This window comes from Schistocerca gregaria, chromosome 5 (genome assembly GCF_023897955.1).
Source record: "Schistocerca gregaria isolate iqSchGreg1 chromosome 5, iqSchGreg1.2, whole genome shotgun sequence".
In the NCBI taxonomy this organism is placed as follows: Eukaryota; Metazoa; Arthropoda; class Insecta; order Orthoptera; family Acrididae; genus Schistocerca; species Schistocerca gregaria.
Genome location: NC_064924.1, coordinates 208,093,095 through 208,237,273, shown reverse-complemented (window position 1 = coordinate 208,237,273; position 144,179 = coordinate 208,093,095). Strand labels below are relative to the sequence as shown.

General features: G+C 40.2%; 1 protein-coding gene across 1 annotated transcript; it reads left to right on the top strand.

Moving 5' to 3' along the window:
• The first annotated feature begins 38,837 nt into the window (after window positions 1-38,837).
• LOC126272392 (uncharacterized) lies at window positions 38,838-137,962 on the top strand. Its single transcript, XM_049975215.1, has 4 exons — window positions 38,838-38,978; window positions 60,650-60,799; window positions 113,874-114,041; window positions 137,663-137,962. Exons 1-4 carry the CDS (start codon window positions 38,901-38,903, stop codon window positions 137,840-137,842), a joined length of 576 nt encoding a protein of 191 aa, XP_049831172.1. The 5' UTR covers window positions 38,838-38,900; the 3' UTR covers window positions 137,843-137,962.
• Window positions 137,963-144,179: the final 6,217 nt, after the last annotated feature.

The window sequence follows — 144,179 nt, the reverse complement described above, 5'->3', positions numbered from 1 at the left end:
CAATGGTTCCGAAAAAAATATGAACAGTTCACAAACGACAGACAAAATACAATTTCATAAGTGTCAAGTTATCCACTGTGTAATTACGTAAACATCTGTCACTGATGTAGTAAAAAAATGTTTGTGTCTCTCAGTTAAATGATCGGATAGCTGTGTAATTTATCTGTTAGAGAAATATGGTACCGTTGTGTAAAGTTGTATAAGCAAATACCATATTAGCTAGGGCTCCTTGTGATTGTCAAACACATGGTGCACAAAGTAAGCGTGTACCCCCCTGAGGATTAATGTAATTATACCCTCAGGTGTTACAGATTACAGCAATAGAATGAAATATATCACGGAAAACTTTCTTTGTAATTCAAAAATCTTTAAAAATAAATGTTTTAAGTACAAAATTAATCACTCAAATGCGTGTCCTGTAGCGCTAAATGTGCGTCTTGCTGTAAGATAATTCTGTGGAAGTGTCGTAGTTATCGTCCTCTGTAAGCAAAGTTCTGCTGAAGTCAATGTACTCACCTCATCATAAACAAAAGTGAAATGCTTTACGTTTAGATATCGTAATTATTATGCTTATTGCCGTGATGAAGAAGTACTGTACTGCAACGTATTGTTGTGCTATGGAAAAGGCTGTCTTACTGTAGCTATACCACAAAAGTTACTACTAAAACACGTTTTACTTTCCAGAAGAATTCAGAAAAACTGCGCAGATATAAAACATATACACCGCAAAAGCACAATGTAAATTGTGTCACACATTAGTAGCGTCGTGATATAATCGTGTAGCTATCAAAGAAACCAAATGCAAAGTCATCTCTAATCTCACAGCAAGTACTTCAAATAAAGAAATGTCTTTTCAACTAAACCAAAATGTTGCATTAAAATCTCATTAACAGTATATGTTCTAAGTATGTAAGCCTGATAGTAGTTACATAATCGTGCAACTAACAAGCAAGAATGTACAAATAACAACAATGTGTCGTCTGTCCACTATAACCATGCATTCTAAGTATGTAAGCCTTATAGTCGTTACGTAATCGTGCAACTAACAAGCAAGAATGTACAAATAACAAAAATGTGTCGTCTGTTCACTATAACAATGCATTTGTAATTTCTGTTTAAAAATGTTCCCTAGGTTCTAGACTGGATAGTTAACTTCAAAACATTGTTGCATGTTAAGTTTCTCAGTGTGACAAAGCATACTAGAAATGTGAAGTGAAATGTTTTATGGCAAAGACAAAGTTAAAAAGCAGATTATCTTTCAATAAACGGTTTTACATGTGAAATGTGGTGTAAACCTTTACTCTTCCTAGTACGCAGACTGTCAACTGAAAAGCAATTATCATGTGATTACGTCGGTAAGGACACTGGAATTCTGCTCAAGGTTAGCTTATGTTATTTTTCTCTGAGCCAGCCGGCGTACGCGGCTGCCTGCGGTGCGAGTCATTGTCTGTTTCTTTGTTGGCGCGCGTCGTTATTGGGATTAGGAGACCTAACTTCTACAAATTCACCTTGCCGAGAGGGCCCAGCTCTGTTTGAATCCCGCCAGTTCTGATGAAATTCCGGTCTGTCGTTATGATTATATCGTCTGTCGTCATGTCGGTAGTTCCTGTAGTTTCTTTCTTGTCGGTCACGTGGTGGAGAATTTCTCCCTGAATCGTAACTGCGCGCTGGACCGTTGCGTCTTAAATTATTCTGTCTCCCGTGATAATAATAGTTCTGGTTGCCATATTGTCTGTTCCTATGATTGTCTGTGTAATATTCATTACTACGGAAATGCGATCTTTCTCTGTAACTATTACTCTGCCAGTGGTTGTCATATTGGTGATGTCTGTTTTGTTTACGATTTGCGTTGTAAGAAAAGCCTGTGGCAATCGTGAATGACCGATCGCGTTCTTACAGCTGGTTCATTCCCTAAATAGCCACACATAAATTCTAATCTGTGCTCTAAAGACCAGTTGGGAGGAAAACAATGAGAGAATTGATGAAGCCACGCTTGTGGATGAATGTCGTTGGCGGAATTCTTAAATGTTTTGAATTTACATGTAGTAATAAACAGCTTATAGTCAAAATCATCATGTCGGCGAGTCGCATGTCGGTCATTGTTACGTCACTTCGGCGGTTCCATCTCAAAATTCGGTGTATCTTGCCAATTTCTTTCATAATTTCCGAAGTGCCCTGTGTTATTATTTAGTGGCTGTTCCGTATTTCTATGTCCCTCTTCCCGTATTGGAGCGCGAGTGTCCTGTAAAATATGTAATTCGTGTATTACCTGTGTCAACTGATCTTGTACTTCCCGGATTTCTCTTTGGTGTTGCATATTAATTTGATTCTGATTTTGTTTCAATTTCCTAATTTGTTCGTACTCTTCTGTGTCATTAAAGACTACCGGTTTTGTGTCATTCAGATAATCATCTACCTTCGTAGATAAATTATTTAGCTGAACCAAAAGTTCAGCTATTTTCTCTGATAATAAACTAATTTCCTCCATGTGTCTCTCTGAACCAATTTTCAGAGTATCTACTGTGTCCTTTAAGTTTTCCTGAGTTTTTGCAAGTTGTGTAACCGAATCGGTAGATGCAACTGAGTCAATTTTAGCTTGCAAGGTCTCATGATTTTTTATATAATGCATTTTCAAGCAGCAAAAAAATAGGTTGAAAATGCTCACAAATTTGTGTTTTTGGGTCATTACATACTTTTTGACATTTCGATTCAATGTTATGTAACTCAGTAGTTAACTCTTCACGCGTTTGTTCAAGCGTGGTGTCTAACTTCTGAAGATTTTGTTCCATTGTGTCAAACTTTTGAAGCTTTTGCTGTGTTTGTCTCTGATTTTGTTCCCTTGTGTCTAACTTTTGAAGCTTTTGCTGTGTTTGTCTCCGATTTTGTTCCGGTTGTTGCATTAATTGCAATAATAATGTATTAGTGCCTGGAATCTGTTTCTCTATGCCTTTTGGCAGTGCATTTTCACCGGCAACATTCACATTTTGACAAGCAGAAAATGTGTCTTGACTCATTTGAGAAAACGGTGAGGACCCAAAACCTGAGTCTACAATATCTGCAATATTGTGTTTGTCATTTCGGATTCCTGAGGCGAACTGTTGCCGACCGATCGATAGATAATGCTTCCCTGTTCACTACTTGTTTCACTGTCTACACCATTATTTGCCGCCCGCTCCATATCCGTATGCACTATTACCAAATTACTACTTTGAATGTCTGTTTATTCATTACACAGTGGTGCTGATAAGCTACACTTGTCGTCACTATTATATCTCAGTTTACTTTGGAGCCTAGTGTTACGTTTTTCACACGCCATTATTGTCACAATATTTCACATGATAACACAGAAAAGCACAATTTGTAGAGCAAAAGAAGAGAACACATTAACAAAGCACTGAAAATAATATCTAGTTAATTGCAAGCGCAGCTGCGAAATACTTGGTGCAAATCTACATGCATGCCACAACTGTTTTACTGTACAACAATGAAAGACTGCAACGACAAAGGAGATTCACTCTACAATTAAGCGCTACCAATAAACAAAAAATACACTAATTACACAAACTACAAGGAAAAATCAGAAGATTCCAGTGAGGTATCCTCGGCCAAGGGTTGACATATGAAACATCCCCTTAGAAAAATCATAAATGACTGTCCTTAAACTGATACACAATATTTTTTAGCGCAACGCAATCTGACTTTCAACAATCCCTTCAAAAGAATGGCCCTGACTAATATTAACCTATACCTTTCACAAATCACTTACCTCACAAAAATCTTCGTTACTCGAACTACTACTGCAATACAGCGAGTGCCACTACTGCCAGATAAATAAGATTCAAACTACTGAAGGCACTAACTACTGATAGGCATAGTTAGCGAAAGAAAGATTTTGATAGAGAACAAACAATGGATTTACCTTAATAGTGTTCAAAAGTGATAATATGTATATCAGTCCATGATATCCAATATTACAAGTTTACTCTTTCTGATGGACACACGTCCAGGTCCTCCGCTCTCAAAATCCCGCCATTTCTTTCCCCACATCCACCACTGCTGGCGGCTCACCTCCAACTGCGCAACGCTACGCGCTGTTAACATCCAGCTGCCCAACACTACAATAGCCAACAACAATGCAAAAAAGCCACAGACTGCACACAGCACAGCCAGTGATTTTCATTCAGAGCGCTACGTGGCGTTACCAATATAAAAACCTAAAAAGCCTACTTACACCTTGAAAGCGGGTCCTTCACCATCCCAGTTAATTCCATGAAAGTTTAGACATAACCACAACGCTCTTTTACGCGTTTTGATTTATTTAACGTCTCTTAAATATTTTCTTGAAGTGGCTATTGCGGAAAACTGATCCATCGTTCGTGAAAATGATGATGGAGGCGTCTTTAAATACGAAAAATCAAACGATGAAGCCTTGGACGTCGATTACAATGTTCACAGTTCGAGGTCCCATTGGAATATGGTTTAGTTGTTATACTGAAGCTGTTAATTTATGCAAGTCTCCGTACAGTTCTGGTAAGTGGGCTATAATTGATGACGTGATCATGCTTCTGTGTCTGTTGGGAAGTTTCAAGAGGCTTCAGATTCAAACGGACGTCAATCAGCCAAGCCTTCACACTATCGTTTTGTTTTGAGCAACCTGTAACGACAATTGGAGCTAACTCAAATTTTTTTTGAGTGAGCAAACACCCGTCATTCTCTTCAGTTTCTTCACGAAATCTTGCACTCACATCGAAAAGCAGACTGTATACATTATTAGACCAGTCCTGCTGTAAATTGTCACATAAATCATACAATGAAGATAAACATACGCGTTTGTTAAATTACAGCTGTCGAATTTACTGAACCACATTTGATGTTCGCTGTACTGTTGGTCTGAAGTGCAAATACAATAAATCGTCGGGTTTTTATTGAAATCATGTACTAATAGTCCTTGATTATCAGGATGAGTCTGGAAGTAGAGAATATTCAAACATTTCTCGTGAGCTGAAATTTAACTGCAACTGAAAGCCAAATTTTAAACATTCTCCATCGGTTCCAGGGAGATGAGGCATTTACCAAATTAATTTCCTAAGCAAAATCTTTTTGTCGTTTGAACTTACACCTCCTCCTTCGATATATGCATTACCATCCGTTTCAGTTTGCACGAAAATAAGTTCCTGTTTATCATTAAATAGAAGGCACTTCATATCTCAAAGTATCCCATCAGTATCTTGAGAGGTATGCATACACTAAATCGCTCATATTCATCAGTTAATGCCGTTTTCTCCAGAAAACACAATTCATTTTCTAAGCCATTCAAGTGCAATTACGCTTCTGAAACATGTTTCTAAGGTTGATGTGATACCTGTGTTAAGAGTGCAGTGAATTCCAACATCATTAAGCTAGTATCGGATTTCCTGGAGCAGGAAAGGAAATGCATTAGATGTAAGACGAGATGTTGCTGTTTGATTTTCAACCTTCTTCACGAATTTTCCCTCCAAACACAGAAAATCGTCTCTCGGAATGATCCAAGCATCTTGGTGCTGGTCATTTCTTTTTAATGTTGCCAAAGCAAACAGTTTGTGCAGAAAGTACTGATGAGAATTATTTGTTCAATATGTTCGACTGGAACGGTTATGGTGAGTGCCAACACTGTTTTTGCATCGTTTGAAACCCAAACAGCTAAAAAATCGACGGTTCCTTGGTACTAACATGTCATGTTTCGGTTGTAAAGTGTAGTTCTGTTTTCTGCGCGTGCTGATTTTATACTGTATAACCATCGGGCTTCAAATAATGCGGCATCGTTGTTTTTTTTTTTTTTTCATCGTGAAAGTAGACCATTTTGATCCACAGTCCTCAAATGGCGTCTCTGCGGTTTATTTTCGCGGCTGGCTGTGGGAAAGAATACACAGACTGTATGAATCAGTTTGTCATAGAGATATGAATTCGCCGCAATATTGTACTCAACTCAATTGCGCTAACTGGTAGTATGTCCATTAGATGAGCTGATTCATAAAATTTATTCTGATACTTCTGCAGAATTTTATCATTTGAGAAACCTCATAGTGACACTATTGAATTTTCCTTTGTAATGTCTGTTGCCTCCTCGACCATCTTATTATCACCTTAAGGATGTTGACATTTGCCTGTAACTTAAAACCTGGTACGGGCCATTTTAAATACACATTTAAATCATCAATGTCGTATGTGACGTGGGGTATTTCCACAACTTGACCACTCCTCCGAAGTACGTTGCAGTTTAATGCTGTAGTGTTAGAAACAGTGTCATAAGCTTCTAATAAAATGAATGCAGTGTTCCAATCTGCTTTGCTTATTTCGATAGTGGAAAGCAATTCGCGTGTGGCACCAGTGGTCAATCTTTTAAAGTAAAAATAAATGACATCACTCCTCAAGTACAACTGATGAAGTGGTCACTGATTTGGTATCTTCTTTGTAGTTGTCTTGATGAATATGTGACCTAGGTGTCAGCATAGGTACAAAGTGTCTATTGAACTTTTGTTGAAAATTGTAGGGTCGTAATTCATCTGGCAGCTGTAAGTCACTGAATGTGTAGAATTAAAGTAGTAGATACTCTATCGGGTTATTCTACTTTTAACAAATGCCACATAGGGAGTTAGAGATCCTCCCTCAACGTCTAAATTTACAACTCGACATTCATTAGATTCCCACATAGTCTTAGGTAGTGCACACCATATAAACAAACACTCCACCGAAATCTTGGAATAGAAAACTTTTTAACTACTTTAAGCAGACCGAGATAATAAGTAGTCTGTCGGCCAGTATAGCTAATGTAATTTTTTAAAGATAAATTCATGACCTTTTCTGTGCAGTTTTCAATGTAGGCCGTTCTCGATTGCCACAGATTCTATGGAGCTGTTATGTCTTTCCGCTTTGTCAAGTTGCTGCTGTGCGAAGATACGAAGAAACGTCGCGTGGACGGACGGACCGATGGTTGGTCAGCGAACGCCATACTTCGCTACAATGACTTAGCCGCTACGACAGAAGACGTCGGTACCGCGTCTGTAGATCAACGCAGAAGATGCCATCAGATGTTACCAGAAAGATGTTCGTGTGGTACTTACCCAGGTGGCTGATGAGGACAAATGGGCTGCGGCCTCACCAACTGGGTCACCTGTGAATTTAGAAGCTGATGAACTCCACCAGAAGATGCCGAACCTGAGGGTCGCTGGTTCAATTCCGGGACGGAGCACCCCCACCACGCCGTAGCCGCTTGTTAATAACGCAAAGAGCAAATTCACAAGGAGAGGACCGCGCCGCCCCCGCAAAAAGTCATGGGCACTGGACTGAAGGAAGAATGCGTCGTCTGCGTGTCGCTGCAACACGTGACCCATCAGCTGTCACCGGAATCTGCAGGCTACGACTCCGCCGCTCCGCCCCCGCGAGATCGACAGCGGGTAAAAAGCACAATCTATTAGTCTGTTTGTTTAAAGGGTCTTATGTCTCAATAAATGACTGGTAGTGGAATCACCAGCTTTTTAGTCACACCACACCCATTGAGCCAAGGAAAGAGCCCACTCCACTGCCCATAAGTATCGTTTCCTTCCCGCCATACCTGACAAAATAGTGACCTTTGCTCCCCTCTCTCCCCTCTCCCCCACGCTCAGTACCTAGTGTCACTAAACCCCGACCAGCTACTCTTTTGAGGTTTTTTTAGATACCGCCAATGATAACTGAATGCAGTTTTAAACACCATGACATTGTCTTCCTCATCTTCTTCTGCTTATTCTTATTTTTCAGCAGACAACGAGTGGGTTTCGTAACTCAACTGAAATTTAGCACCATACTCAATTTAAGTTTTTCGTGCGTTGCTTTATCAACTGCAAATTCAGCGACACTCTGCTCAATACGGATATCATTTCTTGAACATTTGGTTTTATCTAATTTTAATTTCGTTCCCCTTGTTTCAGTTACTTCCAAAACTTTGTCTCGTTGCAGGCAAATTTTTTTCCAAACTGACGTGGACATCAAAACTTAGCCAACACATACCGTTATTCTTCTTAGTACTTCATCCCCGAATGCCTTTGACGTAGCTCGCACAACAGCACGAATACCCGTATTCAGGCCAGATTGCATAACTTTGTATTTACTGATAACATCGACCTTCAAACAAGAACGCTTTGTACTTCCTGGATTACTTACCTAACGATAGGTTCCAGTAGCTGCAGGTTACATCCATTAATATAAAGAATTTTGCTCTCTTAAATTTTTATAATAATTCATCGACATTTTCAGGTCGACCACTTCCTGGTGAAACCACCGTACTTAGAGTTCTAGCACATAGCACTAACATCACAGAACCATCTTCTTTAGCCACCACAATCTCAGAATTATTCTATACACTCACAACTGTCTCAATAATTTCCCCACTTAAGAATGTTTGAAATTTTCATAGCTTCCTTATGCTGTTCAGCTACTACTGGTATTTTGAAAAACTATACGTCTTCTTTAACGGACAAGTAACATTCATGGTCTCTTACTAACCCTAGGAGATTTGAGAAAACATTTTCATGCTCAACAAAACGTCTTTTAATTCTCTCTCTGGATATTCATCTAACTCATCAGTGTCTTCCACATTTTCGTGTATTTTATTTTGCACTGCAAGAAGTTCCTTCGAATCCACTCCCAATTCATCATAATAATCATTATTACCTTCTAATTCTTCGCTTTGTCCACAATAAGTTATTCGAATATTGTCACTTTCTTCAGTCATCAGTTTTTTTATTTTTTCATTAAAATGGTATAGTAAGTTTTCTCTCATTTATTTCCAGTCTCAGAGAATCCTTATAAAAATTCAACTTCCTTTTGTGTTTACTAGAAAAATCTACACTCATTAAGAGGTCCAAACTTGACTCAGGAATGATAAGAAAGTTGTGATACAACTAGATATCATTTATTTTAGTACGTAACATCTCTAACTTCCCTGTAGCGACAAGAACTGAATATCCATAACATGCAATATCACTAACTTTCCTAGTCGGGTGAAGCTTATAATCATTTCTCAGTAGCAGCACAATGGTCACTTCCACTGTCAGTGAAACAGTACATCTCGTGACCCTGCACCAATAATTTAATTACTAGTTATTCTATCTATTCCTCACTATTACTGGCTTCAGAGTCTTCCAGTAAATAGAGAACAATTTTGCTTCTACCAGAACCTTCTCTGTGTCTAGAGATTATACACATATTTGTTGGATTGCTCCCACTATTCCTCTTTTTGACGTGAATTAACATGTCCACTGGTAACAAATCAAAGCAGTTCAACACATCTATCTTTGTCCTTTGAATCTCTTCAAATCTCCTCTTTATCCTCCTCAACACTTCCGCTAATTGACTAAAACCACCGTTATGGTCATCGTTTATCTGCATATCTCCCATTACTACAAATACTCTATCCGAACAGATCTCGGAAGGCCAGAGGTACCAACCGATAGCCGCGTCATCCTCAGAGGCTCGGCATCACTGGACGCAGATGTGGAAGGGCATCAGGTTAGCACACAGATCTCCTGGCCATTGCAGTTTTCTTGACTGGAGTCGTTGCTTCTCAGTGAAGTAGCTCCTCAGTTGACCTCACGAGGTCCGAGTGCACCCTGTTTGCCTACAGCATTCGGCAGAGCCGAACGGTCATCCATCATGTTCTAGCCAAACTCGGCGACGTTCAAGTTCGGTATCTGAGGGAACCGATGTTAGCACTGAAAGCAATGAAAGTTATCTTTCAAACACAATCTAGGCAGCACATTCTCAAAACCGTTCCAGAAATCATTTGGCTGTACATTTTTAGACAGATCAAAATGTGAGGACTGTCTGTTTGTCGTACAACCAACTTCAGACGATTCAGTAGCAAGATTACATTCCCCATGTTAGTACCAATTCAAATATTCTTGTTTTACCTTATACAGTCTGTTGTCATGCTCATGCAGTCTAGTTTCTACTGTGCCATCTTGGTTAATCAGTTGATCTATATTACATTCTATGACTGTCACACCACCAGACACAACCTTTAAAGATTTTAAATAATTTATACTTGCAGCAGTAATTTTACTACCCAAAGTTTTGTGTTCATTTTCACAAACAAATTCACAGTAGCATCTTTCTGCTTGATTTTATGCACATCCTCTTTTACTTCACCTATGCTTTGGTTGCTTCCAATAGCCACCTTTCTGATAACGTGTATTAAGTGACTTATTACACCCTCTGAGGCATATTTTACATTTTTTACCCAATTTCAGAAACTCTTTCCTGATTATTGCCAATGTACTCCAAATCTTTCTCCAACATTTGCTTTAACTGAGCAGAGTGGTGTCCTATTTTTTTATTAATTTCATATATAAAATTTTTAAGCTCCTCATCCAAACTATTAATGATGCTACACTGGTTTTTGAATTCATTTCATTTATTGTCAATTTTCTCGCCTATCTGTCGTTCAATTTTCTTATCAAGAGTACCAGTCTTGTTTTACATGGCTGAAATTTTTATTCAGATTGAACATTAACGCTGCAAACTTTTGTTATAAGCTCTCTGGTTTATTTATCCTCAGTACAACTCCCTGTTCCGTTTCCTTTAGAGGAAACATACCAAATTAGGCATCTGCTTCCATTGTTTCTAGTTCATTTACATAAAACTGTCTAGCTTCAAACAAATTATTATTACTAAAATCGGCCAACACATCACTGATGAATTTTTGCTAGCACCCAAAGTTATATGCTTTGAAACATTGTGTTCCAGCTTTACCCCCACAATTGGTAGTAAGTGACTTCATCAACTATTGAAACATTATTTTCAAATTTCCTTCGTGCCATTGTTCAGGAGTTTTTGGTTGACTCGCACTCATACTAAACAGAACTTCATTCCCTTCTTTTACAAATACAGAACTGCCACTCTCTTCAATCACGGCAAACCTTTTAACACAAGCAATTGCCGGAAAAAAACAAATTTATCTCCTGTTGTCTGCTGTGGTCACGACTTGTCATCTCCGCAGGTAAGAACTCCAGCTGCTACTATATCAGTTTCCAGGCTTCCATCCGCTGCGCATCCGTCAGTACAGCCCCACTCCGCTGACAGATAAAGCAAAATCTTCCACTTTCTCGTTCACTTCTACGCTGCTCCTCCGTCATGTGGATGATGTTTGTCGTGGTCCTAGAATCTTAAAGATCGAGTTTTCGTTGCATCGATCTTGCTTTTCAATTTCTCGTGCACTGTACCTTGTTGTCTGTGCTACATTGTTCTCTTTCAGAATCACGCTTGATCCCGGTTCCGATCTTCTAATGCTTTTATGCTCCCGATCGTGATACACTCCACGTGCGGCGGTGCGTTTTTTTATGCCTACACTAAATGTCCACTCACCTTTAGGTGATGTTCCTCAGCAGACATGACTACCCTGAAGAAAACGCAAGGAGTTCCTCTAGTGGAGGGTCAGTAGAAGAACCTGTCACTCTAGCCGTCCGTGTTTACAGAGTGCATCAAATGTTTTCTCGTATCAGGTTTCACTAGGTATTAAATGAGAGAAAAATTCCGATATTGTCACTTCTTGGATACAAGTTAACTGTCGAGTCCGATATCTGAATTGCAGTTTCGACATTCACATGCAATCACAGTCACGCTCATCGGCCAGGTTATGGCATATAACGCTCGTTTTTTACCGAAAAATTAAGATATAGATTCTCTGTGAAATTGAATGCTCGCTCGGTATTCCACAAATCGATCAATATGAACAATCAGTTCTCGGTCAGAACCGGTTTTAAGTTACAACAAAAGTTCTCAGTTCAGACAAGAAACCTGGAATTTGTTCTTCCGTATTTAACATTCGTAAATATCTTGCAACACTACACGATGTTTGTACAATTATAATTCCACAAAACTGAACAGAACTGGATGTAAACACGTCCGACCGTCGTGATGTCTGAGACCTGAATCCCTTCTTGACTCTAGAAAGCAATGCTTGTAGCCCACGAAACGTGTGGGAATGTTCTCTCCTCTGATTGGCTGAGATACATGATAGCCAGTCAACTAACGGATTTAAACCTCGCTGTCCCACTTGTTTTACTTTATGTCAATCACAACATTAATAATTTCGAGCAGTTTATTAAATTAAAAATTTCAGATATCCTACAAACAGAAGTATAAGACAGTCTTTACATAAGTAACTGTTGGAGTAGTATCCTTGTTTTCCCAGTACCATAAGTAGCGAATTACACGTCAGAAATTCCCACACTACCACGTACGCATTTAATAGAAATGCAAATATCCACGTACCAAATTACCTCACATATATCCCTTAATTATCTCTAATAATCAAAAACGGAAAGTTAGCAATAATTAACAGAAAACACCATTTCAGCAGGAGATATAAACTATTTAAGAGCAATACATTGTTTTTATTGCTTAAGGTTTCATTGCCTATACGATAGTCTACGGCCAGAGCCATAACAACTAGCACCTAGATGGCGCATAATAACAAACTCCAGTCGCAAAGTAGTCGTGTCTCATCGTTGTATATGGCTGCTCGTTATTGTCAGACTTCGTTACACAACTAATCAGGAATCTCCTGTGTGTTGGTTTATTGAACTCTTGAAATACTCTCTTCATAATTATTCAATGATACGTTGTTTTCGAAGCTCAGAAATTATCCAAATGATTTCATTCCAATGAGCTGTATTCTTGACTACGGCCAATGCCGTGAGCAGTCGTAATCGTTCAACTATCTTGTTGGGATCATAGTGGTAGATGCATAGGGGATATCAGTTGTTAATTTTCGTATTCTGAATCTCAGTAAATGCCAATGACTTGTGCACCTTTTAATGCCGATTTAATAACGGTTTTATATTGTAAGTAAGCTGTTTAGGTTTTTTTATTGGTAACGCCGCCGCCTCGTAGCGCTCTGTATAAAAATCACTGGCTGTGCCATGCGCAGTCTGTGTTTAGTTTGCATTGTTGTCTGCCATTGTAGTGTTGGGCAGCGGCAGCTGGATGCTAACAGCGCGTAGCGTTGCGCAGTTGGAGGTGAGCCGCCAGCAGTGGTGGACGTGGGGAGAGAGATGGCGGAGTTTTGTAATTTGTAAGACTGGATGTCATGAACTATCATATATATTTTGACTATTAAGGTAAATACACTGTTTGTTCTCTATTAAAATCTTTCATTTGCTAACTATACCTATCAGTAGTTAGTGCCTTCCGTAGTTAGAATCTTTAGCTGGCAGTAGTGGTGCTCGCTGTATTGCAGTAGTTCGAGTAACGAAGATTTTTTTGTGAGGTAAGTGATTTGTGAAAGGTATAGGTCAATGTTAGTCAGGGCCATTCTTTTGTAGGGATTATTGAAAGTCAGATTGCGTTGCGCTAAAAATATTGTGTGTCAGTTTAAGCACAGTCGTGAATAATTTTTCTAAGGGGACGTTTCATATGTCGACCCTTAGCCAAGGATACCTCACTGGAATCTTCTGATTTTTTTCTTGTAGTTTGTGTAGTTAGTGAAGCCTTTGTTTATTGCTAGCGCGTAATCATAGAGAGAATTTCCTTTGTAGTTGTAGTCTTTCATTGTTGTACAGTACAACAGTTGTGGCATGCATGTAGATTTGCACCAAGTATTTCGCAGCTGCGCTTGCAATTAACTAGATATTATTTTCAGTGCTATGTTAATGTGTTCTCTTATTTTTGTTCTTCAAATTGTGTTTTTCTGTGTTGTCGTATGAAAAATTGTGACAATAATGGCGTGTGAAAAACGTAACACTAGGCTCCAAAGTAAACTGAGAAATGACAGTGAAGACGAAATCAGTGTGTTAACGTCACCATGTAATGAATTCACTAATGTTCAAAGTAGTAATTTGGTAATAGCGCATAGGGAAATGGAGCGAGTTGCAAATAATGGTGTAGGCAGTGAAACAATTAGTGAACAGGGAAGCATTATCGATCGATCGGTCGGCAACAGCTCGCCTCAGGATTCCGAAATGACAGGACACAATCTTGCAAATACTGTAGATTCAGATTTAGCGTCCTCACCGTTTTCTCAAATAAGTCAAGACACACTTTCTGTTTTTCAAACTGCGAATATTGCCGGTTCAAATGCATTGCCGAATAGTACTAAGGAACATGTTTCAGACACCAGTGCATTGTTATTACAATTAATGCAACAAATGGGACAAAAGCTTCAAAAGTTAGACACAATGGAACAAAATCTTCAAAAGTTAGACACAATGGAACAAAATCGGAGACAAACACAGCAAAAGCTTCAAAAGTTAGACACAATGGAACAAAATCAGAGACAAACACAGCAAAAGCTTCAAAAGCTATACACAATGGAACAAAAGCTTCAAAAGTTAGACACCACACTTGAACAAACACGTGAAGATTTAACTAATGAGTTACATAACATTGAATCGAAATGTCAAAAAGTCTGTAATGACGTAAAAACACAAATTTGTGAGCATTTCCAACCTATTTTTTCGCGGCATGAAAATGCATTACAGAATCAGGAAGCAGCCATAAAAGAACTGCAAACTATTGTTCATGAAAATCATTAGACCTTGCAAGCTAAAATTGACTCAGTTGCATCTACCGATTCGGTTACACAACTTGCAAAAACTCAAGCGAACTTAAAGGACACAGTAGATACTCTGAAAATTGGTTCAGAAAGACACACAGAGGAAATAATTTCACTGTCAGATAAAGTAGCCGAACTATCAGATCAGTTCACTAACTTATTTACGAAGGTAGATGATGATCTGAATGACACAAAACCTGTAGCCTTCACTGACACTGAAGAGTATGAACAAATTAGGAAATTCAAACAGAATCAAAATCAAATCAATACACAGTACAAAAGAGAAATACGGGAAGTACAAGATCAGTTGGCTCAAGTAATACAAGAATTACATATTTCAGAGGACACTCGCGCCCCAGTATGGGAAGAGGGACATAGCAATACAGAACAACCACAAAATAATAACACAGGGCATTTCGGAAATCATGAAAGTAATTGGCAAAGTACACCGACTTTTGAGATGGAACCGCCGGAACGACGTAACAATGACCGATATGCGACCCGCCGACACGATGATTTTGACTATAAGCTGTTCATTACTACACGTAAATTCAAAACATTTAAGAATTCTGGCAACGACATTCATCCACAAGTGTGGCTCCATCAATTCTCTCATTGTTTTCCTCCCAACTGGTCACTAGAGCACAGATTAGAATTTATGTGTGGCTACTTAGAGAATGAACCAGCTGTAAGAATGTGATCGGTCATTCACGATTGTCACAGTGAAGGAGAATTTTACCATGCCTTCCTCTCAGCATATTGGTCCCAAGCCACACAAGACCGAGTAAAACATGGCATCATGATGATGAAACATTTCGAACAATCTGAATTTTGCAGTCTTGTGAAATATTTTGAAGACATGTTGCACAAGAATCAGTACCTGTCAAACCCATACAGCCCGTCAGAACTAAACCGCATTTGCTTAATCAAATTGCCTGAACATTTACGGCATTTTATTTTGGCAGGCCGTTGCAAAGACGACATTGAAGCTTTTCAGGGACTCTTACAAGAATTAGAAATTGACACAGACAATCGCGGGATGCGAAAACAGGAAAACAATCACTACAGGTCACATCCGTCGCAATTCCGCGATGAAAGAAACAATACCTGGATACGACAGATACGACAAGGCCATTCTCACAACACAAATCGTGACCAAAACAGACACCACCCATATGACAACCACTGGCAGAGTAATAGTTACAGAGAAAGATCGCATTTCCGTAGTAATGAATATCACAGAGACAATCAGAGAAACAGACAATACGGGAACCAAAATAATTATTATCAAGGGAGACGGAATAACTTCAGACGCAACGGTCCAGCGCGCAGTTACGATTCAGGGAGAAATTCTCCACCACGTGACCGACAACAAATTAATTACAGAAATTACCGACATGACAACAGACGATATGATCCTAACGACAGACCTGAATTGCATCAGAACTGGCGGGATTCAAACAGAGCAGGGCCCTCTCAGCAAGGTGAATTTGTGGAAGTGAGGTCTCCTAATCCCATTAACGACGCGCGCCAACAAAGGGACAGACAATGACCCGCACCGCAGGCAGCCGCGTACGCCGGCTGGCTCAGAGAAAAATAACATGTTAACCTTGAGCAGAATTCCAGTGTTCCTTACCGACGTAATCACATGATAATTGCTTTTTAGTTGGCATTCGGCGTACTAGGAAGTGTAAAGGTTTACACCACATTTCACATGTAAAACCGTTTATTGAAAGATAATCTGCTTTTTAACTTTGTCTTTGCCATAAAACATTTCACTTCACATTTCTAGTATGCTTTGTCACACTGAGAAACTTAACATGCAACAATGTTTTGAAGTTAACTATCCAGTCTAGAACCTAGGGAACATTTTTAAACAGAAATTACAAATGCATTGTTATAGTGAACAGACGACACATTTTTGTTATTTGTACATTCTTGCTTGTTAGTTGCACGATTACGTAACGACTATAAGGCTTACATACTTAGAACATATACTGTTAATGAGATTTTAATGCAACATTTTGGTTTAGTTGAAAAGACATTCTGGATTTAAAGTACTTTCTGTGAGATACCAGATGACACAGTGGTTAGTTTATGTGACAACTACACGATTTTATCACGACGCTACTAATGAGTGACAATTTACAATGTTGCTTTTGCACTGCATCTGTTTTATATCTGCACAGTTTTTCTGAATTCTTCTGGAAAGGAAAACATGTTTTAGTAGTAACTTAGTGGTATAGCTACAATGAGACAGCCTTTATCGTAGCACAACAATACGTTACATTATAGAACTTTCTTGATCATGGTAAGGTACGTAATAACTACGATATCTATACGGAAAGCATTTCAATTTCGTTTATCATGAGGTAAGTACATTGACTTCTGCAGAACTTAGCTTTCGGAGGACAATAACTACGACACTTCCACAGAGATTGTCTTACAGCAAGACGCACATTTAGCGCTACAGGACACGCATTAAACTATTTATTTTTCAACATATTTGAATTAAAAAGAAAGTTTTCCGTGATACATTTCATTCCATTGCTGTAATCTGTAACACCTGAGGATATAAATACATTTATCCTCAGGGGGGTACACGCTTACTTTGTGTACCATGTGTATGGCAAGCACAAGGAGCCCTAGCTAATATGGTATTTGCTTATACAACTTTACACATCGGTACCATATTTCTCTAACACATTAATTACACAGCTATCTGATCATTTAACTGAGAGAGACAAACATTTATTTTACTTCATCAGTGACAGATGTTTACGTAGTTACACCGTTGGATAACTTCACACTTACGAAAATGTATTTTGTCTGTACTTTGTGAACTGTTCACATTTTTTCGGAACCATTGTGATACTATGAGAGCTTTGAATGACATATTTGGTATGGGATCATGATTTTTAACGTACGTTTGAGGTAGATGACACTTTTGACATGAGCAGAGAATTTTTTTTATGTTTTGAAATTATTGGAGGAAGCTACGGAGATTTTGAGAATTTGACTGTGGTGTTATGATGTTATTATTATGACGACGATGTGAATTATGCTGCTGAGGTATGTTTAAGCTGATGCTATATGAGTTATTTGGTTATGCTACGTATCTGTTATGATGAAATATTGAAGAAGTGTCGACGAATATATATATATATATATATATATATATGTGTGTGTGTGTGTGTGTGTGTGTGTAATAAGGTAAGAAATAATGAGTAGTGGTTAGGGACTCTGATTTGTGAAAAAGGATGTTGGAAACCGAGAATCGTACTTTAAGAGTTATGAAATGAGTGTATATGCGTGAATGTATCACTATACTGGCGAAATTTTTTTGGACACAATTAACTTTTAAATGATTTTATTTCTACAGATTTGTAACGCAAATTCTTGACCTGTGAATTTTTTTTATATGAGACTGCCACTGTAGCGGAAACTGGTGTCGTAAATATTTCGATAAGACAGTTAAGTGACCGCCTGCATGTAATGCGTCGTGGGCACCCAGCTGCGCGACAACCACCTGACAAAAGAAAGCCATTAGTGTGTGCCTGTCAGAGGCACAGGTGGAGAAAAAAAAAAAGAGGCCATTATCCTCGCTATTGAGATTCCTTTGTAGAAAGCATCGCAAATACTACACGCCCAAACTTGAAAACATAAGATTACACTGTGGAGCTCTTAATTTATGATATTTACTAAAATGCTTAATGAAACGACGAGAAACATTTCATGGCTATTGTCCTGCTAGTTGAGAGAAATGCCATGTGGCATGCTTTATGCATTTATTTACTCATTTTGTTTAATATCTAGTTTCTAACTGCACTGAAGCATTGGTTAAAATAAATTTTACGGATGTACTAATATAAATATTTTATGCCTACAGATCCAGTAAATAATAACTTTATGATGTACTTAAAAAAAAACGAAGTAGCACAAAAAGACATTTCCCTTCACAGAAATTGCATACAGAATTGTCTTTTCAAGTACATGGTAATATTTTTTACAATAAATTTTTGTGGTGCACCACTTTAATTGCATAGACATTAAGATGTGAATAGACATTGTCCTTATCTGCATTGTTGTCTTTAGTGTAACATTTTTTCTGATTGAGCTTTGTCATGTTTAGGTATAAGTTATAGCATTTGCTGCGGCTGTTTGCCATTCATAGTGCTACTAAATGTCACTTTGTATTACTAGGTTAAGCCAATTTTATTACTGATTTATTTTTCTTGTTTGCTGCGCATTGCCTTATATTAGTTGTAATGTTGCTGCCTTTTTTTTGCCAATTTCCATTTTTTAACATTGCTGTTTGTGTAAATTGTTTTGTGCTGCTGCATTGCCTCATCCCTTAGTTTAGCATCTGAGCTCAGTAGATTTTAAGTTAGCTTAAGAGGGGGTAGACTATATAAGAAAATAACTATGATGAATTGGAAGAAATGCATTGAGAAGTTATAAGAAAATGATTTGGCCAAAAAAGTAGTGTACAGTGGAGGAAAACTATTTTTGAAAGAGGATGTGAACAAAATACAGAAAGCATGCTTGAATATGATATTTTTGGTGGAAACAAATGTTGAGATAAGACGAAAGATCTACAGAATGACGTTTTGGGTTGGACTGCAGTACCAAATGTTACACTGAAAACAAACCCTGTCCTTTCCCTTTCTATTATTCCGCTATGTGTTTGTGTACTCTTGTATATTTGTGTTCTTCCTGTCTTTATGTGTTTAGCTAATAATATTTACATTGTAGAATTTTTCTGATGTTTAGACATTATTTATTCTCTTTTATTTTAACGCTAATGTGTGAAGTTGATGTTTCAATAATTATTCTGATCTTTTATATATGTACTTATGTCATAACTTTTGCAACACCTATGAATTTGTTATTTCGATTCTTTTGTAAAGCCTGTACTACTGCAAATGTTCTCTGTATTGTTATGTTATTTAAAGATGTATTTTGTACCTTTGTTATTGTATTTTCATGTTTAAAATTGTAATTGACACCAGTTCATCAAATTAAGTAACTTGTAAATTACATTCCACTGCACACGTTTCTGTTGGTCATAGTATATGGATAATATGTGAGAAGTAGGGACTGATAGTGTTTTCACGTGTGTTAATAATTCAGCAAGGGACTGGATAACAGCATTGCTGGTTCTAAGGAAGTTTAAAAAAAAACAATTTGTGAGTGCACAAGTGGTGGTTATGGACTTGCTATATTATTCGCAAGACTCTTCAATGGTGATTGTGCGCCTGTGCAGTCAACCAGATGGCTGCTGGCCATCTCTACAAGGACTAGAGTGGGTCTACACCTTTGATGACCCACCAATACCATTATTTCTACAAGGTCTACAGTCGGTCTGCATCTCTGGTGGCCCACCAATACCGTAATCTCTACCAGGACTACAGTGGGTCTGCTCTGAGATGACCTACGTACCATTATTCTTCAAAACTTCGACTGACTCTGCTGTGGGTTTGCTCTGTTGTGGCCCATTACCTGTCTGCATGTCAAGAGTCAGCACTGTCATACCGTTGGAGGGACAACACTACTTCTTCAAGACTGCATGGAAATCCACTACTTCCGTGTGCATTTTCTTTTACTACTCAGACTTTGAGAAAAACACTGCAATTTTACTTTGATGAATGATTAGGACTGTCTTTATGGACTGTGAGAAAATTTTAGCTTTTGACCAACATTGTATCGATAAGTGTGTGCATTTCATTTCTTTGTCATTGTAATTATGAAAAAATTTTTCAAATCTGTACTGGCCACTGCCCAAAACAATTTGTAAATTTTTTTGTGGGGAGCATGGGGGCTATGTAAGTAAGCTGTTTAGGTTTTTTATTGGTAACGCCGCCGCCACGTAGCGCTCTGTATAAAAATCACTGGCTGTGCCATACGCAGTCTGTGTTTAGTTTGCATTGTTGTCTGCCATTGTAGTGTTGGGCAGCGGCAGCTGGATGCTAACAGCGCGTAGCGTTGCGCAGTTGGAGGTGAGCCGCCAGCAGTGGTGGACGTGGGGAGAGAGATGGCGGAGTTTTGTAATTTGTAAGACTGGATGTCATGAACTATCATATATATTTTGACTATTAAGGTAAATACACTGTTTGTTCTCTATTAAAATCTTTCATTTGCTAACTATACCTATCAGTAGTTAATGCCTTCCGTAGTTAGAATCTTTTATTTAGCTGGCAGTAGTGGTGCTCGCTGTATTGCAGTAGTTCGAGTAACGAAGATTTTTTTGTGAGGTAAGTGATTTGTGAAAGGTATAGGTTAATGTTAGTCAGGGCCATTCTTTTGTAGGGATTATTGAAAGTCAGATTGCGTTGCGCTAAAAATATTGTGTGTCAGTTTAAGCACAGTCGTGAATAATTTTTCTAAGGGGACGTTTCAATATTTCGAAATGTTGGGGATTTTGCTTCTCTTGCGTGGGCTTTCTTATATAGGGTGTTCTCCTAGCAGTCGTCAGTCGCATTTTCGGCAGACATTTGGAATTCGTTTTAGCAATCCGTAGCTGTGATCAGTCCAGACAAATACTGCTCACCACGCCTTTCATGCGATGCACAGAGTGGACGGAGAACGTCGGTTTCTTTCCCATAGCAAACAGAGTGATCCTTAAATTGCAATTTCACATTGATGCTGCGTGGTGGTAACAACAGAGCAGGCCAGAGTGGTGCTGTAGCTGCTGGAATACAGATTATTCTTCCTGTTTTACTGTCCCTGCTGATACGTATGGATAGAACGAATATCTCACTAGACTGACTGGGATCGCTCTGCCGAACGGGCGCGTCAGATTCCTCTTTTAAGAGTGTCGCACGAAAGACGTGGTGAGCAGTATTTGTTTGGGCTGATCTCAACTGCACACTGAAAAAACAAAATTGTAAATATGTTCCTGAACATCAGAGAAAATTCGCTTGACGACTCTTGAGAGGGGTATACATTGTAGTACAATATTTCACCATACGTTTCCATATCTTTTGGCGAATAGTTATTGATTTTGTAGTTTTGTAGTTTTTATTAATAGCAGATTCAGCAACACAGGCATTCTTTCAAATTCTCTATCACCGATATTTATTGCATGAATGGTTAAACTTACAGGTTCAGTACCCACCATATATCATTTTGCACTGCTTACAAATAATGTTTTGTCTATCCGACTATCACTGTAATGTTTAATGAAATCACGAATAGCATCTTCAGAGTAAATCGCCTTGAAGAGTCATTCGAGAGATTCCGTAACATCCCTAAACGTTTCTCTGAGTGATTGGTCTCCTTCGAAACGTCGCAATCTGAGCAGTCGCAGTTTCTCCCCAGATATCCTTGCACGCTGGTGTTATTTTGTGCTTTGTCGACGCGTTGTTGTGTAATAAGCAGATTTTAGTGCAGTGTACAACTTATATACACTCCAGTATGCCATCTTTTCAATTATATCAACCCTTGCATTCAGTTAATTGATTAACCTCAGATACTTTTGCTGAGTGCTTAAAATCTAGTAGTATAACGTTTTATATTATAGTTAGGTGTTTGAATTTTCGCGTCAAAGTATAGGTGAACGTTCTCCCTTCCTGTCTGAGACTGTTTGTTGATGGATGTGCGGTCAAATGAATAATTACGTAATGACGCACCTTTTAAAAACCTTCTGAAAATTTCTTCAGTATCAGCCATTATTCAGTTGCCTTATTTTATCGATATCGAAAATGCTGTTGTGTGAATGTTTCCAACAATCCCTGCATAAAGTTGTAAATTCGTCATTTTGGCTTCTACATGTGCGTAGTAAATGTGTTTCAAATTCCTATCATCCTGGTTGAAGGCGAAACAACGTTTGCATTATCTCTTGTCAGTTGTTTTGGAATCCTAGAGATCATTCCACATATCAATCAGAATGTATGTCGTTGCCGTGTTTCCTGCGACGGCTGACTGCTACGTAATCCGGAGAGAAATCCACTGAATTCTACAGTGGACTCCAGGCTGTCGAGGACACTGCATCAGTTCGGAGTGGTAGTCGATGACACCCTGGTACGGCGGTTTGTCCCCACTGGCGAGGTAGACACGTCCCACCGGTAGCCCTGTTTTGAGATGGCGGTAACTGCGACGTGTGTGCTTGATTCATACACCGTTTCGGGGAGCACTCAAACCCTCCCAGAGTAACGCCCATATTGCCCCATCAGGTGGGCCGCGATGTCGGACGCCTTGACGTCGCGCTGACTGCTGAATCTAGCCCGCCGGTACTCTTGCAACACTGGAGTTGTAGGGCAGCTTCTCCCCTGGGCTAGAGCCACGTTTGTGGACTACAGGACTACGCATCGGTGTTGGCTGCTGTGCTGACTTGAGTACTGGATGTTGGACTGCATTATCTGCGGCTACCGATTGCTGATCTTCTCGTGAAGTAGGAAGTGTAATACAAACACTACAACAATCTCACGCACAAAATGTTACCACCGCGTGGGGTAGCCGTACGGTCTGTGGCGCCACGAATGGTTCAAATGGCTCTGAGCACTATGCGACTTAACTTCTGAGGTCATCAGTCCCCTAGAACTTAGAAATACTTAAACCTAACTAACCTAAGGACATCACACACATCCATGCCCGAGACAGGATTCGAACCTGCGACCGTAGCGGTCGCGCGGTTCCAGACTGTAGCGCCTAGGGCGCCACAAGTCGGAGGTTCTAGTCCTGCCTTGGGCATGGGTGTGTGTGTCGTCCTTAGCGTAAATAGTTTAAGTTGGATTAAGTAGTGTGTAAGCCTAGGGACCGATGAGCTCAGCAGTTTGGTCCCACAGGAACTTACCAAAAATACCCAAAATTTTCCACAAAATGTTACCATACCATAACCAGAGAATGGGGATGGCGGTTATCGCTGAAACAACCGGTTTCGGTTACATTGCTTTTTTCCCACGTCAGTTTAGCCTGACTGTTGAAACCGCTCAAAATAACCAGTTTCTGAAATAGCGGATTTTAGTTTTTTTACTCATATTATTTCCTGTTTTAAACATAGCAATCGAACACCGATTGCAAAATATTGATTCATTCAGTTTTACGATACGTAGACTCAAAATATTAAATTAAATGGGAAAATAAAAGAAAAATTAATCCATCCACTGTCCGCTGCTTTTCCCGAAAATTAGTAAGATCATGATACTATTTGGGCATTACGATTTGTCCGTCCTAAAGCGTGAATAATGAGGAATTTCGCTTTAATTTGTCCGTCTTCAAAGGTTACAGGCAGGTGAGGCATACTGTGTAGACAAAGGCAGCAGATCAGCTAGTTTCTATTTTTATTTTATACTATGAATGATTTGCTGTTAAGTTCTTAATTTATTACTGTTACCACAGTGTGCTTTCCTTTTTATTTGCATAGAAATGGCAGACAGATGTTTAGCGCTTTAAAGCAAGTGAACTATTGTACATCATTGCGGCGCTGCTTGGTAAAAATATTTCCAGGCTAGGGTTGGTGCCATTCGTATACAACGGGTGTCCGGCGACAACAGCGAGAAACTACTGTATAGACCAGGTGGGGCAAGTCTTGCACACTGCACATACACGTGAACCTTAAGCGACGACACACGGCGACAGTGACATGACTGTACCAATTTTTATGCCATGTGTTCGTTGTTCGTTACTGTCGGCGTGTGTTAATACAACAGTAGTGATTGCATTTCCCATTTTCCATAATAATGCAATATTTCAAAGCAGTGCAAATTTTACGAATAGAAATTACTCGTTCCTTAAAGAAGTTTTATTTAGAAACAAAAAATTTTAGCGCTGCTGCCATAGCTAATTGATATTTCGTTTTTTTACTCGGTTATTAGTAAAAAAAACCACCTATTATAACCGAAACCAAACACATACCACAAGATACCGGTTATTCGAAACTAAAATACAGGTATGGGTATTAACAGCTCAGTTTTTCCATCTCTGCCTGACAGTCCAAGTGGGCCTGGCGCAGCTACTTCGTATGTCTGCTACAACTACTCACGTAACACGATTTTGTATTTGTCTCAATGGCAACGCCTCAGTCCAATCCTGCAGACGACTAATGCTTTCTCCAGCTTCGTTTTGCGATTTGCGCTTGAAAGTTGGCAACAGCGCTACTAGTTCAAAGGGTCTTCTTTCAATGTGCACTACTAAGTATAGTTTAGAACATCTTTAGGTCTGGTTCACAGTTCAAAACTAATTACTAATAGAGTCTAGTCTACTCGAGATGTGGTATACAACCATTTATGTTTACAATGGTGAGAACAAATATTTTTGAAATGGGTATTTCAAAATTGCAAAAAGCTACCTTTTAGTTAAAAGAGAGTGCATAATATATAGATTATGTAGGTGATTTAGGTTATTTATTTATTATTATTCCAGTGCATCACACATATTCATGATACATTCTCATCTGTCCATACGAGTTTCAAAAAAATAACAATGTACCTGAGACGACAGGAAATGTCAAGTGCCTGTATGGCGAAGACGAAAAACGGTTCATTAATCAGAGGTCAATTTTTCACAGGGTAGAGTATCATGGAGAGCTGCATCAAATCAGTCTCAGGACTGAAGTCCACAACAACAAAAACAACACATGTTCACTTTCTTCTGAGGGAAAGAGGGAAGACAATAAAAGATAAATTAGCACAATTATCTGTGTCAGTCACTTTCATTTTCTCCCAAAACGATTTGCGAGGGCTTATACCCTCATCTTCAGGTAGATCAGTGGATTACACTACAATTTGTTTGCTGGTTGTAAGCAACTGTCTGTTTTGAACATCGTTTCGCCACAAATAAAATGTCATTTGCCACTTTTTGTTGTAATATAGCACATAAATTGTACAGATAAAGAAAGAGAAATACAGTTATTAACGAAGTACCAAAAAGTACCTCAACTGAGTTCGCAACTAAGATTCATAAGAAGGATTGTCCTACCAAACTTTTTATAAGCACCAGAAACAGTCCAGCGTATGAGACAATACATAAACTACATGGGATTCTGGGGAACAATTTCATGTTCGAAGAAAACTGCTCATACACTATAACACATGAGCTAAAGCGTATCCGCGTTCATATCGGATACAAGATCACAAGTTGTAAGCAATTTTGTCAAAAGTGTTCAGATAAATGAAGCAGTGGAAGCTATAAAACGCAATTTTATAAAAGATAAAAGGCTAGCGATAGCTGAAACTAATGAATTTATTGACTTGCTCTGAATGATACTGAATTACAACTATTTCACTTTCAGTAATAAAGTGTGCAAATAGCCAAATGCTCTAGAAGCTGGCTCCAGCATATCTAGGACCGTAGCTGATATCTTTCTAAACCGCCCTGAGCAAAAGTTATTTAACAGTAGTATACAACATTTACGAGATATTAAGTTCTACCAAAGGTGTGTTGTGGAATTCTCAGGTATCTGCCCTCGTCACATCATAAATTCCCTACGATATTCCGGCAAACAGGCTCGTTGCAGTCTTCAGGTTTTTATTTAATCGTATGGCTAGGGCCCCCCGTCGGGTAGAATGTTCGCCAGGTGCCGCTCTTTCAATTTGACGCCACTTCGGAGACCTGCAGTCGATGAGAATGATATGATAATGATGTGGACTGCACAATACCCAGTCCCTGGGCGGAAAAAATACCCTGACCCAGCCGGGAATCGAACCGGGGACCAGAGGATAGACAATCTTTCACGCTGACAATTTTTTTAAAAATCTTATTTTGTTCGTTTTCGTTCGCTGTATCTGCTCGGGGCGGACGTCGAAAGACACCCGTTTCAGTTCGCTCTTGATCCATTAACTCAGTTTTTTTATTACAGTCTTTATCCACTGCGCCAACTGTACAGTACTGCGGCCCATAGTCTTCGTATTATAGCCGCCGAGAGCGGATCTCACGATATGGAGATATTTCGCTTTTTCTCGGACCAGTTCAGGGTTCCCCATCTAACTAATAGTTGTCCACTATCATTAATTATACCGTCCGGAACCCTGATTTCGTTGTCCTCTTTAATGATGCAGTCCAGGAGGAAGACTTCGTAAGTACACTCCTGGAAATTGAAATAAGAATACCGTGAATTCATTGTCCCAGGAATGGGAAACTTTATTGACACATTTCTGGGGTCAGACACATCACATGATCACACTGACAGAACCACAGGCACATAGACACAGGCAACAGAGCATGCACAATGTCGGCACTAGTACAGTGTATATCCACCTTTCGCAGAAATGCAGGCTGCTATTCTCCCATGCAGACGATCGTAGAGATGCTGGATGTAGTCCTGTGGAACGGCTTGCCATGCCATTTCCACCTGGCGCCTCAGTTGGACCAGCGTTCGTGCTGGACGTGCAGACCGCGTGAGACGACGCTTCATCCAGTCCCAAACATGCTCAATAGGGGACAGATCCGGAGATCTTGCTGGCCAGGGTAGTTGACTTACACTTTCTAGAGCACATTGGGTGGCACGGGATACATGCGGACGTGCATTGTCCTGTTGGAACAGCAAGTTCCCTTGCCGGTCTAGGAATGGTAGAACGATGGGTTCGATGACGGTTTGGATGTACCGTGCACTATTCAGTGTCCCCTCGACGATCACCAGAGGTGTACGGCCAGTGTAGGAGATCGCTCCCCACACCATGATGCCGGGTGTTGGCCCTGTGTGCCTCGGTCGTATGCAGTCCTGATTGTGGCGCTCACCTGCACGGCGCCAAACACGCATACGACCATCATTGGCACCAAGGCAGAAGCGACTCTCATCGCTGAAGACGACACGTCTCCATTCGTCCCTCCATTCACGCCTGTTGCGACACCACTGGAGGCGGGCTGCACGATGTTGGGGCGTGAGCGGAAGACGGCCTAACGGTGTGCGGGACCGTAACCCAGCTTCATGGAGACGGTTGCGAATGGTCCTCGCCGATAGCCCAGGAGCAACAGTGTCCCTAATTTGCTGGGAAGTGGCGGTGCGGTCCCCTACGGCACTGCGTAGGATCCTACGGTCTTGGCGTGCATCCGTGCGTCGCTACGGTCCGGTCCCAGGTCGACGGGCACGTGCACCTTCCGCCGACCACTGGCGACAACATCGATGTACTGTGGAGATCTCACGCCCCACGTGTTGAGCAATTCGGCGGTACGTCCACCCGCCCTCCCGCATGCCCACTATACGCCCTCGCTCAAAGTCCGTCAACTGCACATACGGTTCACGTCCACGCTGTCGCGGCATGCTACCAGTGTTAAAGACTGCGATGGAGCTCCGTATGCCACGGCAAACTGGCTGACACTGACGGCGGCGGTGCACAAATTCTAGCGCCATTCGATGGCCAACACCGCGGTTCGTGGTGTGTCCGCTGTGCCGTGCGTGTGATCATTGCTTGTACAGCCCTCTCGCAGTGTCCGGAGGAAGTATGGTGGGTCTGACACACCGGTGTCAATGTGTTCTTTTTTCCATTTCCAGGAGTGTATTTTGGTCTTGTTGCAGTCTATAGTATCGTTAGTTTTTAAAGTATTGTCGACCACAGCTCATATGGTGGTGCAGTTCAGTGTGGCAGTTATGTTCACACCTCTTCTACAGAGTGTACAGTTACACCAACGTACGCCTTACAGCACTGGCAGGGGATTTGCTAAACTTCTGATCTGTGAAAATTTAGATCATCCTTTAGTGAAACTAGTAGAGTAAGGGCTTTAGGGAATGGGCAAAACACACATTTGGACTTCTGTCACTTCATAATTCTACTGACTTTTCTGGAGGTGTTACAGATCTCTATGAAAATTCTAACTTTGCAGCAACATAAAAGTGTTTTATTTCCCAAAATATGTAATATTTCTAGCACTTTGTGAACAGTGTGGACATGCATAGCAAGTATTTCACCATCTTAGTTGCACATGCAGCTTACATATTGGTAATAGTGATAAAACCTTCAGGTTAAACAGCACTTACCAGAAACGAAACTTCGATTGCTGTATCACTCTTTAAACGTTCTATGGACCTCCAAGTCAAATATTTTCGTATCTTAATCTCTTCTATTGCTTATTAAAATACATACAGCTTGCATATTGGTACCAAGTGTACTCTATGTTGGAGCAGTTTTCAGACTTCCGGTCTAGCCAGTCCTATAATAGAAGTTTAATATATTTTCTTATTTCATTTGGAAAAGATAGCATTCACGTTATGTGTGCTGATGTCTTTTTCTGAATTACAAATATTACTTTGGTGAAATAAGGTTTTCCGAAATGTGAAAAACTATTCCATGGTCCAACATGATCATGTACATAGGAATAAATACTCTGTTCAAATTTAAAAGTATTGCAACTGAAAAAGAAATCTTGTCAGTAGCCTTACTAACAGTAAGTGTCTTACATTACTGCTCTACTACATCACAGTAACGTAGAACCAGTCAGAAGCTGAAAAATTTTCAAATAGAATCTTTTGGCTACTACCACAAATTTCAATTTTTCATATGGGGAAAATTGTTACAACATTAAGGAAACTCAGTTCATGTGCAAGCTGTGACGTAACAAAATAAAAGTGATGTTTTTATTCAATGGAAACGTTGGAATTTGAGATTTCGCTTACTGTTTTATCAATCACAATTGGCGTAAGAATCATGGATTGACCATTGTCATAAAATATTGCATTCTGAAATGTGAATAGTCTTTACTTGCAGTTTCGAGTGGCTTGAAGCAATCACAGCTAGCATGCTATTGATTAAGAAATTGCATTTTCGTCTTTCTAATTACTTCATGACCGTAGATACGATCATACCCGGTCGTGAAGTTATTGTTATGACAAAAGAATTTCCTAAGGGACCAGAAAGTTCTTAAGGGCGCAAGAACAACTGTTATATCACACAAAAGAGAAATTCAACATTAAAGCTGATGGAAGCAGACGATAAAACAGTTTTCTTTTTGTCAATGTAACACGCACATTGGACTGCTGATCTTGGTGTCTGTAATCTTAGCAAAATTTATAATTAAAATGAAAATAATACTGAGGAGATGATATGAGTGAGCACTGCTAAATGATTCAATATTCCCAGAACAAATATTTATTATAACTAAAACATATATCGTACCTTAAGCTTGGTACTACAATGACGGTAGATTTTTATGTCCGTTTCATGTCCATTGAGCGCTGTTTTATAAAGCCATTGTCCTCTTGAGTCGCCCGTGTGTCGTCACGATAAGTTATAACCGTTCTTCTTTTAGCACTTCACTCAGAGGGAACACGTTTTTATACATTTAGTAAAAAATTAGGTCAGACCGCTACAAATCTGTGTCCGTCTTGCTTAAGAAAAACAGTACAAGTGTTTTTGCGCTCAGGGCTTCATTTGTTCTCCAGCGAACAAAATAGTGAAGGATCGTATATCGATCGGTATTCTTCTGTTTATATTGTCGCCAAAGACAACGCCTTATTATACATGAATCACTCTTTATAAACAAATATTTGCCTTCTGGTTGAAAGTGTTAACTATTTGCTGTTTTAATGAAGCCAAAAATAGCGAATATCACAAAGCGTCATGTATTGTATGGTAGAAGATCTTCCATTTCATAGCACAAGATGATGCAGGACCGACGAAGTATGGCTTTCCAGTCCACACATTATGTAACCAGCTTTGCAAATGTACGAAACTTTCCTCATCGTAAAACACTGTAAACGAAGAATTGATAACACCCTTCAAATAGCTTTAACGTATAACACAGCACTGAAATGCGTAGAACTCGTAAAGTTTACAAACGCTGCACAAATCACAGCCTCATGTGTAATGGGAACAAAAATAGTAGAAATTGTTGCACATTTCTTATGGCGGTTTCTATGCGCATTGCTCTGTGCAACATTGAAATCAGTTATCAGACTGAAACACCGAGTAGGAACATTCATGACTCCAAGAAATCACTCCCCCTTACCGATAAAATTTTTTAGTTTAAGCACCACTAAGGACGAAATTTTGATTGCAGAGTGTTTATTCTTATGAAGTCCTCAGTGGAGGCATTGCATAAAGCATATACATTCATGGTAGATGGCAGTTGGTGTGTTAAAACAGCTGGAAGAGTTAGATAAGTGTTTTATACCTAACCAGTTGTATAAAAAAAGAATGACATTCTTTTAACAACAATTACTTGTTTTCCACAGTTATAAAAATGTATAAAAGTGTATACTGACAATTCATTTCAGTGTAAGAATTATTTGTTGATAGTGATTTTATTACGACAAAAATGCTCTACTGTAGCTAAAATAAGATTCTGAGACGCAACACTTGAGGAAAGGGAAGGAGCACTTCGAACGCAATGTGTCTGCCTGGAAAGAATAGCGCTCCCATCTCTTCTTAGGAACAAATTATACACAGATCGCTAGACCTCACAGTTACTTGCTGGTCAGATGAGGAAGCACTTGCTGCTTTTTGGTAACAATCGTTATAGGATGAACATCAGGAGACTGCTCGGTACTAGCTGCATCCTTCAATGTAATTAGCACACTTTATTCTGACTTACATTATCTACAATATCTTTACCATTCGCAAGAACCACAAACAAACACTTGGGAACCAAAGAGCATGTTCAACACAAGATCTTTGCAGGTCGACAAATCCTATGAATGTGTCTTTTTTTTTTTTTTTTTTTTTTTTTTGTAATCGTCCTTCCATTATCAAACGCAACATCAGAATTGCCTGTCTGGTTCCTTTACCTTTCCTAAAGCCAAACTGATTGTCACCTAATACATCCTCAAGTTTCTTTTCCATTCTTCTGTATATTATTCTTAACAGCAACTTGGATGTACGAGCTAAGCTGACTGTGCGATAATTCCCGCACTTGTCACCTCTAGCAGTCTTCGGAACTGTGTGAATGATATTTTTCTGGAAGTCAGATGGTATGTCGTCAGACTCATACATGCTACACACCAACGTGAATAGTCGTTTTGTTGCCAATTCCTCTAATGATTTTAGAAATTTTGATGAAATTTTATCTATCCCTTTTGCCTTATTTGATCTTAAGTCAGCTATAGGTCTCTTAAATTCTGATTCTAGTACTGGATCCTCATCTCTTCTAAATCGGCTCCTGTTTCTTCTTGTGTCCCATTAGACAAATATTCCCCCTCATAGGAGCCTTCAATGTATTCTTTTCACCTATCCGCTCTTTCCTCTGCATTTAACAGTGGAATTGCCGTTCACCTATAATGTTGCTTTTAATTCCACCGAAGGTTGTTTTGTCTTTGCTGTCTGCTGAGTCTCTACTTTCGACAGTCATTTGTTTATCAAAATATGTGGCATGTCCGTATCTTTTAACTATAGTGACTTAGAAGCAAATTTTTTACACTTCCAAGGGACCATAGACCTTAATATGTGACGTAAATGTGAACTTCATACGTCTACCCGTTTCTGAAAAATACGATTCTTAACAGTTGTACAGATAGATGCACTACAAAGCGATGCCATATGGCTTCCGTTTATCAACATTCAGACGCAGAATTCTTAAAACTAGACAGACTGTCGTGACTGTTCTGTTAGAGTGTGGCGGTGTGGTGTGTATGCGCCAATCGGTTGTATGGAATAAGCGCAGTAAGATCGGTCGACAGCGAGATGTGTGCAAGAATGGCAGATATGAGCTGTCTTGTTCGGAAGTGCTCATCATCACACAGTGAAGTAAGTAACACAATTTGTTGGTGTGTCAACGCGGACTGTCCAAAAATGAATGGTGTACCATTCACACTCACGTACCTCGGCGTAAGGAGGTTCGCGTCCTCCCTCGGGCATGGATGTGTGTGTTTGTCCTTAGGATAATTTAGGTTGAGTTGTGTGTAAGCTTAGGGGCTGATGACCTTAGCAGTTAAGTCACATAAGATTTCACAACCATTTTTTTCAGCGTAAGGCCAGTGGTCGTAAAACAGATATTAACCGACAGGGTCCAGAGCTAAACGTTGATCTATTTCAATCAGTTTTCGATCGAAAAGTGCGAGGGAAACTGCTTATGCTGGACATTCGGAGTCGAATGCCTCATAAAAAACTACTCCTAACAGTGACACGTACGGTATAGATACACATTTTCAGTGCCCTAAATAACACAGAAACTGAACATTAACTGGCCGGCCGCGGTGGTCTCGCGGTTCTAGGCGCTCAGTCCGGAACCGCGTGACTGCTGCGGTCGCAGGTTCGAATCCTGCCTCGGGCATGGATGTGTGTGATGTCCTTAGGTTAGTTAGGTTTAAGTAGTTCTAAGTTCTAGGCGACTGATGACCACAGATGTAAAGTCCCATAGCGCTCAGAGCCATTTGAACCATTTTTTTGAACATTAGCTGACTACATTTTATTATCTGACGCGGCGAGTCACGATTTTGTCTCTCTTCCAACGATGCGAGACGTCGCGTGCGCTGACGGTCCAGTGAGGCTCTTAATCCACAGCAGGACTGGCCCGCTAAATCATCTGTCCTTGATTTCCTAGCAAATTATATGAATGCTCGGTGTCTGTCCGAAAGACCAGACAGTTGGCAGTGTCTGCACCTACGAAGCAGGGCCACAGCCCTGACCCGCGCTGAGATAGTTCGTGCAGTTGCAATAACTCTGTGTTCCGGATGGTGCAGTGGTTAGCGCACCCGCCTAGTCTGCGGGAGTTCACAGGTTCGAATCCTGGGCCGGTACACATTTTCGCTCGTCAGAGCTGATTCCGCTTAATGCCCCCTGCAGCTGACAGTAGTGATTCTCCTTTAATTCCTCTAGGAAATGTTGTTTTCTCACATATTCATGTCGTTGATAAGCGATCTATAAACGGGTTTTTATAAATAATCATTTATTAGTTAAGATCGAAAAAAATTATAATCATGGTAACTAGTTACTGCTAAAAGGGCCAACCATCTTCAAATCGGAAGTGTTATAGCAAACTGCACATAAGGGAGAGTAATGTGACGGAGAATGTCATTATTACAAAGATTACACAAAGTCAGTATCTACCAAATACGACAAACAATGATGTGTCTAATCACTAGGCCTGTGGGAGACACGCTGTCCTCAATGAAATATATACTTGTGCTCAACAGCATTCATAGCGCAACTGTTTCGTTCATGTGCAGCTCAATGAACATTAATGTAAATAACACCTAAAAATATACAAATCAAACAGGACAGTATACCATAGCAAGGTTGAAACTACGTAATTCATACCCAGGTACCAAGCGAGATGGCGCAGTGGTTACACACTGGACTCGCATTCTAGAGGACGACAGTTCAATCCCGGGTCCGGCCACCCTGATTTAGGTTTCCGTGATTTCCCTAAATCACTCCTGGCAAATGCCAGGATGGTTCCTCTGAAAGGGCACGGCCGACTTCCTTCGCCATCCTTCCCCAATCCGATGAGACCGATTACCTCGATGTCTGGTCTTCTTTCCCAAACAACCCCCCCCCCCCCCCCCCCCAAACACACCCAGGTGTTTGAGAGCATCGTACACATTGAACAACAGCACTACGTCAGACAGTATATGAAGAGTGCTCGTCACACACTAGCGCAAAAATTTGCGCTATCACGTGGCGCCAGTAAATAATAGACTAATACACCCAAGTCAAAGCAGGCAGAACACTGACTGATGCTCCACGCTGGGACTTACAGGAAACACGATGCCATGTGATCTGCCGTTACGATATATTAATTGAAGAAGAAGAAAAATTAAACCAATGTAATGTACACAGAATGTAATAACTGTAATTCAGTATGTAGACAATTGTCAAAAGTACCATTTACGATAAATAAACTCCAGTAAATTAATACATCAAGCTGATCTCAATTAACCCCAAGCTATAAATGAGAGTACAATTTTGACTGAAGTTAATGTTATTGACTGCCACATCTGATTAATATTTCCGGACTAAATTCTTCTTCTGGAAAGGTGTGTGAATGTAACTGGTGGTCTTATTGAACAGAGGCTAGCCGATGAGGGAAGATAGCCAGCGTTTGGCCATCAAGAAGGGCCTTAGGCCTTTTCAAAGGACAAACACCACCAGTATGGTAGGGGGATGAGAGGGCAAATAAACATTGGTCAATATATTGCATGCAGGCTAAAACTTTTCCAAAGACACGACGTCTGTCCTAAACTACAGGAAGTCATTGTATCATGTTTTTAACGTGGGCAGTCCGTTGGTGTCGAACAGACAGGCCGTCAGAATACAAAGAGGGAGCCCAGTATCACAGTGCCCTGCCATCTGCAGTAAAGCCAGTATTCTGGGATACGCTAGGACCGAAGCATTACAAAGATAGAATCTCTGGGGTGAGATGGGAGACCATCCGGCTCTTTTGTGTTTAAGAACATGGAACTTGTAGCCGTCAGGCTGGCGCTAAGCTAATTGCCTTGTTGTTGGCGCTGGTAAGAAATAGTAAGAGCAGCTACCACTAGATAATACAATATAGTGGGAGAAAAGAAATCACGGTATGTATGTGCAGCAGGCCCGGTTGGCTGAAACGTGAAATAGGAGCTGCTTGTTTGTGAATTCCGGCATTAAAAACACACGTGACTCGCTAATTATGTGCAAACTGAATCCAGAAGGGAGCTTATTACATTATTAGAATAGAACTGATTGGTTGGCACTCTGAAGAATCACTGTCATTGGTGCACAAGGTTCACACGCAAAGGGATGGAGTACAAACTCTGCTCCTTGCTGAGAGCGCTCTGTGGAGCTTACTTCCATCTTAGACTCGCCAAGGGACGCTTCAGCCAAGGCGGGGACTTCTATTCCAGGCTGTGAGGAAGAATAGCCTTCGGTGCATGCCTGATGACTTAAGAGTTTTAGCCACCAGAGCTGACACTCTCAGCCACTGGTAACGTTAACGTTCGCAGACTGATGACATTAAGTATAGTGAGCGACTGCAATGTTCTCGAATCAAGAGAAAGGATGTTTTCAGACTGACATTACGGCTTTTACGTTTCTAACTCAAATACGATTATTATCAATCTCGAACTCAGCATGTGCACAGTAAAGACAGTTGTCACACTCATGATTCTTTCTGTAGTTCTTTCTTTCCTCTTTGGTTCACACTCGGCAATCATTGTAACTTAATCGGCCCCCACCCCGCTCTCGATGTAGGATCACTCGACCTTTCTCCAGGTGCTGTTATTTTAATTACGTTGAACGTCGTACTAAAATTCAATGAACGTGATGATTTCATGTCCTTGTGCACTTGTATTTGACATGGAGGTCCACAGCAAATGGTAATTCATTCAGTAGTTTGATGAAACACTCCATTTTATCGTCCTGGGAGTTACAACACCGATGTTTCACGTGCGATTTTATTTAACAAATTAAATTCATTGAGTTATCCGTTGTGCGACACTTGAAGATAAATTCATGTGATTCTGTGGGGAGCGAGCTGGTTACCGGTAATTTCACTTCTCGCTTGTCATCTTCTGCTCTAACTCACATTCCATCACACTGCTATATACGTATGTCTACTCATCACGGTTACCCACTCCCCTACAAAAATGCCTTTTTCGCTATTCCTTTTCTACTCTTACACAATACATAAATACTCAGAAACATAATTAAATAGAATTACACACATACAATAATCTAAGTTTACAAAAAAATGCTGTAGGTCACAGACAAAGTAGTGGAAAGGTTATGCTCGCAACACTACAAAACACAAACAACAACACATACAAAAACAAACAGAATACAGTGGTGTGCGTACAAGTGTGTTGTGAAAAACATAAGAAATGCTTAGTGCTGCAGAACAGCTAAAAGTTAGACCAAAATTATCAGTGTCTAAAGCAGAATAACAACGATGTATTAGCAGACGGCATTTCCAGACGTAAGCGAGAAACCACCCGAAAAATCACCGTAAGTACAAATCTCTTCAATGGGCCTCACAAGGCAGAGTGTACCCTGTACAAGTCCTCCCATCAAGGATAAAACCCAGGCAGTATGGGGAATCGAATCTGGATCCATCACGTGGCAGTCATCATGGCTGACCGCTCAGCTACGGAGCCAGACTTACATTCAAGTGAAGATACTACAGCGTGCTTTTCATCTTTACTCGTAAGTAAATGAATGCAGAAGTACTCAGTAAACTATTCAAAACATGCTTAACACAGGTACAACAAAAATTTGTTACAGTCTAACATCAAATTTTATGTATGTGATTAATAATGCCAGAAGTGTAATGAAAACAGGCAGTTTTTTCAACATCAATTTATCTGTGAGTAGTAGCCTGACGTCTATGTGAGTGGTGGACATAATAGTACTTATACAAAAGTAGAAAACTCGAGATTATTAAATGTAACATAGGATAACTTTACTGACAGATAAACTGTGATACTGGGTAATTGTCAGAATGCTGTAGGCCAATGAAATGAAATGATCGCATGGCACTGATGTCCAGTGTCACCATCTGGAGAAATTCGGCTGCCAAGTTGCAAGTTTTTTCAGTTGATGGCACATTCGGTGAATTGCGTGTCAATGTAGATAAAATTATGATGAGGAGAACACAACACCCAGTCTCTGGGTGGAGATGATCTCCAACCTGGGCAGGAGTCTAACCCAGTCACATTCGCTGATCACTCACCAGAGGAGGCTGACGTAGACCGATCATATGCAGGGTGTTAGAGGTGCTAGTGCAGGTATTTCTACAGGTGACTGAGGAAGATGTACTGGACAACATTAAATCAGTATTTACTTCAATTATAGCTATTTTGAGGATCACATTTTTAGGTTAGTTAGTACCTCCAAGTACATGTGGCAAAAGCAGGCCATTAATGTTTATATTCCTGTGGGCAGCAGTTTGGTATCGAAGTGTGGTCACGTGCATTCAAAGAGGATTGGCTATATTGTAAGGTGTAGTCTTCTCAGTGGCAGAGTTAGGAGCGTGCAGATAACATCAGGTAGTAAATTATGTGTTGTGTTTGCGGTAAGACTGTTAGACACAGAGGAAAAAAGCCAACTAATACACTGAAGTGGGTACATATTAAGGTATTAGTTATCACAGTAGCTGCACCTTTACTCCTAAAATCCTGTATTTCAGGTGAGATGTAGACGGAAGTCTACATTGATACTAAGGCTGTTTGGAAAGTAAGGACAGACAGGTCGCGAAATGGAAACCATAGTGACAATCAGATGAAGCTTTGCACAGACGTGTTGAGCAGAGTCTCTAGAATGCACACTGATCGCGCCACGTCGACCTTTTCAGTTCAGAGTGCACACTGAGCAGATAAAGGTGCCTAGAAAATAGTGTCTGCTGCCAGGATGGGTGCCTTCTGTGAGGTTTCACCTGATTTCATGCAGCTCACACAACGTAACTGTCATGCATTTCATTCTTCATGGCGATTGTCGGGCAGGACAATGCAGGAACAACCGACACGCTCCTACAGCGTTTTCGGTGGGAAGTCTTTGTTGGTCCACCATACAGCTGGACGTGGCTCCCTCTGATATTCATTTCTGCTCGCATGAACCGCTGGCTATGAAGATAACAGTTTGGCACAGACAACGAGCTGCAGGCCATGGCAGAGAATTGGCGGAAAGCACAAGCGGTTATCTTTTATGACGATGGTATTGTAAAGTTGGTACAACTCTACGGGAACTGTCTAAGTCGGAGCGGTGACCATGTAAAGAAGTGGGTGAAAGATGTAGCTAACAGTTGCAAATAAAACCTTTTTGATTTTCACAGTGTTTTACATTTGGCTTCTGTCGGATACGGCATACCTATAGAAAGTTATGGGCTCTCTTTCGCGCCGAACTGAGACCATTACCAGCGCTAGAGGTGGTGTTTCATTGTGTGACGTCTCCTGGGAGGTGACTCGTAATTTGTCCGGTGTGCTTAGGAGACAACTCATCACACTATACCGAGTCCTGAGCTGTCCGCGTGACCTAGGTGCGTTCTTCCCAGGGTGAAGGCCTGCTCACAAAGTTTTGGATTCCGAGAGAAGATCCGTCATGCCATGTGGAAGTGGTAGCTGTCCCAGAATAATACTTGATACATTGTAAGAGTGACAGAAGTGAAAGTTGCAGGGTATACATTGTATTGCATCTAAAAGTCCGCAAATCCCTACGCCCTCGGACGCTCGAAGTACGTGGTAAAGAGTTCGCTGTGATAAGGCTTTCCGGTATTTAAGCGATGGAGCAACATGGAGCGGTGCAGGAAACAAGAACAAAAAGCGGTCCCCATTTCCTGTGTTGTTAGGTCAACTCTTAATTGTTGGAGGACTGCCCGGGAGGTTGGAAGCCGCGATAGCACACGCAGCTTCGCGGCTGAAAAATTCGTAAATGAGCGAAACTATCAGCGGCGGAAGTCCCCCGCCACTCATATAAATGCTACTAGAGGTAGGAGGCGTTTCCAGGTGGTGTGGTGCATCGCATTGTTGACACTTGCCGACTGACGGGATCCAATCATGGGCCAGCATGCCGTTGGAGTGTGTCTTCTCTTCACCTTCGCGACTGTCGCCGTGCTGTCGTCGCCCGAGTATAATGTAAATACTTATGTACAGTGATGGAAGTGACCCAGTTGTTTATGTAGGTGCGCTGTTGCTTTACTGATGGGACGAAAGAGATCAGCGGAGCGCTATGCAATCAACTCTCACAGTTTCAGTGCTATAGCTGTCGAAGCCTCAGAAGTTATTCCGCTTGACGGAAATCCAAACGTTTTGTTTTGATTTTGAAGTACAGGTAACAGTTGCCCGCTTCTCTGAACTCGTTCGCCTTTATGATACGAGATGCAATACTGTCATTAAGTTAGAGAGTATGACAATATTCTCGTTTTCAGGCGAAGCTACGCAGGATATTAAATGGAGACCTAATGAAATAATGGTTACAATTGCTATCGGTATGCATGTAAATATTTTTGATGTTTGTAGAATCATACGACTTACTCCTCTTAAAATTATGGTTGCAATGCAGTAGTGGCAGTTCATGTACGGGGTTCATTCCATAAGTCATGGCAACTATGGTATATCTTACGATAACGCATAGAAGTGTCACTATATGCTTTGAACCGGTAAGGCAGTGTGTATCTGAATGCCAACTAAGGTTCTAGTACAGGAGTTCGCGGCAGAGGGTGAAACGGAACACACGCATTGGAACTCCATGTAAATTTATTGTGCATGAGCACAAATGGAAGAAAATTGTGGTGTCACCGCCAAACACCACACTTGCTAGGTGGTAGCCTTTAAATCGGCCGCGGTCCGGTAGTATACGTCGGACCCGCGTGTCGCCACTATCAATGATTGCAGACCGAGCGGCAGGTCTAGAGAGACTTCCTAGCACTCGCCCCAGTTGTACAGCCGACTTTGCTAGCGATGGTTCACTGACTTCTACGCTCTCATTTGCCGACACGATAGTTAGCATAGCCTTCAGCTACGTTATTTGCTACGACCTAGCAAGGCGCCAATATCCGTACTATTGATATTGTGAATCATGTACCATAAAGAGCGACGTTCTCCATTAACGGATTAGAGTTAAGTATTCCACCAGCTACGTCCATTTTTCTCAATTATAATTCCCTTGTCATGTTCCAAACCTCACGCCAGCCTGTGTGAGCTAAAACGCGTGCATTTCGGCCTCCTTCAGTAAAACGGTTGGCTCTCCTGCCAACCACAACAAGAATGTCCTTCAAATAAGTCTCCCAGTGGATCCAGACAGAACTGCCAGCGATGGGGAAGGCTTTGAATGCCATCGGCACTGCCAAGAATATGTGCCATCTGTCGTCGAATTGCCGTGAGGATATCCGCCCTGTTTGCAAAGCGCCTCCCACTTGGGTTTCTTCAGTTGTGGAATCAGATCGAAGTCTCATGGACTGGGGTGTCGTGAGGAGGGTGGGTGGGGGAGGATTGCCCACCCCTACCGCTGCACACAATTCTTGATGACGTCAGTCGTGTAGGTTGTAGCGTTATTATGGAGATTGCACTATCCAGCAGTGCCGGACGCTTTCTCCGTCACCCACCGCTGCTCGTAATTCCGCATGACGCTGAGTAGCATTTCTGCCGGCCAGAAAGGCAATTTTAACTTATAATTGCCATTCCAATCTGCTTACATCCACCTTGTGGCACAGCCAACCTCCCACTGACTGTCTCAGTAGTTGGCACCGAGCCACCCTCGCATGCGGCCGCAGTCTGTCGATTGATTTCGATACTGCCTGCCACAGGGTTTCCAATGCGTTTGCTGAAATTAGAGTGTACGCACGATATATTATATTTGCCAAGACATACGGAATGATACTCGTAGCATTTCATTGCAATGCTAAAAATCATTTAATACATAGTCAAAGAACGTCTCCGTAGATGAATGATTAGTGTTACTTCAATAAGCGCGGAAGAACCCCGCTTCGGTTCCCGGTACCTCCTCACATTTTTTTTGGTGAGATAGGCAGGTCTGGTACGCAGTCTACTATGCCCTTGTGAGGCCGAATAAGGAGCTGCTTGAAGAAATAAGCAACGATATTATCATAATTCATCTACCGGCAATAACGGCTGGAGGTATTAGCGACATGCTGATCACATGTTGCACGATCATATAAAGTCAGTGACAAAAGTAATGAGACTGGTTTTTTATTTACCAAAGTCTTTATTTTTTTCAAACAACAATATTGTCCCCTTCGAAGTAGTAACCTTCGGCTGCTACACACCGACGGAGTCGCCGTTCCCTATCTTGGTAGCAGAGCTGAAAGGCTTCAATTGATAGTACCCTTAATAAGTCGGTCACATTCTTTTGAGCGCTCTCCACAGTCCCAGAATGAGGTCATTTAAGACTCTTTCAATTCATGGAAAAGAAAAGAAGTCACAAGGGCTCAGACGAGGTGAATAGTGGACGCTGTAAAACAACAGGAATGTCTTCTAGTGTTAAAAATTCTGTGATGGAAGTGGCCGTGTGACCTGACCCGTTGTCATGATGCAATATCCACTCATCTGCAATGTCCGGTCACATTCGATTCACCATTTCTCTGAGACCTTCAGGGACATCTTTAACACTTGGTTGACAGTTTGCCTGATCTCACCAGAGCACGCATATGTTCGACGTTTTCGTCGGTTTTTGAAGTTGAAGGTATCTCTGAGCAACGTTCACCTTCAACTTGTTCTCGGCCTTCCAAAAATGATTTGTGCCAGCGAAGAACTTGTACTCTCGATAAGAAATGTTCCCCATAGGCCTGCCACGCTCGCGGATTCCCCAAGTTTAACACAAAACGTGATTGCATAACCTTGCTCTAAATTCCGCTGTTCCATTTTCGTAACACCCAATAAAGACGTAACTTCAGTGATGGTGCTCTCAGAAATCACGTGATTGCTGTACGGAGCTGAAACATGGACTGAGCATCTGTAAGGGATGAACACGACGGTCTACACGAGTGGACCAAAGCAAAGTTACCAGATCGTTTGCAGTGCTGACAGTCTCATTACACACACCTTGCTGATCGCTGCTCGTACTGCTTTGTAGACCGCAATCCGGCCAGTCGGAACAGGCGTAAGACATAACACGTGAGTGGTGTATACAATTTTTTGCACCACATTATAAATGAATGGGAGATCTGCTCTCTACAAATAATGCTGGAAATGGACTCCGTTCAAGTCAGTGGTCTCTTTGTCGTTTAAGTTGGTCAAAAATTACTGGGCACACTCTGTTGCTCTCCCATGGATGCCATCCATGTACTTGATGGCTTGTAACATCTCCATTTATTCGTGTTACGCTCCCTATTCTTAAACGTCGGTCTTGATCGCACACTACGGCACAGTTAACAATGACGAGTTTCAATTTACTGCCATTACCAAATCATTAGGATTATTTTTATACAGTTATCAATATCACAAAATTTGCACAAACAAGCAAATGAGAGAGGGATTTCCGGTTCAAAAAAAAAAAAAATGGCTCTGTGCACTATGGGACTTAACTTCTAAGGTCATCTGTCCCCTAGAACTTAGAACTAATTAAACCTAACTAACCTAAGGACATCACACACATCCGTGACCGAGGCAGGATTCGAACCTGCGACAGTAGCGGCCGCGCGGTTCCAGACTGTAGAGCCTAGAACCGCTCGGCCACCGCGGCCAGCGGTGTTCCGGTATTTAAGTGATGAAGCAGCACTGACTAGTGCAATAGGCAAGAACGAAAACACACTCCATTTCAAGATCACTTCCTCATGTACTCCTAAAGATCTGATAATGACAGTAAGTCGAAACAGGTCATTGTGAATTTATGAGTAAAGTGCCAAACGTGAACGCGGACAGGTCTGTAGGCTCAATGTCTTTAATTGCCATTATGCTATAGTTTGCCATAAATATACACTCCTGGAAATTGAAATAAGAACACCGTGAATTCATTGGCCCAGGAAGGGGAAACTTTATTGACACATTCCTGGGGTCAGATACATCACATGATCACACTGACAGAGCCACAGGCACATAGACACAGGCAACAGAGCATGCACAATGTCGGCACTAGTACAGTGTATATCCACCTTTCGCAGCAATGTAGGCTGCTATTCTCCCATGGAGACGATCGTAGAGATGCTGGATGTAATCCTGTGGAACGGCTTGCCATGCCATTTCCACCTGGCGCCTCAGTTGGACCAGCGTTCGTGCTGGACGTGCAGACCGCGTGAGACGACGCTTCATCCAGTCCCAAACATGCTCAATGGGGGACAGATCCGGAGATCTTGCTGGCCAGGGTAGTTAACTTACACCTTCTAGAGCACGTTGGGTTGCACGGGATACATTGTCTATTATCCTTCTTTACACGAACTTATCTTTCTTGATATTCTCTATATGTTCTGTGGATCTTGTACATTATCTGATGAGAAGTATCGGGAAGTGACCTCTAGATGTCAGGAGAGGTCGCCCTGCAAGTATAAAAAGGAGACAAGAAGTATTGGGATGCCAGTAGAGAAGCGATAACAGCAGAATTGGCCTCTCAGGAGAGCTCAGTGACTCCGAACGTCGACCAGTCATTGGATGTCTCGTGAATAACAAATGCATCAGGAACATTTCAACCCTTCTATAGCTGTACAAATCGACTGTTTATATAACTGAGAAGTAAAAACGCGAAGGAACCAGGCAGACCTCGTGTACTGACAGACAGCAACCATCGAGCATTGCGGAGGATGGTTGTAAAAAAAGCATGTGGAATCAGCTGGAGGACTCACACATGAGTTCCAAAGTTGTACCAAGGGTCCAGCTAGTACAATAAATGTACTTAAGAAGTTAGAAAGTATTGAGTAAATTGTACAGCAGTTCATCATAAGCTACACACTTCTGTAGCGAATGACTGGAAACAAGTGATATGGAGTGATGAATCACGCTATACCCTATGTGGGCTTTGCCAACAGTGAAGTATGTTACGCTAAGGAAGTTTCTTTCGTGGTTGGGCCGTGGTGTCCTTATTGCCCCTACGAAAACAGTAAATGCGGGAGGATAAGAACACATTTTACAGTATTGTGTACTGCGCACAGTAGAGGGACAGTTTGGAAACCATGACTGTTTCTACCAACTCGACAATGCATTATATCTTACGCAGCAACTGTAGACCGTGGTCTAGGGGCAGTAACATTCCTGATATGGTCTGGCCTGCCTAGAGTGTAGATCTGAACCCAATGGAACAGTTTTGGGATGAGTCAGACAATCGACTTCGCTCTAGACCCCACCGTCCAGCATCACGATCTTTTCTGTTTTCGGCTCATGAGGAAGACAGATATTCAAAAGTCTCTTTAAATGTGTCCCCGTAGTGTTCAAGTCATCATAAAAGCAACGGGTGGACGTACCCCAAATTAGTGTATTAACTGCCCTGATATTTTTTATCAGATAGTGTAGATAATTGGTATATCTATGCCTTAGCCCAATCTTCTGATTGCACATATCTTGTTCCTCATTATACAGACGAAGTAATTTTTTAGGTGAAGATATGCTACTATAATACAATTTTTTCAACATCTGTCTTCTATTACTATGAGCAATTGCTTCTCTGGTATGTTTCCCCTTCTTGAAACCGAACCGATTGTCTTCCAGTATGGGTGATAGGGCGCTGATAGCTGCATCGGAACTCGAATTCGAAACTTGTCATAGGGGGTGGGGGGGGGGGGGGCGACGTTACTATTGGATCTGGGATTGGTCCCCATCCAGCCCACAATCTAGTAGCAAGTTTCAAACCAGCGCACACTCCTTTGCAGATTGAGAGATTCCTTCTCGACGTCATAATAGTACTCATGAAAAATATCTACCTGGTATCAGAGCGATCATAAAAACATTGCTCTAGCGTTTCTGCCCCTGAGCTGCAACGAATGTCCGCTGCTAAATCTGTCGAGAATCCCTTAAATGTGGTTCATACAGTGTGCATAATAGCTGAAGTTTCTGTGTCAATGAAGTCAATTTGAAGATGATGTGACTCGTCAATCTGCGCCACTTTTATCAAAAGTTTCTTTGTTGAAACTAAGAAGCTTTGAACCTTAGTTCTGTTCTTTCCAAGTGCTCACGAACACCATTAACAAGGTGCAGAAATGAATCCGAAACGAAACCACTGTTGCTTCACTAACACAGTAAATAATAATCGTTCGTTAACCATAGATAAATGCATTATTAATCAAAGATTATAGTCCTATTACTTACAGGACATCTTGCTTTGACATCTGGAACTGTCTTGGAAAAGTCAGAAGCTTCGCAAATATGCGGAGAGGTACACTTGAGTCATAAAAATATTTCTAAAGGTACACATCGTACTGAAATATCACACGTAAACAAACATGTCTGTATCAGATATATGATATTTAATAATACTATCACTTCTCAGCTAGACGGAGTTCTTACAATAGACACTTATTTCTCCACTGACAACACCAATTTTTCAATGGAAAATTCGGTTCTGCGGCCGAGATACTGTTTTTGCCTGAAACGATTTTTCGATTGGCAAAAGATTGAAATCTGGATTCAATAGCTACACAGTTAGTAATTTCCATTTTTCATTCCTGAATATGATCTGTGACAAAATGAATATAGCTTTTATTAAAGCATTTTTCCAACTTACAATACTCTGAATCCTATGATTTCTTAGAGAGAAAGAGCTTCAGAAATTGAGTAAGACAATAACGCTTAGGTCCAATTTTGCCCCTTATGCAAGCAGTTATTCGGCTTGACATTGACTGACAGAGTTGTTGGCTGTCCCGATGAGGGATACCGTGCCAAACGCTGCCCGAGTGGCACGATAGATAGTCAAAATCCCGAACTGGTTGGAGAGCCCTGCCCATAATGCTCCCAAAGCTCCTTCAGTCTTGTGCACGCAGAAGTAGAGTATCAGTTTGAATACTGGGCAAAGTGCCCTTTCTTCTTCTCATCTCAATATAAAATAAGACAAATGGGAACCCCCTTACGACGGCATGTGACCTTGGACAATAGCGAAGGCTGGAAAATGGAAGCCACCAATCCATTGTATCAATACGACGACAGATAACGATCTACCCAACTGCTTGTGTTAAAAAATGCTGAAAACCCATCCCCTTCTTTTCTCTCTGAGCTTCATTATTTGTGCTCTATGTATCAGAGTGAGAGGAAGGACCGTCAGCAACGAAGTTATCGTACTTAGAAAATGGCAGCAGATCATAATTTACCAGGTATTACAATAACTTTGTGACTGAACTCTATAAAATAATGACACCATGATATTTACTGCAATCACTCTATTTAAAAAACAAAACGGATGTCTACCAACATCTATTCCTTTCATGCAAATGGAACATGTTGAGTCCTAATGTACTCTCCGCCACAAACCGTAAGGTGGTGTGTGTATGCTGTGGTACAGTCCCCCAATATATGTACTGGGATCGTCTCAGAAACCTGTTGTATTTCGGATGCCGTTCAAGTTCCTAATCAAAATAGGTGTAGATAAGAAAGGAGGTGGGTTTTCGCTGTGTCCATGTGGAAGGGTTGGGATATGTTTTACACTAGTGGGAGATTGGTATCATGTATTTTTTATACGAGGCATAGCATAATTAAAGTTTTCTTTGATCATGTCGCTGGAGAACTGTAAATCAACTTCGGCCTTCATTCTCTCCATTAAAAACTGTTGTTATAGAGGTTTGCGGTAGAAGAGTACGTGTAATCCTCTTCGTGACGATGGATGACCTACCAAAAAGCTGAATGCGGCCCGACTGACGCCGCTATTCGTAATACGCAAGGCTCCTCCCGCCCACACTATAATCTCTTCGGCAGCGGTAAGCAAGAGGCGCGTCAAAAATATCACCCCTCTGAGGGCAACGGCCTGAGTTAAAAAAAGGCGGCAAACGCCTTCTATCTCTCTCTCTCTCTTTCTCTCCAGACCAATAGAAACGTATTAATTGGTGGGGGACACCTCCCCTATTCTTTTTATTTGTAGAACCTCGTCATTTGTGCTCTGTACACTGTAGTGAGAGGAATCAGAAAATGGTGGCGTAAATGAGGAAGTAATTCACTTTAACAATAAAGTATGTAACTGAATAACTATAATTTCTATAAGTTAAAGACGCCAGGACATTTATTGCAATCAATCCCTCATCCTATAGCTATTTGCTATGTTACAGATTACTTCCAAATACTCACGCTTCCATTGTAAGGTACAGGTTGACAATTACCGAACTATATGAAAAAAAAGTAAATTAGTTACAAACTACGGTGTGCACACACATTATTCAACATGTAACCGTCACTGCAGATATTCGGATTTAGGTTATGAGATGTTCGATATGCCTGCCACCATTGGCGATGATGTGACTCAGGCGAATAGCGAAATTCTGGATGACCCGTTGATGTGTCGGAACATCGATGCTGTCGATGATCTCCTGAATCGCTGTCTTCAGTTCAGCAATGGCTTTGGGGTTATTGCTGTACACCTTGTCTTTAATGTAGCCCCACAGAAAGGAGTCGTATTTGATCAAATCCGGAGAATATGGCGCCCAATCGAGGCCCATGCCAGTGACCTGTGGGTAACCCAGAACCAGAAGGCGGTCCCTAAAGTGCTCCTCCAGGACATTAAAAACTCTTCTGCTTCGACACGGTCAACCTCCGTCTTGCATGAACCACATTTTGTCGAAATCAGGGTACTTCGGATAATGGGGATGACATCATCTTCCAAAACCTTCACGTACTGTTCGGCAGTCACCGTGTCGTCAAGGAATATCGCACCAATTATTCCATAACTGGACGTTGGACACCACACAGTCACCTGCTGAGGGCGAAGAGAGTTCTCGATCACGAAATGCAGATTCTCAGTGCTGCAAATGCGCCAATTTTGCTTATTGACGTACCTGTGCAAGTGAAAGTAGGCTTTGTCGCTAAACCAAACCATACAGCACATAGTAATTCCCATCATGAACCCGTGGCCAACCGTGTAGTTTGAACGTTCTAGCGCAAACCGTTTAGAAGTAAATGGCAAATTTACTTCATATACACTCCTGGAAATTGAAATAAGAACACTGTGAATTCATTGTCCCAGGAAGGGGAAACTTTATTGACACATTCCTGGGGTCAGATACATCACATGATCACACTGACAGAACCACAGGCACATAGACACAGGCAACAGAGCATGCACAATGTCGGCACTATTACAGTGTATATCCACCTTTCGCAGCAATGCAGGCTGCTCTCTCCCATGCAGACGATCGTAGAGATGCTGGATGTAGTCCTGTGGAACGGCTTGCCATGCCATTTCCACCTGGCGCCTCAGTTGGACCAACTTTCGTGCTGGACGTGCAGACCGCGTGAGACGACACTTCATCCAGTCCCAAACATGCTCAATGGGGGACAGATCCGGAGATCTTGCTGGCCAGGGTAGTTAACTTACACCTTCTAGAGCACGTTGGGTTGCACGGGATACATGCGGACGTGCATTGTCCTGTTGGAACAGCAAGTTCCCTTGCCGGTCTAGGAATGGTAGAACGATGGGTTCGATGACGGTTTGGATGTACCGTGCATTATTCAGTGTCCCCTCGACGATCACCAGAGGTGTACGGCCAGTGTAGGAGATCGCTCCCCACACCATGATGCCGGGTGTTGGCCCTGTGTGCCTCGGTCGTATTCAGTCCTGATTGTGGCGCTCACCTGCACGGCGCCAAACACGCATACGACCATCATTGGCACCAAGGCAGAAGCGACTCTCATCGCTGAAGACGACACGTCTCCATTCGTCCCTCCATTCACGCCTGTCGCGACACCACTGGAGGCGGGCTGCACGATGTTGGGGCGTGAGCGGAAGACGGCCTAACGGTGTGCGGGACCGTAGCCCAGCTTCATGGAGACGGTTGCGAATGGTCCTCGCCGATACCCCAGGAGCAACAGTGTCCCTAATTTGCTGGGAAGTGGCGGTGCGGTCCCCTACGGCACTGCGTAGGATCCTACGGTCTTGGCGTCCATCCGTGCGTCGCTGCGGTCCGGTCCCAGGTCGACGGGCACGTGCACCTTCCCCCGTCCACTGGCGACAACATCGATGTACTGTGGAGACCTCACGCCCCACGTGTTGAGCAATTCGGCGGTACGTCCACCCGGCCTCCCGCATGCCCACTATACGCCCTCGCTCAAAGTCCGTCAACTGCACATACGGTTCACGTCCACGCTGTCGCGGCATGCTACCAGTGTTAAAGACTGCGATGGAGCTCCGTATGCCACGGCAAACTGGCTGAGACTGACGGCGGTGGTGCACAAATGCTGCGCAGCTAGCGCCATTCGACGGCCAACACCGCGGTTCCTGGTGTGTCCGCTGTGCCGTGCGTGTGATCATTGCTTGTACAGCCCTCTCCGGAGCAAGTATGGTGGGTCTGACACACCGGTGTCAATGTGTTCTTTTTTCCATTTCCAGGAGTGTAGTTTAATCATTGTTATCCTGTTATCGAAAATACATGGTTTTAAATGTTTAACTACTACTGCAGTGTATTATTTCAACAAATTGCATCATCACGAGTTAGACATATTTCAACAAATACAAGATGTATGATACAGAAAATGTACCAGTACCTAAAAACGCGAGGAGACCTACAGTAAGTACAATTGTCCCAGTGCTCACGCGCCACTCGGTAGGTAACAAGTCCAGTGTCTAGTGCATTGGAAAGGAAATGGTAGAGAAATGCACTTTATTAAAAATGAATTAAAAAGTAAGTGTGTTTATCCGTCTCAGTGTCCACTGGTGACCGTCGGGAAAGTGGCTAGAGAAAGAATTCTGCCAGGGTGCTCCCAGTCAGACAGCGACCACCCATGCCCTCCACTTCATAGAAGCGGAGAATGCTATAACGCAGACAAGTTGTATCAGCAGAAACACACAGCAAGGGAGTACTAGAAAGTAAGCAATATTCGAAATCCTGATGTTTTGTTTGAATACAGAATTCTAATCTTAGGTTACTTCCAGAAAATGACACGTTGTTAACATATCACTTCTCCTAGCAAAGTCCTCTCGACAGTAAAGTACCTGAAAATTAAAATCATTTCCCGAAACGTATCATGCAAGTGAAAAATAATTTTGGTTCTGGTATTACACGACTACCTCCACGTCCAGCGACTTATTACCAGCCCGCTTCTCGTGGTCGTGCGGTAGCTTTCTCGCTTCCCACGCCCGGGTTCCCGGGTTCGATTCCCGGCAGGGTCAGGGATTTTCTCTGCCTCGTGATGGCTGGGTGTTGTGTGCTGTCCTTAGGTTAGTTAGGTTTAAGTAGTTCTAAGTTATAGGGGACTGATGACCATAGATGTTAAGTCCCATAGTGCTCAGAGCCATTTGAACCATTTGAACTTATTACCAACAGCGCAATGGGGCATCAAAATACTATTATGCGTTTTATCATTAGAGCAGTAAGGATCCTAAGGCACGGAAGAAAACATGAACCAAGCAGTCGCGTAACGCAGTTGTATCGTAGTGACAGTACGTATACTAACAATATGAGTCATAACCGTAAGTGGCGTCATGATCACGTCTACGCCTACATGAGTAACGCGGGATTTGCGAGCGTTTTTCTGTTTTTACAGTTGAGTCCGACAGTTGTTTGGATACACGAATGGGCAATCCCTGGACTTGTTTCTCACCTACACAGCAATACAAACAGCCATGGATGAGTGACAACATAGTTCTTGTGAATGTCTGCTAGGTAATGTTGGGGGATGTGCATTTGAAGTAGGCTCCGTGATGATTTTCCGCCTGACATGCCTGTCGTAGTGGCCATAGCAATAAGCTAAGAGTGATAGAAGGGGCGTATCGTGAGTGGCGTTGTCAGTCGGGCCACAGCCGACTTTCTGGTAGGTTTGGCGTGGGCATGAAGAGGATTGTATGTGCACTTCTTTAGTTTGTCTTGTTTTTTAATAAAGTGTGTTTCCTCTACTATTCCTTAAAGAAGGAAGATTAGTGTTTAATGCCATGTTGACAGCGCGGTCGTTAGAGTCGGAGCACAAAATCTTATTACAGAAGGATGGGAAAGGAAATCGGGCGTGCCCGTCTTTCAAAGGAACAATCCTAGCATTTTTCTGGAGCAAAGTAGGAAAATCGCAGACAATCTAAATCTGAATTGCCGGACCGGATTTGAAACGCCTCCTCCCAGAGGCCAGATAACTGTGTTAAAGACTGAGCCACCTCGCTCGGCCTCTACCGTTGCTATTCTACGGCGGGAAGATGGTTCAGACTGCGATAACTCCTCAGATACTACACAGTGGTATACCTGTTTGGCGTGCTGACACCACATGTGACCCTGCTACGTCGTGGCAGCAGGCGGGGAAGTACTTCACAGAAGGTTGCAGTGTCCTGCAAGCCAGGTGATGGTGTTCCCCAGATTCGAAGTCTGTACAGCAGGGGTGGGCAGCTGGTGGAATGTTGGGTGTGCTGTTCGTTTATTACCCTGCGTCAGTACACTTTGCATAAGTATTGTATTATGGTAGTGTTGTGTACATAGTTCTGCGTAGTCAGCGCATTCACAACTTTCCCACTAGAGCGCGCCCCGCTAAGCACAACAGCGCAGGCGCAGCGCTCGTCCGTCTCCGCACTACGAGATGGCGCTGCTTAGAGATGGACCAAATTCTGCTTCTGCCGATCCGCGTATTAATATGTAATGCAGCCAATGAGATTGCTGCTAACGTAGAACCTTTTCTCCTCGCGGATCACACTCACGCACTGATACCTGAATGCACGAGGTATTATAACGAGCGTACAGACCTTCAATTAGTCAGTCTGCATTTGTCTGCACCAGTCTGTACCAGTCTGCAGTAGTCTGTACCAGTCTATAGTCAAGTTTCAGTCTGCGCCTAATAAGATTACCATATTCCTCATGGCGGCTGCAGTGTAACACGTGTTAAGTTCGGCTCGCGAAATTTAGTCGAACTCGAAGGTGTTCTCGCAGGTGGTGTTGTCTAGTACAAGTGGAAATCGTGTAAACAACAGTGTTCTGTGCAGTAGTGCTATTTTTTTCTGTGCTCCGCCAATATCTGCGAGAAAATGGTAAACAGAAGAATCAACAGCAGCGGGGAAGCAGCAGGTGCGGCGGGCCTGTTCCTGGCGGCTCCCGGTATAGCGGAGCTGGTCCGCTCTGAGGTAAACGCTGCGCTTCGCGATAAAAACAATCTCGATCTGATAGCAGGCACCATATCAGATACTGTAACGGCAGCAGTATTGGCCAAATGCGTGAAACTGTTGAGGCCAATACTGCCGAAATTACAGCACTAAAAAAGTCTGTGTCTGAATACGAGAAAAAGGCACGAGAGTTGGAAGTGAAACTATCTGCCGCCACAGACGAGCTAGAACAGTACCAAAGGCGAAATAGTCTACGACTGTTTGGAGTAGCAGAAAATAAAGAAGAAGACACGGACAACCTGCTTATACAGGTTGCGCGTAAAAAATTAGGCGTCGAAGTGACCAAGGCAGACATTGACAGGAGCCACCGGGTGGGACGAAAACTACCAGGTGCTACCAAACCTCGTCCAATAATAATTAAATTTGTGTCGTACCGAAAAAGGGCTGAGATCTTTACCCAGAAGAAGAAGTTAGCAAGGACAGGGATTACAATAAGGGAAGATCTGACACACGAGCGGCTAAAGATTTTAAACAGTGCCATATCCAATTTCGGTCTTCAGAATGTGTGGACTCAGGATGGCAGAGTAATCATTAAGACTGCAGCTGGAAAGAAGACAGTCACAAACATGACAGAACTAAACAGTATTAAGTGAACCTACTCGAGCCAAAAGTCAAACTTAACACCATTTGCAAATTTTAACAGTCCTATACTCAGATATAGTCTTGTAATTGTATTAACTTTTTAATTATTTGTACCTTCAACTAATTGTTTTTGTAACTGTATTAACTTTTTAATTATTTGTACCTTCAACTAATTGTTTTTGTAACTGTATTAACTTTTTACTATTTTTTTGTGTCTTTAGCTGTAGCCATTGCTTAGTTTTAGTTACTGCTAATACTTTTTTCATTTTCTCAGTTTATTCTCTTCCATTCTGTAATAGTTCTATTGCAATTATTAGTCTCTCCTTTAGTTCATTAGTCAACCATCTCTTCGGTTTAAATTGTTCATAACAAAAATCACTATCAGTATCACTTTAGCAAATTTAAATCTAATTGTAGCTTCCTATGATAATCACTACCAGTATCACTCTAGTAAATTTCAATTTAATTCTAGCTTCCTACGATACTCTATTAAATATTAAGCTTACTTCTCTCTGCTGGCAGCATCGGCCTCTTAAATCGCTCCCCTTTCCCTTATTTCCACCCTAAGCTGTTTCAAATACTCTAATTACATTTTTCCTCTTACGACATAGGATACTCAGTGACACACAGCCGTCACCATTTTGGTCATATTCTCCCTGCACCGAATACCACTAATCCATTTTCTATACTCCCGCAACCTCAGGAAATCTCTTGCAGTCGCCTTTCTTTCGGCTCTTGCGGAGTCACAAACAGGGCGCGCAAAATCTCGGACACCCCTGTAATATGTCACTTGGCGGAAGCACCGGCCAGTGCCCCTCGCGGCAGGTAGTGCCTAACAAAGGGACAAACCAGTCTGCCACCCTACTCCAGGCTGCTCAGCGGAACGCGTCCGAGCTTTTAGCAGCTCATTGCAACATTCAGTCTTTACCTGCGCATTACGAAGAACTTAGCCTCCTCTTCAACCAACTAAACTACCACGTAATCCTCTTATCCGAAACGTGGTTGAAACCGCACATATCCTCTGCATCTATTCATCTCCCAGGGTACACATTTCTTAGGGCAGACAGATCAAAAAAGCGAGGTGGCGGGGTCGGCGCATATATACGAACAGATCTCAAAGCGAAAGTCTTATGTACGTCAAATCCTGCTGCAGAAAAAGAGGCTGAATTCATGTTCATTGAAATAAATATACAAAGTCGGAAATTCTTGACTGGCGTCGTGTACAAGCCGCCAAAAATAAGCTCAATGAGTTCCTTCCAGTCGGAATTACTTTCACTTCAGTGTCAATACGAACATGTCATCGTAATGGGTGACTTGAACATAGACCTGGTAAGAGACACTCCCTCCGCAATAAACCTAAGAAGATTGTTTAGTTGCAATAGCATGAACATTCTTCCATTACAACCTACACACCATACGGCGCACAGTCATACTCTTATAGACGTGATCGCAACGAAACAGACTGACAGAATAAGAGATGTTGGTCAATCATCGGCCCCTGGCCTCTCAGCACATGATGTAATATTCCTGGCCTACTCTGTGCAGCCCCCAAGGATCAAATCGCGTTACATAACTTGTAGGAACATGAAACGTATTGACCTTGACGCTCTAACAGCCGATTGCTTAGAAATCTCATGGCATCAAATAATCAGAGAACCTACAATCGACGTCAAAATTAATGAACTTGGTGATAAACTCACTGCCCTCTATGACAAACATGCACCTGTGCGCACAGTCCGTGTAAGAAAATCTCATGCTCCATGGCTGACAGCTGAATTACGTCAAATGATGACTAATAGGGATGCTGCCCACAGGCGTTTCAAGGCAGATCCGAAACCCGAGCGTTTCGAAGAATATAGAAAGCTACGGAACAGAGTGAAACAATGCATTCGCAATGCCAAAATCAGGCACGCTCGCTCCCTTGTATGCAGCGATCTGACACCCACGACTCTATGGAAGAATCTCCGTAGCTTGGGGGTCGGAAAGGCAAAATCGGAAAGTACTTTTCATGTGTCAGCTAACGAATTAAATGAATTCTTCTCTGCACCTCTGAATACCAGCACGGCTGATAATTACCGTCCACAAGAATCCCCAAACAGGATAACTAACAACGATACCTTCCATCTAAAACATGTAACAACAAATACGGCAAGAAAAGCAATAATGAGAATCTCTTTTGATGCAATAGGCAATGACAGTATCGGTATAACCATGATTAAGAATGTTGCTGATATCTTAGTACCTGTCTTAACTGACATATTTAATTTTTCCCTCGTGAACGGAATATACCCCACTGCATGGAAAAGAAGCATAATTCGACCCATCCCTAAGATCGAAAACCCACAACAGCCTAGTGATTACCGACCAATTAGCATACTGCCTGCTGTTTCCAAAGCACTTGAATATATTGTTTATGACCAAATCACTGAACACTTGCATGAATTCAGTCTATATGACAAATTTCAATCCGGTTTCCGTAAACATCACAGCACAAACACTGCTCTAATTAAAGTAACTGATGACCTGAAATATGCCATCGACAATCGAAAGGCAACAATATTGACGCTACTGGACTTCAGCAAAGCTTTTGACACTGTCAACTTTGACATATTACTCAGAAAAATGCAACAGCTTAATTTCTCTGATAGTGCAATGAGATGGTTTGAAAGCTACTTAAAAGACAGACAGCAATGTGTTGTCTGCGCAAATGAAAAATCTTCCTGGAAACATGTTTCTTCGGGAGTGCCACAAGGATCAGTCTTAGGACCACTTTTGTTTTCTTTATATGTCAACGATATTTCCTCGGTTTTGTCCTCCTGTAAACATTATTTCTATGCCGACGACCTCCAGCTCTACCTAAGCGTCAGACCTGAAGACGTAAACACTGCAATCGCTCTGATGAATGATGATCTGTCTTCAGTAGTGACTTGGGCGAAAAACCTGGGGCTTAAATTAAATGCAAAAAAGACGCAAGTAATCTTAATAGCCCATCAGAAATTGATAAGTTCAGATTTCCGCGAACGGCTACCTCCTATTCTGCTCGAAGGTACTCCAATACCATATCAGAAAACAGTGAAGAACTTGGGTGTAACTTTGGACGAGCATCTCAACTGGGCGGAGAATACAGTCGCAGTGTGCCGAAAGACGTCTGCTTGTCTCTATGCTCTCAAAAAGTTTCGGAACATATTCCCACAGGACTTGAAACGCCAGCTCGTGCAAGCACTCGTTCTACCGAACCTCCACTATTGTGATGTGATTGAACAAGGCATGAGTAGTGAAAACAAAAGACGGCTAGAGCTAACCATGAATGCCTGTGTGCGTTACACCTGCAACATTCGCCTATATGATCATGTTAGGGCTTCATACTCCGAGCTAGGGTGGCTGCGGCCGGACAAACTGCGTGACTACCACACTCTATGTCTACTTCACCGACTCCTCATCACGCAAGCACCCCAGTACCTAGCCTCAGAGATTAAAAACCTGTCATGCCATCATAATCGAAACACGAGGTCACTCTTATCTGGTATCCTAACTGTGCCCACTCACAAAACAAAAACTTTTGCAAACTCCTACTCAGTTGCCGCTGTCCGCCTCTGGAACAAACTGCCCCTTAACTTGAGGAAAATTCAATCTCCTGTTGCTTTTAAGAAGAAGTTGAAGCATTTCCTACTATCATCCGCATAAAATTCTCCACAAAATTAATGTGCAAGGCCAATCCTCTCATCTGTCAAATAGCAAAGCTAGCGTCTCCTATCTTGCTCCTGAGATGCCTTCCTCTTCATCTATCTCTATTAGCCACGCAGTCTCCTTTTCCTTTATATTTTCCTTAATTATGTTTGATCATGTCTCTCTATTCTTCTCCTCCCTTCACCATGAGTCTCCCTCATACTCCCTGCTGCCAGCACTCCTATCTAAAATCTTTCTCTTCAATAATGTATTCTTGGAGGTGTACCTTTCTAATTGTTTATCTCACTTTTTGTATTAGATGTAGTTTAACATGCCTACTAAAATATATGACTGTAAAATAAGTAGAATGCCTGGTTAGATGTAAGAGAGGGCCTGATGGCCCTAATCTTGCCAGGTTAAATAAATAAATAAATAAATAAATAAATAAAAATATTCCTGTACATAACCATGAAGATAAATGAATAGACACTTTGTCAAGTATCAGAGATATGTGAGAATAAGATTAACATACCAAGAGCAAAGGAACTTCAGATTGTCAATTGTGAACAGCATCCAGAATCTTACGCAATGTCTACGCTTTTTATTATTTTAATAAATGTGTGTGAAAATTAATCAAGTTCTGTTTAAAGTTGGTCACAGTCAATCTGCTACTCTAAGCAGGCAAGTGGCATTTCTATCGTCTGACCCAATGGCAGAAGATAAACACGCCACGATTAGACCACGAGACATATTGCTGACACTCGCCCACTTCGTTAGAGAGAAAAGTCAAATAATCTGATGGTGTGTGTACCGAAGGTCTTACAGTACGCACACCACAGCTAGTTATTCAGCCACATATGCTGCCGGCAAAAAAAAAAGAATAAAAAAATAAAAAATAATTAGTACACCCTGTTGATGATAATGAGGTCCCATACTCCGAGGAGCGTAGGGGACGATGTGGGAGACCCGCACTGCCGTACTAGGCAAGGTCCTAGAGGAGGTGGTTTGCCATTGTCTTCCTCCGACCGTAATGTGGAGGTTAGAGGTTTTCAGTTCACCTAAGATTTATTGTTGCAACAGTGTATATGCTGTAGATGAAATGATTACATTTACAGATCAATAGCACAAGCGGTTCTGTGGTATCGAGTATCGTCCAAGCTGAAACACTAATATTAGTACAGGGTGGCGCAGGGGAACGGGAAATTTTGAACGTTACAGTTGGCATCACTGTAGCGCCGGCAGATGTTCGAAACTATGCACAATTGATGTGAACGCATTGTCATTTATTAATCATGGAGAATTGGTCTAGTGCGGAACGTGCAGTAGCTGTGAGAGCAATTTACAAAAATTGTGATAGTGCGACTGCCGCGCAGAGAACATTTCAAGAGCATTACCAGCTTGGATGTCATAGACGTGTCCCATCTGCCCATGCGATTACAACGTGGATGCGTAATTTTGAAGAAACAGGATCTGCCTTGAAGAAGAAACCTCCAGGTGGCATTCCAACGGTGCGTACCCCAGAGAACATTGCAGCTGCTAAAGCTGTAATCGAGAGAAGTCCTCGCCGCTCCGTTCGACAGCATGCATCTTCGCTAGGGATTAAGCGACGAAGCTTACAAAGAATACTGCACGAATTAGACTTCCATCCCTATAAGTTGCAGATTGTGCAACACTTACATGAACGAGACCCAGCGTCACGTATCGAGTTTAGTAGCCAGATATTGGCTATAATCAATGATTACGCGAATTCTCTTGGTAACTTATGGATATCAGACGAAGCCCATTTCCACCTGAACGGATTCGTGAACAAACAGAATTTTCGTTTTTGGGCACAGGACTATCCTTGAGAGTTTCACCAGCGACCACTACATAGCGCCAAGGTCACAATATGGTGTGCTGTATCATGCCATGGTGTTATCGGCCCTTATTTTTTTGAACGTGAGGATGGTAGTGCAGTGACAGAAACATCCGCTCGATATGTTGAAATGCTTCAAATATTCTTTACACCGAGACTGTACGAGCTTAATCTTAACGTCGAAAACATGTGGTTTCAGCAGGACGAAGCCACGTCACACACTGACCGACAATCGATGGCAGCAGTTCGTCAATTGTTTGAAAGACGCATTATTTCACGTAACGGTGACATTGCATGGCCTGCGAGATCCCCTGATCTTAGTGTGTGCGACTTCTTCCTGTGGGGATATCTTATAAGCAAGGTGTACCGTACACGTCCTGCAACAATCCATGAACTGAAGGAGAACATTGAAAACGAAATCACTGCCATTCCCCAAGATTTGCTACACCGCGCATTCCAGAATTTTCATAACAGCCTGTTTTCGACGTTAACGCCGAATGGGATCACATCTTTCCGATGTCATATTTAAAAAGTAAAGAGACACTTTTGGACACTTTGATTGTAAAGACATACAGAATAATGGCATACTGAATACATTCACTTTCGTTAATAAATTACTAGTTTTATGAATTTATTCATGGAAATGACGTTATTTCGAAATTTCCCGTTTCCCCGCGCCACCCTGTACTTGATATAGCACCCACGGGCAGCAATGCAGTCTCTGACTCTGGGATCCAGTTGATCGTATACAGGTGGCGAATACTGTCCTAGGATATATGCCATTCCTGCTCGACCTGTTCACGTACTTCTGTAAGAATTGTTGGTTGACGAGTCGCACAAGTCACTTCTTGTCCCGTCGTATCCCACACGTGCTCAACTGCCCGATTGGAGACAAGTACGAAACTAGTGCTGACAAGGGACGTTGCTGCACGTCTTGCACAACACACTGCGTTTCACGGGCATTGTGTGGGAGAGCATTATCCTGTTGCAAAAATGGCGAAAGAACTTGTCTAACGACATTATGCATGCACCGAGGGGTGCTTAGCGTCCCCTCCAAGTTGAAAGAGACCTGCAGCTTATCGCACTCCAGACCATAAGGCCTGGGCCAGTGTGTCGTCGACGAATGCACTCTACGAGACGGCACTCAACAGGTCTACATCGTACGCGCAAACCCCCGTCACTTGCATGGAGACGGAATTTGCTTTATTCGCCGAAGACCACGGCGTGCCATTCTTTTCAAGTGATCTTCTGACGGCAACAGTCGAGGCGTGCACGTTGATGCTTTGACATGAGCGTAAGACGGGGTATTGCCTGTGCTGTGGTAGCTTTATCATATGCCACCGCTCCCCAAACAATACGACGATCCTGGCCGGCGTCTGTACTGCGTGGACGTCCAGCAACTTGTGTAAGGGCGTGAGAATGTCCGCGTGACCACTGATACCAGCGGTTTTGCAAAACTGACGCAGCTAATCCAAATTGCGTGTCAGTTCTCCTAAAGGATCATCCGACCACTCGGAAGACCACAATTTGACGCCTTTCGAATTCGCTCAGTTGGCTGTAGGAAGCACGAGTGCATCTCTGTGGTATGGTTTCCTGCTTGCTTTACACATTTGCGCCACACTGAGCGTTCTCGCTGTGAGCATTCCGTATTAAAGGGTAGACACAGATGGTGCTCTGATAGCTATTCCACTGCTCTATCTATTGGTGGACGATGTTGAAACTATTATCAGTACATCCACTACCCCCCAGGTGGCATATGCCGTCATATGATCAAAATCGATGTTGCCTTTGCAGGTGCATTCATTTTTTTCCAGTAGTGATTTACATATATCTGAAAACAGATGTGTGGGTATTCGGAGTAAATCGGTAAAGTTATAGCACGTAGCAATGGAAGGTGGGTGTGCCTACAGTAAATGTCATGATGTTATTATTTTATAGTCAAATACTGTATGGTCAAAGTGTATTGCCTTGTAATTTATGTTGATATTTACTGCCATTTTCTAAGTAGGACAACTCCCTGCTGCCGGTCCTTTCTCTCACTAAGGTACACTGAGACCAAGACGAAACCCAAGGAGTAAAGGAGGAGAGGGGTTTCTTGTCTTGACCTAGATCGTTAGTGTTCTTGTATGTCGATGGGTGATCTTCATTTTCTAGCCTTCACAACTGAATACCTAGGCAAGTGGTAGGGTAGCGTGTTCCCACAAGGCTTATCCTGGGATAAGGAAATGACCACTGATTCAACACAAATAGCAAAGTTTTTGATAAGTAGTTACAGTCACTCTCTTGGCCAAAGACTTTATACAAATCACATTCTTGGCAATTGCTTTTATGTTATCTACATTTCCTCATGCGAGTCTGCATATATTATAGTTTTGCAGACTACCCCTTAGTCTTTGTGATATTTAAACAAGTCAACGGTTTTTACATCTTAACGTGTTGCCTCCTCTGGTTAACCTATTTCCTATTCATTCAACAATTTTTTTTTACTTTTTGCAGCACATTAAGATAGAAAACTTCATGGAGTGCCCAGGAAATGAAGATCTGGCGATGGAGATTCTACATCACGAAATAGAGAGAGTGTCCAAAAATGCGATAGCCATAAACCTCACGCTGGACGTCAAAACAGAGATAATGGAGGACTATACGGTCAGTTTGTGTATGTCAAATTGTTCCACTGATTCAAGCGTTTGCGGCTCTAAGACGGGTCCCTGTGTTACAATCTAGCATTTACTTTTAACTAATTTAGACTGTTTTTTCACAGATTGCATGCACTGTCTTAATGCACTTTCAGTATTACGTATAGCGGCAATGCTACTTTTTTCTGTTTCAAATGGCGACGTAGGATATAAGGACATAACAGATAAGTATAAATGGAGATATTATGTGTGATGCATACTGTTGCCAATTGCAACACCTTATGACTATAGTATCCAAGGTGAATCCGACGACAAAATTTCAGAAGCTGTTCAGGGTCACATTCTGATTATTTTCCTGTAACGGATCCCCATTTATATGCATAGTACACAAACTTTTAAACCCACTGCACTGATTTAAAAGAAACCAGTAATTTCTCTAGACGCCCGATTCTTTAAAACTCCCATGTATAAAATTGTTTCAAAGTCTGATTACTGGTGCACTTTCCTAATATCGTGCAGGGCCCCCGCGAGTATGCAGAAGTGCCGCAACACGATACGGTATGGACTCGACTAATTTCTGAAGTAGTGCTGGAGGGAACACACCATGCAACCTGCAGGGTTGTCCATAAATCCGTTAAGAGTACGAGGGGCTGGAATCTCTTCTGAACAGCACGTTACAAGGCATCCCAGACATGCTCAATAATGTCCGTCTATGGGGAGTTTGGTGGCCAGCGGAAGTGTTTAAACTTAGAAGAGTGTTCCTGGAGCCACACTGTAGCAATCCTGGACGTATGGGGTGCCACATTGTCCTGATGGAATTGCCCAAATCCGTCGGAATGCACAATAGACAAAAATGGATGCACGTGATCAGACAGGGTGCTTACATACTTGTCAGCTGTCACAGTCACCTGTCAGAGTCGTATCTAAACGTATCAAGAGTCCCATATCACTCCAACTGTACACGCCCTTTATCATTACCTAGCCTTTACCGGCTTGAACAGCCCCTGTTCTCATGTAGGCTCCATGGATTCACGAAGTACACGTCCATCTGCTCGATGCAATTTCAAACGAGACTCGTCCGACCAGGCAACATGTTTCTAGTCATCAGCAGTCAAATGTCGGTGTTGATGCCTAAAGAGAGGAATAAAGTTTTTGATACATGGTAGTAACTGGAATTAAGGGAAACGTGGAAGGAAGGACCCACCAATACAACTTTCTTTTCAAACAACCTGTTTACTAACAATATATAACCAAAAAAAATTTTTCTTACAAAATGAACAAATTTGTAAAATGAATAAGCTTTTGGAAGAGAAATCAAAACAGCAAACAATATTACAATAATTACAAGACAAACGGACTTGTAGCCCACCAGCGGTGTTTACTACCACACTGGGCACGGTTTCTCTTACTAAACGCCCTTCTGCATTACATGAAAACTATATGAGCGCCATTGATGGCAAGAGGAACTCAGTTACTCAAAACAGATGACGTAACTTTTAATTAGAAAGCTGTATGCCGAGAGTTAGGGGTTAAGATGCGCACCTGTGCTTACAGGTTAAACAGATTAGGAAACAAATGACAACGATAAGACTTACTTCAAAGCAGGCAACTTCTTAATTAAAATCAGCAACCAAAGTGCGACTGGATCTCTACCAGTCCCTTTTGACAATCTTATTTTGACTAAAGCTCTGATGACAGTTGGCTGTTAATATTTTACAAGTTAAACAGATTGTCATTTATGATCACTCTGAAGGAACATCTTAAAAGTTACTAGTGAACACTTATTACAAGAGAACTCACTCAGGAGAATCACAAGATCCAGTTAAAAATGCACCAATAATGACTTGGTTTTTCAAAGACAGCAACGCACAGCTTAGTACAACAGGTCGTTCAGATTATAACTAATGCAATTACAATCAAGGAAGTGAACCAGTTAAAATCTAAGTCTAACGACAAGACCCCTGTTTTGTTTAATAGCGGTCTGTGCCTTGTACAATTGTTCCAGCTGTATTTACGACTGGAAGCTTATTCATTAAAACATTAATGATCGAGTATAACCAGAAAGAAAAGACACTATAATAGGGGACAAATTTTCAAATGACAACTAGTGTCTCAGTACAATATTACGGCATGTAGTTTTGACCAAAGAGCTGACCCAGTAAAACTCTGAGGCTTGGGTACAAATCAGAAAATAATTAGGAGGGGAGGTAGACAATGACACAAATCACCATGAGGATTATAGAATGTTACTCACCTTTATCAGCAAACAGTTCCATGGATCCACAGTGCATCGGGGCAGATACTAAGTGGTGCCGATGAAAGCCAGTTAAAGAGGGCAGCCAGGCCATGAGCAGTCATCCGACATGAATGTTGCCAATCAACCAACGGGATGTCTGCCTGTTGTTTGTAGTCGATACTGGCCCCGCTGAAGTGCTCAGGTATCTTCAGTCCGTGCAGGCCCTCCTTGTGCAGCTGGCGGCTTCAGCCACTCAAATCTCATAAACACCTCTTCTTGTGATGCTACCGCCAATCTCCAAACTTTGTGTCTCCTCCTCTCGCGCGATATATATTTATCGGCGGGCAAAGACCTTCTAAGGACACAACCCACATATACTAACTCTTCCTCATAGATATTGGCAATTGGGGTGCAAGAGAGATAGTCGATACTACCCTTGAGCTAGTGGTGCCAGACAGAACAGTTCACGAACTTAATGGCACCATGATTCAGTTTTGTGTTGAGCAGTCATCGAGGGTGCACGAGTGGGCCTTCAGGTCTGAAAGCCACATCGATGATGTTTAGTTGAATGTTCCACACACTGAAACTTGTTGACAGCCCAGCACTGAAATCTGCAGCAATTTGTGGGAGGGCTGACTTCTGTCATGTTGAACGATTATCTTCAATAGATCCATCTAGTAGGTTCTGGCTCAGCCATAGCTCACTGGCTCACTCGTGCCTCATAAGCTGGTGACCTAGAACTTAACCAGAACCTACTTAAAAGATGTACTATAATCCACTCTTCAGGTTTAATTCACTTAATTTCATTTAAATTACTTAGAATAATTAATGAGAAAGAATATTTTTCAGATCACATTCACCAATTTGCAAATATAATTATTTTTTCATACAAAAGGTGAACATAAGAAAATAAAATTTAATATTGTTTTATAAAAGTTGCACATAATAAAATATATAAAATGAATTATGGTGAATGTAAGAAATATACTCCTTATCAAAAATTTTTCAGATTTCCCTTTATTTCTGAAAATATTTCAAAATGAGATGCAAACAAATTGTAAAGATTTCTTTAGGTTTTTCTAATTTTTTGTTCATTTATAGTTAAAAATTTTCAGGAAGTATTGTGTTCTGTGCAGTGTAAGTTAAATATTTCTTACCATACATCGTTACATACACTAAAGTACCTGTAGGAATTTTTTCATTAAAAGTAGCACAAAGTTTCATAGTCGTTTTCTGTGAAGATGGAATATTCTTTCTACAAGTAACGTTAATCGCATAGATAAGATAGTTCTTTACGAAATTATATGGAGCTATGTCAGTGCCTGATGTTATTGTAACTCGTTTAAAATCGAGAAATGCATATGTGCTTTGAGCAAATTATTTGGAGTAATATTCCACATTTTCTGTGCGAACATTTTGTTTCTTCCAGTTTTCAAGTATATTTCCTGTTGATTAACATGGTCGAATAATGAAGAGCCAGTAACTGATTATTTTTACGATTTGTGTGAAATGTAACAAATATGAAATATGGCATATCAGATTCCATTGAATCATAGTAATTTGTGATATCCAGTTCGAAAATTTTTTCTTGTCAAACTTCTACAGCTCATAGTTCATAAAGAGATACTGGAATTTTTCAATTTTTCAGAATATTTTCTTGTTGTTCTAATTCATAATTTGATTCGTATTTAACAATTGGCACACGAATTTCCTTCGATTCTATTACAATTTTTCTTTACTTAGGAAGTGTATCTTTAATTTAAATACTGGCATTATTATAATCAGGCCATCTAAGAATTGCATCTTCAAAAGTAGATCTAGTACAAATGACTGTTAAAACTCCTTCCCACATAATTTCTTTATAATGATTAAAAACTCCACCAAGCATTGATAGTTCGTTTTTCTAACTCTTTATTTGTCCATTATTAAGAATATGTCATTCCAAACTTATTTTATCAGAGAACAGATGATGTCAAATATAACTGTTGGTGAAATAAAATGATGTTAGATTCTAGATAAAATACTATTTCCTTTCTTTATGGTCACAAAGTCAAACAATTTGGCCACATAATTATCGATTAATTTTTATTGGATTTTCCATCATATGTTGGATAATCTGATTCTGATCCATCTGAATTACCTACAATTCATGTGTAGCTGTGCATGATTTGGATGAAGCTATCCATCACCAATATTGATTTCAATCTCTGTATCCTTGTTGTGTGAATTTCAAATTTTTTTTGTTTTCTCATCATGGAGAATAACTAAAACTGAAAACTCTCGATTTTGTTCATGATGTATTGATGATAAAATTTATCAGGTCGTTTCTAAAACAACTCTTACATAAGCGCCATTAAAGTCGATCAGATTTAATTTTAATCAGCTATGGTAATTTCTAAATCTTGAATAGGATAAAAAAATAGGAATATCTACAGGATAGTGTGGTTCATAAATTATTATTGGTATTCCAACTTTAGTATTTTATTTAAATGATCCAATAATATTAGTTTATCTATGAAAATTATCAGTATGTTTAACAAACATTCCACCAGCCATATTAAAATTTATATTAATGAATTCAAATAATTTTAGGAGCATCTTTAGCAACAGTTTTTTATTAGCTTCAGTAATTCGACTATCAAATGTCAACACACATGCAATATTATTTTCTTTTATGACCATGTATAAACTTACATTACTTTAAAGCACAACTCTATTTAAAATTTCATCTGCTTTATTATGACTATTTGGCTTTTGCGATTGAATAAATTTTTGTACATTTTTCAAACTGTATTGACCAACAGGAATTTCTATTGTTTCTCCATCGACTTAAATTTATTATTTTTTGATGTAATATTTGCAGTTAAAAAAGTTTAATAAAAACCAACTAGTGTAACATTTGTATAAGTTTCTCTTATTGGAATGGTTTACCTTTTTTAAGAATAGAGGATTTATCACTTAACTGAAATAATCTACCCATTTACTATTAAAAATTTATTAAATAAATGATAGATTGGATGCGAAAAATAAGAATTCCAGAAAAGAAATAAATATAAACATAGTAAACTTTTACAAAATTGTATTCCATGTGCAATTGTAGTACCAAGTGTTTGCGGAAAAACCAATTTATTTATGGACAATAATATTCTAGCTCCAGGATGGTCGAATTCGAACAAAATTAATCGTTTGCAAGTATATTCAAAATGTTTACATAAAACAAAATATCAACGATTTGTCAAAAGATGTGAAAAGTGAAAATAAACACAATGAAAAATTACTACTTTATTGGAAATAATTATTAAATTATTCCATTAGATCAATGTCAAAATAATTCAGTTGTTGTGTTTGATGACTTTGTTCTTGTTAGGGAATATTTTACTAGAGGAAGACCTAAAGGAGCAGGTTTTTTACTTAGCTCAAACGTATTCAGAAATAATTAGTCAGAGGTAATCTTAATTTTTTAAATATTTTCAGACAAGATGACACAAATTTAAATCATATTTATCATGAGTTCATTGGTGGTGATTTAAACTTTTTTGATTTTAAAGGACTGTGTAGTAAAGGTTGGACTGGTTAATTTGAAATTTTTATGAAACATATGCCTAGGAACCGAATCAAGGTAAGTTCAGAAATAAAATACTGAATTTCATAATAATAAGAATGTTAAAGACAATAATCAATGTTAGATATAAACATAAACAAATACATTAGATGTTAAAATGATTATTTAATATTTTTTCATCTGTAATAAATGTTTGAAAAGTATGATGTAGAATTTGGTAGAAAAGCTAAATGAAACAGAGAGAAAGTTGAAGAATTGAAAGAACAATTCAAGCTCTGCAAAACAGCCACAAACAAAATATGAAATAAGCTAGATGAAGCTCATAAAAATATGATATTGTTTGTCATTATCATACAGGTTTAAAAACTAGATGTCAATCTGATAAAGAGCTAGAGCTAGCTGCAAACGAAAAAATGCCTGCAATTGATGCTTCATTAGGAGAAAAAATAGCTGCAACTGCAGTTAGAGGAATTATGCATGGAAAACGAAGCCTGCATCTTGGCAAAAACATTAATCCTTATACTTTTTTATCTATATAAATGAATAACGTTTCGATTGATTATAATTTGCTTCCAAGAAGCAAGACTAAATAAAAAATCAATTAAAATTTAATTTATAATTAATGGTTCCATAGTACTGAATCATTTATAACTGACATATGAAAAGAAAGAAAGAGAAAAATCTGGTGGAAATTTACTTACTTCATGAACTATTCCTGTTGTGAAAAAGATTACTACATACTTAACAAAAGAGAAAAAAGGAAAAGGACTAACACAATGTGAAGGTGGATTTCTTCCATTACCGTTATGTGCATTGGCTTATTCAGAACTACTGGGTCACTTTCTGGTGGCTATAGTTAAGGAAAACAAGCTGATGCAGAATTGGACGAACAAAAAATACATAATTTGGAAATGGCAAAGAAAGGAAAAGGAGTCTAAAAAATTGCACATTAAAAATGCATATCAAAAAAGAAAGGGGGGATACACATCTTGCCAACATACACTGGTGTGCTAAAAACATGTACACCAGATGGAGGTTACTGTGCTATAACAAATTCTGTTATTTTAGATGTCATGTTATTTGTATATTTTTCTTCTGTACTAGTCCTGTAATCTGACACTGTATAATTTTACCTCTTGATTTTTATTCTTACATTTTTAAGTTGTTTGAAAATAACACGCCAGCATATGATGGCAATATGTGCATTTCTCCCTTTCATTTCTGCTATGAGTTTTTAATGTACAATTTTAAATTTGAAATATTCAATTAATGATTCGCAAGGGCACATTGGTATTTTGTGGCAATCTGACCCAAATAAAGTATTGTTACATCTTCATGTGACACACTCCACATAGGTCTGCTGTATAGGTGAATGCAAACAGCGGCTTCAGTTATTGTGATTGTTACTTATCTTTGGTTACTGATAATAACTTGATACCAGTGCCTACGAGAGTCATTTGTACACCACTGGTATGTTCTTTCCAACAGTTGGTTTATACTCAGGTGTATTTGTGGTCTTTAGTTTCTTATTCACTGATCACTATGTGAAATTTATAACTTCCAGCACCAAAGATGTGTGAAAATCTAATCTGCTTTCAATAAACATTCAGTATGATGGCCAACACTTACCTTCTTTCTAATATAAATATTCGTTAACTGTTATAGATGTTGTTTCAAAATTTGGTTGGGAAATTCCAGGTAAAAACAATACAGGTAGAAATGTAGTTGAAGCTAACGAATAAAAATATTCATCACTAGAAAACCAAAGTACTGCAAACAGATAATAAAGAATTTCAAGAGTGAATGAAAAAAATTAGCATTAATCATTATGCAGCTAAAGTTGACCTAATTTCTAAATTAATTGATCAATGTAATAGAAAAAAATATTCTACTATAAAAATGAAACCTACAGAAGTTAATGAAAAGCTTTATAAACCAACTGTAGTTGTAGGTAAAGAAAAAATAAATTTAAACTGGTGGAAAAGTTAGCATAAGTAACCTGAAAGGAATTTTTGAGTAACGATATACAGCCAATTGGTGAACAGAAATTTCGGAAATCGAAGATAACATTCGTTCGAATCCAATCATATATAAATTGAAAGATTAAAATGTCGAAGAAGTAAAAGGAAATTTTTAAGAGTATGAATTACAGTAAACAAAACATCTTGATTATACCATCTTGAAAAAGTTTTGTGAAAGCGAAGAGATATTGTTTGTGTTAAATGGTTAGGATTTGATAATTAACACAATAGTTTAGTAAATAAAGCTAGAGTAATTTTTTAAAATGAAATAAAAAATTTACATATAAATGGCGTTCACTATCGAAACTTTATTTATATTTCATTTTGTTTATAATATACATTGTGCTAACTGTTGTATATTAGAAGACGAGCAGCATCTAAATCAACTTTTGGGCTGGGCCCTATTGTATTTTGATATTGAAATAAAGATAACAAATACGATTAAATCTCAGAATTTTTTGAGGATTTTAGATTTGAGTTGGTGGAATCAAATAATGGATGTACTGAATTTTGTTTATTAGATGTCAATAAACGTACTTATCAGTGTTTTTTTAAAATTTAATTGTGAAAAAAGTACTTGGAAACTTATCTTTATTTGGAAGTAATGAATTTGCATGTTTGTTGTATTTTGCTGCAGGTTGGGCTGCATCGTTAACCTAAATTTAAAAATAGTGAAGAAATTTTTTATATTTAAATGTAAAAAACAGTATGAATAAGACAATTAGCGTATTCATTCTTTCTAGTTGTTTGTTATACATATGACGAAGTATCTAAATCCATAAATCAATTAATTGATGAAATTGTGAATTATTTATACAGCACTAGCTCAAGGAGGCTATAGCCTGTGACTAATCTAAATGGAGAAGACATTTGTATTGTTTATGATTTCTTTAAACAGCAATTGTATGTTATCCACTTTAATACTTAAAATTTATTTCTAAACTCGGATTAGACACTGTTATAGAAGCTTTGAGTCTTACATTATATTTCTTTTCGCCGTAATTTAGTGTCCTTTTGATTTAAGAAGATTTTTAAGTGTATGTCTGACTACATTATTTTTAACAGGAAATTCTTCATAGATTTTCTAAATAATTGATGTTCCTCTGTTGTCAAATCACCTAATGCAATTTTATCAGTTACCTTGTTGTTTACATTAGCTGATAGTTCTTAAGAAGTTTGTAATGTCTGTATTTCTTGAGGACCTTGTTAAATATTTTAACTCTATTTTCATAATCGTTTAATTTCATTTCAGTCACAATATATGACTTTCTCTACCAATAAAAATCTCTAAGTAATTTATTCTCACAAAATTCATGTTGTATAATTCTTTATCTTCGTCTTTTCTGTGCACCATTAAAGCTGATTTTATAATTTCTTTAATAATTAAACATTCTATTAACTAGTAGTTCTTAAATTTAATATGTGTATTTTCACTACTATTGTATGTAGATAATCTAAATTTGATTAATTTGTTCGTTGTTCCAGCATTTTATAGAAATGATGTTTCTGTTGTTGCTTCCTTATCACTACATAGATAATATCATTCTTATCTATTTTCTAAATGTTTCTGTTTATTTGTATTAAGTTAATGTTTTTAGATTTTTCTTCTTCTTTAGTTTTGTTTATTGTTGTTCTTCTAGTTTTAATTAAGTTTGGAAATCTATAGCCAGTTGATTAGATAATTAAATAGCTTACATGATTATCTAATATATCGTTGATTGTTATGTAAGAATATTTAATTTCGTCAGAAACCTAAGTTCTTAAAATCATTGTTAGTTTTTAAAAAATTCTAACTGAAAAATCCAGGTTATTTCACAAAATTATTTGGCTTTATATTTCTGGTTTTCCTTTTAATGTAATCACATTCTACGGCAAGTGGATTATTATGTTTTATTTAAATCTAACATAAGTTATATGTGTTTAAAAAAAACAATAAAACTCTTTTTAAATTGTTTTAATTTTTAGGGGCTGCTGTAAAAGCATCTGAAATTAGAAGTTTTAATAAAATTTAAAATAGTATTAGTTACTAAAATATTGTTTTGATTAAACAATGAAACCTATATATCCTTTAATCTAGAACCTAATTTTCGTTGCTAATAATTCTTTTGAATAAATTAAAAAACATCCATCATTGGTGTTTCTGAACTAGCGAGAACTGCATATGGTTCCATTTTTAAAAAATAATTTTATTACATTTTTGTCTTTTCAATAAAATTATGGTTTTTCTAATTAATATTATTTCAGCAGTCGTAATATATGTCCACTGACTTTCCTTAGTAAATACCATAAAATAAGTAACTTTGGTATAATTAAAATCTCTTTCTTAGCTTTCAAAGATAACCAAAATCCTAAAAATATTTGATCAAGAAATAATTTTAAATTATTTTCATTCATACAATCAAAAATATTCGGTGTACATGATTCTGAACTAGCTATAATTCTATTAGATGGTATAGCTGCCATTCATCTAAAATGATTTTTATGAGATTTTTATTTTTTCAATACAAATTAAGGTTTCTCCCATTCTTATTCATTATGGAACTCCATGCACCAAATCTTTGGTGTCTGGAATATTATTAAAATTTTCAGTGTGGATAGTCATCTGCCCTTCAATTCCATATTGAATAAAACATGACATATACATATATTAGTATATTTCTGGTCTCCATCTTCCAAGGTACTGAACATAATTAATCTTCTTTTATTTAAGACATGCAGGCAGGAAGTTTTTCCATGCTTGAAATTCCACATAGGAAAGTTAAAATACATGCATTTCTTTGCTTAAAGAGCAAAAGAATTTTTTAAAAGGGACATGGCACAATTTGTATTTTCATTTTCTTACATCTCTATTAAAAATTATTTCTAGTAAGTGGCTAGCATAAATAATCTAAAAGTCAATGAACGTAAAGGTAGAGGAAACAATTAGGGCTTAGAGGTTATTCTAAAATGAGAAAACGTCAACTTACTGATGTTATTAATATTCGTGGTATTGATGAAGAAATTAATAACCACAACAATGAATTGAAAAATGATACTATACAGGAATTAGAAGTTAAAGCAAAATAACTAGGAATTAAAGCATATTCTAAAATGGGAAGGGAAGAATTCATTGCATTAATTACTTTTAACTTTGAAAAATTACATTTTAAGAAGCTGTGTGAAATGTATATGATAAGAATTGAAAAAAAAGAAAATCGTTGAGTATATTAGTAATAGTGAATTATTTTTCTGAACTTGTATGGAAATACATATCAGGACATTTTGAATCATCTGAATTTGTATGAGAGAATTTCAGGATAATGTAGATTGAAAGACCTTTTTAATATTTGAACAAAATTTGTACGAAGATTTTATTAGAAAAATTCAGGATAAATTGACTGGGATCTTTTGTCAAGATATAAAACATTATTTGATGATATAATAAGAGAATTACAAGATAAAATTGACAGGGGTACTTTTTTAAAACACAACTTAACTAAAAGTTTCATGAGAGCGTTTCAAGATAAATGAAATCGAGATATTGTATGAAGTAAAGAAAACTTATCTTAAAAATTTATAAGAGAATATCAGAATAAAGTAAATGCAAACATTATATCACAAAAAAATTGTTTGAAGTACTTATGAGAGAATTTCAAAATATATTAAATTGAAACTTAATATAATATAAACAAAAATTATCTGAGAATTGAATTGGAATCACACATCACATACTCAAACATTGTCCAAAGATTTTATAAGAGGCTTTGAAGATAAAATAAATTAGCATTATATATTGTGTGATCAAACATTGGCTGAAGATTTTATAATGGAATTTAAAGATAAAGTTAATTGTGGAATAATTTCTGGAACTATCTGAACTTTTTGTGCACAAAATATTCTACCATATTAAATGATGGAACAAACTGAAGGTCGTGAATGCCCGGTATGGTTTAGGAATGAAAATTATCAATTTATAAAAAAAGCTCTGATGATTTTTTTGATAAAGAGTGTAATGATTAATGTTTAAAAGAACAAATTAAATGTCCCACTTGTAGAAGAGTTATTAAAAAATTTAATGAAAAGTCTATAACAAATGCTCATATTTTGTTGGATGTCGACCCTGATAGTGATGGTGTAGATTAAAATTATAATATTTTTCTTTTTCGCATATCTAATACAGTTTTCAATAACATTGTAATTCTGTGAAGTAAAACGTTAATTTTACTTCACAGAAATATACAGAAGATGGTTCTAGAAGGATGTGTATAAGAATATCATGTAAAAATTATAATGCTAATCGAATTCCTTGTGTATGTTATAAAATATTTCCAAATGTTATTATAAAAATAATTTACAGCATATTCTGAGTCAAGAACAGTCGAAAATGTTAATAAAAAATAAAGAAACTGATACAGCAGCAAAGAAATGCAAAGTTTGTCAAGAGTTAAAAAGTTTAAATTGTTTTTACAAACTCTTTCTCATAATAACTTTAATAGCAATTGTGAAAATGTGTTTTAGAAAATGTAAAAAGCAAGAAAGGACAATCATGTAACACCTAGTTTTAAATATCTATTAAATAAGACTTCTCACTGAGTATTTCTCAATTAAAAGTTTTCAAATCTAATGAGTTTTATTTTCGATAAATACAAAGGCCAAATGGCGTGATTCACTATTGTTCAACTTCTTCATTATTGTCAAAGGAATAACATATGGATATAGTAAATTAAATAAAGCCAATCTAATTAGATTAATTAAATGATGTTACATCAAAAATTTAAATCTGCGAGAAGGTAGTCTTTGGAAACCAATTACCTTATCATAAAATAAAAAATGATGATGATGGTTTCGAAACTGAAGAAGATTATGGATCGAAAAAATTTTCTGTTTTCGCCTGATGTGTTTACAAACAAGAATCTAGGACTAATGAATGTAACCAAAAAAATATTTACATTTTCTACCAGTGCATTTGTGAAAAAAGAGCTAATATTGCAATATTATTTTCTTTTTATACTAGTTTATTTGAGAAACCTAGAAAGAGAAGAAAAGTTAGAGATCATATAATTGATACTGGTTTTAAAAGTAGATTAGAAACAATAAATTTTGAAAATAATATAAACTAAAGTAAACCTAATCATTTCTTAACTCTCATAAAACAGAAAATTATGAAAACTGTGAAAGATAATCTAAGAATAGATCATGTATTCAAAATAACTTTAATACTTTTTGTGAGTATCAAATACAGAGAACCAGAAATATTCTGGAATTTCAGTTCCAGACAGAAAACTATATGATACAAAGATGTAATTAATAAATTTAAGATTGGTAAACAAAATACTTTATCAAGAATGTTTGATTTTTAAAAATGTGGATGAGGATGGTTATTAAATAGAATCATTGGCTTAGAATTAGGAATTACACGTATGTTCCATTGAGAGGACCATCTTACATTGTATTACCAGACGTAATAAAAAATGAGATAGAAGGTATTAATGTTAAAAATTATGATCAAAAAGTTTTTTGTGGGCTATAGAACCTGAATTTATATCCTGCCGAAATTTAGGAAGAGTTATGATAAATAAAAATGTTGCTCTTGATCTTCGTAAGAAACTTGAAAATATTGATTCTTCCTGTATTGGTTGGAAATATTTCAAAAATTGAAATTAAGATTAATCTATCTATCAACGTTCATTCGTTTGATGAAAAGTGTTGATCTATCCATTAAAAATTACGAAAAGTAATTTGTTATTTAAAGAATTTACCTAGACTTGTTTTGAGTCAAATGAATAAACATGAAGAAGTAAACTTCATTTGTGAACTGTGTTTACTCCATTGACCTAGGAAAGAAAAATTACATATTCACACATAAAGCTGTGTAGTTACTAAACAATAAAGGTAGAAAAGCCAGAGAAAGTTTCCTACATGAGTCTGAAAAATTATCTACATACACAGAACGGTCCATTCACTATTTATGCTGATTTTTAAAGTTTTCTCTGGGAAATGAATACTATAAAGATGCTGTTGGTCATAGAAGAGCAAATTGTCCTATAAAATTTATTGAATGTATAAAAAAAGAGAGTTAAGAAATTGGAAGAAATTAAACTGTTAACTCTTGAAGAACAATCAAGGTCTGCAAAATCGAAAAAATGTGTGTTGTGTCTAATTGTTATTCACCAAAAAATGAAAAGGTTCGTCACCATGGTCTTTTTCACTTAATAAAGTTCTATCAAATTCAAAAAGAGATCAAATTAAAATTTTAGAAAATTTTTCCCGGAGGAAAACAGTTGATCAGAAAAGTGTATATCCAAATGCTCACATGGATTCCTGCAAAAAATGTGAAGAGACATAATTGACAGCAAAGGATGAATTTTACTGTCAAATGAATGACTGTGATATAAGTGATAAAGATTATAAACATGCAAAATTGGTTTGAAAATTTTAATATTAAGGATCTAAGCGAATATCATGATCCATAACTTGAAACTGTTGCATTGATACTGTCTGATGTATTAGAAAATTTTAGTTTAACTTGTATAAATGCATTTCATTTTGATCAATCGTGGTATTTTACTCCACCAGGATTATCTTGGGATGCAATTTTGAAAATGACGAAGTTAAATTATATTTATTACATGAATATGATATGATTTTATTTCTTGAAAAAGGAATGAGAGGAGGAATATCACAGTGTGTAGTATATGCATACACACACACACACACACACACACACACACACACACACACACACACACACACACACACACATATATATATATATATATATATATATATATATATATATATATATATATATATGAAACACTTTATATTAAAAGTATATTAAAAAACTATCTAGTAAATTTAGATGTGAATGATTTATATAGTTATGCTATGAGTCAATATTTGCTGTATTGAGGATTTGAATGGGATGAACCAAACAATTCTGATTGTACAAAAATAGTTGAAAGTTCAATTACTGCTAAAATTGAATATATTTTTGATGCAGCTCAGAGTATCCAAAAGAATTGCATGATAGCTACAGAAAATAAAGTTGTGTCTGAAATTAATCAAAGCAAATTAGTAACTACTTTACGAAACAAACATCAGTATGTAATTCATTATAGAAATATTAAGCAGTATTTAACATCAGGAACGAAATTAACAAAAATACATAGGATTTTAAAATTTAAATAATGAGATTGGTTGAAGAAGTATATAGATTTAAAAATAGAAATGAGAAGTAAAGCCAAAAGTGATTATAAGAAAGATCTCTAACCATATGAATAATTCGGTATTTTGCAAGACAATGTAAAATATTGGAAATAGAGTTGATATAAAATTAGTTTCACATGTGATAAATTATTAGCAAAGCCAGACTTTAAATCAAGAACTATATTTAATGAAAATGTTGTTGCTATTCATATGAATAAGACAAAAATCACGTTTAATACACGAGTCTATGTTGGAATGAGTATACTTGATTTATGTATAGAACTAATGTATGATTTTCACTACAGAATTATGAAACCGAAATATAGAGAAATTATTGCATTGTGTTATCAAGATATGACCTGTTATATCTACTATATAAAAACTGAAGATATATATGAAGAACAGAAATGTGACTGATAAATTTTATACTAGAGGTACTAGTGATTATCATGAAGGAAACATGAAAGATGAATGAAATGGAAAAATAATGGAAGAATTTTGTGGTTTGGAAGCAAAAATATACAATTACAAAATTGATGATAAAATAAAGAAAATTTCTAAAGGAGTTAAGAAATACATTGTAAAAAATAGAATAATCTTAGAAGATTAGAAAAGTTGTTTGTTTGACAATGAAGAACAGTACAGAAGAATTAATATGGTTCGAAGTGAAAAACACGTAATATACACCGTTGAATAAATAAGAAAGCATTGCTTCCTCATGATGATAAAAGATACCATTTGAAAAATAAAATAGATATATTATGATAAGGACATTACAAATTATAAAAAATTATTATATTCACCATAATTCATCTTATTTATATTTTTTTACATTCACCTATTATAAAACAATATTAAGCGTTATTTTCGTGGACACACCATTTGTATGAAAAAATAATTACTTTTGAAAATTGATGAATGTGATACAAAAATATTAATCTTTATTAATTTTTCTAAGTAAGATCTGAAGAGTGGCTTTAGTATATCCATGTATTAGGTTCTGCTTAAGTTCTAGTTTGCTAGCTTATGAGGCACGAGTAAGCTAGTGAGCTACAGCTGAGACAGAACCTACCAGCTGGATCTACTCTTTTCAGTCGTCATAGGTCCTCTTCCTGGAGGATCTTTTTCCGGCTCCACCAGTGATGGAGATTGGACGTTTTTCTGAAGTTGTAATGATCTGTTTGTCTGTACATGAATATCACATCTACCGATTTCCGCCCCATTTGGATAATTCCTTCGTGGTGCGTCGTCGTTTTTTTTCTTTCTTAGAGTGTACATCGCACTGCACCAGCTCACACACAAGACTGGACAGAAACAATAACGACGTCTTTCTTATTGACAAGCAAAATGTGGGAAGGCTCTGCCACGCACTCTGTGCTGTAACAGCGCCTAGTCCGAGTATGCCGGAGATGAAGTGTGGAATGATGCTCAAAAGCACGACTGGCTGTATAATGTGAGGATAAGAGGTAGGTGAGAGGTACTGCTGGACACCTGCATAAACGTAAATTGAGTACTCACCCCTTGCACACTGGGAACAGACAGTCTTATGTTATCACACCCATCACTAGATGCAGCCATAGGGAGACAGCAGCCACCAGCCTGATTACAAAACTTATTCGAGAAGTGCACATGTGCGAGATACTTCTATCTTGGTGATGTGCAGTCTACACTGATAAGCCAAAACATTAGGACCACCTGTTTGATAGCTTGTCCCTCAGTCTGGAACGAAATACATCACTGATTCTGCGTATTATCGATCCGACAGTTTGTTGGTAGGTTTATGGAGTTACGTAGTGTTAGATGTGCACTCACAAGTCATGTAAATCGCGTCAATAATGGAGTTGAGGATGCGGTGATGGCGCCGGTTAGTGACACAGATGGATTCTATCGGATTCACATCAGGCGAATTTGGTGCTGAAGACATGCTCCTAAAACCACTGTAGCATGATTCTGGCTTCTTGACAGGGACATTTATACTGCTGAGAGATGACATACGTCAGGGAAGATATCAAGTATGAAGAGATGCAGGTGGACCGCAGGTGGCATGTTGTCTTCGATTACTAACACAGGTCTCATGCAAGTTCAAAAGAGAGTCTATCATAGCATAATATTCCTCCAACCAGTCTGTGTTCGTGGCACAGTGCACGTTTAGAGCCGCCGTTCGGCATTTGCGGAGACGACAGTCGACCTAGCGCAGCCAGAAACGTGACTCATCCGCCCAGGTGGCACGTTTTCTACTGATCCCGCTGACCCCATGTCTACTGCAATAGTAACTGACGATGTCGTCACGTCAAAATTGTAACACTTAGGGGTCGCATGCTGCAAAGCACAATGTTCAACAATGCGCTCTCGATGGTGTGTTCAGTAACACATGTACGTGCATGAGCAGTGTGCTCTTTCGTCAAAGATGCCTACGGTACCGTGCAAACAAGCCTCCGAACCCCACGTTCCGTGAAGAGTTATGGACGTCCAACCATTTAGTGCCTAGTGGTAATTTCACTGCCCTTCTACCACTTTCCGTAGATGCTCACGACTGTAGCACATGAACATTCGGCCAGCTTCGCCGTTTTCTACATATTCGTCCACAGACTCTGGGTAGTAACAATCTGCCTTTTGTTGAATAGGTTATCACACTGATTTCAATGGATTTCCCAATTTGGGACCCGTATCTTCGCTAGAATGATTCCCCAGCCGTCTCTGCTCCGACTAAGTACTTTTCTTACCGCGTTGTTGTTGTTGTTGTTGTTATCGCTGCTGCTGTTGCATTTGCAGGGCGCTCACCATCGCGGTCATCAGTGTCCATACGCTAACTGTGTGAGCTAATTGGGCCACGGCACACAAAATAAGGATAGCCTAACATACAATAGAAGGACACACACACTCCCTTGTACTCTTTGTTACACGAACACTCGCGACTCCTCTGAACGGTGCAACGGAGCAAGCGAGTCAAGGCAGACTATCACAAACAATGATATCTGATCTGGGGAGCCGCAAAGGGGCAAGTCCAGAAAAGAAGATTGGTGGATCTTAAAAATTGGCCGGCGCGGTGGTCTAGCGGTTCTAGGCGCTCAGTCCGGAACCGCGCGACTGCTATGGTCGCAGGTTCGAATCCTGCCTCGGGCATGGATGTGTGTGATGTCCTTAGGTCATTTAGGTGTAAATAGTTCTACGTTATAGGGGACTGATGACCACAGATGTTAAGTCCCATAGTGCTCAGAGCCATTCGAACCGTTTTTCTTAAAAATTGTAACTGGATGAGCCAGTCGTTCTCTAACATACTAAAAGCTTCGACCTAAGAGCTTAGGGAAAAGGGAAGAAAAAAATCCTAAAATAACGTGCCACAGTCAGCACATTATCCCCTAAAATGGAGGGCAGGTCCGTTGGTAAGCCAGCTTGAACCCTCCCGTCATTATATAAAATACAGTCGGTTAAAATGTGCTGAACCGTAATCAGCACACCACATGCAACACAAACTGGCGCTTCTTCACGTCTGACAAGGAAGCCACGGGTCAAGGGACTGTGTTCTATTCGAAGTCGTGTTAAACAGACGATCAATTCTAATTGACCAGAAGGAGATACGCCATGGCCTCATAGTCTCTTTGAATGATCGTAACTTATTTTTCGTCACGCCCAGGTACTCTTCCTCATAAAGACGCGTGACAGATCTTCGCAGCAATGACATCGCAGTGTGCAGAGGGATAGGGTAGTCAGTTACGTTGGGAAGAGTACACGCCTCCGTGACCTAGGGATCGTCCAACTCATTTCCACAGATACTTGGTACCCAGCAGAAGAAGACTCCTTTCTTTGTCTTTCCAAGTACAGGATGGCGACGTGGATGTTCTGGACAGTTCTATCTGTTGAATACATAGACTGGATTGTCTGCAACGCACTAAGCGAGTCAGAGCATATGAGAAATTTGTATTGACCTTCACGTTTTATGCGATTTTCATAAACGTAAACGCCCTAGGCAGACGGAACCTAAAGACAGAGGTACGAAAAATGACAGAACAACCAACAGCATCCCTCTGTTTTGACCCATCTGTGTATACCACGTTAAAGTCTAGTTATTCTTTTAAAATGGTAATAATTTATTCTTAAAAACGAAGTCTGGAGTGAACAATTTGTTGCACTCTGTCAAACTTGAAATTATTCGAGGTTACAAAAACAACAGGGTGGAGCTTTGCACCAAAACTCCCTCTGGATGTTTGGCGGAGACACTCCCAGATCAAATAAAAGCTATTTTTCCCGTATATCGAACTGTTTCGTCCCTCGTGGACGAGTGCAATACAGACTTTCTAAGGATTCCCTGACATTGATAGCTGCAACGACAGCCAGCGAAGTCGGAAACGACTGCAGCTTGAGCGCCTTTTTGGCCACAAGGAACCGCCACCGAGCAGCTAATGGCAGCTCCCCTGCCCCTACACTCAAACTCGGAATATGACTCAATCTGTAGGTTTCTGTGGCCAATCTGAAGCCCTCCTCGTGTACGGAGCGCAGCATATTTAAATATGTTGGTCGTACCGAATCGTAGACCGTGCAACAATAATCAAGACGTGATCGCAAGAAACCCTTACAGAACTACAGCAAGCAGGATCTATCTGCACCCCATTTCTTCTCATTGAAGCACTTCATCGTACCCAGTACTTTAAGAGCTTGTGTTTTGAGCTCCTTGAAATGTGGCAGCCAAGGCTGCTATCAAATAAGCGACCTAAAAACAACACCATCTCCACAGCCTCAGTTCCGGAAGTGTAAAAAGAGATCACGATTAAAATCAATACACACTGTTTTCTCTGGACAGAAATCAAAACCTGTCCGAGAAGACAAGTCTTCCAGTCGCTTAAGTGTCAGTTGTAACTGACGAGAGGAAGGTATGAGACTAGAAATGGAACAGAAAATAGAAAAATCGTCCACAAACAATGAGCACTGCACAGGAATCCTCACTGCAGACGATATGCCATTGATCGCAACAGCGAACAAAGTAACACTTAAAACACTTTCCTGTGGGATACCACGAGCCTGAGGAAATCACTCGGAAAGAGTATTCCTGACTCTGTGTACGAAAAATAACGTTCAACAAGGATGCACCGCAGGAAAATGGGGAGGCGGCCACAAAAGCCCCTTTCAAGTAACTGACAAAGTATATAGTGTCTCCACGTAGTGTCGTACGCCTTTTCATTATCAAAATACATGGATGCTAAATGCTGTCTCCAAAAGAATGCCTGCTATACAGCCACCTCCAGTAGGGTGAGGTTATCAAGAGTGGAACGATATCTTCTAAATCCACACCGGAAACGATTGAGGAGATTTCGAGATTCCAGAGTCCAGACTAGACGGGAGTTGATCATCCCCTCTAGCGTCTTTCCTAAACAGCTGGCAAGAGCGACACTCAGATAGCTGCCTAGGCTTAAGAATGGGAACCATTATGGATTCCCTCCAAGGGACAGGATATTCCCCATTTCTTCATATTAAAGAGAGCAGGTAAGATTTCTTTAGATTCAGGGTTAGAGTGCTGTAGCGTTCTTGCGAGCTGAGCTAATGCTGTGTCCAATTCCCATATGGAGGACGGAAGGTTATTAGGCGTCGTCATTATAGGAGACGAAAGCAAGACGTCTCCTCCCCCGAACTTCGCTATAGGCGTGGAAACCTGGAACTGGACTCATGGACAATGTTACATCGTAAAAGTATCTCGTCATGGTGTTAGCGATATCTGCGGGCGTTACTTCCAAGACTACATTGTTCTTTACGATAGCTAATGGATAGGACATCCATTTCCCAGATATCTTTATTTACGGATTCCCATACTGCAGAGGCGGAAGGTGACCGATTAATGGACTTGAGAACCTCATAACATGATTGCTTCTTACTGTCTATCACTGTCCGTCGGGCTTCGGCTCTTGCTAACCGAAAGGCTCGAAGGTTCTCTGCTGTCGAGCTACGAGTGAACATGCACAGCACTGTCCGCCTGTCCCGTATATCGCAACGACACAGATCGTTTCACCAACGAACAGATTACCTTCTGTGAAGGCCTGACGATTTAGGTATAGATGCATCAGCGGCAACGGGGATTACATCGGTGATATTGTGGTCGCTGTCTCTATGCTTAAGCACAGCCAGCTGGTCATAAAGCGTCCAGTTCGCTTTGGATAGTAGCCACTTGGGTGGTGTTCCCTCAGGCCCAATTCGCTGTAAAACGCGGACAGCATTAGGAAAGTGGTCACTGGAGTTGGAAGTAGTCTTCCACCTCCCATTTGACAGTCTGCGAGAGCAAGAGAGTAAACTGTCGAACCAGTGGCGGAGAATATCAATGCTGCTGTGCAAAAATGTATACGGAGCACATATTCGGGAGACATGTTGTGTCAGATCGTGATACACTTTCAACCACTCTCTCCTCTGGCAGGTGGAGAGACTACCGCAAAAAATATTATTGTCGTTAAAATCCTCTAAGAACACAAACGGTGATGGTAGCTGGTCGATTAGCTCGGAAAGTGCTTCGCCATCGAGTGAAGCCTGTGGTGGAAGGTAGAGGGAACAGAAGGTTACGTGGAAGGACACAAAATGCACAATCACAGCAACTGCCTGTGATGTGGTGATCAGGGTTACAGGGGAGAAGTAAAGTGTATCATGGACGAATGCTAACAGTTCTCGCTCAGCTCTGTCACCATGAAGTTCATCTTTTCAGTATAGACGATAACACCTAAACTTCCTTCAAATGCGTTTCGTGAAGACACACAAACACTTGATTAGTCTGCATGAGGAATTTTAGTTCATCCAGGCGAGCTCTCAAGCCATTTACATTCCACTGCAGAACGTCAATTATCTAATGGGAAAGTTTGTCTTCCCTTTCTCTTTCCACCTTGGAGAGGAACGCGAAGTCATTGGTGGTGGACTAGTAGGCCTAGGTAGGTCGCAGACTGGGACCACATCCAGTGCCAAATCGTCAATAGTGGTAGTAGCAGCCGGTTTCATTGCCGGTACTGTTCCAGAGGACTTTGACTTGGTCTTTGTGGCGGCTTTCCCTTGATGGACTGAAACACACGAAGTTCTTGAATGAATGTGCCACTTGGTGCTTTTGGGACGGTTGCTGTAGGGGCAATGGCTCCAAACACTGTCAGTCTGAGAAGTTAATGTGATTGAGTCTCTGGCAATCGCAATGTTACCAGAACTTGGCTGTTGACATGTGCAGGAACAGGAGCATGTATTGGCAGCGCCAGTTGCCTCTCCCGTTTGTGTCGTCACACTAAGTTTAACTATGGGCTTTTTCACAGCTGGCGCAAATGGGTAGCGAATGATGGGGGCTACTGGATTTAAACAGCTTCTTTGCTTCGGGATATGACACACGACATTTAAAGTATTAAATTTTCTTTTCGCTCCTGTAGATGGGGCACTCTCTACTCCAGACTGGATGTGAGTTAGAGCAGTTAACACACCCTGATGGAGATGAACATTCCACACCTGGTTCATTAGCTGCTTGGCCGCAGTTCCCATAAGTAGTACGACCATTACGTGCAACGGTAGTATGACCAAATCTATGACACTTGAAACACCGCTTGGGATTTGGAGAAAAAGGATGAATTGGTAACGAATGAAATCTGTGTGGCTGGGCAGGTCTTGCGTATTGAAAGTTAGAATGAATGTAGGTGTTGCTTCAAGCTGCCCATTCACTCTCTTCTTCACCTTTTGAACTTCCGTAACACCTTCGCCTGTCCATTCCCGTTTAAGGCAATGATGTCCTCATCCATGAGGTCTTCACATGTTACCACCCCAAGGCTGGAATTTAAGGTTTTATGCAGTTCGTCAGTAATAGGGTACTCATCCAGTGTTGTTGCTTGCAGAAGTCTCTGCACTTGCCCTGAAGTGGCCGTTTCAGCCAATAATGTACGATTTCGAAGTCTTTTTACTGTCTTCAGACCACTCGTAATATCATCTGAACCTTTCTGGATTTAGAAAGGGAACACCTTAGCAAAGGTGCCATCGGCTCTTTTAACGACCACAAAAACATTTTGACACACATGTGCCCTGTTACTGTAACTGATTCTGTATTTCTGAGGAGTATGTTTAAGAGAGGTACTCTCATGGGTTCTCTTGTTGGGATGGGTAATAGTGGTCACCATGGCCCATCCAATCCACTGGGAGCAGTTTTTGAAGAATTAAGTGGCTCCGTGGTCATCCCACGAGCAACTAGGGAACGGATGTCCACCCAGACAGAGTGCCGCGTGCCCGGGTAAGCTTTGTACAACTAAGGTGCTGCAGGTTCCCCAGAGGTCTCCGGCTCCAGGCCCCAGTGACACATAACATTCCACCGCTGCTCCGCACGGTTGTCGTTGAAGCATGCCCAGAGGCTACGGTGACAGAAAACTGGCAATGTTTACCAGTCCCCATCTCGGGGAACTCAGGTTCGCCAAACCCGTACCCCGAAAATGAGTGCTGAGCCCCCTTGAGAGGTCCTTACCGCGAAGCGGCATCCAATCGCGCGGTGGGCAGTAGTCATAAAGTTTTGGCTGCTCAGTGTACAATCTGTATACACGTTCTCGTGAACATTAATATGAGGTGTGTCTACAGATTGAATTGCATGGCGCAGTGAAAAAGAAAATCGTTATGCAAGGCTGAGACATGCAACGGAGACTTACGACGTATTTCAAGCGTTACGTTTTGAACTATTGTAGCGTCATATTCTCTGTGAATCTAATCATCATGCAACAGTACTATACCTTTTAAACATTGCCCAGCGTTTTTTGAGTTCTAAATAGAACTGGGGTGAAATAACGTGGTTATCCTCCACAACAGATTTGATATCACATGGAAGGGAGACGGATTGACTGCGTTTTATTTTCACAACACTTCGAAAGTGCAGCAAGTCTGTACTATAAAGAAATTGACTACATCACGCCTCTTCGCCCTCTTCTCGACTATTCCTGGGAGACACCGAAAAAAAAGTTCAAATAAAGGAGAATCATTATTTTACTATCGAGAAGTGTATAAAAGGTACTAGGGATACGATGTGAGACTCTGGGTGACTTATCTTCTCCCGCGTATGCGAGCACACCTTTCAGCGGACGATTTGCTTGACTGCATTGATTCGTTTAGCTAACAAAAAATACGCAGTTCGAGTGAAATTTGCGAATGGCTTGAGCAACTTCCTAGTAGATGGAACTGTATTATGTGGTCCGCACGCCGTCTAGTAGCTAGCGTTGCTGCCTCTGGATTACGTGGTCGCTAGTTCGATTCCCGGTCGTGTCGGAGATTTTCTCCGTCTCGGCACTGGATGTTTGTGTTGTCCTCTTCATTTCATCAACATGGTGAGACTGGACAGTGGAAAGATTGGAAAATTGTATGGGCGCTGATAACCGCGTCGTTGAGCGCCACACAAACCTGATAAAAAATATTTGTTAGTGGATATTAATATGGGCTACATATTAAAAAACAAACCCACTACTTCTTTCCAAAGATGAACCCGATTTGTAGTTCACAGCCTCTAGGTGAGATGTGGGCGGGATCTATGACTGTTTACCTGGTGCACGCAGTTCGGCCTGAGAGTTGTTCAGATATCCACATAATAATTCCCAAGCAGGTATCTCATCTCTCCATGTATTGCATATATTTGAAGCAGTTCGTGATATTCTCACCAGCAAACCTACACAACAAAGAGACTGTCAACACTACAACAGTTTGCCCCCTTTTAGAGCACTGCTGCGTGGAACTGTCTTTCCCTATTTCTCACCATTAAAAAGTGTTCCACTAAAACTACATTCTTTGAGGTAAACAACATATGCATCACCAATTTTCGTCTTTCTGATTTTGAAATGCAGTTTGCGTGTTTTTGTAAGCACTTCCTTTCCTGTATTTGTTACATCTCAATTTGGCCGTTGCCCATCAGCGCACAAATCCTTCATTATTTTTCTGTAGTGACGAACTCCCTTCCCAACTAAGAAATTGGTCGGTTCCTGTGCTTTCTGGATGTCAACGAGAGCAAAGTTATCCAAGACATTCCTAGTGTACATGCTGAAAATTAAATGCGTGACATCAGCAAGCCAACTTATGGACCGTGATGGAGTGTACATCCGACGTTTAACCCTCATCCCTGCTCCATTCCTGACAATAGAATAATTGATGGTGAACCCTGGTACTTGCTCTGACAGTTCACTGTGATCAATTCACCATAAAGGTGTGGGAAGGAGTAATGTATCGCCCACAACATGCTCCCTCGAGTTTTCAACTGCAAACCGCTACATGATGCGATTTAGAAAAGATTGCTGTATGGTGTGTCAGGTGGCAGTTGACGCTAAATAACGAAAAGTGTGAGATGATCCACATGAGTTCCAAAAGAAATCCGTTGGAATTCGATTACTCGATAAATAGTACAATTCTCAAGGCTGTCAATTCAACTAAGTACCTGGGTGTTAAAATTACGAACAACTTCAGTTGGAAGGACCACATAGAGCCAAAGGTTGCGTTTCATTGGAAGGACACTTAGAAGATGCAACAAGTCCACTAAAGAGACAGCTTACACTACACTCGTTCGTCCTCTGTTAGAATATTGCTGCGCGGTGTGGGATCCTTACCAGGTGGGATTGACGGAGGACATCGAAAGGGTGCAAAAAAGGGCAGCTCGTTTTGTATTATCGCGTTATAGGGGAGAGAGTGTGGCAGATATGATACACGAGTTGGGATGGAAGTCATTACAGCATAGACGTTTTTCGTCGCGGCGAGACCTTTTTACGAAATTTCAGTCACCAACTTTCTCTTCCGAATGCGAAAATATTTTGTTGAGCCCAACCTACATAGGTAGGAATGATCATCAAAATAAAATAAGAGAAATCAGAGCTCGAACAGAAAGGTTTAGGTGTTCGTTTTTCCCGCTCGCTGTTCGGGAGTGGAATAGTAGAGAGATAGTATGATTGTGGTTCGATGAACCCTCTGCCAAGCACTTAAATGTGAATTGCAGAGTAGTCATGTAGATGTAGATGCGCAACGTCTCTCTTGCAGTGACTGCCATTTGAGGCTGTTTAGTATCTCGTACCTACAATACAACTACGTGCATGCTGCTCTTCATTAAATCTTCTATTAATCCAACCTGGAAATGATATGAAGCCGATAAGCCAAAATCTATCGAACAAGCATTTTGTTCAAAGGGTTCAAATAGCTCTAAGCACTATGGGACTAAACATCTGACCGAGCGAGGTGGCGCAGTGGTTAGCACACTCGACTCGCATTCGGGAGGACGACGGTTCAATCCCGTCTCCGGCCATCCTGATTTAGGTTTTCCGTGATTTCCCTAAATCGTTTCAGGCAAATGCCGAGATGGTTTCCACTCCTTCCCTAACCCGAGATTGCGCTCCGTCTCTAATGACCTCGTTGTCGACGGGACGTTAAACACTAACAACCACCACCACTTAACATCTGAGGTCATCAGTCCCCTAGCTTTAGCACTGCTTAAACCTAACTAACATAAGGAAATCACACACATCCACGCGACCGTAGCAGCACCGCGGTTCCAGACTTAAGCGCCTAGAACCGCTCGGTCACAACAGTCGGCAAGCATTTTGTAATCCACTTCTTCCAATAGTGAATTACGTATCCTTACACAGTCTTTTGGCGGCCGCGGTGGTCTCGCGGTTCTAGGCGCGCAGTCCGGAACCGTGCGGCTACTACGGTCGCAGGTTCGAATCCTGCCTCGGGCATGGATGTGTGTGATGTCCTTAGGTTAGTTAGGTTTAAGTAGTTCTAAGTTCTAGGGGACTAATGGCCACAGCAGTTGAGTCCCATAGTGCTCAGAGCCACAGTATTTCTACTTTAGGTCGGTACAGATGGTTACTCCTGTGATGCCTAGGATGACTGGGATTCTCGGTTCGCCAGACAAACAATCAAACAAATAGTATTAACGAATTTTATTACAAAAAGAAATTTACGATACTTTTACAATTACACAGATGTGTCGCAAGCAAAGAGCGACATGCAAAACAATCGAACTTCTTCAGTACAAACAATCCTACGTCTGTGCTGCATATAGATCAAGCAAAATAAATAGTGTTGACTCTTCAATCTAAGACGCTAGTCTTGCAGCTGCTATTCAGCTGGGCTGTCACTAGCTGGTCGCGGCGCATGTGTCCTCTTCACATAGGGGCCGCAGCTGTCACGTTGTCGTCCAGTACGGAAGTCCGGTCAGCACGAGATTGGCTGACTTCTTCTCACAGCTTTCCCTTCCCTGTCATTTCCGACTGGCGTGTCGGCGCTTGACTTTACGTCGTAACAACTCCTACCTATGTATTATATGCTGCCACGAATAGTATGATTGTACAGTACAGAACTACTCCTCCTTCATGTGTGCAGTAAGTTATATTTATTTACATCCAGTCCCTGTATCAATCATCGTTCCTCTTCACAACTGTCTCCTGGCACTGCTATCTTCTTGTAGACAACCACATCACCTATGACCAATCTCATCGAGCTTCTGATATCACCCTTTGGATAATGGGAAGTGAGCTAACAAGGGAACCTCTCCATCTCACCCCCCTCAGATTTAGTTATAATTTGGCACAGTGGATAGGCCTCGAAAAACTGAACACAGATCAATCGAGAAAACAGGAAGACGTTGTGTGCAACTATGAAAAAATAAGCAAAATGTACAAAGTGAGTAGTCCATAGGCAACATAGGGAACATAAAGGAGGATCTGAGCGCAGGAACGCCGTGGTCCCGTGGCTAGCGTGAGCAGCTGCGGAGCGAGAGGTCCTTGGTTCAAGTCTTTCCTTGAGAAAGAATACTTACTTTATTTTTGCAAAGTTGACGTCCCTGTTCACTGTAATAAGTTTAGTGTCTGTGTTTTGCGACCACACCGCAAAACCGTGCGGTTAGTAGACGAAACGACGTGCCTCTCCAATGGGAACCGAAAACATTTGATCCAGGAAAACACGTCTGATATATTCTCTACGACACTGGTGACGACATGTGCGTCAGATGACAGGAATATGTTGTCGACCCACCTAACTTGCACACTTGGCGAATAGGTAAAAAGATTCTTCTACCTTGCCCGATTTAGGTTTTCTTGTGGATGTGATAATCACTCCAAAAAAGTGATGAAAACATAAGAGTGTGTCACATAAACTGCAACAAATGAATGCAACAGTTTCACGGTCGCACAGTTTTCTCTGTTCTCTGTCAAAACATATGTTTTTAACGTTTTCAAATTTTTCCGTGTGTAGACCGTCAAATCCTGTATATGTCCAAACAAATCTGAACATGTCCTGGAATTCTGGAGAGCGAAGTTGATTACGTGTGAGTGCCTGAACTCTGATAATTGTCTGAAAATAAAAAAAAAAATAAACTTTTCACTCGAGGGGAGACTTGAACCGAGGACCTTTCGTTCCACAGCTGCTCACGCTAACCACGGGACCACGGCGCTCCTGAGCTTACGTAATCCTAAATGTTGTCTATCTTGCACGTGGACTACTCAGGTTGTATATTTTGCTTATTTTCTCATAGTTCCACACAACTTCTTCCTGTTTTCTCGATTGATCTGTGTTCAGTTTTTCAAGGCCTATCCACTGTGCCAACTTATAACTAAATCTGAGGTGAGTGCGATGGGGAGGTTCCCTTGTAAGTTACCTACGTAACACAATTTTATTCGCTATCAGAGATCTGTAATCATACTTGCTTATCATAATGAGCAACCTTTGTCTGCTCTTTATACATGCCGTTACTCTCCACCCCAAAACATCTACCTAGGGAGAAAATTTAGTGTCGTATACGTATTAAAATGACGCTTTTATCGTATCTTGACAGGTATATTGTGGCCCTGTACAGTAAAGTGATACAGACTGCAAACCCTCACTCTATTTTGGTACGCTTTTAATAGTCATAAACTCACACAGGAATCACTGACTGACGCGAAGTGCCCCAACGATGCCCTTGCTCCAAAGTGCAAACTGAGGAGTTCCAGATCACACGTCCATGTCCTGGAATACGTAACACATTTGAAATGTAGTTATCAGAATATAAATGAAGGATTCCTACTTTATTATTTATAGAGGATTGTCACTGATGGCTCTTCAAAGAAAGAGATTGGTGCTGACTTACTTTTTTTTAAAAAAGAAAGATCTTGCTATGTAGTTTCTATACAACACAGAGCAAACTGTAATTTGCAACAGATGTACTTTTCTGCTAAATAACCGCAAGATGTTCTAACCAAGTTTTTACCGGCAGTAGATTAGTTTGTTACAACTGTTCTGCTGTAGCATAACGAAGTATGGAGCTATGAACAGCACCTTAGTACCATGTCCTTTACTCAGAGCATCTGTAAGTTGGCTACAGAATCGTAAACAGTGTTGGAGTTTATGCACAGTGTCCAGTTCTTCACATTTAGAGGCAATATAACGATCATTTTCCAACAGATCCAAATATGACTGGAGGTATATGACTGACGTAATAAAAATCCTCAATCCATTATTTTCTACAAGTTCACCGACGTACGGCAACTTCCAATTCCTATTTAGGAGTACAGTAAATACCGATATCTTGTACTCCCCATTCGTACCCAGATCATTTGATATATGATGCTTTGTCAAGCCTTGCTTGCACATTGACAATCGTATGTATGGTAATATGTTTTTAGGCATGGTTCTTTAACCCATGAGCACATGCAGGTAGTCTCTGAGGCCAAGGAAAATACTTCCATGTTAAAATAACATCTGACAACTGCTGCCAAGAAGCTGCCTTCTCAATACCTTTAAATGAGCAGAACAGGAGTGGTTTGGTGTGGAGTACCTCATATTGTAATAATAGCACTTCCACTTAGGTTACGACAGAAGTGCTAGGATAGAAGCATTCTGTGAAATATGCAGATTCCACCAGTACCTGCCAAACAGTCAAAGCAACTATGGAATAAAAGTTTTTGCAGCATTAGATGCCAGAATGTTTTACACATTCTACATGGAGATGTATGTTCGGCAAGCAGCCTGAAGGCCTGTACAAGTAGGTCACTGGGCCAGCTGAACTTGTTCAGAGAGCTTGCCGACCTATCATTAATAGAGGGCGCAAAATAACTTGTGACAACTATTTACAAGTTACAGGATTGCAAATTCACTGATGACACAAAGACGACCATCGGTGGTATTCTGAGGAACAATAAAGAGACAAGTCCCCTTGGAACTAACTAACACTAAAAACTGACAAGAAATGTCATCTATGTTTGATTTTCAGGATGTAGCACCTTAGTCTCCCATGTGACGAAGCGAAACAGAGCGGTATTACTTATGTCTACGATGCGTCACGATAGTAGTACTGATGAAGATACAGGGAATTATAAAAAAAGCTAGACATTATCATATTCTATAACCTTAATGGATGTGGTGGTGATGTGACAGACGGAATGAGTACAACATATAATATAGCTAGAAATGCCAATGGTTTTAATTTATAGCATCCTAAACACAAATGTGAAAAATTCCGCTGTTATTTTCAACACAAATAAGAAAGAGTAACTGAGAAGTAGATACTTCTTGAGGCAAACATCTTTTGCCCTTCTGCAAGACCATCTTCAGCAAAGGGAAATGTCGCAAACTTTGCCAAAAAAAAAGGTAACTGAGAGAACTGGAGAGCTTTGTTATGTTAAAAAAATTGAGGTAGAATCAGCTGCTAGCTTAAGAGGACGGTGTGTGGAATGCAAAATCAAAAACAGAAAAACCAGATATGTTTGTAAAAACTGCGAGAAACACGTTTGCCTTGAACATTCTGATACTGTGGGCCAAAACTGTGTCGACAAAATATCCCTTCGAATATATGCATTATTTTGATAAACACCTCCTTTTATGTATCTCGATTTTGCATTAATGCTTTTGACCAAAATATAAAATCTTTCTTTTCGATAAATATAGTAAAGTGATTGGAAATGATATTATTTCATTAACTAACACTTACATCTATAGTGTTATATCACAATGCAAATTAAAAGCCATAGAAACTCTAAGGGTCGATGAGGCCAGCCGCCAGTATTGATGTTGAGATTCTAGGCTGTTCCACCATAGGTATGAGATATTGGTAAATGGGCTACTGAATCGTAAATAGAGTTTGTGGAATTGATTTTTCACATTAAATAAGTAAACAATAAGCAGACAGACTTCACATCTTGTTTGGTGTACGTTAGAAACTATTTTCCCTACATTTTTCTGAATGGAACTAGAATTTCGATCACTTTAGCAAACGAATGGCTGTCTGCCAGTTGGCACCGCAACAGATGCATATAGCTGGGGCATATTGTAAGCACAGCTTGTTAGAATGAAAAATAAGTAGCAGCAGTAAAGAGACATAAACAGCAGCCTAAGACTATGCTCTTTTTGGCAAGGTTTCTTATAGTATAGTTACCCAGTAATGAATGTCTGTGCCCCAATATTTCATCTAAACGTTTACAGTGCTGCCACCGCTGCGAGCGGTAGGACAGAGAAGTTGGTTAACATTTTATTTTAGGACTGGGTGTTTGTTTCCTGCGTTTGGATGTTTTATTTCAATTAAGTGAGCGTCTGCAGACTACTCTTACATCTGCAGTACCTCTTGCAATCACTACAACAGACGTTGGTGTGTATAATTATACAGCATTTTGCTATCTCTAACGTAGGATTTGTGACCATGCATCTATAACATATTGCAAACTATGCAGAATACCCAAAACATCTACTCTCCTGGAAATTGAAATAAGAACACCGTGAATTCATTGTCCCAGGAAGGGGAAAATTTATTGACACATTCCTGGGGTCAGATACATCACATGATCACACTGACAAAACCACAGGCACATAGACACAGGCAACAGAGCATGCACAATGTCGGCACTAGTACAGTGTATATCCACCTTTCGCAGCAATGCAGGCTGCTATTCTCCCATGGAGACGATCGTAGAGATGCTGGATGTAGTCCTGTGGAACGGCTTGCCATGCCATTTCCACCTGGCGCCTCAGTTGGACCAGCGTTCGTGCTGGACATGCAGACCGCGTGAGACGACTCTTCATCCAGTCCCAAACATGCTCAATGGGGGACAGATCCGGAGATCTTGCTGGCCAGGGTAGTTGACTTACACCTTCTAGAGCACGTTGGGTGGCACGGGATACATGCGGACGTGCATTGTCCTGTTGGAATAGCAAGTTCCCTTGCCGGTCTAGGAATGGTAGAACGATGGGTTCGATGACGGTTTGGATGTACCGTGCACTATTCAGTGTCCCCTCGACGATCACCAGAGGTGTACGACCAGTGTAGGAGATCGCTCCCCACACCATGATGCCGGATGTTGGCCCTGTGTGCCTCGGTCGTATGCAGTCCTGATTGTGGCGCTCACCTGCACGGCGCCAAACACGCATACGACCATCATTGGCACCAAGGCAGAAGCGACTCTCATCGCTGAAGATGACACGTCTCCATTCGTCCCTCCATTCACGCCTGTCGCGACACCACTGGAGGCGGGCTGCACGATGTTGGGGCGTGAGCGGAAGACGGCCTAACGGTGTGCGGGACCGTAGCCCAGCTTCATGGAGACGGTTGCGAATGGTCCTCGCCGATACCCCAGGAGCAACAGTGTCCCTAATTTGCTGGGAAGTGGCGGTGCGGTCCCCTACGGCACTGCGTAGGATCCTACGGTCTTGGCGTGCATCCGTGCGTCGCTGCAGTCCGGTCCCAGGTCGACGGGCACATGCACCTTCCGCCGACCACTGGCGACAACATCGATGTACTGTGGAGACCTCACGCCCCACGTGTTGAGCAATTCGGCGGTACGTCCACCCGGCCTCCCGCATGCCCACTATACGCCCTCGCTCAAAGTCCGTCAACTGCACATACGGTTCACGTCCACGCTGTCGCGGCATGCTACCAGTGTTAAAGACTGCGATGGAGCTCCGTATGCCACGGCAAACTGGCTGACACTGACGGCGGCGGTGCACAAATGCTGCGCAGCTAGCGCCATTCGACGGCCAACACCGGGGTTACTGGTGTGTCCGCTGTGCCGTGCGTGTGATCATTGCTTGTACAGCCCTCTCGCAGTGTCCGAAGCAAGTATGGTGGGTCTGACACACCGGTGTCAATGTGTTCTTTTTTCCATTTCCAGGAGTGTACTTGTCACCCATGCTTCCCATGACCGAAGTATAATGCGTAATCCTGCATGTCGCAGCACTGCAGTGTTTATTACCACAACACTTACAATCTGTATCAAATCTACTGAAGAGATTGCATTCACTACGCTTACCATCGTATGCATACACGTCACCAGCTATCTCAGCATTGGCAGTATGTGAGCCCTGTCTATTCTCCCACAGCTATAGAAGAATTAAGTTACAACGGCAGTGTAGTAGTAGTAGTAGTATATTCGAAACCTTTAGCAGGGACAGTTTAAGACTGTTTGCACGAACCAATCAAAACGGGATATATGTATATCTGTCCACTGTTTATCTACGTTTAAATCATTTTGAGATCATCTTATCTTAGGATTTATAATCATCATAGTGTGGCACAGAATGTAGTGGGAGTTGAAAGTGGTTGGGAGGTGTGTTAGAATAAATAATTAATAAGTTTTAAACACATTTATTAATAACATAATTGAAAAACTTAGACATGATAAACAAAACAAAACACCACGAAAAATCACCAGTGCATCTAATAAATACGCTTTAACTTAATATCATACACAGAAAAATTCCTGCCCCTTAAAATAAATGAGCTTTACAATAACAAGAAGGGCACAAAACAATAGGCAACATCATCTGGGAGGAATGACACAAAAGTAAAATAGCTAGGCTTATCTAAGGCTGCAATAGCTTAAAATAAAATAACTATAGCCGAGACCAAAAAGTCCCAGAACTAATACCAATTCAGTTAATTAACTCGTTGACTGCCATGAGCCACCAACAGCGTAGCAGAGCTGCCTTCTGTGGGCGCTTGAGGCCACACGATGATCAACGTGTTAACAAATCATGGTAAACAAATATTTAAACCACATGGGACCAGTCTACACAATTCTAGCGAAAGGACAAAATGAAATAGACCAGTAATTGAAACAAGGCCAGCCAGTTAGAAGCGAAAAAGATAAATCAGTTAAGCATAATTGATAATAAAAATGTACATGTTCACAGTTTAATTTGCACAGAATTTCTCTAACTGAAACATATGTTAGATAACAATACTAGGTCTTGCAGTGGTCCTGTTATCATGACAACATAATAACTACACTGAAGTGAAAGAAGTTATGGGACACCTCCTAATATTGTGTGGGACCTCCTTCTGCCCTGTGTATTGCAACAGTTCGACATAGCATGGGCTCAACAAGTCCCTGGAGACCCCTGCAGAAATACTGAGCCATTCTGTCTCTATAGCCGTCCATAATTGCGCAAGTATTGGCAGTGCAGTATTTTGTGCACTTACTGACCTCTCACTTATGTCCCATAAATATTCGGTAGGATTCATGCTGGACGATCTGAGCGGCTAGATCATCCGCTCGAACTGTCCAGAATGTTCTTCAAACCAATCGCGAACATTTGTGGCACTGTGACATGGCGCACTGTCATCCATAAAAATACCATCATTATTTTGGAGCATGATTTCCATGAAAGAGTCCAAATTATATCCAGATAGCCGAAAAAACAATTTCAGTCAATTATCGGCTCAGTTTCACCAGAAGACTCAGTCCATTCCATGCTACCATTATGGAGCCACTTGCATAGTGCCTTGTTGATAATATAGGTCCATAGCTTCGTAGCGCCTGCGCCACACTTATACCCTACCACCAGCTCTTACCAGCTGAAATTTGGACTCATCTGACCAGGCCACGGTTTTTCACTCGTGCAGGGTCCAACCGATGTGGTCACTGGTCCAGGAGAGGCGCTGCAGGAGACGTCGTGCTGTTGGCGAAGGCACTTGCGTCAGTCGTATGCTACCATAGCCCATGAACGCCAAATTTCGCCGCACTGTCCCAACGGATGAGTTTGTCGTACGTCCGTTATTGATTTCTGCGGTTATTTCACGTGTTGTTTCTTGTCTGTTAGCAGTCGCAATTCTACGCAAACGCCGCTGCTCTCGGTCGTTCTGTCAAGGCCGCTGAATTTTTTGTAATGCCGGAAATTTGGTATTCTCGGCTCAATCTTCGCACTGGTGATCTCGGAATACTTAATTCACTAACGATTTCCGAAATGGAATTTCCCACTCTTATTGTTAATTATCATTCCACTTTCAAAGTTCCTTAATTCCCGTCTTGCGGCCACAGTCACGCCGGAAACTTTTCACATAAATCACTTGAATACAAATTACAGCTCCGTGAATGTTTTGCTCCTTTATACCTTACGCAAAACCATACCAGCGGTAACTGTATATGTGCATACCTCCAATCCCATGACTTTGGTCACCTCAGTGGTGAATAGAAGTTTCTGCCAAGCATCACTGGTGCGACATTCTTCTTCCGTACCACCACCCAATAGCACAAACCACGGTTAACCTCTGCTTGTGACTCGTCAGCACAGCCTTGTTTGGAGCCAAGATGTCAGGCACCGCCTGCTCACCCAGAACAGGAATCAATGCATTGTGTTGACAAGAAGTCGCTGCGAGCTCAGGTCCTGACACCGCCACACGGTCAGCACTGTTAACCCTGTGAATTTGCTGCTCAATTTCTACTGCCACATCCTCTCTGCAGACTATCCACATCTCCCTCTAGCGTCTAGTCATTTGACAACAGCGGTTGCCCCGTCTCCTGTACACATGGAGCACTATCAGCGGTTGCCTTCAGCCAGCCAGTCACCACGTGTTCTCCCAGGCAACGCTACTCGCTGACCAACATCCTGAACCTGACGCTCTGGAGAGGTAAACAAGACTGAATGGTGCACCATTCATGGCCCTGGTGCTACACGCGAAGTCTTGTGCTGTCCACACTGCAGTGGTTCCATGGGCTGGCTCCAAGGTGTTACTACTTCCTTGCCCCGGCCCCGGAACGCTCTCCCCTGTCACCTGCGGCCACTCCTGCCATCGCTGTGGCGCAGTGCTCTGCTTCTGCAGTTTCCTGTGTGCTTTGCCATAGCGGCAACTCATCACTAGCGCTGGCGCCAACTGACAAGCGGGATGGGACTTCAGCTGTGCCATGAATCGCTAATTCATTACACTGCTCTGTCTTTTGCTCAAATGATGGTTATATTATCTTAAGAAGTTTCAGCCCCTGGCTCTTATTACCTGTTCTTCACTTTTCTAAGTTGTGTCTATTTAATCACAATTTCCTCTCGTAGGATCTACACCGATTCCTCTTTAATAGTTACGATGTTTGTAGAATATACACCGAAACCTCTTTCCCAGTTTCTTAGGAAATGTGCATTGTGCTTTTTTCTATTTACTACTGATTTCGTTCTTCATACCATGCTTCATCTTCCCAGAAATGTAAACGTTAACTGGAGTGAGATTATTTGCCAATTCTGCAGTATTTCTATTTGACCTGTGACTACTGAAAATGAAGAGCTATAATTTCAAAATATCTCTTTGTGAAAAATATTCCATCAACATGTTGTCCTAAATAATCCAGGAAATATTCCTTTTTGTAATGACAACATTTAAAAGGTTACAATCACCCATCACCATTTTGAAAAGTAGATTTGTTCGATTTTTAGCTTAATTAGTTAATCTCTGTTTGAAAGCTTATCGTTAGTGTAAAAGATAATGTTATGTGTCACTGTAATTAATGCTTAGGTATTTATTTCCTTTTACCTTTGAATAACTGGGTAACAACAAGATGGTTAAAACTCATCGATATTCGTCTACGATTTTTGTTCACACTGCTATAATTAGATATGAACTGGGAGATAGTGACAAATTATAGAATGACTCGATTAATAATTCGTGGGATGATTCCAATCGTCATTAGGTGCCATCCATCACTATTTTTTAGATAAATTTCCTTGATTTCTAGCTTAATTCATTGGTCTCTGAAAGTTTATCATCCTTGTAAAAGGTAATGTCAAATCACTGATGCGACTCTGTAATCTGGCACACCTTTTATGGAATGGAAGTTCATCTCTCTTTCTATCAGGAAGTTTAAGTGGCATAGCCACTAATAACATCCATTAAAGTATTAATACATGTCTATTGTACTGAACTATTGACTTAAGGATCGAGTCTTAGACATGCTGGAATACTATACAAGATAATAAATCCAAATAAGTCAAGAATATGAGTTCTCGTTGTTTATTTGTGGTGAACAATAGACCACCCACTAATAATGAAGCAACTTCTTTGTTTAACTTTTCGTGCGAGTAAATTGCCCACTATAACAGGTATTTTCAACCACTCCTTAACCAAAGTGTTTTATCTGAATCCTAGATACAAGGATTAGTTAAGCGACTACCTAAACAGTATATTGCCATGGCATGCTCTGATTACCGACATTTTTCCTGTACTGTCGGAGACCTTACAATATATAGCCCATGACTAGCTAATAAACTACCTACCTACAGGCAACTTAATAGATGAATATTAATCAGGTTTCCATTAACATCGCAGCGCAACACCTACCTTAGTAAAGGTAACACATGACCTGAAGATTGCCATGGATGTCCAAAAGGTAACTATCATGAGCTTCTTAGACTTCAGCATAGCCTTTGACACTGTCGACTTCGACGTTTTATTTGCCAAATTTAGCAGCCAAGTGCCATGGAATGGTTTCGTTCATATCTGACATCTCATCTACAAAGTATCGCATCTGGTACCATAAAGTCACAATGGAGGCAGGTCACTTTTCAGGTGTCCCTGAGGGTTCGGTGTTACATCCTATATTCGTTTCATTGTACATAAATGATTTGTCATTAGCTAGGGTTCTACTGCAATAACCACATGTCCACATGTATACTGCCCTTTGTACATTATCAAAATGGGCACAGGGTATAAAGTTAAAGCACAACACATCGAAAACCCAAGCAATACTGGTTGGTCGGTTTTGGCTCATTAGCCCAAAATATCTGTGTCCCTACTATCTGTTGTGTTGGCAGAAGAGCCAACACCATGTTACTAGAGGAGGCCCAAATGCATGAGTTTTAGCTCTCGCAGGTTGGCGTGAGGAGGGAAGAACTATACTGACATGAGGTCTGGAACATGACAAGGAATTAGAATTCAGAAAGCAGACGGAATTAGTTTCATACTTAACTTTAATCCATTAATGATGAACGTCGCTCTTGACGGTACATGATTCACAATATTATCTGTTCAGAATAGTAACTGAATATGGCCCCTTGCTAGGTCGTGGCAAATGACGTAGCTGAAGGCTATGCTAAACTGTTGTCTCGGCAAATGAGAGCGTATTTAGACAGTGAACCATCGCTAGTAAAGTCGGCTGTACAACTGGGGCGAGTGCTAGGGAGCCTCTCTAGACCTGCCGTGTGGCGGCGCTCCGTCTGCAATCACTGAGAGTGGCGACACGCGGGTCCGACGTATACTAACGGACCGCGGCCGATTTAAAGGCTACCACCTAGCAAGTGTGGTGTCTGGCGGTGACACCACTCTATCTTTAACCCTAAATGGGAAATACATTAACTCATCTCGTTGAGCAAAGAGTATAGGAAGTATAGGAGTAATAATAGATCTAAATAGAACAATGTGAAAGAAGAATTCAGCAGCTCTACCTGAGCTACAAAAAAATAAACTTACGAATGCTTACACTTCCAATTATTGATTACAGCGACGTTATTCTGCAACACCTTTCTCGGAAAGCTCAGGGCGCCTGGACCTTGTTATGAATACCTATCTTAGTTACTTGTTTATATGTGATGTTCAACTCTTTGGTTGTATTTCATCATGATGTCATCAATTATCCAGGCTGAGTGCAGAATGCAGGGATTTCCATACCCTCTGTCTTCTCTACTGTCTTATCAACAAGCACTCTCCCTCATATTTCTCCTCGACCTTAACCCTCTTGTCGAAACAACATGATAGAGACATCCATTCCCATGAGAGCAAAATCCTTTCTGTAGCACTTTGTTGCTTAGCCATGTTCTCGAAGTCTTGCTCAGTAACAGGAAACAGCCTCTGGAATAACCTCCTGTATTACAGGACTGAAAAAAGTAGCCAAATACAGAAGATACGACATATCTGCTAAAGGAATAATATGTATTACCATGGTTTCTGTAGCACACATTACTCTTGTATATTCTTCTTCCTATTTTCCAGGTGTTCTTAGATTTCACTTAATTTACTTTCCCAGAACTCGCTGGAACAGGAAACATATGTTTTGCACGCTTATTGATTCCGTTTATATCTGCCACTATCATTATTGTCATTACAGTCATTATCGCTATTATTATTATTATTGTTAGTATTACTATAATCACTATTAGGGGCAGCAACTGCAGTGGTACAAGTACTAGCAGCATTAACTTTATTAACTTTATTACTTCACAGTCAGTATTATTTACTCACATTGTCACTTAAGATGCTCAAATAATCTTAATTCTATTTGTCATATTAAAATTGCTGTCTCTAAGGAAACTATGGTGCAGAGAAGGTACTGTATGTGTGAAACTCTGGTCTGATGCAAGAAAGGGTCTAGTGACCCTAATGTGGTAAGGTTAAACAAATAAGTAAATACAAAGTTACATGTTACTGACATCCCAAGATACAGGGGCATTAAAAATGTACTGGTGTTTGTTACAAAAGTGGAATTGTTTTAATGAATGTGCCTACAGCATGGTCCAAGTATAATTGAAAAGATAACAGTTTATTGTATTTAACAAAACATAATACATCCATGTTATTTGTTGGGATACTAAAAAGACAAGTCTCTGACAAGAGCATTTTTAGAGTGGTTGTTTTGGCCAAAGTTCCAAGAGATCAATCAAAATGAATTAAAATTTGTAAACGAGTTTCTTCAAACAGGTCATCTATTCTTCATAAACTGTGTCATTTAGAAATTCATTCTGAATTTAATTCTGTTACTTAGTAATATGTTGCATGGAAACGATTATTATCCTTGTTTTTTTAGAAGCTACATTGGTTGACTCAAGTCAAGAAGACCCTTAGAAAGCTCAATTTTCTGAGTGCCTCTTACCTCTGAAATTGTTACGTAGAACATTACGTGAAATCAGTGAAGAGATGTTCCCTGTCAAGGAAAGCATCTCACATTACTATCCTGAACAAATGTTAACTATGTGAAGAACAAAACTCTTATAACTCTTTAAACTTGACTTAATATCTATGAGGTCCTGCCTGATCTCTGTTTCTACCTTGCCTAAATAAAATCTTGGAGCAGTCGCGATTGTTCTGTTGCTATCTTTCACCTGATTATCTCAATGTGACAACACAAGTTGCCTTCTACAGCTTTGGCTTGAGTTTAAAAACATATTTCTTTTCATCTAAATCTTCCTGCAAACATTTTTCAAGTTTTCTTCTAGTTATTTGTCCATATTCCACCACAATTATTCTGACCTCTGTCCTACTCAATATTTCAAATACCGGTGAAATCCATGACTTCATTTGTTTGACAGTCCTGCCTAGACAACTCATGGGTTGTTGGAAATTCTGATTAGCTGAGGAAATTCTCCAGCAATGCATATCTGCACTGGGAGTTCTTAACTCCTACCTTAATTTATCCTTGATAGTAAATGATTCAGTATTTTCTTCAACGTTAGCATCTGGCATCATAGCAATATGGTTACAAGATGCTTTTAAAATTGAAACAAATGAGGCCTCAGTCACAATATTTTAGTCTTATTAACCTGGTTTCAACACTTGTAAGAGTGCCTTCATCAGAATTAAGACATTTAAAGTGGTCAATAACATAATTATAAATTCATGGGAGGAAATATTTTTTATATAAAAAAGTGTAAACACTGACTAACAATAGAGAGAGACAGTCCTTATGTGTCACGTATAAAATAAACAACAGGCCAGAAAGGCTTTAGTCACAAAATATTTAAAAGGAATGTGTGAAGACGAGCCTCTAAGGGCTGCTCATACCTCTACAGCCACAGGTTGCTACGGACAGAGGAGGCCGTGTTAACAAGTGGGGCAGTGCACCGAGAGCGCCATCTAGTAGCCGCAGGTACAGCTTGGATACTTAACATTCAAACGTAGACAGGCGAAAATTATAACGAATATTGTTCAGGGGATAATGTAAAAGGCAATATTTTGTTTAACAGTGACAGATAAAGTAACATTTTGTCTTTATCAGATCTTAGAAGTACAGTTTGAAACATAAAAACTTCATTATAGAAAATACAGATAGCGCTGAATGACACAGCCTGCAGAAAACGATATAACATGGAATACAGCCAATAAACCTTTTAATAAATGAAAAATTATGAGATGATTTAGATGAAAAAAAAACATTTCGATGAACTGTACGGCTTTATACCGTTGAAGAAATTTTTGTTCCGCAACTGCTGCTGGTAATTGAGTAGGAGGCTATTAATTAGAGAAATATGTTTAAAAATCTCTAATTCTTCAAGAATATCAAATCTACGCCCATAGTTATCGGTGTGCAAGATGTTGATATCAGAAATAGCTCTTGGAGCGTGACCTGTAATCAGAAGATGGTGGGCAAAAGATAAATTTTGGAGGCTAGTGCCATTTTTCTTAAAAGGCATTCTTTATATCTGATTGTAAAGGCACGTCCTGTTCGTCCTATGTAGTAATAAATGGCAAGAAAGTGTGGCAAGAAAATCTTATAGATGACAGGACTTTCTAAAGGGGAACGAATTGATTTTAAATTATGAATTAAGTTTTCTTTCGAGTTATTATTGATAGAAAAGGCAGCGTTGCAGTTGTATTTATTACGCAGAAGACGTTGGATCTGATAGGAGATTGGCCCCAAGAAAGGAACAGAAAAATATTTTTTTTGGTTACATTCAATGACAGTGGTGCCAAGGTTAGTAACTCTTTTAACAGTTTTCTTTCTGAGGATGTCGTCTACAATGCCAGGTTTATACTCGTTACTAACTGCTATCGTTTTGAGTAAATTGATTTCTTTTCTTTCAGAAGTGGAAAGAAAGTGGCTCGGTGAATAGCAGAGTCAAAGTAGGTGCTCTTAAGAGACAGTGGATGCATAGAAGACTCAGGAACGATCTGATCAGTATATGTTTCTTTACGAAAAATATTGAATGAGATTTTATTTTCTTCTATTGTAATAGCCAAGTCAAGAAAGTTTAACTGGCGGTCCTCGTTTTCAAGTTCGATGGTGAATGATACTTTATCGTGAAGTTCATTGAAGAGATTATAAATACGGCCAATGCCATCACCAGGTCCCATGTAGTTGACTAAAATATCATCAACGTTTCTGAGAGAGGAGAGAATGCCTAGTGATGTAGCTAAAAACAGTTAAAAACTTTTCTTCTAGAGAGTTGATGAAAATATCGGCAAGAATACCAGCTAAGGGATTTCCCATAGCAAAGACCGTCGGATTGCTGGTACAATTGTGCATTACATTCAGAATAGTTGTACTTGACTTGTTCGTCTGACAAATCTTTCTAGAAATGACGTAAATTTTGTTCTACGAAAGTAAGTGTTTCCTGTACAGGGACATTAGTATAAAGATTTTTGATGTCTAATGGAAACAACTTGGTTTCTGAACTGTATTCTAAATCTTTTATTTTATGGACCAAGGCGTGACTATCGGGAATGGAATAATTGTTCGCGAAAACGAATGATTTTTTTCAGAGTTTCATATAGAAATCTGGCCAACCATTGTACGCACTATTTATACTATTAGATATTGGGCGTATCGGATGGTTAGGTTTATGGATTTTAAATTGAGACCGAAGTTTGGGGGCTGAGGGTTCATGTTAATAAGGATGTTCTTCTGAAAAGGTTTGATTATAAATTTTGCGTTATTGATAGCTGACCTGACTTTTTTTTGTAATTGAGGAGTCGGATCCTCACACAGTTACGAAATATTATTTTCACTAAAAACATAGAAGGTTTTGGTAATATATTCAGAATTGTAAGCAATAACTAAAGAACAACCTTTGGCAGACTTAGTTATTAGAGCATCTGCTTCTTTATGTTTATCATTAATGGAATTAACCAATTTTCTATCGTTATGCATAACATTATGAAGAGAGGCCGATTTTTTGTTAAGAATGTTAGCTACATCACAAGCAATTCTATTTTGACATGCATTATCTGTTTTTTTTACAATTAAGATTAATTTTTAGATCGACAAGTATTTTTTCAATCACCTTTTTGTCAGACAAGTTGGACATGACGTTGTACTTCAGCCATTTTCCTTCTGTGTAAAAGTGATGTTAGTTTATTTAGAATTTTTATTTAGAATTCCTTTATAAAAACAAGACTGCTTTTTTAAAAAGTGCTTTGACAAGAAACCTTACTAAGTTTCTTTTCATGCCTCGTCTTTCATTTAGTTACCAAATTGCTTCATTATAAAAAAAAATACTTTCAAAATAAGACGACCCTTTCAGCCAGAACTGTGACTTGAACTAAAGTTTTATTACATTCCAAAATATCGATGTCCATATGCTTTTTGCACCTCAGTTGAACACCTGTATTGTAATATCAGTGCAATTCCAACACATACTCTGCAATAGAAATTGGTACAGTTCAGAAAATACAGGAAGTCCATTTACAGTCTTGCTTGAGACTTGACCAATTCTGAGACATTTCACATAGCTTCCTGCAGATCAAAACTCTGTGCCAAATTGGGGCTCGAATCCACCACCTTGTCTTTTGTAGACAATGCTCTCACCAACCACTGAGCTACCCAGGCATGTTTCACAAGTCGCCCTCACATCTTCACTTCTGTCAGCAGCTCACATTTGCTTTGTAAACTTTACAAAAGCTCCAGTTTACTTTACTGGACTAACACTCCTGCAAAAAGAAAAAAAAGAAAAAAAGTGAAGTAATGATTAAACAAGTTATCTTAACTAAATACGTATTTCACCTTATTACACTAGCCCTTTTCTCCAAAAATCATTTTCATTTAGCAACAAAATCACTTGGGTGTATAAAAAAAGAGATTTTCAGAATGAAACGACCCTTGAGGTCAACTCTTTTGGTCTACGATTTCAATGGATTCGTTCATCTGAACAACACTGTAATTAACAAAAACAAATTTTGGAGGAGAAAAAAATTTTTTATGTTTACCTATTTGAAATTTCTTGATGTAGTTAGTATATACGAAGTAAAAATCAATTTTACAAATTTTTGTAACAATTATTACACAACTGCATGTATATCTTAGCAAAAATAGCGAATTTTTAATATTCTTGGACGAACAGCTTTATATCTTCAGTTAACATGTTGCACTGGTGAAACATCCTGTATTTTCTACTTTACTCTTTGCAGAAATACAAAATTTGTTTTGACAAATTACAAGAAAACATGTAAAAATGCATAATGTTTGCTGGAGAAAATTTATGCACAACAAGCAGCAGAAACAGTGAAGAATTTACATGTTTTTTAAATTTATTTATATATGTGTGTAGTGACCTGAGTGTGACCACACATGCAAGTAATAATCATTCCCAGGTGGTTCAACAAAACATATTTCATTTCTAACATGCAAAGGAATGGAAGTATTTCACAACAAAATGTGAGTGGAGACCGTTGTCCTTATAATTCTGGTGTACACCTACAATACAGTCTTGCAGGAGAAGAAGTCACAAGAAAATGATAAGTCACAATAGTTACTAGTTCATACGTAGGTCCACACATGTTGGTGAATAATACTTGAATTATTGTAAGTTTGGGTGGAGATCTGTCACTGAAGATAATTGCTTGATATCATCACAGTGATTAAGTTCAACCAACATCCCTGGAGCTAGTGTTCAATGAGGTCTGAGTCAGTGAAGGCAGTGGTTCCAGTAATGACTGCTAGCTGCTCATTGTGTTGTTGCTGTGTAGATCCTCCTTGTTTGGTGCTGCAGACAGAACTGTAACCCCTACAGCAAGTGGATCCCATCGTGGCTCCACGAAGCTAGTGGTCAGGTGACGCCTTAAGCACATGGCTAGCAGATGGATATTTGCTTTGCAGTTAGCTGACACGTGATCCACATGGATAAGACAGAGCCACGAATTCAGCGATGCTGGTGGTAAGCCATATCGCAGGTGGCAATGCTGGTGTCGCCCATTTCTGTGCAGTCTACTGTAGGCTAGTTTGTAAACATATCGAAGGTCAGTGCACATGCACCTAGTGTTGTATTTATTTACCTTCAGCGTATACCAGTGAGTGTTGTGACTGACAAACACTGCATCCAGCCTGTGTGAATTTGTAGTGTAGTAACTCGGCTGCCTTGGCTATATTTTCGAATAGCTATAGTCGAAGATAATACTCTAGTGTACAGCAATGTACATTCAGCATTACCTCTCCATCCTCAATTAATGGTTTGTGCTAGACTTAAGTGCTGAAACTCTATTTATTTAGCAGCTGCTGATAGAAATCCCAGTTTCAGCAGGAATATCCTGACACATGTCAAGAAAGTCTCGCTACTAGGCACTTTTGTTTGGTAACTGTTTATCATATAAGATAGAAAAATTGATATGTTACCCAGCAATAAATTTATTTTTCCCATATCTCTCAGCATATTTCTAATACTTTGAGAAACCAACAATGGAAGGATATTATGACTTTTCCTTCTGCTTAGTGTAGCAGTTGTCTTGTCTTGAAATTTACAGCCAGGTATAAACAGTTATTGGGAACGGAGCTTTCGTTTAGTGCTAAGAGGGCTGAAACCCTCTTGTTCCACCTTGCAGACAACGAATCCGCTATTTCAGGCACTATCAATGACTGGAATCCAATTGTGTGGGTGGTGTACATAAAAAGATTGTCCTCCATATAAGAGCAAAACACCAATCACCTGGAAGGAAACTATGCCCTCTAACAAGGAATTTATAGTCTGCAGCAGGTGTCAACTTTCCAAGAATAGGATCATTTCTCCTCAGTACATAAGGGTGTCCACTGTTCCACAGTGTATTATGTTTACTGTCCTTTCACTGATAAATGTTAACTTTGCATTTACTTCTTTTGATCAATTGTTTTTTTCACTCTTCTCATTGCTACAACATTCAGTGTGTCACCCACAATGCCTTCACATACAACATATTCAGTGTAACAATAAATACCATGCTATTACAACTCTAACATACTTTCAATAAAAATATTGGTGAATGAACTTCATAATCAAAAAATTAAAATGTCCACAATATTCGTTTAAATGAATTTTCTCCTGATTTGACTACAGATATGTTTTGGCTAGTTGTTGTTATCAAGCTCTATTTTCGTTAATTTTATGTAAATTATGACATTATCACATGTTTTCTATTGACTGTGTGACGTATGTTTCCAGATTATGTACATGAGCAATGGTGTTAATGTTTTATGAACACATCAAAAAAGGTTTTGCATCGCCCCTGTTCCCAGAACTCCTGAAGATAGACATTCACTATGGATATTGTATCAGAGAGACAGTCCCTTTGACTGTTCAGAGATGTCACTAAACCTGCCCAAAAATGTAAACAACAATGCATGAACAGCTCCTTTTAGATGGAGAGAGTTGGACAGCCCTTCAGTTCGTCATTCCACCAGGAAGAAAGTACATGGGTCGTGAGGTCTGTAGACACAATACCGCAGTTCGATCGCGTCCGCATTGTTAATTTGTGCCAGGAAGTGCTCTTAACAAGGGAAGTGTCTAGGCATCTCAGAGTGACCCAAAGTGGTGATGTTCAGATAGGGGGGAGATACCGAGTGACAGGAAATGTCGATGAAATGCCTCGCTCAAGCCGCCAAAGAGATACTACTGCAGTAGATGACCGCTGCCTACAGATTATGGGACAGAGGAACCTTGAAAGCAACGCCAACGTGTTGAATAACGCTTTTCGTGCAGCCACAGGACGTTGAGTTACGACTCAAACTGTGTGCAATAGGCTGCCCGATGAGCACCTTCACTCCCGAAGTCCACGGAGAGGTCCATCTTTGAAACCATGACACCATGCAGCGCAGTACAGATGGGCCCAGCAACATGCCGAATGCAGAGCTCAGCATTGGCATCATGTTCTCTTTACTGATGAGTGTCACATATGCCTTCAACCAGACAATCGTCGGAGATGCGTATGTAGGAAACCCGGTCAGGCTGTACGCTTTAGACACACTCTCCAGCGAGTGCAGCAAGGTGGAAGTTCCCTACTGTTTTGGGGTGGCTTCATGTGGGGACGACGCATGCCGCTGCTGGTCATGGAAGGTGCCGTAAAGGCTGTATGATACATGAATGCCATCCTCCAACCGACAGTGCAACCATATCGGCAGCATATTGGCGATGCATTTGTCTTTGTGGATGACAATTCGCACCCTCATGGTGCACATATTGTGAATAACTTCCTTCAGGATAACGACATTGCCAGCATGTTCTCCAGACATGAACCCTTTCGAACATGCCTGGGATAGATTGAAAAGGACTGTTTATGGATGATGTGACCTTGGTCCTACCAAGCACTCTTAGAGATCTGTCGAATCGCCGTTGAGGAGTGGTTCAATATGGACCGATAGTGCCTTGATGACCTTGCGGATAGTATGCCAAGACGAATACAGACATGCATTGGTATTAGAGGTACTGGTGTGTACTGCAATCTGGTCCACCAGCTCTGTGGGTCTCGCTGTATGGTGCTACAATGTGTTAAATGTGTGGTTTCCAGGTCAATAAAAAGGGACAGAAATGGTGTTTATATTGATCCCTATTCCAATTTTCTGTACAGGTCTCAGAACTCTGGGACAGAGGTGATGCAAAACTTTTTTTGATGTATGTATTTGCAAAACTGCCAGTTTAGTGTAATAACAAATTAATTACCATCTTAAGTCAGTGAATAGTTTATCACCTAGACAAAATATACATCCCTTGATAATGGCAGTTTATCAGGGACAGGTCTGTAGTGAGTGGGGAAAAAATTAAAAAGATAAGAAAATGAAAATTAATATCACAAGCATCAAGTCTGGACACTCCTTATAAAAAGTTAAACAGTTAATTCGGTTTGATGCTACTGTAAATGCTTAAGTTATTGCGTGGCACTAGGTTGGAAAGTCTGTGATCATTTCTGGCTAAGTGTGTTAAAAGAGTGGCAGAGACTTATTCCTAAAGAAGTAGGTGAAGCTAACGACTTTCCAGCAACAAATATGGATAATAGTACCTTTATAACGATAATAAATCAGCTATACATTTAGATAAGTCGACGAACGTAATGGTGAGTCATCTGTACAAAAAAGAGGCTTCATACACAATCATAGCCAAAAGCATATTTAGAAGAAAAAAGTGTAGAAGTCTGAAAACGAAGCTAATAATTGATTTCCATTCAAGAGAGCAAACATCAAAATCTATAGATGAGGCTGCGAGAGACTTTTAAATGTTACATAAACCAAGGGAAGATTTTTAGTTTTGAAAATGTTCATTACCCATATTTTTTGTCCAATGTTAACCTTATAGTCTTAAGTATTCTTAGATTCTCTGATCGTTTTCTGAGAAGACTGAGCCCATAACACATGACTGAATAAAATAGAAAATCTGAAAAGCCACATACTGGAACAATTTTCAAACTGACCTTGGATGTGATGGCATCATAGTCATCGTCATCATCACAATCATCATCATCACTTTAAATAAAATTTCAAATTGAAGTTGTCATATGAGTGAAATTTTAAGTAACATAATTAATGTCACTGCTTGGTGCTGATTTTTTATTTAATTTATTTTTATACTCCCAATCTCTGCTTAAAACTTTTTTCATAAAACTGCAGATAATATTCACTGAAAGCGTTTCTATGCAGGTGTTTCTGTTTCAGCTAAATTTTATGACGCTGTTTATCAAGCGTCTGCAGAAGAATTAAACGATTTCTTCTCAACAGCTGTAATCTGCCACGCAGCGACAAATTACCAGCCCCAAGATATCAATCTCTTGAGAGACAAGTTTTTCCTAAAACATGTCACTACCGGCACAGTACACAAGGCAATTATGAGAATCTCTTCCGAGGCAGTAGGAAATGATGGAGTGAGCATTGGCATGATTAAAAACGTCGTAGCCACTATTATTCCAGTTATCACAGACATCTTTAACGTGTCTCTTGTCAGTAGTATATATCCTACTGAGTGGAAGCAAAGTTTAATCCAGCCTATACCCAAGACTGACAACCCTAAGTCGCCAGGTGACTACAGGCCGATCAGCATACTACCTGCAATATCTAAAGCCCTAGAATACATCGTCCATGAACAGCTGACGGATTACCTCAAAACTCATAACATCCATGACGAATATCAGTCAGGCTTTCGAAAGCACCATAGTACAGCAACTGCATTAATCAAAGTAACTGATGACATTAAACATGCTATGGACAGACGTGAAGCTACTATCCTAACACTGCTTGACTTTAGCAAGGCTTTTGACACAGTTGACTTCGATATATTACTAATTAAAATGAAACAGCTGAATTTCTCAATCAGCGCAATACACTGGTTCGACAGCTACCTCAAAAACAGAAGTCAACAAGTCGTTTGTGGGTCGGAAAAGTCATCATGGAAAAGCGTGCACTCTGGAGTTCCCCAAGGCTCCGTCCTTGGTCCACTACTCTTCTCACTGTATATTAATGATATTTCTTCAGTGATTCACTCCTGCAGATACCATCTATATGCTGACGACATCCAACTGTACATAAGTGCAAGCCCCAAAAACATTGCTGGCGCAGTAGCGAGTATGAACGCAGATCTTTGCTCTGTTTCTCGATGGGCACAGAACCTAGGTCTGAAACTAAACCCCAAGAAATCCCAGGTCACACTTATATCTCATCCAAAGTTAATCAGCCGGTACTTTCGCGAAACGGTCCCTAAAATACTCCTCAATGGTACCCAACTACCATACCAAAAAACAGTAAAAGACCTTGGAATAATCTTGGATGAACACCTAAACTGGGAAGAACAAACAGTCACAGATTGCCGGAAATCGCTCTCCTCCCTACATGCAATTAAAAAATTTAGAAAAATATTTCCAACCCATGTTAAACAAAAATTAGTCCAAACACTAGTCTTGCCTAATCTTTACTACTGCGATGTAGTTCAACACGGCACAAATAGTGAAAATTCTAGATGCCTCGAGCTAGTGATGAATGCTTGCGTCAGATACGTGTGCAATATTCGGTTGTATGATCATATCAGTCCTTCATACTCCCAGCTAGGTTGGATACGCCCACATAAGGCACGCGATCTCCACACGATGTGCTTACTTCATCGATTTCTTAGCCACCAGTGCCCCCAATACTTATCTTCTCACATTAAACATCTATCATCATTCCACAATCGCAATACCAGATCGGATACGTCTATCATCTTGGCTGTACCTTTACATAACACAAAATCTTTCTCCGTGTCATTCTCCATCTCAGCCATACGACTATGGAACGCACTCCCCTGTGATCTGCGTCTTATCCAGAACTACTCAACATTCAAGAGGGAACTCAAAACTTACATATTAGGGACGGTATAGCCACCATTGTTGTGCCCCTAACATCTCTTTCTTTCTTCTCTCCATCACAGCTTCGAATTTTACCATTCTTTTTCTCTTCCTCTAACCTATCTACCTCTTATATATCTCTTTCACCCCATTCTATCGTCTTATGTCTCTGCTCGATGAGAATAACTCACAAGCTGCAAGAATATAACGAGAAAATTCCCAACTAACTGACATTCACAAAAGAAATGTATGTTTACTTTCATATACTTAGTCACTATTATTATATTATTATTGTTACTATTATCATTATTATTATCATTATTATTGTTGATTGTTATAATTATTTTTATTGTTATAACTATCATTGTACTACTGTTATAATCTCAAATTTTTTTCGTTTGACATCAATACTGCATAATACGTTAAATGTTCTTAATGTTATTTAGAAACTGTAACTCGTTCAATCTGAGTATGCCTGGTTAGGTGTAAGAGAGGGCCTGAAGGCCCTAATCTTGCCAGGTAAAATAAATGCATAAATAAATAAATAAATAAATAAATAAATTATCTTTCAAAATCTTATCAGGTACATGATACAGGATTCAATCCTTGTAGGCATAAGACCTTAGCTTCTTTTTGAAGGCATCTATTTATTTCAAACTTTGTTACTAATAGCATATTGTAGTATTCTTAATTTTATTTCTAAGAAACCATTTCTTCTGTATCTTAAAATTTTAACTATTATTTGTAAATGTCATATAAAATAAACATACTTTTGGGGAAAAACCAAGATGATATTTTATTGCAAGTTAATTATAACAATAAACATAAATCGGTAACCAGACACCATTAACAATGACATTTATTAGGTACACATAGCCTCTGTTACCAGTTTCGAAGTGACAGGTTCATCCTCAGATGGTTGCTCACACTTGAAGTTACAAAATGGTGTACAAAGAATGGTCCCTGATTTGAGCAAAGTTTCTTGAGTTTGTGGTTCCCTACAGCAGAAAAAGGAGTTTTATTTTAAAACTACCAAAAGATGAATTATAGTAATGTAAACAAATTTTAAACAAAAGATATGTATAGTTTTGTTTTACGTACACTGAAAACCAGTAGCCATTAATGCAATATAAAGTCACAAGATTTTCGATGGAAGTAACACAAAACCAAAAAACTTGTTTACATTGTTATAAGTCTTTGTTAGGTCCTTTTGCAGCAAAATATTCCTTCTTACTTACATTTTTTATTTTTGCTATAGGGCACCAAAATCCCAAAGAACTTCTGCCAAAATCTGTGAACACCACAGTTACAGAATAACTTAATTAAAAATGTAAACAGCCATCTCAACATGAACTTATCACATGACTTGACAGTTCCCTATTTGTTCCTAATGAATACCATTATTAACACTAGTATGGTTACTGTTTTTATTTTAATATAACAATTAACCTGTAATTCAACATAGTCATGAACTCACCATGTCAGCTTTCGACAAAATAACACATTTATTTTTGGATTTTAGTAATTTCAAACAAAACAAAAATAAGAACATTATTCTGTTATATGTTAATTTAAGGTTAAACCAGGATGGTTGCAATGATATCAGTTTCAGTGTCCTTTCATCAAATAGTTTTGCTTCACTATGTTTCACAGAACAATGAACAATTTACATTTGTTGAAATTTGGGGAACATATGATCTATGCATGTAAAAATATCATACATTCTATTATTCTGTTTCTTCTATGAGTACATACAAAAAAAGGACTATAAATGTTTGATTCGGTAAGGTACAAACTTATAATTTATTTCATATAGTGTGTTACTGTCCAGCTTTTGGAGGCTCTAACAGTTTCATTGATACTCTTGACATGCCTTGAGCTTCCCTTGTATCTGATCTTACATGCAATAACACTGAGCTCAAATGGACAGATGAAATTGTATAGTTTCATAAATTGATTTTTTGTTTGCAATTGCATTAGATTTGTAATTATATATACCAAAGCTTTCTGTGCTTTCTTTAAGTAAGGAAGTCCAAATTACCAGTACTATATTCAATAATTAAATGTAACTGAATTTATTACTTCAGTGCTTGTTTCTTTCCCTCTACATCAAATTTTATGGCTCCTGGCTTTTTTATAGTACCTGGCATTAGTGTTAATGTGTGAATATTGGTCTCAAAATTACATAAAGCTGTTGCATCGCTGCTTCAATGATGCATTAATAAATGGGACCATTGGACCATTTGAAAGGAGTCACTGAATATCGTAATTCCGTAGCAGTAATTTCTGTATAAAATTCAAACTGTAGAACATTTTACGCCAGCAACCAACAAAGTAAGTGATGAAGGTGATATTAAGAAGAAGTAGGCCTAATTGTCTTCTTTATTGTACTATTTTATTTTGGCCTAGGCTATTGACCTCTTCAGAAAAGGTACATCATCTGTTTTACATTTCTGAAACATTTGTTTATTTAATTATACAGAAAATACGTTTAGATGTAACAGTAATGTTAGACCTGGTATAACTTCTTGCTATCTCAAAAGGAAATGGAAACATTTTTCTATACAACAGAAGAAACTATAAATGAATAACAATATCATGATTTGTAGTGAATAAAAAAATCTAAATAACATATTCTCTTGTATTATGCTATAGGTTGTAGTGGATTTAAAGCGGTGCGAGAGTAAATATGAGACTCACACTTGTAAACAGTTCATGACAAAGGTAAAGGAAGATTTATGTGAGCATATTCATGATTCTGGTGAAGTGTGGTCAGATTTTGTTGAGAAGGCTGATCCTGAAATTAACTGTCCAATTCAGAAGGTAAGAGTCTGTGAGAGAATTTTGATTCTTATTCATATATTGACTACATAATTTTATATTAATCATTATTGTTCTAACACAATGTCGCAACAATGTTGACTGGTGAGTGCACCATGTTCGAAGCTCTGGAGGATAGTATGTCCATGCTACAATATTCCCCCCTCCATCAAAACACATGGCCATCAAAACGATCATGGTCAGTAGAGTTCTTTGGAGCATTACGTGTTGCTTCCTCTCGCTGTATTAGGATACATGCAACTATTTTGAACATGATCGGTTTTGTGGTCCATGTGTTATGGTGTGGAGAGGCATAATGTTGGCTGGGTGTGCAGACCTCCAGTTATCTGAACACAGTACATTCACCAGTCATCATTATTGGGACACCGTAGTCCTTCTCTATGTGTATCTTTTCACTGGCTATATTCGGCATTTCATGAATGATGACGCATGACGATATCGAAAAGCACAGGCGAAGGAATTCTTGCAACGACAGTACGTTCAGTAAAATGACTGGGCTCCCAGACCCCTCGACTTAAATCCAAAAACCTACAACAAGGACTCCTTACTATCCACATAGGCAGCTTGGGACCATGTTGTTTCATCTATAGTATGATTTTTAGTGTCAAGACAAAAATCTAACAGATGTTCACACAGTAGATGTAGATAAAAACGGACGACATGCTATCTCGGAGGGAGTAACAGCTACTCTTCCACGGGAATTGCATTAACAATGCTGCTTTGAATCCTTATCCGTTTAATTATTTCTTGTTCAATAAAAAATTATGCTGAACTGTTTGTACAACATTCGGGAGCGGTTGATAGAACTGGTGAAAGTATCCATGGTGTGAACGTTACACGTAATGGGCTTCACTTGTGAGATTACAGCTGAGCATTCGACATACCCTTGTGGATGTGAGAGTGATCCGCACTCTTTGGACTGATCAATAGTTGGGGAGCTCTCCATAGACTAGTGTGGAATTTATGAAAAAGCTGTCACACAAAAAGTAACTTACAGGGGAGGGTTGGCCCTAGAAAACACGAGACATGGGTGCTGTACCTCAAACAAGATTACAAACAGGTTGTGCATCTAACTATGAAATCAAACACTGTTCCACACAAATCCCTGTTTATTACAAAGATTCCTGCTGATATAAATGAATAACAAATTGTAACAGGATCAGTTCGATTACAAGCAATGCAGAAAATAAGGAAACTATTCCTTGTTAACTTGGATCAATACATATGAAAGATATAGTGGAAATCAATCAAAGTCCACATTTGGTGAAATCTGAGATTCTGGTACCTTTTGATACTATGTATGTAGTACTACATTCCAACAGCTTCATTAATTTAAAAAACTACACATAATCCCTAAGAGATCGGCACAGAAAAAAGTGTCTAGGGAAAAAAACAAACAAAAGTCCCTGTGAAATGAAAAAATAACCCAAGTCTTTAAACATTTTGTCTGAATATGCGTCTGTGGGTATACATATTTCGAATTCTTCCAGGTTATTCACGATTGCATTTTCTTTTTTTGTGCTTTTTGTTTATGTTCCTATCTGTTTGTTCAATATAAAATGGGTTACAATCAATGCATAAGATTTTAAATATTACAATGTTCGAGGAGATTGATATTTTTGTTTTTCCCGATTCCATATTCGTTTATAATGTGTTGCTGGTATGGAACGTCATTCTCACCTTCTTCTTCTAGATATTTTATTGTTCTCCTGAAATTTGGCCAATGCTTGGTGTTGCTACATAAGTAGGTTTTTGTAATTTTTTTCTTCTTTTATGAGCGTTATTAATATGTTTACGTTTTGTGTTTTTCGTTGTGTGAGTTGATTGTATAGTCCGAGTACAACTGCATAGTTAAAACCATTCTGTTGTGCTACATATCGTAATTTATTTCTGTGTTGCATCATTGCCAAGTGGTAAGTTCATGGTATGGTTGAGCATTGAGGTACAGAATGCAAGTTTATGTGAATATAGGTGACAGGAGTAATTGTTAATAATAATATATGTTGTGGTAGTTTTCCTATACATGTCAGGTCTATAGTGGTGGGTGCTATTACTTATTGTTAGGTCTAGAAAGTTTATTGATTCGTTCTGTTCAACTTGTATTGTGAATTTTATTTTACGGAGTAAGCTAATTAAATTTTGATGAACCATTTGTATGTCATTTTAGTTACCATGTACAGGTAATAGGGTGTCATCTACATATGTGTGGTAAAGTAAAGTGGGCCAATTTGAGATCGAAAAAATTCTTCTGAGGTATGTATTGATATATATATCAGCAATTGTGGCTACAGTAAACTAAATTATGATTGGTAAATGAGATGCACCATTAGGACAATAGACTGCTGGGAATCGCGCTCCATACCTCCTTGTCTTTCTCGCTACAATAGCCACTTTTTTAAGGCGAACGAATCATTGTCACAATTGCTAACGGACGCAAAGAACGTCTTTTTCGCTTCCTGTAGGTGCAACTAATCCACTGCGTTGCGAAAATTTACAGAGTGATGGCCCCTGTAGAGAAGCCACGTGTGAGCAGTGAGGAGCATTTGCCAGCATAAATGTAACCTTAGTTGTAAGACAAAGACAACACTGGGTATCCCTTCCCAAATATGTGCAACTAGAAATTCACTTGTCTATGCTTATCTCGCCTCCATATCGCTGGAAAGAACAGAGAGCAGCAACAGCCAGCTCTGCCCTGACAGGCATACAATCACAAACTAAACAGTAGTGCAATACATGGTGGATATCATTGTTAATCGTTGACTTTCTGTTCCAGGTCTGAGTCAAACGGATTAAAACGCCTAATTTTGATTTCTATTAACCTGAACATATGATAGGTATCTGCCTTCTAGGAGCAAGTCCTTCATCGACTGGGCTATGCAGGTGTGCCCCCCCCCCCCCCCCCACTGCGTTGTAATATTTGTTTGTAATCCAGTCAAAGTAGTGCAATATTTCGGAATGACTGGGGGGGGGGGAGGTGCATCAATCCTAAATCCCCATTCCAGGCAAGGCCCTAATCAATGTGGTTTGCCTTCTTTCGTCTGATCTATTACGAAGTGCCGAGTATGGACGACTATCATGGGTGCTTGTACAGTGCAGCGTTGGTTTTATATCATTGTGGACAAAGGAGAGGGAAATGGTCGAAGCCGTTGCTGGCACATAGCCCATTGCTCTCGAACAGGACCAAGAGGCCCGCCGAGATAAATATCCCCATCCAATGGATGGATCACCATCAATGGCGCCCCGTGCCTCACTTAATCCAGAACACTAAAGCAAAGACTGGTGACCAAAACCTTTAGCTCACCACCTCTCCTCCGCTTGTCTGCAGTGAATACTGGCAGTGAAAATTTTTCTCTACCACGATTTGAACCAGCTACCTCCTCCATAGAGAGAGGTTTGTTTGTTGTAATTCCGAAAAATCTACTTGCATATAGTTTTTATTATTTACTTATTGTCTTATATATCCTAGCGCTATTAAGGCCTTCTGGCTCTCTCTTGCATCAGAACAGATACAATACAGTTTGTGGAGTCTTCTTCTTTGGTACATCTGTTGTACGGCAGGTACTGACGAGACTCCCTGTCTTTTGCTTTTTCCTTCGGCTCTTCCTTAACTTGCTGCCAACTCTGTATTGTTAATGTCAACCACTGCTCCAAGTCTTCTTTCTTCACCTCCATTTCCTGCGTCCTTGATCGGTCATTGTCATACGCTATTTCTGTGCAATGTACGTCCCAGCTGAGATACTTTCCTCATTTCATCATTTCCAGCAGTTCTCTTATCTGCAGTACTTCTTCATTCGCCAGTCTGTCAGTGCACTTCAGTTTCAGCAGTTTTTCTCACAATTACACTTCAGAACTATACACGTATCTTCCTAGTCCATTGGCCCCATGAATCAGCGAGCACTGCTTGATCATTTGCACACTTAACAGCCTGCGTCCTTACTCTTCCTTTTGTTATGTCTCCTTCTGTTTGATGTTTCGGCACTTTTCTCGGCATCAAGACTGGATTACACAGTTGAAAAACCCTTCACAGACTTTGTAGAATGGCATATGAATCAGTTGTCCTACATCTTTGTACTGATGGCATCGTGATTCTTTGGTAGCATGCACATTTCAAACGAACATTTCAGCTGTTGCATGAGAGAATATAATTTTTTTCACTCACTGCAACATTATCATTATTAAGTATTTGTGGAACAATTACAACTTACTAGGAGCTAAAAAAGAGAGCACAAAAAAGAGAATGAAAAAAATGGCATCTAAAACGTTGGTTAACAATACCGAGAGCGGAGCTCATGACCTACATATATTCAAAGAGAAGTAAAGATAGACCTAAAATCATTAAATTATTTCTGGAAATAAGCCATTGGCGTAACTTTGAATTGGGGGAATTTGTTGCTTTTCATATGTTAAGGAGTAAGTTATACCGTATTCTAACGCTTGATATTCGGAGGGACTCCACGCCAAGTCTTTCAGTATGAGGGATGGAGGCACATGTAAGGATTTAATGCCCCGTGAAAGTTATTGGTGTTGGAAATCTGTATTTGATATTTGGGTTTTTACGATGTAGCCAAAATTAAACAAAACTATTTCATGTAAATCACGTAAGTGTGGTAGTAGCAGCGTTAAAATACAGGGAGAGAAACATTTTTTACAACTTGTACAGAAACCGGATGACAATCAGAAGAGTCAAAGGGAACCAGTGATTGAGAGGCAGTGAGACAGAGTTGTGGCCTATACCTATTACTATTCAGTCTGTACACTGACTAAGCTGTAAAGCAAGGGAAGGAGAAATTGGGAGTGGGAATTAAATTTCAAAGTAAGGGAAAAAAAACTTACAGTTTGCTGATGACATTGTAATTCTGTCAGAGACAGCGAACGACTTGGAAATGCAGATGAATGGAATGGACAGTGTCTTAAAAGGAGCATGTAAGTGGAAAATGAGCAAAAACAAAAAAGTGTAATGGAATTTAGTTGAATTAAACCAGGTGACAGTGATAAAATTAGAGTGGAAAAAGAGACATTAAAAGTAATAAATGAGTTTTGCTATCTGGGCATCAATGTAGACTAGCAATGGCAAGAAAAACGTTTCTGAAGAAGAGAAATGTGTTATCATCTAAGCGCGGAATTAAAACATAGATGATAAAAGTTCATATAAGAAAAGAACAGAAGCTCTCGAAATGTGACGCTACAAAACAATGTTGACGTTTAGATAGATGCGTCATGTAACCAAGGAATGCTGCAGAAATGTTGATATAACATTCAGAAACATCCTGTAGTTTCCTGATGTAATGTAGCGGAGTAGAGTGATTGGAGACTCGCCTGGTTGCTCTTTGGTTTGAAGACACCCTACAGAGGGATGTGCATGGCCACATTCCTGTAACGTGTCTTCCTTTACATTTCTGTCCTGCAACCCTCCCTGCCCACACACCCCCAACCAACCAGAGAACATAAATTATCGCTTAATACGACTCTACTATAATTAGATGTGGTACACACATTGAAAATTTTTTCTTAACCAATGTTACTTAACATTAAATAAAAATGTATTCCATTAAAACACTCTTCTAACTCATTTATGATACCTGCCATCCACATCCCTTCCCTCCGCATTAGTGTCCTCCTGACATGGAACCCATTCCACCTTGCCTCCCCCCCCTGCCTTTCCCTCCCCTTGTGCCTCTTTCCCCACCTTCTAAACTTCACCGACTTCCTCCTATGTAGACAGTAAGACTGGTGCACCTGGGAGAAATGGCTTAGCTACAGCTTAGAGGATTGTTTCCAGAAAGAATCCTCTGAGCTGGAGTGTACACTGATTTTAAACTTTGTGATGTTTCTTAGGTAAGAAGAGAAGCTGTGAGGGTTGGTCGTCAGTTGTGCTCGGATAGCTCACTAGGCAGGCCATTTGCCTGTGAAAGGCCAAAGCGTTAGGGTTGAGTTCTGTTCGATACACAGTTTCAGTCTGTCAGGAAGTTTCAAATATTATGATTTCAGGATGGGCCTCTCGAGCGACTCAGCATCTGAGGCTCTTCGATCTGTCTCATGTTATCTGTTAAAACTGGTGAATGCTTGAATACCACAATACCCCTGACACAGAATATTCATACAGATGCGTTGTTACACGTTATTTGTGATTTGTGGTAATTTATCTGTTGAGCTCATGTGGATTAATCGCAAGACATAACGGTATACAGAGGTTAAATGCACTATTCAAGACTAAAATCTGCCATATATATATATATATATATATATATATATATATATATATATATATATATATATAGCGTCATAGGGTGTCACATTTATTTTGACCACCCAGTTATTTAACTGTTTGTCCAGATGAAAGATACAAAATGTTTCAAGTAAATGTACTTTAGCCGTCAGCGGGACATCAATTAGCATGATTGCCTTCGTTGTAGCTTTGTTTTTTTTACAAAGATATGAACAGCGGTATGGCTTTTTTAAATATCATCCTGTATTTTTTATTCAGTAATTCATTTTCTCTCCTAGAGACCGATTGGAAAATGTATCACAGTGTACCATTCACTGAAACACAACGTTATTAATTATATATGACAACATTGGCTTTGAGCCCGTGATCACAACTCCTCCACTTGCTAGAGTTGTCAGAAAACAAATGCAAACCAAGTACAAACATAACACAAAATTGACTTTGACTCTCCTGTCCCATTGCCCAGGAGTAGAACATTCAAAGGTGCTCAGAGTGGTGACCCTGGACACCGATACAATGGTGCACTCATTGGATGAAAGAATTACTTATTGCTTCCAGAGTTGCCTGCTGAAGAGAATTACAAGCAAGTACGATACATTCCGGCATGTCCTCTGGAGTTGTTGGAATATCGCTATAGACAACCTCTTTAATGCATCCCCAAAGAAAAAAAGTACAGAGAATTTAAATCAGGAGACCTAGTAGGCCAAGTAACTGTTCCTCCTCGACCAATCCATCTGGCAGGATACCTTCGGTTCAGAACACGACGTGTACGCAAGGCATTATGTGCTGGACATCCATCGTGTTGACACCACATAATCAATCTGGTCCTTAGCGGCACTTCATCCAGAAGCGGAGGAAGAATTTGTCTGAGGAAGTTGGCATACGCTGTGCCGTTTAGACTACCATTGATGGAATAAGGGACAATAATTGTAGTACCCCCGGTAGCTGGGTGGTAAGCGTGAAAGAATGTCAATCCTAAGGGGTTCGATTCCCGGCTGGGTCAGAGATTTTCTCAAATCAGTGACTGGATGTTGTGTTGTCTTAATCATCATCATTTCATTCCCATCGACGCGCAAGTCGCCGAAGTGGCGTCAGATCAAAAGACTTGCACCCAACGAACGGTCTACCCGACGGGAGGCCCTACTCGCAAGACATTATGGTAGTATCAAGCATCCCACACCAGACGTTAACTCTCCATTGATGCTGATGTTCCACCTGTCTAAGCCATCGTGGATTGTCGCTGGATCAATAATGCATGTTCCTTGTATTTACCTGTCCTTCGTTTGAGAAGGGACATTCAGCGGTAAATAGATCACCGGAGAAGAAGTTCGGGTTGGCGAGGATTTGCTGCTGTGCCCACTGACAGAACTGTACACGATTCTGGAAATCATTCCCATGCAATTCGTGATGTAAGTGTACATGCTAAAGATGGAACCGGTGACTGTAAGAATACGATGTACACTGGTTTTAGGAATGTCAATCTCGTGTTCAAGTTGGCGTGTGCTGACATGTGGATTCATAGCAACGGAAGCGAGAACAGTAACTTCGGCAGCTTCGCCTCCGCGAGTCCCACGACGATTGCGTTGTCGTGGGCTGAAACTTCCCATTTCCTGAAGCGTTGCAACAAGACGAGAAAACATCCTGCGGGAAGGTGGGTTCTTGTCAGGATATCGCTCTCTGTACAGTTCCGCTACCTGCGTAGCGTTTCGACTACCTTTAACAACAATAACAATAAAAGAAACATTATGTCGATGCAGTTTGTAGGAAGGGCAGCCTTTACTGTATGCCTACTCAACATAGCAGTATTTAAAAGGACTAAACTACTGTACCAAATCTATCCACACGTAAGAAAACAGTGTTGCAATTACTGTTCTGCTAGCTTACAGTCCCAATATATGAGTAGCATTTCTACCTTCTCTTCGATGGTGTACATTCTACTCACGCAACTCTCCAACTGACGATGGTTGATGAAATGACGGCTGTGCATTCTACTTATGTTAACATTTGTCCTCTGTCAACGTCAGCACGTTGATGTGTTCCGTTTCCCCGAGTACCGGCGCTGAGCGCTGGGAGCGTCAACGTCAGTGTTGTGTTATGTAATTAATAACGTTGTGTTTCCGTGAATCGTACACTGTGATACATTTTTGAATAGGTCTTTAGGAGATGAAATGAATTGCCGAATAAAAAATACAGGGTGCCATTTAAAAAAGTCCAATCGCTATTCATATCTTTGTAAAAAACAAAGCTACAACGTAGGCAATAATTTTTTTTTAAATATTAATTTTAGTACTCTCATATATACAAACCACTTGCTAACTGGGCAATCTTATTTCATCACAACCATTTGCCATATTGCGATATTTAGCATATAATTGACTTTGTACATGCTAAACTCTGTGTGTATGTGATAATGCTCACATGCAGCTAAACAGTCATGAATTTCAACACCCACACTAACTTTATGTCACATTATGTATTTCATTAGGCTACTGTACACTTCTAACACTATCATGAAATTGGCATAGTCTCTCTCTGATGTGTAATACATGGCATCATATATACTTTGTACATCTGAAACACTTCGCTTTTTTAAACATACGGTTCCTGTCTACCGCTCATGATTGCCCTCGTTAGCCTATATTGGTGGAGAGGACTGCCAAAGTGAAACACGTCGCTACAGGGTGAACCAGTTGAATGGAGTGCTGGGGAGAGATGCTATTTTGAATTCCCTGGTTGTAGGTACTGTCACAGGAAAGAGACATAAGTCAAGGGCTAAAATTAGGATTGAAAGTAGGTCACGAATTGCTTTTATATGCATGGAATATGTGAGAAGTGGCAGTGCTCTGCAAATAACAATAAGAAGAAGATTGATGTGGCTTACTTCGTTTATTGTAAGGAAAGAGTATTCTGTGGTATGTGTTTGTATAAATGTGCTACGTACTGTGAACATTGTTCTGTAGTCGAAGACTCCACGAAACAAACGTTTCATAACGTGGGTATTTCGCCAATCAGTCAATGAACTCTGTGTTGGGTCTCAGACATCAAAAAAGTTGCATATAGACTGGCATTTTGCAGTTTGTGTCGCTGTACCACGCAAGGAAGCAACACAGCTGTCAGGCTATATTTTGTAAGTGTTTGGGGATGGAGAAGAAAGGAATGTGTGTAAGTCAAACACACGCTGCTTGTCGTACTATGCAGTGCTGGTCACGGATGGTGCGGCTGCCTGTAAGGAGGTAGTAACATTGGAGGACTATAGTGAATTGCAGAGGTTTGATGATGAGAACTGGGGGAAACTGGACGCAGTAAATGTAGGACAAGAAATCCGGTACTGTATAATAGCACTATCGCTGGAGAAAGCAATGATCGTAAAAATACCGGAAAGCAACCAACTGGAGGAGCCTAAAGAGGAATGACTACATAAAAAAGAAACTAAATGTATAGAAAGCATCGCTATAATGAGGGCCTTGTGCGTTATAGTGAGGTTCGCTGTTGAAAAATTTGGGGCGTTACGTTTCAGGCTAGGTATTACGTCGTCGCCCAAACGCCTTGTAAAATGATCGAGAAAAGAAAGTAGGACTAATACATAGGGTTCCCCGGACATGGGTTAATGTGCCCTCCATCACAAGCACCGTAAATTGGCAAGCGGGTGTTATCCATCTAACAGCATCATGTGATAGAGGTAATTTGTAGTGTATTTAACAATTATCTAAATTCTTTTTATGGTATCAAGACAAAACTACTAGCTTTCCACATCGGAACAATGAAGTTACATTGACAAGTATAGAATATTACTCTACACTTACTCAAAACGAAGCACGTAAAATGCACAGAATAGCATTTTATTCATCAGTTGCATGCCGATGAATTTGTTAACAATATATAAAAATATAAGTTTATGAATTTTTGTTAATAGGTTTATTTACAAAGTAACTCTCACCAGTGGAACCTTATTTAAGTTCCTTCGGTGCTACCACTGATCTAATTTACAGCTTAAAGTGTGCTTGTCGCTGCGACAATCTGTATGGGTCTTTGGACTTATTGAAATTGGTTTTATGGGTAAAAATGAAACTTAGTACTTGAGACACTCAATGTCCTTTTTCTTGGTTACCAAACGCGTATGATCTGAACACAACTGTGACGCTATTGGACTTCAACTTTTCGTCAGAAATTTACAGGACTTTCATAAACATTAGGTTCCATATATCTGTTGAATTCTACCAAAGTTTTGCGTGTTGTTGAACTACTGCATTGTGTGCAAAATGTGAATCAACACGCTGTCAATCACATCTCGGAGGTTTCCCATCTAATGACCAGAGGACCTAAATACAGTATTTTAATATACCTGTAAATACATATCGATTAAACGGATATCGCTCTGACTAATTTGGAAACTGCTCTAGCGAATAAATACGTAAAATTCAGCTTTAAAACTTCGTTTTGTTCGTAATGGAAAACGAAGTGAAATTCCCTTCGCTTCTGAATCTCTTATCAAAGACGTGACGAGCATCATTTGTTGCCCCAAACTACTTACTGCAAAAACTAAACTGCAAATATCTGCCCACACAGCAGGAAAAACGCACTTGGTGATTTTTCAAACAGTGCAATACGTCGTGAGATACAATAGTCGTATACATAGTAGTAATATTCAGATCTGTATGACGTACTTCGGGAAAGTTTTTCGTGCATTATTCATGATGTTTCCGATCGGTGTTAGGTGCGACCTGCACATGTATGTCAAAAATCTTTAATAATATTACATGAATTTATATACGCTTTTAGAAAAAAGTAAAAGGAGGAAATAATTGTATTAGCAACGAAAGTGCTGGCGTCATGTATCTCAACTGTTCTCACAGTATGATCAGTAGTACATGGTATGGTGAGCCATCTGGAGCAGAATACTGGTGGTGTAGTTAGGTGGAGTCCTGTGGTAGCTTCGGTTGGATAATGTAGTACTGCTCCGTGGGACGTGAGAGCCTGGAGGCGAAGAGAGTATACGGTCACGCTGTACGTGGTGATAGTGTGTATGGGGATGCCTGGTGTTCCAATCTTAAGTGTTTATAATAAAAGTGTTGTAATTGTTTAAAAATAACATATCGATATCCTTCCCTTCCTGCGTAACATCAGCAGTATTCCTATATATGAGACTTTGCATGAGGCTAGAAGAGGATAAAGAAATTTTATTGAACAAATCATACAAGTGAAAACTTATAGATCATTTATTGAATTATAGTGATAATGTACACTACATAGACAAGTCAGAGGTTGCCCAAATCGCATCGTCCTGTAGCACATGTCTTGAAAAATCATTAAACTCAAAACGGCGGTCAAGTTTCATGGAAAAATCGTTAAGATGAAGAAATTAGGTGACCCTTTTGATCTTAGAGGCAGTAAAGTGTTATGGAAGAGTATAAACGTCTTCTTGTAAAATTATTAAACTGAAAAAATGTGTCAGAGTAACATATTTTAACTGAGAGCTCCAGTCATAGTTGCGGTATCAGGCGTCATCCGGTCGGTTGCACCTTCAAATACGCGAGCCACCAATTAGGTTGCCGCATTTCCTGCAGTCGCCACCGTACATTTAATTTAAAATCCCGCATATTACTATATTATTTACGAGGCATAACTCTACACTATTATTATTATTATTATTATTATTATTACAGTTCGAGAGAACAAACTAATCTTTTGACAAGAGCTGCTTAACCTGCAAGGTACACCTGTAGCGTCAATATCTCAGCTGTGTGTATCTTTTTACTGCTATAGAGCAATTAAATCACAACAATAGTGCACATGTGTGTATTATACTCTAAATATTACTGGTTATTGGTATGTGATATATAACATTTTCAGTTTTTGACGTAGGATTGCATTTATTCATTTGTGGTCATGGATTTATAGCCACGTTTACTTATTATGACAAGAAACATTTTTTTTTAAACACATAGTGCTACTCTACATACAAAAACACCTACGTGGGGAGGAATCTCTAACGTATTACCACTTCCCATTGCTTTTTACAGTAAATGGCAATATTCTGTATAATGCAGTTGTATACAGATTTCACCAAACAGTGTGTTTAAAGCGCTTTGTAAGCTTTGCTTGTACATGTGTAACAGCTTGTTCTTTTTCCAGTATCAGTTTGTATTCCTCCAGCGCAGAAACCGTTTTCGCCATATACTTTAGTTTTCATTTTTTTCCTCCTCAGTCTATTCCATTCCCAGTTTTCTTTCGCATGTGCATAACATAGTACTGTCGTTTTTGACTTCCAGCGTCGTTACATCTGTTTATAAAGAAGCACAGTCATTGCAGCTCAGTCAGAAAGGTAAAGGCAGAGGCATATACCAAGTGCAGTATTATATTCCAACTGGCTACAATTAATGAATGCACATTTTTGGTAAGGATTTTAAGGATGAAATCACATATAACACATTGAGGAAAAATTATTTTATTTATTCCCTTGCTACAACACTCATACCACAGTTTAAAATAAATATCTGAAAATGGAGTAATGATAATGAGCTATTTACAAAAAGAGAATCACATTGTTACTTAACAATAGTGACTCCGTATTCACAGTTAATAAAATCAAAAATGTATATTAACACACAGTATAAAAATGCGAATGACATCCTCTTTCACACAAAATCGATTTACGAAATACAGCAAATTGCCACTACAAAGCGTAGAATTTCCACTTTATTCATGTACACAAATATTACTTGATACAAACGAAAATAAAGCTAATAATGCAGCTAAACATTTCATTTGCCAAAACTATTACCTAGCGAGGTGGCGCAGGTGTTAGCACACTGGATTCGCATTCGAGAGGATGACGGTTCAAACTCAGGTCCGGCTATCCTGATTTAAGTTTTCCGTGATTTCCCTAAATAGCTTCAGGAAAATTCCGGAATAGTTCCTTTGAAAGGGCACAGCCAACTTCCTTCTTCATCCTTCCCTAATCCGGTGGTACCGATGACCTCGCTGTTTGGTCCCTCCCCAAAATCAACCAACCGACCAATCAAAACTATTAGTTGATACGTCAAAAATGGTCCTACTGTAGCTGAAACGGGTTTCCAACTCGCAGCGTACAAGGAATGGGGAGGTACACATTTAACGTAAGCAGCAATTTGTCTGTATGGAAGGCATAGCAATCCCATCTCTCCTTGGAAGCAAGTTTTACAAAGGCAAGCATTTTCGAAAGCCCTCTCAGTCACACGCTGTTCTGATGCTGCTTTCGGGATAATAACTTTTACCGCTTTCCGAAGATTGAATGGATGTTTAATACTAGCTGAATTTTTTGCAATAATTGCTGCATCTTTGCTCTCGCAAATATTTCCTAAAAAATATTTGCCCTTCGGAAGAATCACAAACACACACTTTGGAACCACGCAGTATTCAGCCCTTGGATTGAGAGGTTCTTCCCAACCTTCAACCCCTCAGCACAATGGAAACACACGGTTTGATCGTGTTACCGGTATAAAAGAATCAAGCTTTACGTAAATTGTGAAGACGTTGCTTAATAGCTAACGATCAGCCATCAAAGTATGCTAGCGTCACTTCTAAAGTTCTGTACTTAGGATGAGCTAACGTAATGTCTCACACGTTATGCGTTGAATGGTACAACAGTTTCAGTTCAGCAGATGAATGTAAACAATTTTCCTTATTGTACAAACTGCAAATATTGCACAAAAAACAATTCGAATTGTGACATTTGATTCATCACAGACCTGATTTCTTAGGTTTACTTCCCCACACGTTAGACACCTATGATGTTAGAGGGAACTGTTTCAAAGCTTCTTATACACTCTGAAGAGCCAAGATGACTAACAATCGGCCACTTGATCACGATATCACTTCTGGTCAGGCCTTCTGCGGGGTGTGGACAGAAGCGGAAACACCAAAAACACATATTACCACGCATAATACGGTATAGGAAAGCCTTTTGAATTTAAAACTGCTTCTAGTCCTCTGGAAACATATGAATACAGGTCTTGCATGGTTTTGGGCATCTTACACCACTATTCCTGCAAAATAGCGTCAAGTTCAGGTAGCGGTGAGGGAGGTGCCTTAGGATGACGCACCCTTCTCTCCGTGGTAGACCACAGAGCTCAGTATTATTGAGACCTGATGCCTGTGGTTGAAGGGTAAGATGCAACAATTCATCCTAGTAGTCACAAAACCAGTCCTGGGCGATTCGAGCTGTATAAACAGGTGGTCTGTCACTTTGGAACGCAGCGTTACCATTGGGACGGACCTGATCAGCCAAAATGGTCACGTAATCCTTGGCAGAAATATTATCTTGCACAGTAACCATGGGGCCCTTGGAATACGTGGCTGCCCAAAGCATCACTGAACCTTCGCCGTACATTACTCTTCGCATGTGACATCAACTAGAAAATGGAAACAGTGTAAAACGAGGCTTATCCGACCAGACACCATTCTTCTATTATTCCACAATGCAGGTTTGGAGGCATGTTACGGGCATTTGCATCACTGATGGGCGCTTTTGAAATTCTAGCTCACTCTGAAATTCCCTGCTTGTAGAGCTTCCTTAGTGTTCCCAGAGTGAGATTTTCACTCTGCAGCGGGTTGTGCGCTGATATGAAACCTCCTGGCAGATTAAAACTGTGTGCCCGACCGAGACTCGAACTCTGCCAGGAAGTTTCATATCAGTGCACACTCCGCTGCAGAGTGACAATCTCATTCTGGAAACATCCCCCAGGCTGTGGCTAAGCCATGTCTCCGCAGTATCCTTTCTTTCAGGAGTGCTAGTCCTGCAAGGTTCGCATGAGAGCTTCTGTAAAGTTTGGAAGGTAGGAGACGAGATAATGGCAGAAGTAAAGCTTTGAGGACGGGCGTGAGTCGTGCTTCGGTAGCTCATATGACTGCAATTATCTGTCACCTTATTTATGACATTTCATTGTATCCATTTTTGTTACTGTTTTTGGTGAATAAAAAAAATCCTGGTAAAAAAAAAAAGACGGTAGAGCACTTGCCCGCGGAAGGCAAAGGTCCCGAGTTCGAGTCTCTGTCGGGCACACAGTTTTAATCTGACAGGAAGTTTCCTCCCTTCGTGTTGTTTGCTGTTGATAGGGTTTATGCGAGTGTGACATTCAGTTCTGTAGTGACTTTCGCAGCTGTCGTCCTCTCATTTTTCACCACTTCTTCAATGACCGTCTGTCACTATCACTCAACACACAGTTTCATCCACTTTATTACTTAGTGGATGATGATTTTCCAGTTTCCCTGTTTGCTGGATAAATTTTCAATAAGGTACTTCTTGAAACACTAAACGGTTCGCTTACCTTGTTTGTTGAAGCGCCTACCGTCTGCGTGCCAACAGTTTACCTACGTGAATAAAGAGGTCTGACGTAATGCACTCGCAACTGCAGAGAGCAGTCCTGGCCACGACTGTCTCTTGCAACATACTGAGGACAAGTGACGTTCGTGGTCAAATACAACAGCGCAACCTACAGTCCTCACCAACATTTGTATTTATGTGCAAGTATTAATTTCTCATCATGTTTCTACCTCCTGTAACAACTGCTTAATTGGTTCCTTCGTCATCCAACCACGATACAGATACTCCCGCCGCTTGTTTCAGTTTGTGTTATCGATTACCATATCGTTTACAGATAAGTTTGGCTGTAACATTTCTGTGTAATACTTATGTTGGAGCCTAGTCACGCAGGAGTGCATTGTGACACATACGTATAATGGTTACGTTGGAGTACATGCTGTCGATTTTCATATAATTTACAGATAATTTCTACACTGCACCAAACACACGATCGGATCGTTAAATATAGTCATTCTATAGGTTTTAAACCCGCAAACCACGAGCTGGAAGCAGCAAATTTTTTGTCAAAATCAGTGAACTTGAGTCAAAGTCAATCAATTACTCTTCGAAATCAGCGAATTTTGTGTCAAAAATCAACGAATTGTGAGTGGAACTCAATACATTTTATGCGTAAAATATTAAATTTGTGTCTGAATCAACGCCTTGCGAATCGAAATTGGCGAATTTTATGCCTAACATCAGTCAATCTTACGTCAGAATTAGCGAATTTTTGCATTGAAATCAGCGAATTCTAAGTCAAAATCAGTTATATTTGTAGACCTTACAAACAGCCCTCCACAGTGGCTAACAGACCGGAGTGTATAGTCACACTGCTGTTGATAGTCTTCACACAGAAGCCGTGACTTGATGTTAGGTAGTCACACATCCCCATTTTTCTTGGTAATGGTATTGGAAGAGATCATGAGAGAGTAAAACGGATGTCACCTTGGTTTGGTGTTAATGGAGAGAGATTTTCGTTAGACTCAGTACGCATGAAGCTTTTTGTATACTCTAAAAGCACAAGATGTATCTAACAGATGGAATGTTTGAGGAACTATGAAAGTTATCTTTGGGAGGGAGGGTAAGAGAGTACCCACTCTATCTCACAATCATAAAGCTGCTGTCACATTTGCATGTAGTACTGTATACTGTCCGACTAATGCATTGTACTGTTCTGTGTGGCTAATGACCTGTACTATCCCCTCTCGTTATGGTTCAAATGGCTCTGAGCACATCGGGATTTAACTTCTGAGGTCATCAGTCCCCTAGAACTTAAACCTAACTAACCTAAGTACATCACAGACATCCATGCCCGAGGCAGGATTCGAATCTGCGACCGTAGCGGTCTAGCGGTTTCAGACTGTAGCGCCTAGAACAGCTCGGCCACTCCGGCCGGCCTCCTCTCGTTATTACATCTTTGTACAGCGCTATACTACACTGACTAATGCGTTGTACTGTACTGCCCGTGTCTATCAAATTTGGGTACAGCACCATACTGTACTGTCTGACTAATATGATATACTGTAGCGTATCTAAAGATGTCAAACACGAAGGGCAGTCGTGATCGCCTCATCCGATAGACATCTTGTGTTTTTTCTCGAAGATTATTTCTATCTGTGATGTTTATATGCAGACTGAAGTGACGAATGAAAATTTATACCAAAGCCGGGATTCAAGCCTGATACGGGAACAACTACGTACCTAGCACAATGGCTTTGCTGAAGTACACGGACTGCCGCAGCACGCCTCTCTGGTCAATCCAAATTACCGTTCACGCTTCAGCCGACTTTGGTATTCCCCCTAGATGCGGGTTCGAGTCTCAGCCTTGGTCCAAAGATTAGGCATATACACATCATGGATGTTTGAGACTTGAAAAGGCCTCTAGAACCGCATAGTTTGATGTGGTTCTTTCTACTTGTTCCTCACATCTTAGATTTTTAGTCTGTATGAATAGCTTTATGCTTTCAGGAGACAAATCAGTCTGCAAATCACTACAGAGCTAGAGAGCACCACGCGTGCAAAACTGAGATTTCCCTTTTCTCACATGATATTTTGTGAAACATGGATGGAGTACAATAGGCAGATCCCACATCCTTAGATTTCCGAAAAACATTTGACACGATGCCCCACTGCAGACTGTTAACGGAGGTACGAGCATGCGGAGTTAGTTCCCAGGTATGCGAGTGGCTCACAGATCTCTTAAGTAAAAAGAAAACCCAGTATACTGTCCTCAGTGGCGAGTGTTCATCAGAGGTGAACGTGAGAAGAAATGACAAGTAGTGATATAAGGGCGTCCTGGGCCATGAAATTAGTTCTGTGATGAGTGTCCTGGGCCATGAAATTAGTTCTGTGATGACTTGTGTGACTTGTGAAGTATGTTTGCAGAACATATAGGTGTACATATTAATCTTCCATCAAATCTTCAGAAAGCTGAAAAAGTTGTTATCCCGAAAGCAGCATCAGAACAGCATGTGACTGAGAGGGCTTTCAATGCCCAATGTGTAAAATTTGCTTCCAGGAGGAGGTGGGACTGCTGTTCCTTCTATGCAGACATATTGCTGCTTGCATCAAATGTGCATCTCCCCATTGCTCGTATGCTGTGTGATAGAAACCTGTTTCATAAACAGTGGGAGCATTTTTGAAGTCATAAATTCAATATGGCTAATAGTTTTGACTTTTCATTCACAGTAAGCAATATTAGTGCAGATGAACAGAGAGAGAACACTGCGTTTTATAACAGCAACTTTCTGTATTACTTCAACTGAGATGGAGGATGTCATAAATTTTTTTACTGTTACTGTGAAAAATAAGTCTCTTTTGTCAAAAAACAATGTAATTTTTTCTTGTTAGATCAATGCCCATGATCAGTACACTATTTTATCAGATAACTGTTTTCAACTGAGCCGTGAGGGTTGTAGAGGTGGAAGAAGATACACAATTTTTCCTCAATATATTATATGTGCCCTCTTTTCTTTCTTAAAGTCCTTATCAAAAATGCACATCATTAAACTTAGCCAGCTATGGTATGATAGTATCGGGACTATCCTATTTCGTAGGAGCCTCTGCATTTACCTTACTGGCTGAGCTACGGAACATTCAAATCAGTTTAGAAGTAAAAAAAAAGATGATTGCTTAATGTGTATGAAAATGAAAACTGGGAAAGGAATAGAATGAGGTAAAAAAAATGAAAAATGTAATGTAAGGCGAAAACAGTTGCCACAATGGAGGAATATAAAATGGTACTGCCATTGTTGATGTGCAAATAATGCTTATAAATTACTTTGAACACATTCTATGGAGAAATCTGGAAACAGGATGGGAAAAAAGGTATTGGAATTTTAAAAAAAGCAGTCATACATGTTGTTTCTACTATCAGGTAAGTATGAATATAGATCTCTGATTGCACACAAAGAAATTCAATCCTGCATTCAGAAATAAAAATTATGTGTATTATTTTAAAAAGTGCATTAGATTTTGAGTATAAAAGACAAATGTAACGCTATTGTTGTAACTTGACTGTTCTATAGCTTGGAGTTAGTATTTCTACTACTCGTGAACAGAAATATCTGTCAGACAGCAAGGTGAACTGGAGGGCTTATACGCACACAGTCCCACCTCTAAAACTCAATTTCTTTTTGCTGCTAATGGTAGCCCACGTGAATCTGAAGTGCTGTACAGGGCTACCACGTTGAAACCAGTACGTGTCTTGTTAGTCTGTTATTGATGACGGAAACGACCCCTCGCGGTATTTCCGTTTCACCTGGATGGTTCTTTGGGTGCTGTCGCCAGAAAGGCACTATGCTGCTAGCTGTTGGTGAGTTCGGTTCGTAGTTCTTAAGCGCAAACTTGCTAGGCTGTGTTAAATTAAAAACAGAATGCTTCTCCAACGATAGGGGTTTCAATTTACTCGATAACTAGGTTTGCTCTGTTTCTCTGGAACTTTCTGGTGTGAAATCTTCGCCACTGAGTGATGATTAGGTCGAGTTAGAGCAATCTTTACCTTGTGTGAATGTGAGAGTAATTGTGCGTGTCTTTCTTTCCATTCTAGTTTATGTGCCTCTCAGCTTTATGTGTGATTAGATGTACCGATTTCCGCATGTGCTTTGCTCCTCATATTTCCACATGTTCTTCGTTCCGTGAGCCCTCAGTTCGAATTTCGTTATTTCGGTGTGTGATCTTAATCAGATTAAATGATCAGCTATTTGAGCTCCTAAGTTTCCATAATGTGGGATTTTAGTAACCTCTTTTGTTTGTGGGGTCCACGTGCTGCATGAATCAGTGCGACCCTCAGCTTTCCTGGTCTCATTGATCTGTTCGCAGTTTCCTCATGATTTCGTCTAACCTCCTCAGTTGTGTGTTGGTTTCTCTGGAATTTCTTGATTTTTATATGTTTCAACAAGGTGTCGCTCAATGAGTAACTTATTCACCCACGTGTTCTTTCCCTTTCGTAGTCTGTACTGAGGAACCCAATTTCCGTTACGTATACATATTTCAGTTGTTCAATCGGTCTAAATCTCTTTACCGGAATTGTAGTCTTATGGTGATGGTTAATTTCTTTCATAACTTTATCTTCATGTGTGAGTCCAGTTTCAGTGCATGAGTCTATACGTTCCTCTTTCTCTCCTTTCACTTCTCGTATAATTGATAACGATAAACGAAGTTGTACTATTTCAACGTGTCCTGATGGGTTGTTAACGCTCATGCACCAACCAACATTTCGATTAGGATGTTTCCCTTTTTCTTATTTATCCTATTTCAATTTAAGAACATGTGTTTCCAGTAAAACTTAGTAATTTGTGTACTGCAGTATTCTTTCTAAATTACCACACAATCACTTTCATCATGAACTACAGTTGGGCAAACGACTGTTTCTTCAGGATATTGCAGTGTTGTTTTTCCGAGTTCCATAAAGGGGACAGTGATAGGAATGAAACGTAATTTTAAAATGGTTCAAATGGCTCTGTGCACAATGGAACTTAACATCTGAGGTCATCAGTCCCCTAGAACTTAGAACTACTTAAACCTAACTAACCTAAGGACATCACACACATAAATGCCCGAGGCAGCTTTCGAACCTGCGACCGTAGCGGTCTGCACGAACAGTTCGATGACGTTTGCAGCAGCATGGACTATCAGCTCGGAGACCATGGCTACGGTTACCCTTGACGCTACCCCACAGACAGGAGCGCTTGCAATGGTGTACTCAACAACGAACCTGGGTGCACGAATGGGAAAACGTCATGTTTTCGGATGAATCCAGGTTCTGTTTACAGCATCATGATGGTCGCATCCGTGTTTGGCGGCATCGCGCTGAACGCACATTGAAAGTGTGTATTCGTCATCGCCATACTGGTTGAGTTCGCCATCGCAAGTGCTCCTGTCTGTGATGCTGCGTCAAGGGTAACCGTAGCCATGGTCTCCGAGCTGCAAACGTCGTCGAACTGTTCGTGCAGATGGTTGTTGTCTTGCAAACGTTCCCATCTGTTGACTCAGGGATCGAGACGTGGCTGCACGATCCGTTACAGCTATGCGGATAAGATGCCTGTCATCTCGACTGCTAGTGATACGAGGCCGTTGGGATCCAGCACGGCGTTCCGTATTACCCTCCTGAACCCACCGATTCCATATTCTGCTAACAGTCATTGGATCTCACCAACGCGAGAAGCAATTTAGCGATCGGGATGGGCTACAATCCGACCTTTATCAAAGTCGGAAACGTGATGGTACGCATTTCTCCTCCTTGCACGAGGCATCACAACAACGTTTCGCCGCCCGTAGTGGCCGTGCGGTTCTAGGCCCTACAGTCTGGAACCGCGAGACAGCTACGGTCGCAGGTTCGAATCCTGAATCGGGCATGGATGTGTGTGATGTCCTTAGGTTAGTTAGGTTTAAATAGTTCTAAGTTCTAGGGGACTGATGACCTCAGAAGTTGAGTCCCATAGTGCTCAGAACCATTTGAACCATTTTTGAACAACAATGTTTCACCTGGCGACGCCGGTCAACTGCTGTTGGCGTATGAGAAATCGGTTGGAAACTTTTCCTCATGTCCGCACGTTGTAGGTGCCACCACCTGCGCAAACCTTGTGTGAATGCTCTAAATGTAATCATTTGTATATCACAGCATCTTCTTCCTGTCGGTTAAATTTCGCGTCTATTGCACGTCACCTTCGTGGTGTAGCAATTTTAATCGCCAGTAGTGTATTTTATGTGAAACGCAGCAATTCCGGCGCAGAACTGAGAGTCGTCAACTGAAAGATCTCGGGATAGGACAGTTGTTGTTAAATGGTTTAAAAAAGATGACAATAAAATTCGAAAACAAGGGTGAGCTTGTAAGAGGAAGGCGTGCTATTGCTATGGAAAATTATTAGATACGTAATTGTTCCTGTAACTGACAACGCAGCACGTCTGAGGGTAGTGCTAGTGCTCGTGTCGTGTCGCGAGAGCTGTTCACGTCCCAGGGTCAACAGCACGGAAAGTTTTGCGGTCTATTTTGCACTCGCACCAGAACATGATCCAGGCGGTGCAACAACTGAAACCTCAAGATCCGCAGCAAAGTTCTGAATTTGCTCTTCGGTTTCTGGCACGTATAGAAGTTGATGACATGTGGCCGGCCAATATTGCACAAAGTGACGTGGCACACTTTACGCTACAGGGTGCAGGGAATACAAAGTACAACTGCACTCTCTGTATGTAGCTGCGTGATTTGGATTCACAAGCAGCTTCATTCTCTGCCCGTCCTTCTTTGAAGAGAATAAACCCAGAGGGGCTGCCAGGTGCACCGTTACGTCTTTTCGTTACCGAGACCTCCTTGGACAGCCTCTGATTCCAGCTTTGGAAGAGCACGGCTATGTGGCAACCACTGTTTTTACGCAAGTTGGAACAACAGCTCATGTTGCTCGCTCAATGGAAGATCTGCTTAATGCAACATTCCACAACCTATTATCTCCAGAGGTTATCCAGAGGTGGTCTGGAAGATCACCCGATCTGTATCCTTGTGAATTTTCACTCTGGTGTATCTATAAGAACGCGTTCACCACGGACACGTTCAGTATCTATGTGATCTGAAGGGCACTACACGCGAGCATGTTGCTCAGTTTCCACCAGAACTGTTACAAGTAACTGTTGAACACTTCGTTTACGGATGCAACACCTCGTCGACGTCTCCCGTTATCATACTGGACAAATTGTATAAGTGGAGGTTTATAATAAAATCAGCATTATGCCTTTCTCACTTGTTTGACCTTTCCTGCCCACGTCCCTTTCCTAATCTATTGTATCTGGAAACATTTTGGGATCCTTTCTTGCGTTTACAGATTCAGATTTACATCTGATGACCAAAATTGGAAATAATTTTCTTCCAGGGCAAATCCGTTCCGCATTAACGCATTAGAATATCGACTAAGTTTCGGTGCCATCTGATAGTTACAGCCCACACTACACCTCTGTAAGCAACTACACTTTAATTATAACCACCCAGTATATCCGATTTTGTTAATTGCTAAGCAGTTATTTCACTTCTAAATTTATTGGAATGCCCACAGCCTTGCCAATTTGACCAGGTTACCGCCGAACTCGTACACCGCTATGAAACGTTTCAACCTAGACCACTGGTCTCAAATTCAAAACACTCAGGAAATATTGCCGAATAACTTTCGAAATTTTTTAGGTGGCGTCTAATCCTTTAACAGACGGTCACAAAGTACGTTCCATCAAGAACGATGGCAGAAAGTTGCGAAAGTGAAGGGACCCGAAGTCAATCGTTTACTTCAGTTAACTCATCAGAAAATCACAAAAGGTAGTAAGCCAACTGCAGGAAAAACAACTGCTCTTTCAGTGTCCTTTAGCAATTAATTACGCACATATTTCAAAGTAATTCTGACAAGGTGAAACAGCTTCTGACCTAGAGTTTGATTTGCATCTTTAGACAGCTAAATTTCATCTCCCTTGAACGCCTAAAAATAAACTTCTAGTTTCTCATAAATAATTTGTTTTGGATAGCGGAGCTATTCGTACTCCTTCCTTTTGTTTATGTTGCAGGGTGTATACCAATTCCACAACGCCTTCCTAGATGCAACTCCACTGGAGAATGCGCCAGAGGGTTACTGGCTGGTTGACATCAAAGCCATCAAGGGCATGGAAGTGATGGGGTGCTGCAGGGCAACAGGACACATCTGGCCAGATGTCATTCCGGGGGAGGAGGAGGCGGACGGGAGGTAGACACTTCGTATCGAGAACTGTCCATCCTTGAGACTTTCATCCCCTACTAGCACGGCAACTCTAATTTAAATTTTTTTTGAGCGGCTGTATCTTTACCAAATAAAATAAGCGTGAATGACACTATAATTATTTTATTAAATTATTAAAAAAATGTATGTATCCATCAAAAAATTCTTGAAAGTGTCAATGCTGAAAACTCAATGTTTCGTAATTTTATTTTATTAACTGATACTTCTTGATTTTTGCAGTCATATTCTGATCAATAAATAAACTAAAAATGTGTGTTTAGAAGAAAGAACAATACTTCAATATGTTCCAAGGCCACGCATAGTGCGGAAGACTGTGCCTTCCATTGCCATATATACTGTTATGTTTCACGCAGGTGGCATACCCACCTGTTATGTTTCACGCAGGTGGCATACACTGATAAGCCAAAACGCTATGACCACTGGCCACCGTAACATTGGCTGCCACATGTTGACGTTGCGAGCACGTGACGTGGTAATGAAAGTATGTAAGCGGAGCACACACGGATGTTGGTCAACCTAGAGAAGATATGGGCTGCAAATGGGGAAATCCATTGAGATAAGCGACTTTGACAAACGGCACATTATTATTACGCAGAGCCTGTGAACGAAAATGGAAAACGGCGGAGCTGGTGGAATGTTCACCTGCTACCGTCACGAGCATCTACGGAAACAGGTAGAAGGACAGTGAAATACCACCAGGCGCTAAATGGTTGGACGTCCACGACTCTTCACAGAACGTGGCGTTCGAAAGTTTGTCTGCTTCGTAAAGCAGGGAAAGTGGTGATCTGTGGCATCTATGTCGAAAGAGCACAGTGATGGTACACACACAAGTATTCCGAAGCACACCGTTCATCATATATTGTTGAACATGAAGCTCCGCAGAAGACTACCCCTACGTGTTCACATGTTAACCCAACGCGAATTACATGACCTGTCCGTACTCATCTAATACCACATACATCCACAAACCTACCAACAAACTGTCAGATACCTAATACGCAGAATCAGTGATGTACTTTGTTCCACAGAGGGACAGACAACCTATTAAGCATGTAGTTATAATGTTTTGATTCATCAATGTATGTGTGAACAGAGTGTAGCTAGAACTGACAGCGCTACATTTTGTTCACTATGCTAAAAAAGACAGTTTTTTTGTAAATCTGCTGTGAAACTTTGGGTCTTGAAATACGTTACGCTTACAAAAAGTTACATCTAACACGATAATTTTTTGGTCAAATTTTATTTTTATTTTTTGAGTCATCAGTCTTCTGACTTATTTGATGCGGCCAGCCACGAATTCCTCTCTTGTACCAACCTCTTTGTCTCGAGGTAGTAATTGCAACCTATGACCTCAGTTATTTGCTAGATGTGTGCCGATCTCTGTCTTCCTTTACAGCTTTTACTATCTACAGCTCCCTCTAGTACCATGGAACTTATTTCATGTCGTCTTAACAAATGCCCTACCGCAATGCGCCTTCGTCTCATCATTGGTCTCCGTATATTCCTTTCTCCTCCGATTTAGTGGAGAGCCTCCTCATTGCGTACTTTATGAGTCCACCTTCATTTCCGGTTTCCCCACAGTCCATGTTTCTCTATCATACAATGTTCTGTTCCACATCTCCATTCTGAGAAATTTCTTCCTCAAGTTAAGACCTATGTTTGATACTAGAAGACTTCTATTGGCCAAGAACGCCTTTTTTCCACTGATAGTCTGCTTTTGATGTCCTTGCTTCGTCCGTCATGGGTTATCTTGCTGCCTAGGTAGCAGAATTCCTTAACTTCATCTACTTCGTGATGTTAAGTTTCACGCTGTTCCCATTTCTACTACTTCTCATTACTCTCTTCTCTCTTCGATTTACTCTCAGTTCATGTTCTGTACTCATTAGCTTGTTAATTCCATTCAGCAGATTCTTTTTCACTTTCACTGATGATAGTAATGTTATCAGCAAATCTTAATACTGATATCCTTTTACCTTGAATTTTAATTCCACTTTTTAACTTTTCTTTGTGTGAATGATTTTCTACCGAAAGTCAGATGGTATATCACCAGACACATACAGTCTTCAATTCCTTGCCACTTCCCCCAATGATTTTAGAAATTACGATGGATTTATCTATCCCTTCTGCCTTATTTGATCTCTAGTCTTCCAACGTTCTTTTAAATTCTGATTCTAGTATTGAATCCCCCACCTCTTCTAAATCGACTCCTGTTTCTTCTACTGTCACATCAGACAAGTCTGCCCTCGCATGGAGACGTTCTGCACTTCCGAATTAATTCGTTCGTAAGTGACTTGTATTTCTGTAACGTTGAATTTCCGTGAACATGTATGTACTTCCTTCTTTCATGGGTCAACTGAATTATTTGTACTGTTATCCACGATTTATTACCAGTTACGTTGTTTGTAATTATGCTTTTCTTTCCAACTTCCATGATTGCCCTTTTTACAGATGTACATTCCTCTTCAGCTGAATTGCCTAGGGAGCTATTCATTACCACATTATCTATAGCCTTAGACACCTTCATTCCTTAGACTTTCGCATCCCACTTCTTCCTGCGTTGATTCTTTCTGACAAGTCTCTTAAAATTCAGCCTACTCTTGAACACTACTAAATTGGTATCGGAATCTATGTCTGCTCCTGGGTACGCCTCACAATTCAGTATCTGATTTTGGAATATCTACCTGACCATGACGTAACCTAACTGAAAGCTTCCGGTTCTCCCACTATATCTCCACCAAGTATACCTCCTCCTCTTGTGATTCTTGGACCGTGTATTCGCTGTTACTAGCTGACATTTACTGCAGAACTCAATTAGTTTTTCCTCTTAAAAGTCTCTTAAAATTCAGCCTACTCTTGAACACTACTAAATTGGTATCGGAATCTATGTCTGCTCCTGGGTACGCCTCACAATTCAGTATCTGATTTTGGAATATCTACCTGACCATGACGTAACCTAACTGAAAGCTTCCGGTTCTCCCACTATATCTCCACCAAGTATACCTCCTCCTCTTGTGATTCTTGGACCGTGTATTCGCTGTTACTAGCTGACATTTACTGCAGAACTCAATTAGTTTTTCCTCGTCTCTCATTCTTAGTACCAAGCCCATGTTCTCCTGTTCCTTCTCCTACAACCGCATTCCAGTCCCTCGTGACTACTAGATTCTCAGTTCCATTTACGTAGTCAATAACCCAATCAGTATCCTCATATACTTCATCTCTTCATCTTAAACTGCGACGTCGGCACGTATACCTGAAATATCGCTGTCGGTGTTTGCTTGCTGTCGGTTCTGATGAGAAAAACTTTAACACTGAACTGTTCACTGTAAGTCACTTTGTCCTACCTTCCTACTCATAAGGAATCCTAGTCACATTATACACTCCTGGAAATGGAAAAAAGAACACATTGACACCGGTGTGTCAGACCCACCATACTTGCTCCGGACACTGCGAGAGGGCTGTACAAGCAATGATCACACGCACGGCACAGCGGACACAACAGGAACCGCGGTGCTGGCCGTCGAATGGCGCTAGCTGCGCAGCATTTGTGCACCGCCGTCGTCAGTGTCAGCCAGTTTGCCATGGCATACGGAGCTCCATCGCAGTCTTTAACACTGGTAGCATGCCGCGACAGCGTGGACGTGAACCGTATGTGCAGTTGACGGACTTTGAGCGAGGGCGTATAGTGGGCATGCGGGAGGCCGGGTGGACGTACCGCCGAATTGCTCAACACGTGGGGCGCGAGGTCTCCACAGTACATCGATGTTGTCGCCAGTGGTCGGCGGAAGGTGCACGTGCCCGTCGACCTGGGACCGGACCGCAGCGACGCACGGATGCACGCCAAGACCGTAGGATCCTACGCAGTGCCGTAGGGGACCGCACCGCCACTTCCCAGCAAATTAGGGACACTGTTGCTCCTGGGTATCGGCGAGGACCATTCGCAACCGTCTCCATGAAGCTGGGCTACGGTCCCGCACACCGTTAGGCCGTTTTCCGCTCACGCCCCAACGTCGTGTAGCCCACCTCCAGTGGTGTCGCGACAGGAGTGAATGGAGGGACGAATGGAGACGTGTCGTCTTCAGCGATGAGAGTCGCTTCTGCCTTGGTGCCAATGATGGTGGTATGCGTGTTTGGCGCGGTGCAGGTGAGCGCCACAATCAGGACTGCATACGACCGAGGCACACAGGGCCAACACCCAGTATCATGGGTTGGGGAGCGATCTCCTACACTGGCTGTACACCTCTGGTGATCGTCGAGGGGACACTGAATAGTGCACGGTACAGCCAAACCGTCATCGAACCCATCGTTCTACCATTCCTAGACCGGCAAGGGAACTTGCTGTTCCAACAGGACAATGCACGTCCGCATGTATCCCGTGCCACCCAACGTGCTCTAGAAGGTGTAAGTCAACTACCCTGGCCAGCAAGATTTCCGGATCTGTCCCCCATTGAGCATGTTTGGGACTGGATGAAGCGTCGTCTCACGAGGTCTGCACGTCCAGCACGAACGCCGGTCCAACTGAGGCGCCAGGTGAAAATGGCATGGCAAGCCGTTCCACAGAACTGCATCCAGCATCTCTACGATCGTCTCCATGGGAGAATAGCAGCCTGCATTGCTGCGAAAGGTGGATATACACTGTACTAGTGCCGACATTGTGCATGCTCTGTTGCCTGTGTCTATGTGCCTGTGGTTCTGTCAGTGTGATCATGTGATGTATGTGACCCCAGGAATGTGTCAATAAAGTTTCCCCTTCCTGGGACAATGAATTCACGGTGTTCTTATTTCAATTTCCAGGAGTGTACAATTTTCTGCTGCTGTTGGCATTAACCTATTCTCATCTGTGCAGAAATCCTTGTCTTCTTTCCATTTTACTTCACTGACGCCCACTGTATCCAGACTAAGCCTTAGCATTTCCCTTTTCAGATTTTCGAGCTTTCCTAAGCGCTCAAACTTCGGACATTCCACTCCACGACTCGTAGAACGTTATCCATTCGTTGGTTATTCAGTCTATTTCTCATAGTCACCTTCCCCTTGGCAGTCCCCTCCCGGAGATGGTGGACTAGTCCGGAATCTTTTGCCAGTGGAGAGGTCATCACGACATTTTTTGAGTTACTGGCCACACATCCTGTGGGTACGCGTTGTCTTTAATGCAGTGGTTTCCATTGCCTTCTGCATCTGCATGTCTGCACCTCGTTGATCATTGCTGATTTTCCCGCCTTTAGGGGCAGTTTCCCACACAAAGCACAAGAAGGTGCACTGAACCTCTGTCCACTCCCCCCCCCCCCCCCTTTTGAATGAGGGTGACCTCTTCTTTCGGATGTCTTCGCGTGTCATTGCTGATTATTTTTTTACAAAATTTAAGCGGTGGTGGGGTACGAACCTGTGGCTGAGGACGTTTCGATTACTAGTCAAAAACGCTACCATTTTTTATCTATTTTTTTCGTTAGTTTCGTTGCATTTGTTCGTAGCGAACGTCCTATGACACCCGCTTAAGTTCATCGTCGATCCGTGAACTCAGTTTTTTATTACAGAGGGCAGCTGACCCTCTGACCGAAGACGCCGATCTACCGTGCCGGCATCGCTAGACCGTACCTAGTAATTTATTTAATGAAGAGATTGTATTTCTGTTGTCATAATTGTGGTGTACTGATTTATTCATTGTCAGACAAATTACAAATCCTTAAAGCCAAATGAAGCCAATGCTTGCTGAACTGGAATATGACACCCGGTGTACTGATTTATTCATTATCAGACAAATTACAAATCCTTAACGCCAAATGAAGCCAATGCTTGTTGAACTGGAATATAACACCCTTTTGTTTGACAGCCACATAGAGAATGGTCCTGAATGGGGTTCCTTGTAAGTATCAGTTGAACATTTATTTAAGTTGAATGCAGTAATGTATGAAATATGAACAAAATGGTTTAGGAACATGAAGATACAGCAGACAGGTTGGCTTAATTTCATTAAAATATATTTATAGCACTCAGTGACGGAAATTCATGACCAAGAACTTAGCTCAATGAAACCCAATTTAACTAAAATTTCATTTATTAATGGTAAGTGGGTAATCCCAAAAGTAAGGTCTCCTATTTTTTTATAAGTACAGAACGCTGTTTGTGTGGCAGTTGGTCACACATTTATGAAGAGTGCTTCACGCGCTGTGTGTAAACATGCGCGCGCCGCACTGAGGCGTTCAGTCTTGGCCTGGCGGCCGTTGAGAATGGAGCTCACGTTAGATGTTACCGCCAAGTGCGAATTGCGCGCAGTTTTGCGGTTTCTGAAATCAAAGGGCACTCGCCGATTGAAA

Coding starts and splice junctions, on each gene's coding strand:
- LOC126272392 (XM_049975215.1), top strand. CDS start 38,901: ATGGGCCAGCATGCCGTTGGAGTGTGTCTTCTCTTCACCTTCGCGACT. Junction 38,979..60,649: donor TGTCGTCGCCCGAGTATAAT/GTAAATACTTAT, acceptor TACTTTTTGCAG/CACATTAAGATAGAAAACTT. Junction 60,800..113,873: donor AGATAATGGAGGACTATACG/GTCAGTTTGTGT, acceptor ATTATGCTATAG/GTTGTAGTGGATTTAAAGCG.